At 40.8% G+C, this 144,179-nt stretch overlaps 2 protein-coding genes across 4 annotated transcripts; both read right to left on the bottom strand.

Moving 5' to 3' along the window:
- Nucleotides 1–1,649: 1,649 nt before the first annotated feature.
- KBTBD11 (kelch repeat and BTB domain containing 11) lies at nucleotides 1,650–3,690 on the bottom strand (the record flags this gene model as incomplete). The annotated part of the gene is made up of 1 exon (XM_081997408.1): nucleotides 1,650–3,690. Exon 1 carries the CDS (start codon nucleotides 3,423–3,425, stop codon nucleotides 1,650–1,652), a length of 1,776 nt encoding a protein of 591 aa, XP_081853534.1. The 5' UTR covers nucleotides 3,426–3,690.
- Nucleotides 3,691–30,044: 26,354 nt separating this feature from the next.
- On the bottom strand, nucleotides 30,045–130,015 carry ARHGEF10 (Rho guanine nucleotide exchange factor 10; the record flags this gene model as incomplete). 3 transcript variants are annotated; one of them, XM_081998390.1, is made up of 28 exons in its annotated part: nucleotides 30,045–30,559; nucleotides 32,583–32,705; nucleotides 39,790–39,964; nucleotides 46,272–46,414; nucleotides 57,234–57,391; nucleotides 58,601–58,824; nucleotides 60,172–60,258; nucleotides 64,417–64,538; nucleotides 65,779–65,879; nucleotides 66,066–66,193; nucleotides 67,869–67,984; nucleotides 83,663–83,838; nucleotides 86,821–86,966; nucleotides 88,454–88,624; nucleotides 90,098–90,190; nucleotides 92,229–92,345; nucleotides 93,586–93,765; nucleotides 93,997–94,074; nucleotides 98,071–98,183; nucleotides 100,354–100,468; nucleotides 101,691–101,807; nucleotides 104,936–105,099; nucleotides 107,764–107,820; nucleotides 108,857–108,936; nucleotides 110,073–110,136; nucleotides 111,387–111,669; nucleotides 112,998–113,176; nucleotides 129,979–130,015. In XM_081998390.1, 28 exons carry the CDS (start codon nucleotides 130,013–130,015, stop codon nucleotides 30,045–30,047), a joined length of 4,062 nt encoding a protein of 1,353 aa, XP_081854516.1. The 3 variants fall into 3 exon arrangements, with proteins under 3 accessions (XP_081854516.1, XP_081854514.1, XP_081854515.1); XM_081998388.1 differs by having other exon boundaries at nucleotides 111,387–111,683; nucleotides 113,006–113,176; XM_081998389.1 differs by having other exon boundaries at nucleotides 111,387–111,677; nucleotides 113,006–113,176.
- Between the last annotated feature and the right edge of the window lie 14,164 nt (nucleotides 130,016–144,179).

Here is a 144,179-nt window from a genome sequence, read left to right as displayed (position 1 = left end):
TAAAAAGATCTGCTTTTTTTGATGTAAGGTCCCTACATTTTTCTAAAATATTAATCTATACCAGAGCTTTGAGTATAAACAATTCCGTTCCACAGTCCACGCCAGTTCCCAGCTGAATTACAAATAGCAAAAACACTGGTTCTTTTTTTGAGAAAAGGTTTCTCAGTGATTTACCATAAAGCTAAAACATTTGCCTTGCCTATCGATTTTTTATATAAAACGTATAAAATAAATGCATGTGCCCTTTTCAATATAGTCTGTCTGCAAAGACAGTTTACACTTTCACAGTTCTGAGTAACATGACAAGTATGCTCCAACTTTCCACAGGCGGGAAGAGCTTTGTACGGTTAGGATGCTGCTCCACAAACAGCACTCTCGGACATTCCAATGACAGCGTACGCCATCAGCAGGTACTGCAGTTAACAAGGACTCACTGATTACAGCAATCGTTAGATCGAAATAAATAAAGCAGTCTCTCAATCAAAAGATAGGGAAAAAACATCATGCTAGTGCACAACATAATCACCATGTGTAGCGCATTCTTATTTTCCATGTCCTCCTTTGATGGTCTTGCACCAAGTTGGAAAAGCCTCTTGCCACAGGATACTGAACATACAGTGAAACACTTAAGATGTCTGCAGTCAAAGAATTTACATTTGGTTTAGGTTAATCTTCCTTGACCTGCAGTTAATTAAAGAACAGCTGAAGTACAAAATATTTCCCCCAATTCTAGTGGCATACATGGTCATGTCAATCGGTTGCAGTCTGAACAGCTTCAGTTCATTTTTGTTATCATTTAAAATCTCTGATAAAAAAGGTAATAAAATGACATCTTTTTATACAGAAACCATTGCCTTTTTCAAATAAAGAACATATCAACATTTCATATCTGCTATAATATGCCATATTTTAAAAAGGTAACTTGCCTTTTTCTTTTTCTTTTTTTTTTTTTTTTGTATTCCAAATACAAACATGTGGCACGCATTTGTGTTACTTAAAGTTTTAAGTCTGGTATCTGTTAAATCATTTGTGGTTGAAATTCCTGGGACCACACAGTGCCACGTCTTCCTTAAACCATCTACTGCACCAGAAATGAAAGGCTGTGATGGAGATGATCTTCCTATACTTTTCTAACACAGGAAATAGTTGGTTTAACATAAAAACAAATGCAGCTAAGCTATGTTGCCAGCACTGTTTATCCCTCGGTATCATGCTGGAGAGAAAGAAAACAAATGGCAGAAAACGCTGCAGCCCAGATTGCAACTACGTGTAAACAGGCGACCAATGCTACCAGTAACTTCCCATTATGACACTGTTGTCAGGAATTTTTTTAGAAACCCAGGTGTAAAAAAGTTTTTCTCAGATTGGGAATTGGCACAAACATAATCCAGAGATTATCCTTTATAGCAGCTTTTCCTTTCATGTGCTTGGCTTTTCACACAAAGCACAAGCAAACACGAGAAGAGTTACAACCGAGTTACAACCAAGTGGCTCCAGCTCAACATCTTGGGAGCAGAGAGGAAGAAAGGGGGAGCCCCTTCTCTCTGCAGACATGCCAGAGAGGGTCCCCTCTGTAGGGGGGAGTTTGTGGGTCCCCCACAGCTGCAACCCAGCTCCCCACTTGGGAAGCCAGAGCTAGGCTGGCCACCTCACAGCAGGAGGGAGCCCTCCTGGTCCCCTGCTTTGTCCGGCCTCTCAGGCAGGGTGAGCACGAAGGGTAGGAGGACACCCTTGACATCCACGGGAGCTTTAAGAAGCTCCCCATCGAAGGTGCCCTTGAGCCCACCATCCGCTTCCACCTCGCCATCCTGGGCTAGGCTGAAGCGGAGGGTGCCAGTCCGGTTGACGCAGTAGATGGTGTTGCCCAAGGGGACGCACCGGAAGGCCTGGATGGGGCCACCGCTGGGCCTCAGGCTGGCACACTGGCTCCAGCACTTGGCCACCGTGTTGTACCGGAAAACTTCGACACCACCGCCAGTCCCGCCGCCTGGGCCCTGCTCCCCACCGCGGCCGCTGCTCACATCAAAGCGGTAGATGAAGCTCTTGAAGGCCACCATGTCAGCAGAGCGCCGGCGGCTGCTGTTGTAAGGGCACTCCTGCCACTCATCACGCTTGGGGTCATACTTGAGCAGGCGGTAGAAGAGCGAGCCTCCCGACACATAGATCTCCCCATTGCAGGTGGTGGCCTCATGAGCAACGGCGAAGGCACCCTTGGGCAGGGGTGCCACAGGGCTCCAGCGGTCGGCCCGTGGGTCGTACCTCTCCACAGTGAAGAGGCACTCACCCCCCACGGCGTAGAGGTAACCATCCAGGGCCAGCAGCTTGAGCTGCGAGCGGGGCTGAGCCAGCGGCCGCACCTGGCTCCAGGTGTCGGTGAGGGGATTGTAGCAGAAGACCTTGTCAGAAAGGCGGGCCCGGGGATCGCCACCCGCTGGCCCCGCTGTGATGCCGCCTGCTAGGAAGAGGTAGTTGTGGAGGACACACATGGCACAGCCCTTGGCATTGGCCTCCTCAGGCAGGCGCGTCAGCACCCTCCACTCGCCGCTGGCCTCCTGGTAGCAGTGGATGAGGGAGCCGCTCTCCTCCAGCGACACCACGGAGGAGGGGCTCTGTGGCCGGCTGCTCTCGCGGCTCTGTGGCCGGCTGCTGCCACCTGGCCGCTCAAAGGCATCGCTGACCTCGGCCACCAGCAAGCAGGGCCGTCCGGCCTCCATGCGCCGCTGCAGGATGAGGTCCCGCTCGGTGCCACTGAGGCGGCCGTAGACGCCGGGCTCCCGTAGCACCTCCAGGTAGTGGTCACTCATGAAGCGGTAGGCAGCCTCGCGCAGCTCCGCCAGCCGCTGCTTCTTGGCCAGGCAGAGGAGCTGGTAGCAGTTGTCGAGGCAGAGCTGGGCGCGCATGGCCTCAGCGGCACAGTGCAGGGCACAAGGCATCTGGAGGACGCGGGCGCCACTCACCACCTCAGCCAGGTTGTCGTGCCGCACCTCACCCATGCGGGCGGTGTACACGTAGTCGATGAGAAGCCGCAGCGCCCCGTAGCTCACCCCCTTCACCCGCAGGACGTCCCGTGAGGCGCGGGCGCGGAAGTAGTCACTCTTGGCCGCCAGCACCGACTTGTGCGCCCGGATGCGACGCCCCGACACCTCGATCACCAGGTCGGGCTCCTCCGCCGGTCGCTCCCGTGTCCCCACCGCCTCCTCTTCCTCCTCCTCCGGCTGGCAGGCGGCGTTGTTGATCTCCCACTGGCTCTCCACCACCCGGCCGCCGGCGGCGGGAGGCTGCGGCTCGGCAGCGGCGGCGCTGAAGCAGAGGGAGGAGCTGAAGCCGCAGGGGGCGGCCGGGGTGGGCGGTGGAGGCGGCGGCGGGGCGCCGTGCCCGGCCCCGCTCTCCTCCTCCGCCGGCGCCGCCGCGCCGTTGCCCTCCATGGAGCCGCGCTAGCTGCGCCGGCACCGCGCCGCGGCCGTGCGGAGGGCTCTGGGCGGCAGCGGGACGGCCATCACCTGCGGGAGAGACCGGAGAGCGCTCAGCGTCCCGCCGCCGGGCCGCGCTCCCCCGGGTCCCGCGGCTGCTCCATGCTGAGAGCCGCCGCTCGCAGGCGGGGCTGCCCCGGCAGCCGAGGCTAAACCCGCGCTTCGGCTTTCCCTGGAGGATCCATCCCACAGCTCTGCCGTTGCCCGCAGCCCCGGGGCTACCTGCAGTAACTTACCCACCCTGTCAGACGCGGTCCCCGAAAACCTGAACCTCTTTCTGGGAGGGGAATGGCCCGGATGAGCACCTCAACAGCCTGAGAAACAATTCTAGTTCTCCTGTTGCTATGCAAAAAATTTAAGCTGTTTGCACGCATAGCATCCTTTTCGTGACAGCGGGTCCCTGCGCTGCGCTGGGCAATGGGAAAAATGTCCTTTAAAGGCAGGTACTTGGGAGTACTATCATAATTTTACTCACCTTGTTGTGCAGCTATTTCAGTGGAAGGCAGCGGCTGCAATCTATTCTGGAAGGAGATTCCCCACTACCCAAGTTTCCTTTTACGTGACCTTTGCGAAGGTTTCTTCGTATCGCTGCTCCTCATATGCATTCCCCCTGTTTAAAAGAAAGTGGGAAATGTATATCAGTTTTAAAATGGATATATTCCCAGTTCACTCATTAGTTTGTGACTATTAGAGTTGTTTCCCTTAATAGGATATCTGTAGTATCCTAAAGTGACCAGAAGTATTCCAGTAGAGTCTCATTGTTTAAAAAACACATCAGAGGATTTTTTTTATTGTTATGACAAAAGCAATCTGACACATATGTAACAGCACACGTAACTGTAACGCATTACCAAGACGTAAATCAGACTTCATAGGGACTGGCTCATGTCTGGAAGATTCATGGCTTCTGCTAATAAAAAGTAGACGCGAGCAAAAATCACAATAGATAATTAGAACATGAAGTTTCTTCTGGGAAAATAGCAGGCTACAGGGCACGGCTGTAAGTAGGTTAGTCCCTCTCAGCACAATCACCACCCAGCTGTATCTACATTTCACAAATCTAGTTTTTAGAATTTAACAAAGTGCTGCTTGTTTACCTCATGTTTGTTTATGAATTTCCCAGACTCAGTTTAAGTTTTGATGAATGAGGTATGAAAACTGTCCAAATGTACTTAATTTCATTTAATAAGTATCTGCAGCTCCGATTCTATTTTTAAGGAGGTTATTAATTTCCACTAAAATCCCCGTTGGCAGGTTTTTCACAGTCCTCAAGGAACACTCATTTCTATGTAAAATACGCCTTGTGACTTCCTTTTGGCAGAGATGATTTATTTACCCTATTAAATTAATATTAGGAAAATCTAACTTTCTGATTTTTTTTTTTTTAATGAAAGCATAATTGGTAGGTGACATTGTCTGGAAACTCCTCACACTGACATGAAACCTAGAAGACCATACTTGCGCAAGCAAACTTCACTTAAATGACAGTATCAGTCTTCTCTTAAGCGTTTTTATTTTGTGCATTTGTCCTGTAAAGGACTTCCTAATACATTTGATCACATTCAGTCAGACAGACAGTCAGTACTGAGATTTGATTTCTGGACATTTGAGCCTTGGAGACCATAGCAAAGCTTCAACAGCATTTGAAAACTCCTCGCTAGAGTAAGTACATTTCACAAACTTTGTATTTCTTACCTGGATGTTTAAAAATCCGGCACTTAGGAACCTTTTATGACATTTTATGAACTTTGGATAGCCTTAGTGGCAAACTTCCTGAGGCTGAGACCCAAACTCGGTAGGTTAGGCTTTACTGAATTCTATTCTGCAGCTTCAACAAGGTGCAGAGAAATGCAGTGGTCTGCATGTACACTCGGTGAGTCTGTGGAAGTTATATTGATTCATTAATAACTTAAACTGGGCAGCATCCCTGTCAGTGTAATTTTGTTTTTCAGTGAGTCTTCACAGTACTGAATTCACTGTGCAACCATTTTTTATTCTGATTTATTATGCTGTAGACATTGAGATCAATCTACTTTCTGCTGCAGGCCTTCCAGAGCCCTGATGATCAGCTTTGTTCGAGAGCAGCTACTGAAACTGACACTGGTGAAATAACTAAGGTCAAATGGAGATGGTTAAAAAAACATCTAGAATGTCAAGCTCTGATGTACTGTTATATTAAGAAAATTGCTACCCATATAATATAATTTGTAACAGAAGTAAGTAATTTAAACATTTTGTGTCTCCTCTGCTCTTTCCTGGGCTAAGCACCCCAATATTCAACCCTTACCTTGCTACAATTCTGGATAGCTTGATTTTATCAATCATGAACATTCAAAGTGTGCTAATATACTTTCCCCCATTGCTCTCAATATTGTTATCTTTCCCAGATACAGACACACCTCACTTCTGAGACCACTTCTCCTACTTACGTTCCCCCTCTACAAGAAGAAATTAGTATCTTCAGACAGTTTCAAGCTCTCAGTCTACTGCTTGATTTTGCAAGTGAAACTATAAAGGAAGAATGAAAGTGAATGCTACCAGAAATTAAAAGTGTGGGTGACTAGATGTGAGAAGTCAAAAACAGTACCTGTAATACCCATAATAACTCTGTATGGCAAAATGTATTTCCTACATTGTGTCTCAGAGGAAAATCACCAATTAGAATACCGAACGTTGTTAACAGCAGCATCCAGAAAAAGTGATCTTTTCAGCTTTCTGGGGTAATGCAAAAAAAAAAAAAAAGGTGGTATCCTCCTCAAGCACAGTAATCGCACGTTTTCCCATATTCAGATACCTGCTTGGCTTAGAAGTTTGAATTGACACTGAAATGTTATTGAGAAAGAAGCTGCCACCCACCATAGTCCTAACAAGCACCTGTGTTAACATCCTCTTGAAGAATCACAAGGAGGAAGAAGGACCGATGATACGGCTTGCTAATGGCAAGCAGCAGAATTCTGAAGAAAATTGTTTTCTGATATATTTATAGCTAACTACTGAGAATATGTTGAAATTAATGCTGAGCATAAGGAGGATTTGAATCAAAGTATCACATGCAATTTAGGCAAGGAGAAACTCTACAGGAAAGCTGAAGACTTAGAAAAGCTAAAAGAGCGTTTGGAGGACTTTGTCAGTAACAGAGCAGTGACTGCTCCAGCAATCTCAGCACCTTTGTCTAGCTGAAAACAAAGCATAGGAATTACACAAAGATGAAGCCAAAAAAAACAGTTCAGAGAAGTTGTGGAACCTTCCCATTATTGAGCAACACAACCGATCCCAGTTAAAAGGTCATGGATTTAGTATAAAGTAGGAAGAAGCTGAAAGGGCTGATGGAAACACAATCCTGAATTCCTTCTTCATTCTTTTCTTGTCTACAGTGATCAAAGACTTGTATTGCTGTTCAGGTGACACAGAACATTCAAAAAGTACAGAATCGCAGAAGATACTTGATAGCTGTGCTGATTCAAAAGGATCTGAGTTCGCAGTGATCTTGTTTTGCTTAAAATGAACTTGGTTTTAGCACTTTTTTCAAAACTCGCAAGCAGGATAGGTACTGGAAAAGGAAGCAAGCTGTTTAGAGTACATGGCATCTGTGGACTGATGTCACCTTTTATACCGGGGACTTTTAAGTCAGAAGCTAAATTACATGGACTGAAACTGTTTTCATTATCATGGGTTTGGTCTAGAGATGATGTAATGTTAATGGATGGAGGAGCTGCCAACAAACATGAACTGTATTTACAGACTTGGCAATGACACACAATGTCCTGGATGTGTGCCCCCAACCTCAGATGCTGCGAGACATTACTCAAGTAACAGCACAGATAAGAAGGCGTAGCTTTTTTTGACAGAGCAACTGTAATGAAGAGCTGCAGGTGAAGTTTCCTGGAACTGTATTCATTTGGCAGTTCTTCTGATAAAATCCAACTAAATGGTTGATTTTCATTGTTCTCTTTTTTTTCTTTTTTTTCTTTTTGTGCAGTGCCAATAACCTTTGACCCAAACCCTGTCCTCTAGCAAGACCCACTTTCTCTGTGGAACATGCACATGTGGGAGGAATTGTGTTACTGCTCTCCAGTTCACAAATGGGAACTGCTCTGACTCAGTCCCAGGGTAAATAAAAGCAGTGCTTCCTCTATCATAAGCAACTCTAATTTACATAAGCAGGCCATCCTCCCCAAGAGATGCACCAGTTCAGAACTGACAGAATGCCATGCTGCTCCACCTTAGTCCAGGAAATGCTTTTGTGAAAACTTGTACTGCCAAATTTTACCCCAGCAGAGAAACCCCTCAGGATAGGGGCATCATCTGATTGAGATGATTAAGGAGACCAAAGAGGCAGGATCATCAAAAGAAAGAAAACATCCCTCATATTTATTTTAAAAACTAAAAGACGACTGTTAAAAGTAGAACTAGCCAGTGCTATCATGCAGAGTGAAGACATCCAGCTCAGCCCAGGAGAAGGCAAAATCTTCTGCAGGGCAGAGTCAAGTGGAGAGCGGTTTGCATATTTATAAAACTGGTCTGTTACACTCCTGATCATTAAGTGGATCTGTGAAATTTGGGGGGAAAAAAATGGGGAAAACATCTGGAGCATAGAGATACCATTTCTCTGAAAAAGCTTGCAGCACTCAAAATCTTGCATCCTATTACAGATTTAAACTCTAGATCTTAACTGCTTGATTAACCTCTGACTTGTAAAAAAAAAAAAAATTGTCTTTCAATGGCCCACCTCAAGAAAAACTGCAGGAAGAATAATTCTTTTCTTTCCATTTTTTTTTTAAATTAGGAGTGCTCAAAATTGAGGTTACAATACAATCCTAGTGTCTTGCCCTGCCTACTGGATGTATGCCTTTTGTAGTATCGCACCCACACTCAAGTTGCCTGTGCAGCTTCCTTGTGACCTCTCAAGGTGCTGTACATCTCTCACCACATGTAATGGAGGTATGAATGTTTTTATCTCATAACTGCAAAATTTTCATAAAACTATAAAGAAAAATAAGCATTTAAGAAATGCAGCTTATGATTACAGATCGCAGAAGAAAGATGTGGGCAGCAGTTCCTTATCAGAAACTCAGAGGAAGAAAAGGCTGCATGTGCCCGAGCAGGGAAGAAGAGAGAAAAGAAGTCATAATAAAAATATTACCAAAAGCCTGATAAAATCAGTATTATAGCTAGCAAATCTAAACTAAAAATACACAAGTTCTAAACAGTCATCATGATCAGAGAAAAGGTTTCCTAGCAGTGATATCCATCGAGACAAACATTCTCTAAAAAGGAAACTATCTTTTTGAGTTCCTTCCAGTTGAGACTTTTCAGAAGTAGTCAGGGAGGAGCAGTGTCTCTCAGGAGTTCTCACACCAAAAAGGAAATAACATTCCCACAAAACCAAAATCTAGCAAAGGTTAAGTGCAAGTCGTCTCCAATATCTCTTAGAAGAAAGAAAGCCTAACAATGTATATTGGGAAATGAGCAACAGTAGGGAAAAGGTTACCCTTCATCTATAGCATTAGTAGGTTTGCAAAGGAACATGACGGACGGACGGATGCATGGAGGCATGTATGTTCCAGGCTTTACATTCTGGAAGTAGGATTTAAAGATCTGGGAGGACAGGGAAAAGTACCAAATTATTTCAGAGCTATAGAAAAACACTTCAGTGAGAGACTCTCAACAGGACTCTGCAACCAGGCACAAGCTTACTCTGTGACCACACAGTGTATGCCAGTCTCGAGCCAACTCCCAAGCAAAAAGGTGATACCTAGCTTAGGCACCACCTCACAGCCACACTTCCATGGCTTTGGAGAAAAGGTGGCTTGTGCTCATTGCTTGGAGAACAGGTAGAGCAAGCCTTAGTCAGCCTGAGAAGTGCTGACACTTCTTCAGGACTTGGTATGTTTACTCTGTGACTTGATGACTGTGCACAAGTACGAGAACATGAAAATTCTGCATACTGATGGCAGCCTTAGGCTAGTGGAGAAAGACCTAAACAAACTAAGGGGTGGAAGCATAAACAAAGTAAAATATTTACACTACTGAGGAAAACAAAAAAAAGAGACTATCATCACACCATATTGCAGTGTATTTAGTTTGCCTGGCAAGGTTTTGGTAGTGGTGGGGTCACACGGGTGGCTTCTGTGAGAACCTACTAGAAGCTTCCCTGTGTCCAATAGAGCCAGCGCCAGCCAGGACTCACCAATCAGCGATGGTGGTAGCGCCTCTGGGATAACATAGATACGAAGGGGAAAAAAACTGGCACGGGGCATTTGCAGCCGGAGAGAGGAGTGAGAACATGGGGGAGAACAGCCCTGCAGCCCCCAGCCCAGAGCAGCAGGAGGGGCAGGAGGGGCTCCAGGCGCCGGAGCAGAGGGTCCCCAGCAGCCCCTGGGGAAGCCCACGGGGAGGCTGGCTGTGCCCCTACGGCCATGGAGCTCCCCGAGGGAGCAGATCTGCACCCGCAGCCAGGGAGGGCCCCACGCCGGAGCAGGGGGATGCCCGAAGGAGGCCGTGACCCCGTGGGCAGCCCGCGCTGGGGCCGGCTCCTGGCAGGGCCTGTGGCCTCGTGGGGAGAGAGAGGAGCCCCGGCTGGAGCAGGGTTGCTGGCAGCACTTGTGACCCCGCGGGGCCCAGGCTGGAGCCGTCTGTCCCTGAAGGACGGCACCCGTGGGGGACCCAGGCTGGAGCAGTTGGTGAAGAACTGCAGCCCGTGGGAAGGACCCACGTTGGAGAATTCCATGGAGGACTGTCTCCTGTGGGAAGGACCCCAGGCTGGAGCAGGGCAGAGGGTGAGGAGTCCTCCCCCTGAGGAGGAAGGAGCGGCAGAGACCAGGTGTGATGGACTGATCACAACCCCCATTCCCCGTCCCCCTGCGCTGCTTGGGGGGAGGAGGGAAAGAAATCGGGAGTGAAGTTGAGCCCGGGAAGAAGGGAGGGGTGGGGGGAAGGTGTTTTAAGATTTGGGTTTATTTCTCATTAACCTACTCTGATTTTGCCTGGCAATAAATTAAACTAATTTCCCCAAGTTGAGTCTGTTTTGCGCATGATGATAACTGCTGAATGCTCTCTCCCTGTCCTTATCTCAACCTACAAACTTCTCGTTATATTTTTCCTCTCCCTTGTCCAGCTGAGGAGGGGAGCGATAGAGCAGCTTTAATGGGCACCTGGCATTTAGCCAAGGTCAACCCACCTGGGGATATTGAAAGTTTACATGAATTGATGGGGAGAGTGAAGAACAAGCTCAAGGAAGGGAAATCTATTGAAGGTGACCAAATGCATACTAAACACTAAAACTGCATCCAGCTTAGGAGGATCCTGAGCTGGAAAATGGTCAGAGTATTACTATTCAAAGATAAAGTAGTATCCCATGGGGAAATACACATCTTTATCCTGCTACACACTTCTTTCAATACGGGATTATGGTCCATGTGGGAGGCAGGATGCTGAGCTAGATGGACATTTGATCCGACATGAGAAGACCCTTATTCTGATGTGATGAAGGAGATTAGGAGTGTGAGCCTTGCTAAAAATTTGACAGGAGCAGACTAGTTATCTAGTGATCCTTTCTGACCTTGAATTCTGGAAATTGTCATACACCAGGAGTACTGACAGCAAGCAAAGCATCAGCTTGTGATGATTAAAAGCCTTGTTTGAGCATTAGTGGGGTTAACTGCTGTAATGTTGATTGCAGAAATGCTTTTCAGCATTCAACTGTGCTGTCAACAAATAAATAATTGCAAACACATTCAAAGGCTCTGCAAACACTTTAGCAATGTTGGTACTAATGCAGGAGGAGAAGAATATACACTGAGAAGCCAAGTCAAGCAAACCAGCAGATTTCTTCAGATAGATTTTTGAAAATAAGTCAGGCTTGGTTTTGTGTTCCAGAAGGGCATTTGATCCCCATGAATGTACTGTATTCTTGCAACACACCTGCTGTGTATGGCATTTAGTACAGAAGATGGGCCAATACATTTGGAGGAAATGAAATTCCTTGCTTAAAATAAAACAGGATTTTACTTTTAATATCATTATGGAAAGGCCATACAGATTAAAGAGCTCAAAGCACCAGAAATCTGCCAAAGTATGTCACCATTGTGCTTGAGAAAGACGGAATTTGAGAAGTAACAATAGACTTCAAAGGAAATCAAACGAAGTCCCATTTTTCTGACACTTATGACTAGGAAAAGAAAGTAAAAGGAAAACTTCTAGAGGAGGAAATAATTAAAACACTTCTTTTTCCAGACAAACTTTAAATCAGGTACTTAAGGGAAAAAGCCCCACTTTTAAAGACTGAACAGGATCATTGATTTCTTGACAAATTAAGTAAGCAATGCTTAGAAAGGCAGAGGTCCTTCAGACACATGGTGAATGGCACCCTTCTCATTTTTGGAGATTGTATGTCATTTCTTTGCCTAGATACTTTTTCAAACTTAAGGTTTACAGTCACTCTAGCCACAGCTAAAAATTACACAACATCTAGTTAGATTTATAAAATAGTTCCAGGTTTCTGCAGACATTATCTCTACACAGAATTTGGACTGAAATCAAAGATGGAGAGACACACCACAATGCTAACGATGGCAAACGCTGACTTTGAGGGCAGTTTTATCTGGCAGAGAGCAATGCAACAGAGATATAAGACCTAAGACAGCCAGATCAGATAGCAAAAAAAACACTCCAGCATGATAGCCCTAACCTGAAAGGAGGAAAAGAATTAGCTTGCACAGACTTCTCTCTGCCATGGCAGAAGTGCTGCTGGTAGAGTTTGCTGTCGGGCCTATAACTGTGAACTATTAAGTGACTCATGAGAGTCTGACTTATTTATTATTTCATGGAAACCAGGCCAAGGTGGAGAGACATGGGGCAGACCTGAGGCCATATTCCTACACAGAACTGATCTGTGGATGGGATGCACCTCCCAGCACTCCTGCAAGGGCAGAGACAGATGTTGTGTGTCTGAGCTGTACAGCACCGCTGATCTACCTGGAACCAGCTCCTGGAATGGAGTCTGGAACATATGAACAGGTTCTGTGCCCTTACACTTTGTGTAGGTACAGTTAGATACTAATTGATTGGGATCCTCAAAAACCAGCATGCAAGACCTACCAAGGGCTAGCCAGTAGAGAAATACCAAAGACTATGGAGATGAAGTGCTTAACTTGTGCAATCAGGAGGTGTTAGTTCTTGATTTGGGTGCCTCAGCCCAGAATCCTCTCCAAAATAAACCTAAATTATTTTAAAAGCTAGCAGTACTGACTCTTGTCACTACTTTGCCTTTTTCTACAATGGTTAGAGCTCTGACCAAGCCCCACAGGAAACTTGCCACTGCTCCTTCCTTTGCCTGACAAGATTAAAACCCCCAAATACCACCTGCGTGCCCAAATCATCAAGACTATGAGAGGACGGTTACTCTCCTTCAGACTAAAGCTGTATTACTTTTCACAGAAACAATAAAAAAATGTTACTGAAGGAGACAAAAAAGAATCCTGGGTTCTGTTCCCTGATGAAAGGGAACTTTCCATACTTCTTCCCATTGCCTTTGGTGGGGCAAGGCTCAGTTATACTGCCTGGAAATCCAAGCCATCATGACTTGTGCTAGGACTGCAAAACACTTCTATCGATCTCGAAGCAGAAACACATGCTAGAGTCATAGGTACTTTTGTGGCAAGACTTTACTATCAGAAATACCTGTAGGCTGTCAGCACCGATTTCACCAAGCAATGGCAATATGTTTTTAGGAACAACTACGTAACTGAGGGCTTAACAAAATACAAGGCTACTCCACGTGGTCATCGGAACTGAACAGGGGAAGAAGAAAAAATTGAGTGTAATGCATGCTGTTTGCATTACTAGAAGGTAACAGTTGCTATCCAGTCTGAGACGGAAATAAAGTAAGTTTCTATTAAAGTACTCTTATTTCTGTGGCCTGACACTTTCTGCATTGGATGCATAACATTTTTTACTATAATGTGAATTTCATACACTGAGCCTGGATGTTAAGACAAAGGCTTTCTGGCTGCACTGACTTCTCTGACTATACTCGACTTTCACATTTATAATTTAGTGCAAGCAACTAATTTTTTTTTTTCTGTTTAATAGGGCAGATAGATAACAGTTCAGATGTCTGAATTTAAGGGACAGAAAAGACTGTCTGGTTATCTAATCTTATTCCTGCAAGAACAGGCCAAAGAATTTTAGTCCTGTACCAAGCCAATAACTTCTGGCTGAATTAGGTCACAGCATTGTTCTGCTCAAATCATCCATCTCACATCTATATGGTTTCTTTGTTTTGGCCAATGACCTTGATGGAAAATTAGGTGTCAAATGGATCATCTTGGATACCTTGAAGAAATATACATGCTGCTTTTTGCTTTGGACTTCACTTTTTTGCCTTCTATACTTTCATATCTGCTGACTTGGCAGCATTCTGTTTTCCCAAAATGATCCATGCTCTTTTTGAAGAGGTATACAGACTGGCAGCTTAATTGTGAAGGATGTCTCAGGACTGTCCCATCTGCTTTTGGACTTCCTGACACAGAGAAGAAGTAAAGATTGTAGTGTGGCTGACTAACCTATAATTCAAACATGTCCTTTTCAAGTACTACAGGATAAAGGCTTGTTAATGCATGTAGTTAAATTTGCATCATGTGCGACAGTCATGGTGCTATTCTTGCATTTACTAGGTAGCTGAACACAGTCAAGACCCAGAGTAAGAACTAAGACCTTCAGATGAGGATGTGAGGCAAAGGTGTTTGGGTTTATGGTTATGATTTGGGAGATGTGAGAAGAAGCACAGATTCAGGGGTCCTGGTTTGCAGTTCTTGACCATTTGAGATTTTGATATTTCACTCATAAGTCTAAAGTTTGGTTGCTTCTGACTAAGGAGCGATTTTAGATACACATTAACACCACCTCCTCAAAGCAGATATTGAGGCTTTTCAGCCATTGTATTCTGTAAAGTTGCCTGATTCTGGGGGTGCAATAGAGGTATTTATTTCCCCATAAGGCTGCAAAATGTCTTGGCAGGGATACTGTCCAGGCATTGGGCTAACAATCTAATAGAACCTTGCAACTCTGTCGCCCATCCAAAAGGCTTCTGGTCTTCTGTCACAGAGAATGAGTGGTATAGACTTCATCCTGACCAACAAGAAGCAGCACCAGTGAATTTTATCGCATGAATGCATATGAACAGTCTTTGCCCTCCTTTTCCTATGTCACAGCGTAAAACTTCTTGGGACACACAGCACTGACTCACTCGAAAGCTCATAAAGCAATACACTCAAATGACATTTACTTTACTGTTTCTGCATCTGCAGTGAAAACCAGACTCCTTCAGGACTCTGCTATCAGTTGTTACTAAACAAGAAATACGTTGTCTGTGCACTGCTGACTTCCATGGCTTTGGAGAGAACAAGGCTTCTGCTAGTAGCCTGCAGCTAGAAACTTCCACCTAAATTCCACAGAGCTTTTTGATAAGGCCAGAGTTTGACATCACTTTAAATCCCACCCCTGTTATAGTCAAGGGAAAATTCCCACTGACTTCATAAGTGTCTGGATTTCCGACAATGTACATACAAATGTGTACGGTAGCTTTTTTTGAACTGAGGCAATGTGGGAAGATGCAGTAAAGGAGAGATGAAAGAAAGCAACAAGGTAAGTGGAGAGCTCTCCCATGAAGAGATTTGTCTTTGACTGACGGAATCAGAACGTTTGTTGTTCACATACCATTCCCGTAGCAAAGGGTTGGCTTTTGGTGCCTAACACTTTAAAATATGGGTAGCAGAAATAACAGTTTATCTCTAGAGCTTAGGGCCTGTTCTTCCGATCTACTTACAAGAGAGGGAGAGAGGAAAGCAGAACTGCTTCCAAGGAAAAAACAAAAAAAATATTGCAGATTTCTAACAGGTTGATAGTCTGAAATGATTCAGAAGTTGAGGAGCCTTCTAGCATTAGGGATCCACATGCAAAGCTGACTCTGGTCCTTAAATAATCCTAGAGGAATCAGTGTCCAGAAAAACAACAAACAGCTTGTACTAAGCTGTGAATGTGTACGTGTAAAATAACTTCAGTACTATTAATTAATGCAAATCATGTTGTGACAGACAACATAACAGCATGGAAGCTCCCTGTCCAACTTCTGTGGATTTGTATGGAAAGGTTGTGGTTTCTGGCGTGTTTCCGAGTGAATTAAAAAAGGCTGTCTGTTTTAGCCAGAGGCATAGCAAAGGCAGCTTGTGAAACATCGCACCTGAAAAGCATTTATGTGACACATCTTTCTTCTCCCTCTGACACACAGTGCAAAATCTGTAGAACTACTGGAATTTTTTTCATCTTGTTTTGCATTAAATAAACTGACTTAACCGAGCATGAATTCCTGCCATCCTCACTGATGAGGTATAAGAAACTGGAAAGTACCCAATGTGCAGTGCAGAGCAAAGGACCTAGCCAACTCTTTTTTGCATTAACACTAAATCACCCATATATAATAGTGACAGAGCCTTGTAATTCTTTCCAAGCCAAAACTGCCAGTTAGCATCCAAGGAGCACTTCAGGAAAAAAGGCTACAGAATTGTCAACACTGCCTAAGGAAAACACAACATGTATGGTCCCGATCCTGCAGAGAGTTACATGCAGATTTAAGTGCTCTGGTCATGGGACTAGCCCCACTCATAATGCCATCATCTACATACATAAACTGAGAGTTTGCTTAATTAACTGCAGGAGGAAGGCAACATCTCTATCCATTCACTGTATTGTCACGCAATTACGAGTACTGGCACAAGGAAGTGGGCAGGAATGCATGGCCCAGGCTAGGGAAGGAGCAGGGTCCCTTCCCACTCAGTGACAGCTCAGTCATAGATCAGGTTAAACTGGTTGTCAAATCCTGAACTGCTATAAAGTAATTCTTTTTCAATGAAAGGCACTAATCAAGCCTGTTCTCTGACAAAGCAACACTGAGACCAAAAACGAAGCAGGAAGAACAGATGATGACAATTCCACTGAAAAGTACAACAGCAGACATAAAAATGTCATGTCCTGAGAAGGCTAAGGAGATCAAACACAATGAAAATGAGCTCATTTTTTAAATGGGTATTTCCAAGGATGTGAAGGGGTATAAAATGACTTCTCAGCTTCTGTTCATGGGAAAGAAACAGCCTCCTAACTGCAATGCTGCAGAATCTCAGAAGGGATAAACAGCAAAATGCCTGCAAAATCCACATAGGATCTCACCAGACCAAAAAAAAAAAAAAAAAAAAAGAAAAAGAAAAGAAAAAAAGAGTTTAATTCTACTTTAAAAGAAATTGCAGGATTTCCTTTCATGTTTTTTTATACACTTCTTTAGCAGCCAGCTGCCCCTAACATCCTCTTGCAGCAGGATACTACAGGATGCCGAAACCCCCAGTAAGTAGGATCTGGATCCAGTCGTCTAACCGCACCACTGCCTCTACGGTAACCCAGGCCAGCCCTAAATACTATAATCCTGCTTTACTATAGTAAAGCCAGTTAATGGATTTCATTGAATGTTCCTGCCAAATAATGGTGCTCTAATATTTATTGACATTTCAAATCTGCCCACCTATTTGGACTATTTGTTACACAGAAAAGTAATGCAAGCCAAGCATTCATAGAAGGAAGGAAGCTATTATGGATTTTGGTCTTTTAATATTGTCAATGTGCAGTCCTGCAAACTCCAGCTTCTAAGAGTGTCACCATTGACTTCAGTGCCACTACTGCCAGCAGCGAGTCCCTGCAGAGTTGTGGGGAGCTGGGGCAGGCAAGGGACCAGTCCTTGGCTCTTTGGCAGGTTCCCATCAGACAGTGCCATTAGCACTGGATAACTGGAGGATCCCATTGGCATGCACTAGATGTCCTAATTAGAGAGTGAATAAATGCTGTGTGATGGGCTCTGGGAAGAGGAGAATGCAGAACAGGCAGGATGAGCCAGAGAGTTAAACCGAGGAGCAAGTATTGCTTTGTCGACAGCAGTGACAGTTTAATTATTATTTTCTGTAAACATTCCATTTAATTCCTTTTTGGGAGACAGATGGTTAAGTCTCTGAAAAAACATCTCTTTAGCTTCTGAGATCATATAAAAGGATTGTTCTATTTTATTGCCATTCTATTTTTTATTGCCCTACTTTTTACTAGCTTTTTGTTCTAGTTTTCTATTGTTCAATTTAGTCGCTGTGCAAAAGCCTTGCAGAATGTTATTTCTTGAGGTTTGGGTTTTTTTTCCTTGATGGGTGAAAAAAGTTGGCTATAAGATTTAATACCATCATTTTCTGCGCTACGTTTAAGTTTGGGTTTGGGAGCCCGCTTTCTGTTGCTTTAAAGGACCCGATATGAAAGCCTACTGGCTTTGGACAAACAAAATTGAGTAGGACTTTTCTTCACGCATCACCTTCCACCCCGCAAAATCGTGCACGCCTGTGCACACCCAGGGCTTGCACCACTCGTCTGCTTTTACCAGGATGGGGAAGCACGCCATGAGGAATTTATAGCGGGATGCAATTTGCCGCCGCTACACACCCCCAAACGTTGGAGCCATTCAGGTTTTTAATAGGTCAGCAGGATATTTACAAAAAATAAAATACGCAGGCACCAGGTTTGACTCCTCTGCGACATATGGAGAAGGGATATAGGGATATGCCTGCCCTCCCTCCTGCCCAGGGGAGGTGGATTAAGGGGGACTGAGGGAAGAGAAAAACACGATTAAACCTGAGGGTGCTCCAACCCCACCCCCACACAGACAGACACACACACACCCCCCCCCGCTACCGTGACTCCGTGTCGTGGTTTTTACCTCAGCTGTCGGTAAATACCGGCATCAATCCTCCCCGGAGGCTTCGCGGCGGCAGGCCGGGAGGGGCGGCGGGCACGTCCCGGGGCCGATGTCCCGATGCCCCGGCCCCGGGACGTGCCCGCCGCCCCTCCCGGCCCGCCCCGCTCTGTCTCTCCGCTCTCCTCCCGGCAGGGCAGCCGGGCAGGGGCTTACCTTTGGGCGACTGCCGAGCGAGCCCCGCGTCGCTCCGGAGAAGCCTCCCCGCTCCGCCTCGCTGCTGGCAGCGCAGCGGCCCCGCCGCTTTACCCACCGGAGCGGGAGCCGGCGGGGGGGAAGCCGGGAAGGAGACGCGGCGGGGCGATGCCAGGCGAGGCAAATGGCTGAAGCGCGGGGGCCGGGCTGGCGGAGGGGGCCGGGCGGTCGCTGTGTGGAGGGGGCGCGGGGCCGCGCTCAGCCCCTTTGTTACACACACACACCCCACACACACACACCCCCCACAGACGGAGGAAGGAGAGGGCACAGACCTGTTGCTCGCGGCGGCTCCCGGCCGGACGCAGCCACTGAGGCGGGAAGCGGTGACGCCGCTCGGGGCCGGCTGTCCGCGCTCCCCCGTTGGGGTGAGGCGGCTGAACGGCCCCACCTGCCCGCGCTGAGGAGAAACTCCTTCCTGGCGGCGCCGGGCGGGGAAACGGCGGGTCCTCACCTCCGGGCGGGGTGTGGGGGCCGTCCCTGAGGGAGCCGGGGCGGCGGCGCCGCTCCCCTGCGTGAGGCGGGGCCGGGGGCGTTTGCGGCAGCAGCCCCCGGCCTGGTAGCGCCGGCGCCCTGCCTAGGGCTCCCAGATGGGGGCCCTGGCTGACCACGGCCTGTCGAGGGCAGGCTGTCCTCCGCCTCGGCCGGGCACTCCCCGGCACCGGCCGTGCTCCCTGCGGGGAGGGTATCCAGCCGGAGCCTCTGCGTTGTTCGGGTTCCTGCCGACGGAGGAACAACGAGGTGGAGGCCGGGTGGTTTCTGTTTGACTGCAGTTTGGGTCCCATTTTATTCTGCTCTTCTCATCAGGATTCCCTCAATTAGACCCATTTCCCAGTTTCTTGAAAAAAAAAAAAACAAACCCTCATGTTATGTCAGTTCTACCCTGCATCTGCACCGATTAGGTCGGTGCCTCTTACCCAGCTCACGTCCCACCGTGGGCTGCCATCTGACTTACTTACACTGAGGCAGCGGACACTGACTCTGCGCTACCCAAGCCTTTCTAAACCATTGCTGGTGCCTGGATAGATCATATTGCCGTGGCAATGTACAGTTTTCCTATGATACTGCTGTCTCAAAACACTGTTGACCTGCAGCTTTTCTCTTTTCCCCTCTTTCCACTGACTCCAGGGTCCCGTCAGACTGGTTCTCCTGCAGCGGCCCAGCAAGCGGCTCCTGGCCCTGGGAGACAGTCCTGAGCAGACTTGCAAAGCTACTCCCATCTCCTCTCTCAAATTAACCCCAGAATTAATTTCTTCCGTGCTGGCAGTGTAAGCATTGCTGTTGTATGTTCTTCCAGCTTCATGGTGGTGATGGTTAAGAGTGGTTGGGGATATTCTCATTCATTTTGTCCCATTGCACCTACTTTTTGACTTTGGTTTTGCTAAAACTCTTATGTGTTCAGTTAGCCCTTAATACACTAAAGTGCTTGCATGCAGCGCTGGGTAAGTGTAACCACTTGAAACCCTTGGCTCTGCTCATGTTGTGCACGCACTTAAGTGCAGCGCTTACCCAGAAGGCTGATTTTCAACCTGAGGTCATGTCTCATCTGTACTGAGAGAGGCCAGCTTGCTTTTTGGTGCCATAAGATAAATAAGTAATAATCATACAGTGTCGCAGGGCTCTTAGAATAATTGATAACCACAACATGTGGCTTTAGCGTAATTGTGAATTTCCTGCTGTCCCCTGCTTTGGGTCCGTTACATGACTGGACTGCTAGTTTCTGTAGGTGGTTTTATTCCTCGCTAGCTGGAAGAAGTTTCTGTGTGATACAGCAGATCGATTAAAGCCTGACAGAAATAACTTCTCTCCTGACATCAGGAACTAATTTTCCCACTATTTCGTGTTACTTTAAATACTATACATTTCAAGGTGACACTGAAATTAGACAACTGATACAGATCTGGGAAATTATTTTCACTTTTAAAATTCCTGTTATTCTGTTCCTGTGTGGAGGATCATGTCCCCTTGAGGTGCTTGACTTCTGTTCACACTGATGAGAGCTATGTGGCTGCGCCAACACTATCATATCTGAGATCATCTGAGATTGTTTCTGACTCATGCTTTCTGACTATATGACGATTTTAAGCACTACTAGATTTGCTTAACTCCTCTTCAGGTTTAACTGTCACATTGCATTCCAGTCCGTGTGTACACAGAGGTGTTTGAGTTATGCTTTCTGGAGACAATTGAAAATCAGTGGTGGGTAGGAAGTAGCATATTGTGTGTTTATGGGCCATACTTGCCCTTTTGGCTGGAGCCAGCAAAAGACCTATACAAAATCCAAACTCCATGGAGATCGTAGCCTGAGAAGTCGGGTAGCAGTTGGCGGTTGCAGACTTTATCCTCTGCCCTCACTGAACATTGCCAGAAGCGGATCGGGTGAAACAACCTCTGTTCTTTTTTTTGAAAGTTTAGCTTTGGGCAGTGATTCCCTAACTTTGTGAGCTGCAGTCTACTGTCTACCCTCCAAGTTTCTTTCTGGTTCCCCATGCACCTTTGTCATCAAGTAAAAAGAGATACAGAAGAAAATTGCTGACCTCTTAGCACAACTTTTGCAAAGTACTGCTGCTCTGCAAATCATAGGCTAGAAAACTTCCCATGGAGACTAAGGCTGCTCATCAACTGGTCTTTCAGATTTTAGGAGAACTGGAGATGATGCTGAAAACTGGGACACACATTGTAGAAGTCATCTCACTTATAGTTGTTTGATTTCCCTGCTTAGCCTGAGTTCCCTAAAGCTCCATTTATAATTAATGTACAGGAATAACCATGTCTGGAGGGCAATTTTTCTCACCTATCTTAGACAGCTTATCTTAGGATGAAGTGAATCACTCTTTGGTATTGCTTGTTTCTCTCCATTAAGCTGTACAGTCAGACTGGTACAGCTGTAGACAATTAAGTTTTAAACACCTAAATTACATGAGATGAATCATTGTCCCAGTGTAGAGAAGGGCCTGTCCTAAAGGTAATCAAGTACCATGCAGCTCATGAGATACATCTTTTTGTGCCTGTCATGCATTTTTGTGGCCCAGCCGACATGACAAATATTGAGGGGGACTTAACAGCTTGTAACTGCTGCTACTGGCCGTCAGGACTTGCTGAGATACCTGTGTCCTGCAAGGGGTGATTGGCCTGGAGCAACAACAGTAGGTGAGCGCAGTGAGGTATGTCAAGGCAGGAAGGGAAGAACTAGATGTTTGCTCTGCTCCGTCCCAGAAACCTTAGTTAGTTCCTGCCCCGTCACGTACAGTTCCTCCTTTCTGTCTCTCACACACCAGCAATAGTGCTCAATAACAAAAAGGGAATAGAGTTTTCAACTGTAGAAGAATTATATCAGATGCTTCTCTGGTTAAAAAAAAAAAAAAAAGATGGAGAAATAGGAATAGGAAGGTTTCTTCATCTTATGCACCTAAACTTGGACACAAAATAAGCATCCTTTCTGTCTGTTTAATTCACATCAGGCAAAACAAAAGATTCTCAATTTCTTCTTCCTAGAAGACATTAGACTGTGGTGTCTCTAGTGCAGAAATGGGCAATAGAGCTGAATGCCGTTCCGATGATAGGCTCACCAAATGGTATCCTGATCCAGAGAGATGTAGCTCTGCTCAGAGCTTATCAGGGCCCTGCTCTTCCTGGGGGATCTACTGCATTTCTTTTCTTTCTCCCACTGACTGCAGTAGCAGCTGCATTGCCGCAATTCCCAGCTCTGAGGCTGTCATGCAGGACTGGGCTACCCTGATAGCCAGAGCGAATGCACTGTTCCTCAGTAAAATTGGCTGGTAGATCACATAAAAAATTAATCAGCCCAGTCTCAGGAGGTTTGATTCTTGGCCAGTGAAGCTACAGAATTTCTCATTTAAAGAGGTTAGGAGTCATTTAACAAAACTGTTATTTCACCCAGGTGAAATACTCTATCCATATCCTATGGACCAAGCGGCTTTAAACCTTCCAAGATAACGCGCTTAGAGTGTAGCTCACACAGGCATATGCAGGCTAGCTTTTACAAGTAAACAAGGTAGAATCCTGCGGGTTGCGTACCTGTGGCAGCATGGAGCCGAACGAGAGGCCATGCTCAATTATTTACCCAGTTAATTAGGTGGGCTGTGCAGCCTTCACTCGCTGAGTCCATTCCATTCCATTGCAGGCACACGTCCAGCACACTAGGAAGGATTGGTATGCCTACACAGTCTAGACTTGCTACTAGCATCTATGCAGATGCAAAGCTGTTGGTAGGCTATTCTTTTGTATTTTAGATTGGCACAAGGATGTCTTGGATAAATAAACATTGCAGCATCAACATTCTGGAACTGGCATAGGTGAAACTCAGTAGTATTCCTCCTGTGCGTACTGGAGTTTGTAAGTAGCGGCAGTAGCTGATGTTGGTGGTCCCTGTAGCACCCAGAGATCTGGTTCATGTCCAGAAGCCAAAATGTAAAAACAAAACAAACAGAACAGAAAATCTGACTCCTTCTGCTTATCCTGTGTTTGAGAGCTGAACACTCCTGCGTGAAATGCTTCTTCGTATTATAACACAATGGCCTGAAGGATTGGTTTGATGCTGTTCCTGGCACAGACAAAATGCTTATTGTATTTCTGCTGAGCAGCCAAAGATGCCTGAAATAATACATTTTGTATATTTGGAATAAAAACCCCATACATGCTGAAAACTGGGACACACATTGTAGAAGTCATCTCACTTATAGTTGTTTGATTTCCCTGCTTAGCCTGAGTTCCCTAAAGCTCCATTTATAATTAATGTACGGGAATAACCATGTCTGGAGGGCAATTTTGGGTTGTATACAGCTGATGCTGACCCAAGCCTCTGCCTTTGCGTGTTAGTTTTCACACACCTCTGTAACACACCTGAATAGTCAAAGTGAAAGGCTGGGTGCATCGGAAGGGTTATCAGCCTTAACAGCTAGAGTGGTAGTAGTCATAAGAAAAAAATAGAACATGAAGATTTCTGCAGTGTTGGCTTGCATGCTTTTATGCACCAGAGGCAGATCAATATTTTTTATTAATTTAAGAAAAAAACACACATCAGGAGCACAACAGAAGGAAGGGTAATAGTGCAGACTTTTATCACCCGGAACAATGCTCTGAATAGGTAGAACAGCATTTAATGAGGTTGAATGCATTTGATAAGGTTAGAAGATGGAGAACATACAGCATTTTCTTAGATGAACAATTGAGAAAACACGGACATTGTCTCCTAATTTTCTAAAAAGATAATAAAAAACAGAGGATTTGAAAAAGAGTGAAAGCCTGCCCTGCTCTTTACAGTGCTCTGAGATTATCCACTCAACATTTTTTCCGTCATGATCAGCCATGGATTGTCTCACCACCTCTCTCTTCAACATGCGTTTATGACTATGGCTCTTTGGTCTATGAGCAAAATACCTCGAGATCATTACATTTCTCCCAAAATACTGTTATATCAACAAAACGTCATCGTGCATAAGTGTAGGCTAAAACCAGCTTTGCTTGCCCGGACAATAGGGTTTGTGCAGGGAAGGGACTGGCACATGGATCCCACCTGATACAACCTCAGGACGCGTGTCAGTAGTGTTTGAAGTGCTCTTCAGTTCAGCGGTGTGGAGGCAGCTCAAGTTAACTGAAGGTGTCAGTTGCTTGTGATCGGGATTAAGAGCACCACAGACTCCTCTCAGTAAAATCTTGGCTGAACTAGGGGTAATCCTCCTCATTAATGCACACAGTCTGTGCTACCCAATTCTCCAGAAAAGAAATCTCTTTAGAAAGGGAACATTAAAAAATGTAGTGTAGTCTGACAGGCATGTTCTGCAATTTGAAATGCAGACAGAAAGAATGAACCAGAAAAGCCCACAGGAAACAACTTTTTGAATTTGGAATTTTTTTAACTCACGCTTTGGAAGGCGTGAGTTAATACATTTTTTGCACCAACATTCAAGGGCGACCCCGATGCTCAAGGTGAATTTCTCTCCAATGTGGAATAATAGAAAGCAAAAATGAAAATTCTCTAACTCTGTAGCTAGGCTGCATCTGGTTTCTTGAATTTAAAACCTTTCTTGTTATCTGCATTTGGGCATATAAATATACAGATTTTAGGGGAAATTAGGTACATCGGTGCTTGAGAAAACTGCTGGAGGCTCACATTAATCTTTTGATGTCAAAATACTCCTCAAATCGGATTTCCAGTGAATGCTTACAATCATTTCATCTCCCCCAAGGTGTGTCATTTTAATCCTAGGTGTTCTGGCTCATCTTCCTGGTTGGGACACACATTAGTGATAACTGTGATTATCCTCAGAGTATAACAATCCAAACAACAGGAGAACTTGCAGTTCTGCTGTCAAGGCCTGTTTTGCTGGAGGAAAAAAAATTCCCTTTGAACACCTTTGAAGGTCGTGCTCTGAATGATTAACTGCCTTTATAGCGTGGTTTATGGAGCTTGGCCAAAGCACTTGAAGTGCTTTCGGTCATACGTTAACATTGTTGTATTTCAAATGGAGTCACAGTAAATCTTCATTTGCCTAGGAAATTTTCAGATCCTTTCATCTGAAGCTGTTGCAGTGTTGCTCTTTTGGTTCTTTGTCTTGGGAGGCGAAGTGTGTTTCTGGCAGTTTGGTAGCTGAGCATGCCTTTAAGGAAAATGCTATGATCAAGTAGGAACAAGTATGAGGCAGCAGCAAATCTACTAATTCTGAAAATCTTGAGCCAGATTTCTCAAATCAAATAGCATGCTGCATCTGTGAGGAAATGGGATGTAGATTCTACATACAGCTATAAAACCCCCAAACTGGAAAGGTGGCAGAAGTAACCCAGAATTTTGAGCTGTGGCGTGGTGCAGGCAGCTGATGAACCATCACAGACTAACACTGAGCCCCCTCGTACCAACCCCCGGTACCTGCACGGTAGGCGACAAGTCCACGCAAGTACATATTTCTGTCTCCCGACTGTGAGAGACTGGTCTCACGTTCTAGATGGGTTGGCAACCATCCCACACGAAGCAGGCTGTACGGATCCATGCTAGGCTGCATCAGTATCAAGCAACCGGAGGCAGAGAGCCTATTCTGCAAGTGGCACCACGCAGCTTACATCCATGTAATTAATATCCCAGGTAAGTGGCCTTGCCAGTGCTGTCTGATGGCAGCAGCCCAGGCCAGGCTCAACCCCAGAGAGCCAACTACTAACTACGATCACAGGTCAGTGCTCAAATTGTCACCCTAGTTCTGGCCGGTTTACTAGCACAGTTTCAACAACCACACATACAGGATGCCTGCAAGGAGAAGGCAGTTTAAAGGGCTAATCATGGGTTTAGAAAGCAGCAACGGCTTTAATCTGTGTGCTTTTACAGACTCATCATGCGCCTTCAAGTCAGGCAAACACTTTTCAGCTCAGTTTCTTCCTAGCTACGGATGGTATTAAACTGCCTTAACAGGAATATTGTTACTATGAAGATAAGTAAAGCAATCTAAAAATACTGTATCAACCCCATGGTATCACTCGTTGCAATACAGGTTAACTCTTACAGTACCTTCCACGATAGTTGCACCTTTCAAACCACAGATTCTTCTCACCCGCAAATGCATTTCACAAAAAACAATTTGTCTTTATGCGCTCAGAAAATTAAACAGGACAGAAGAGAGAGGAACAGTGAAGTTTAAGCACCAGACCACAGCTCAGGAAACCCTTCCCAATATTCCGTCCTCTCTCAAAGGGGCACTATGCAATTTTTAGCCCTCAGCCTCCCACCTATAAACGATGAGTTGTAAATTCCCGCTGGGACAGAATCTGTCTTCAGGTTTGTGAATGTACAGTATCCTGCACTCATGCGATTTGATTTTTATGTTTTTGAGAACCATATATGAGATGTGGTATAAAAACAGGAACAAAAAGGCAGGTTTTACTAGCCACCAAACAGCTCTCAAGAGCTCTTCTTGTTTATTTATAATAGCGCAGGGTATGTGCAATAAGGCTATTGCCAGGTCTGATGAATACAAGTCTCGGAATTTAAACACAGTCATGGGATTCTGTATATATCCTTTAGGCCAGATTAATTAGAACGAATTGCCAGTTAGCAACTGAAAATTAATTTCCTCTGTTAATGCTTTTGCTCTGCAATACTCATTTCGACTACTAATGCTTCTTATTTTTATGCATCGTGCCCAAGTGCTGATGCATACTCCATGTAGACAGCATAGCAGAAATTCTACTGCTTAGACAGTGTTTGAGTCCATTGATACAAGGGTCAAACTTACTTTAAGAGACTGCATCATTTTCAGAGATTGCATTTGCTAGCATTTAAAATGTAGAAACTAGAAAATTAAAAAATACACATCTTTGTTGTCCTAATCACATATCCTATTTTCTCTTTCATAAGTCCATTTATATTATTCATCAATGCATGCCACAAATTCTAGCCTTCTAGTTAAAATGACGACCCAAGAAATTTAGTTCTGAAGTTAATTTTTATCACATTTTTTATTAAACTTTTTTCTCAGTTTACGCTTTGAACATAAATACACAAGTTTTATGGCTCATGTTATAAAAGACACTACTATGTGTTAGAAAACATATATAGAATATATCATAGTGGTTACATTTGCTCCCCTCTTTTCCTAATATTTCCCATAATTTCTATTAATCTAGAAAAGCAGTATCAGAAAGCAAAATCGTACCTAGCAGCACAATCTACAACAGCTATAGAGACTGTTTGCCAGTTGTAAGAGAAACTTTGGCTACTGCCTGTTTTCATAATAAGGCAACACCAGGTAGCGGCATATCAGAAAACAAACATTGCACCTTGTGCTGTTAGTTACTAAAAATCTAGCTCATGACAATGTCTATTTTTAAAGACAGACATACAGCTTCTCTTTTGCTTTACAGCTTAGTAAGATAAATAGATATGTATTTTCAAAATAGTATAATGTAAATGAGGGACCCAGTTCTGTTCTAGCTACAAGTCACTGGCAAAACTCCGATGTACTTTCAGAAGAGCGGATTTGTACTTTGTTTCTACTGTTTTATTGATAAAACTGCAGAAAATGACATTTCAGCTGGAAGGTAGGATGATTTTCACTTCACAACTCCCATGCATTATTGCTAGCAGATCCTCTAATAATGCCATGCATGGATTTCCAGTTGAATGTGTGGTGGACTCTGCTTACTGCTCCTAGTGAAACGATCCATGGGAGAGTGGACATGATCCTCCACTCCCAAAGGCACGGATGTGGAATCCCATGCCCAGGGAGCATGCAGAATAAAACCTGTGGTCTTTTTACCGCAGTGTAGCAAAGAGATGCTAGATTATATATGCTTTATACACAGAAGAATCTTTTAACATGTTTTTCAATATACATACCTTAAACTGTACAATGTAGTACTTCCACACAGTGGGCAAAGAGCAGCTCCCAGGGCCATAGCTATGGAAGAGTGTAGAAAATGCAGCTGGCCTTGATCCCTCAAGCCAGGCAAGCCCACATGGTAGGCCAGGGAGAAGAGGAAAAGTTTGGGAAAATGTTGCCAGCTGCCTGGCTTAGAGGCACTCTGCTTCCCCCCCGCCCCACACCAGGACTCACGGCAACACTAAGCCCATGCCAACGCCGACAACACCCAACTAAAGTTGCAAGATTCACAGAGAAAGACAGAATAACACCACAAAACAGCAATGAAGATCTTAATCTTCAGCCTACCATCCCATCTGCAACCAATGTCCATCGTGAGTCATTGAAGTCCCTGCTATTATGGCTCAAGAGTCCTGTTCTGATCAGGATGTAGGATGTGGGCAAAACCTCTGAAAAGAAAACAGGGTGCGTATCTGATTTTTGAAATGCTTACTGTGGTGCTGCCTGGCAGGCAAAGACTGAGCGCAGTGGCATCCCCTCTGTCACACCTACGTGGTGGCAGGTGGCAGGGAAGACCTGACCTTCGTTCAGTGCTCTGTCAAACTTGGTAAGTCAGCCCACTCATCGATTTTGGGGTCACCTTGATAGAGATGAACAAACGTTCTGCTTTGGATATACTTAATTTACATTTTAGTGAACTGATGGACAGTATTAGAGTTCTTAACATATTAAATGAAACTTAACAGTCCTAATTTCTTTGTATCTTTCAGTGTATTGACGAGGGAAAAGGATGTTCCCCATGACTCCATTCAACATGTTATCTGCATTAAACATAATTTGACTGAAGGATGTGTCTCATCGCCATTTTTGGCAATGCCTTTCTGAGCTGAAGGCTTTGTCTTACATTTCACATGTGCAGAGACCAGGGCAAAAAGCAGTTTCAGTAGGAATCCCAAATTCAAAGTTTCCTTGGGAAATACATTGATTCATTAAGAAACGACGATTAGGTCTCTCTTTGGAATTCAGCCCTCTAACACCACCAAAGCAACCGCTTGCCCGACTGAGTGAATGAAGCTGTGTGCGCTATTTTCACAACAGCCATGTACATGACGATGACATCCTGAAACTCCGGGTGAAAAGAGCACTGAGATACGATCATATCTGCTGTTGCTGCTGCACTGTGACGTTATTTGATAGGTGTTTGCCTGAGGACATAGCACAAATCAATTGATGTATGACCTATACCCACAGCGATTACCTGCACTTCCTATAGATAATCCAATACTACTATATTTCTCCCAAATTAATGATTTCATTTATAATTTCATTATTAATTTAGTGGATGTGCATGCCTCCTTAAAAACAGCACAGTCCATGTCTAGCTTTGATACTGAGTTGCCAAGGGGAGAATGTGTTGGCAGCACTACAATGCACAGCTGTCCTGTACCTGTATTTTCTATTTGCCCTAAGCCACAGCATCCTTAGAACTTTCCCTGTGTAACAAAGGCAAGTCACAGACACATTGCACCTACTAAGAAAATTAATGCACTGTTTATACTGCAACATTTTTAATAATACTGAGCATTAGAAATAATAATAATAGAAAATAGATTTTTAATTATTATGTTGAAATAAGCAAATACCAATCAATTAATATAACCTGCTTTTGTCCAGACCAAACTCTGGCTTGTGGAATGATGTTACAAACTATTATAGTAATTACCAAATTAATATTAGCTTGTATTAGACTATTTGTGTTTTAAAAATATTTCCTAATTTGTTAAAATCTACAGTCCATGCAATATGTCACTTTGGAAGAAGAAACAACAGCTGATTTACATAAGCAAAAACCAGCATGAGACATGGCATGTGTTCCTTGCCTTCCCTAAGTGCTATAGAACATAATTGTGATATTTATAAATGTGAATATAAATAATGTAGAGATCCTAAAGCCATTTAAAAGTGCCTAACAGATCCTTTTTGTTCTAAGTATCAAGGACAGCATCAACGGCTAAATGTTTTCCAATCCCCTAACATTGCAGAATGTTCTAAGTATGTGAAGACTCTGTTTTCCAACCCTTAATCCTGTGATCAAAGCCTATTGAAATTGCTCCCAGGTGTATAAAGTCCTTATCAAGTATAAATTCGGGTCCTAAGCTGGCACTTGCTGTAAAAGGTTATCAACTTTTTTTAATAGCAGAAAGTATCTTGGATTTAGTTCAGTTAGATATTTAATAGTGGGATTTGCCAGACCATCACTGAAGACAGTAGTTCATCTTGTCGCTGCTGCTTGGTCTTTTTGTTCACTCTTCTGTGTCCTTGGCCACCAGAAATGACTAATACTGAACTTGCTTTCATTTTCTTGGTTCTCTGTCTTTTGCTTTTAAATGAGATATTTTGATCCTTCAAAAGCTCATAAATGTTACTGTCCTCTGGCCTATGTTCTAGGGAACTTGATCCATGAGACAAAGTAAGGGATCCAGACGATGACGACAAATCACTTTTCTGTGCAATGGACCCTACTGAACCCCCCAGCCAAATTGCAGTGTCATGGGTGTTACTAAGGGAAGAGCCTGGTCTCTCATTGTGCAGAACGTTCTTTTGGTCGTCGTCTTTAGGTTCCGAGCCAGGAGGCAGGCTGTTCCTCAATTTGTTTCTGTTCTTCTTGTTTATAGATGTAGCTGTTACAAGAAACTTGACTGGTCCATTGTGTGCATGATACGACACCATTCCTCTTCCTGGAGCCAAAAGAAAAAGACAATGAAAGAACTTTATTTATTTTACCACAGTGTTCTACCATAATTAGTTGATGAAATTTGCTCAGAAAAGCATAACTTTTAAAACCCTAGTATATGCATCCAGTCTGTCTTTCGCCTTGTGTGTACACAATTTACAGAAAAAATGTACCCCCCCAAAAAAAAAAAAATCTATTGTACCGTAAAAGTGTTTTAGGACAGTACTAATGAATCAGTTGAAACATGTCATTGTGAATTTTAGTTGACTTTTGTGCTCTGTTGTGACACCAGCATGAGTATGGTAAAAACTTCTTTTTGTTGGCATGAACACAAATGTAACATTGAGTTTTCTCCAGTAATCCACAAAAAAAAGATGGGGTTTTCAGTTAATCCTGCTGTACCTCTGTACCTCTCCAGAATAGCATAAGAACATCTGTTTCATTGTTACAGACCCCTCCACACTATACAGCAGGAATTAAAACTCATCCTTCCAAATGGTTATCTAGTTACCATGGCAGGTTCATAAGGAAATGACTGAACAATTACTATTTTTTTCTTTTACAATATTTACACAGTGGGATGTTGGTGGTATAAGGAAGGTTTACCCTGTACAAATCATTAGAATGTATGAAAAACAAGCTGCGTATGGCCATATTCAGAACCTGTTACAATATCAGTATATGTGGCTTTTATGGCAAAAAGGAACAACAAAAAAAAGTAGCATTCTACAAAATCAGCCACAAAATGGAAAAGGACTAGACTATCAAGGGGAAAAAAACCCACAACCCTACAAATCACTCTGTCCATCCCTAACTCCCTAATGCATTCCAGGTTATGAGAAAACATATTCTGCTTTTACAGAAAGGGCAGTGATATAAAGATGAACTATCACTACTGGAAGCACAACTAGAAAAAGTCACAATTTTTCAATTCAAATTCCAAATATGGTATCAAAGACTATAAAAATAGATCTCTAAATGTAATATTGCTAGATCTGTGAAATTTGACAAATCTTGACCCAAAATAAATGCAAGAACATACAGATGGCATAAACCGCCATAATAAAAACAGAAAATGGAAGAAAAAAAAAGAGATTTTTTGACTCTGCAACTATGCATTTTCTTGCACTGCATTTAATTTCACCTAACATAGGTTCCATATTTTTTAAGAAGCATTTATCCTGTGTCATACTGGATTATTGCTGCATATTTTGCTGAACACAGAGAATTTCATTTTCCTTTTGCAAAATTACATAAGCTTTTTTTTTTTCCCCCTGAAGGAAGTTGCAAACAGCTTGCCTCATAAAATCTGCCAGCTTCCCTCCACAGCACAGAAGCTGGAGCAGAATTCTGAACCCAAAACATAGCATGGCAAAGCCCCTATTAAACACACTTTTAAAATCTTGCTTCTGCTAGTAGCTTAAACATTTGCAAGGTGGTTACAGCAGCATTCATGGATTTGTATTTCAAACGGGGTAATATGACAATAAATCAATAAATACATCTCTGCAAAATGCAAAAATCTTGATCATTGTCAAAAAAAGGAAATACATACTCTCATATATTCCAAGTCTCCTGTTTGGGAGGGCACAAAACGAATTTACTGAATAACCAGTCAGACAACATACCAAATTTTCAGTATCTATGTCTCTAAACCTAATGCATCTATTTTCCCCATAGGGAAAGAAAATCTTTTCTTCGCCATGGAAGGAAGATTGTTTACGTTCTCTTCTCACCCCCACGTATTTGACTGTACTCTGACGGAATTAATGCTTATCCTATTCTTATGCCCTAAAGAAAAACAGTTGTCCCGGCTCAAACAACTGAGACAGAACTAGACAAGTACCTGGATATACTGTAAGGCTCAGGAAGAACAATAAATATAATTTCATCACAAAGCTCTGATATATCTAAACAAGACATATAATTTGTCAGGTTCACTTAAGTTACTGACAGAAGAGAAATGCAATCTTCAGTATAAAACCATTGTACTAGATCCGTTTGAGAAATTGAGAAATTTCACTCACCAGTTACTTTGGGAATCCCCTGCAGGCGTGGCACTGGTAATGCCACTATTATACCCAGGTTTGTTCCAACCAGCAATAAACCATGGCACACCAGGAGGCTGGTCACAGACACACGCTGCTGCCCTGCGAAGTTTAAAAGCTCTCCGTTACTTGAGAGTGATGATCTCTGCCTAGATCAAAGTAACTTCAGGCAAACACGATCAGCTGTACTGCCTCATTCAGCAAAGCACTCATCGCAAAGGCAAATATTTTGCTGGATCATGGTATTAAACTTTACATACATGACAATTTAAATACTATTAAACTTCTGAAACATTCTGTCCTAAACCTCTAAACCACAGTATCTAAAAGTAGACATAGATTATCTTTACAAACGTGCTTGTACGAATAGACTACATTTGTATATGCTCAATAATAAAACTGAAAGGCATTTCACTTCACAATACTCAATAATACATTTCTGTAACGCGCTATACTCAAGACTCAAACCTGTTCATGATTACTTTTTTCACCTAGTTTTTATTACGTGACACTGCATCAGAAGTGCTGCGTCCCCCTGTTTGAGTTTGGGTCCCCCCCGTACAAGAATGGCATTGGCATATTGGAACAAGTCCAACGGAAGGCATCCAAGACGATCAGGAGACTGGAGTATATGGTGTACAAAGAGAGGTTAAAAGAAGTGCTGTCTGCACCTGCTGACAGGAGGGTGCACGGAAGACTTAATCGGACTCTATTCAGACGTGCACAGTGATAGGCTAAGACACAACAGACCAAATCTGGAACACGAAAAATTTGGATTGTAAGTAGGGAGAAACTTCTTCATCACAAGGGTGGTCAAACACTGCAATGGGTTGCTCAGAGAGGTTGTGGAATCTTTGTCCTATCCAAAGACACTAAAAGTTTGGCTGGACAAGTCCTTGAACAACCAGGTCTAATCAGGCCTGCTTCAAGAAGAATGGGCAAGATGATTTCCAGAGTAGTTTCCAATCAAAATTATTCTACGATTCTATGATTTTTACAACATATTATTTATGGGACTGCCATTTCTCTAATGAAAACAAAGTCATTTTTCCTTGCAATGCTTCCTAAATATGTTTGATTCACTTTAGATGTGTTTTCAAAATGGCCTTGACAAGTTTCAGAAATGGAAACTATGGCCTGCCCAAACTTTTGCCATGGCCCAAGTTTATGTGGAGAAGCATTTAAACTCTGCTGGAATCCTCCAGGTTCAAAACCTACATGTTCTTGGATTTATGATTAACTTCACATGCAAGAGAGCAGTCATTCCCATCATCATCAGAGCTTTCAAGTTGTTAATAACTTCATCAGTAAGTAGGGAATTTGGATTCCATGTCTGATAATAACTTGGATGAACCCTCATGTTCCACACTTTGGAAAAAGGCTTTAACTATGCTCTGTGACGAATGCATTTTCAATCTCATCCCTGAAAACTGAGCCAATTTATATCCAAGAATATGTGAATCACAGACCCAGTGGGAAAGCGGGGAAGGAGCAGCTTGACTGTAGCCCAAAGCACTCAGCTGGAAAGCAGGAGGCGGACCATGGTTCAAGTCTTTCCTCACAGAACTTTACAAAAACAAAGTATTAGCCCAGCAATGGTGTGTTCTAAAAGACACATGTAGGACTAGATCTGGAATCTCAGCTCTGTCTACCCAAAACTACATTCTAAAATACTCTAAAGGCACGATGATTAGGTCACCCTTGGCAGGTGTACCAAGCACGAGTAAGTTGAAGAGGCTCCATCTACTCATGCAGACCTTCAGAAACACCTATGGTGTTTTCCATAAAGGAAAACAGGTGTTTTTGTAGGTGTTTATGCTGGTAGGACTGCATCACCCCTCTTCAGCTAGATAAACATGGATGGTCTATGCCTATAGATACACTACAAGCCTTTTGAAGCTTGGAGTTTGCTTTTTTGACGTGTTTTTTTTCTTGGTTAGTTTGGTTTTGGTGGAGTTTTTTTGGTCTGGGTTCTTTTGTTTTGGTTTGATTTTTTTGAGATACTAATGAGATTAATTTAGTTTCCAAAACAAAGCACACAAAGAATCATAGAACAGTTTGGGTTGGAAGGGACCTTTAGAGGTCATCTAGTCCAACCCCCCTGCAGTAAGCAGGGACATCTTCAACTAGATCAGGTTGCTCAGAGCCCCATCGAAGCTGACCTGGAATGTTTCCAGGGATGGGGCATCTACCACCTCTCTGGGCAACCTGTGCCAGCGTTTCACCACCCTCATGGTGAAAACTTTCTTCCTTATATCTAGTCGAAATCTGCCCTCTTTTACTTTAAAACCGTTACCCCTTGTCCTATCGCAACAGGCCCTGCTAAAAAGTTTGTCCTTATAAGCCCCCTTTAAGTATTGGAATGCCGCAGTAAGGTCTCCCCAGAGCCTTCTCTTCTTCTGAAGGCACTCCTTCAGCACAAAAGAAGTTCAAACAGTGATGCCCAAACACCTCTGTGTATTGGACTTTTCAAAAATCAGTATTTGAATTCTGTGATTTAGAGTTCAGGCTCGCTCAAGCTGTGTATGACATGTGGGTCCTCTCCTACAACCAGCGCCACAGCAAGTGCAAGGTAACCCCAGGTTAGTTAAACCTCAATCCATTTCACTTAAAGCTTGTTTTACAAAGTACCCACAGAAATACTTAAGTACAATTTTAAAACTTTTAAAACTATTAAAAAAAAATCCAGTTGTACTTTTGCCTCTCAAACCCCTTGCAGAAGCTCACATTTTTAAATAATAGATTTTTAATGCTTTTTTAAGCATTTAAAATGTGAAATAATACACATGATTTCATATTCCAGCCCTGAAGCAACTTCTAACTAGTAAATTTTACCAGGGAAAACTTGTAATATGCATTACTATTTCCACAGCTGAAAACAGCAAACTATCATCCAGCAACTTAGAATCTCAACACTGAGCACAAGCTTAATCATGAACCATCTACAGGGAGGTCAAAAGGAAAACCACTTGCTTTGAAATCTTGGAAAAGCAGGAAACATCTGCATCTGAAAATATACTTTGAAATAGCATATAACAACTAAAAAAAAATGTATATAGTTAAAAAACTATTAAAATACTAATTTAAAATACTAGTTATCTACTAGAGAAGGTTTGAAATCATTCTTTTCTTTGTTATTTGGTGACTTTTTATTTTGATGTATTTCAAATTCGGAGGAAAAAAAAGTAAAAACAATTCTCCAGAATGTATTACACAGTAAGCACAGAAAATTAACAAGTTAAAAAGGGAAAATGATCAGCATAAATGCTAAAACCAAGGATATACTCTTATCTTTAAATGACAACTTTTAGATCACACTGTCCCAATGCAAACAGAACTGTTAAAACTTGTAAAATAATCGGACCAAGATCTTGACTTTACAAAGAACTGAAGCCAACAATTAAGCTTATGCACTAACAAATGGTTTTATTGCCTGTGTTCTGCTCTAGTGTTCACCCTTCTCAGGTCTCACAACAACCACCAGACCTGGGTAACTCTTCATGTGTTCCCACATAGATCTTCCAAAGTCAACCCTAGGTAGGTGCAAGGGCATACTGGTGCATATCCTCTTACATGACCATGCTGCTCTTACTATATAAAAAATAAGCCCACTGTACAGATCTGTTGGGCTGACCTAAAGTTTTCCCCAATCTTTTTATCGTTTCCCAGCAGTAAAATCATAAAACAACTGCATTTTATGGTCTGGCACCTGGTGGGGTGGGGACAAAAGAAAGCTGTAAGCCTCAAAGTATAGTTTGTTTTCCGCAGAAAGGAAATGATACCTTTTATTTTTCTTTGCTTTTCTCATCTGTTTCCAGGAAACACACATGCCATTAGAGGATATATGGATAGAAACAGAATACAGCAACTTAAGCAGAAATCACCTCTTCATTAAACAGGTAACCTGTCATCATCCATATGAGCAATTAAATGACATGTATCAAGGTCATAGTAATCTCTTTAAAAGGACAAAAAGGAAAAACATGTTTAAGGATGTTCTTGAATAATGAAATATTGAATGTGACTATGAAAAAACAAGTGGGCTGTCTATTCATGTACAGTATGATCTTTTTTTGGTGCAAACTGTGATAAAGGCTAGTGAAAAGCTGCTTTTGTTGAGATTTCAACTACAGATCACAAATGCTAAGCATACACTTGCTCTACAAATGAAGTACATTGCACTAGTGAAGTGTGTATATTTGTTTTCAAATTTTAATAATTATTTTTTTCCCTGCTGCTCCACGGGCCCTCTGTTCAGCTAAAAGAGCTGTGTTTGGGCCACTTAAAAGCAATCCAGCTGTACTGTGGTTTACTAGATAGCGAGATAAATAGTTACTTGGACCTATAATAATGATGATGCTCTTCCTCTCAACCATTCTCTTCCTCTCTCATACGGCATTTGTGCTTTTTTGATGTTTTGTTATAGAACACAAGCTTCTTATACATTATTAGGAAGTATTTTTGATGATACATGAAGTAAATGTACTGTGGGCCATTCTGGACTAAATGTCTATCCCATGGTTGCCTCCGTGACCCTAGTTTAATATCCAGTCCTGCATTCCTACACACAAACTTCCCCTAACTCCAGAAAGCAAGAGCCCTCATAGCTCCATTCTTCACAAGTAGATGGCCACAGGTTTAAAAAGTTACATCCAGCAGATAAAAGATTCTGCTAGATACAGTCTGCTTTTTTACATTACTAAACTTTGCCGAATCATAAGGACAACCACCTCCTGTGCCATTTCCCTCACACTTCATTCCTCTGTCATTCTGTCCTGCCCACTGTGCTGCAGGGTTGTCTTCCTAGCAAAGGAGGCACATCATTTACAACCAGGAGAGCGGGCAGTGATATTTAAAGTAGCCTTCCTCCAAGAACAAAATTGGGAAAATCTAATGCTATGAGAACTGGTTACTAAGGTTAGGAGAACCTCCTACTCGTCTATCTTAATTAATTATGACAGCTGTCCTTTGAATACAGCACTGTAACTCACAGTAACCATTCCTGGCAGTGACAGTAAATTTTTCTTTTACTTCTACTGTACAACAACAAAATAATTTCATTAACTTTATGGAGTGATGTTCCTCTCATTTACATTGCTTTAAACAAAAACACAGATGACATCTCCAGGTAGCCCATCAGGCCATATTACATATTGTTGTTCGTACTAAAGTCTTGGCAAAAGAAGTCCAGCTTCTTCGTAGTTGTATTGAGACTTTGCCTTTTTAATCTCTCCTCTTAAGACTTTTTTTTTTTACACCACTTTCTTTTTTCTCATTTCAATACAAGTTGAATTTTTACTTATCTGTTATTTTTGCATATTAAGGAATTCCTGTTGGATTTCAGAAAACTAACAGAGCTGTTTCCTTTGAAACTAAAAGTCCTAAAAAGCCTCAGTAAAGGCAAATACATATGTTGTAAATATGCAGCCCTTTCACCCCTTTTCTGTTTCACTTCGTTTTTTTCTTTTTTAGTCTCAGTATATACTACACAGAGTTTGATTTAATCTTTGGCTTCTTTTAGTTCCAAAAGGTCCTTACTGCTGCTTTATTATGTAAACCTCCTACACTGCTGTCTTTTAGCCTTTGTTGGTGCAGCATAATTGGGATCATATAAACAGGCTCAAGAGCTGCTGCTAAATAATTGAAATTAATTTCATTTTTAGAACGGATTTTCCCTTGGAACATTTGCTGTAATAATGTTCCAATCCTGAAATAAATTTTCATTTCCATTCACTGGCGTGCTTTTTGTGAAGACACAGAGGGGAAAAAAAAAAAAAAAAAGAGGAACTAAAATGGGTAAGTGACACTGAGGAGATATAATTAGCTAAAACTGTTTTACCAAAAAAAATGGTACATCAGCAGTTCTATTACCATGGCAATGAACAGTAAAGCTAAATTTTTTAAGATTTTTATATGCAGAAAATATTTGTAAGGGAGGCCCCACCTCCCTCCCGCCGTAAAAAGCAGAATGTATTAAAAGTTAATCTTCTTTTTACAACTGATCCTGACTTCTCTGCATAACTGTGATGAATTCAATCAAACAACCTATTTAAAGGCAGGCGATTTGCTGCTGTTCAGTGCTGGAGCTACAGTCAAACACCAGCTGTAAAAAACACGCCGTCGAGAACACGATATAAATGTACACAGTTTAAAATAAAGCTTCCTGGCAAAGCTGATGTCATCTGAAAGAAAACACAGTAAGACAGCAGAGACTGAAGATGTCAAACAGTTTTGATGCGAGACTTATACCTGACTCTTGTGAGACTATAATCTCAGTGCTGGAAGAACCGGCTTCTGTTAGAAATGAAGCATAAACAAAGCTGGCGCACACGCCGTGCATAAAAACTGCAGAAGCTCAGTCTGTTGCAGTCTCTGAAGAGGGAGAGACAGAAAGAACGGCTGTCCCCTCACGGACCCCTCCTGCTCAGCCATGCCAGTACCCCCTCCCCGTCCGCCTCTTCTCTGAGCGCAGCCACAGCTCCCACCCGCCGTGGCTGCGGCTGCTGGGCTCCCACCCGCAAAGCCAACACCGGCCACTGCAGCCACCTGCCACACCGGTGATTTGAGGGCGACTGAACAGCTTCCGTCTTGAAACGCTTTAAGATGTTAAACTTCAAACTCCAAACGACCACAGGTTCCACCTTTATTTATGAGGCTAACCTTTCAATTCAACAAATTAAAGCTCCAATCGGCGAAACACCGAACGCGCGCTGAAATGGCGGCGTGCCAGTGGGTCAGCCGAGTTCACCGCGACTACTGACGTAACTAAAATTAAGCAAGTGGTTTTTTGGTCCGGATCCTTGGCAGCTTGACTCCACCATGTACTTTGATACTAAGTTCCAGAAGCAAACGCTAAACTCTGCAAACACATTTTCATGGCAGACTGCATTGTCCTCCTGCTTCAGAGTCACAAAAAAAAAAGACTAAACAAAAGAATCCACCTGCTCATCTATATAATTACATTTAAAACCTCTAAGGAGGAGAGCTGCTACTCAACCAGTTCACTGCACGCATATTTCTTGTGGGCAGGTGACAGGCTGTGATTTACTAAAGCAAATAAGCACGAGACAGTTACCAGACTCGAAGTCCAAGAGGGACCTTCTGATACCGGCCCCATCTACAGCACTCTGGAGAACAACAGGGATAAAGACAACAAAAAGGTTATCATATGATGTGATTGGGCTACCTGGCAACATATTGTGAACGGGCGTGGCAATGTTAATATCTTGGAGGTGTTTCAACGTCTCGGTGTGGAACAGGCGAAGCGTAGATCCAGATGTGAAAGCAATCCAGACTCCCACTCCAGCAACAGCCATGTGAGAGATTACCATCCCTTCCTCTTGATGGGCTTCAAAATGGTTCTGTAAGAAATACAAGGACTCCGTGGGGAGATGCAACCGAACAACATCATTCAACCTTTCTTATCAGCTCTTCAGCGAAGGCACCGCATCTTTGTCCTTCACAGCAACTACAAAGCTAGCTTCCTCTACTTTGCTCAGGATATGTTCTGACTGCTGCATATCATGTGTTAATTTTCCTGGTTTTGTTGTTGGTTTGGGTTTTCTGGGGGTTTGTTTTTGGTTTTTTTTTTAATCATTAGTATGGAAGGATTCTCAGCTCTTGAACCAAAGTTCTAGGTAATGGCAGAGTAACTTCACAGTAACTTAGATACTGTATTTATTAAAAATATTGCATGGTAGGATCTGGCAAGCCCATAACATCTGAGGCTTAAAAGGATTTTTTATTTCTTTATTGATACTTCTTTGGGAAAACAACCACAGATGAGGGTCCTGGGAATGGGCAGATTTTTTTCCTAAGATGTTACTTTTATCTGCAGCAGAACTCCTCTTTAAACAATAAAAAAATATTTTTCTGCTGTTCTGTTAGTGAGTCTTTTCAGAACAAGGATAATAGAATCAAGGAAAAAGTAACCTTCAGAAAGTAGAGTGTCTATAAATATAAATACCCATTATTTGCTCAGCTTCATACAAAACAATGTGAGTCTTAATACTGTGGCTTGCTTTTCGACTCACAGACACTTCTGAATTTCACAAGTGTTTGCTATTTTGTTCTCCTGTCCTTCAAAATACTGATGCTTCTCATTAGAAAGGCCAAACTTCTCCTTCTGAAGGTAAGATGTAATGCAAGACTTTCAGGATAGATCTTTTTCCTTGATCTAGTGCCTTCACAGTTACAACTTCTGCATGGCTCCAGGCAGGCCAAAACCTCTCTACATGCCCCTGTTAACATGCAAGATAAAGCTGTAGTAAAGTTCTTTAATCATTAACAAGACGTAGGGATTTTTTTTTTCGCCCCCAGTTTTGTCTTGTAAGTAAACTGTCTCAGAAGTTAAACACAGCCTTTTAATGTTGTGCCAGCTATTATCAAATAGAGAGCTATTCTGATAAACATAAAACTTCCTTGGCTGAGTAAGTGACAAACTGTTCCCTTGGATACAAATGTCTTTCTGAGGGATATGGAAGTAAATATCTGCTCTAATAGTCACACTACATATTATATACTCTTAAAATACATTTGCAGATAAAATGCAAAGGCACCTCCTTCTCCCTTGTAAAAGCACACTTAAATTTTCCATGCATTAAAATTAAGAGTTACGTTTTGGTTGTTTTGCATCAAAATCTAAATCATATGTTTCTCAGGCTAAGCTCTTAGCCTAAGACAGTTATGGTTTTAATATATTAGGGTTATAGATACATTGTTCAAATTCTCTATCTAAATTCAACAAACAGATTAGAGATCAAGAATAGAAATTTAAAAGCTTTCACAGAGTACAACTTTTGATATTATACTTTGTATAGTATATATTATACTTAGTATAAGTATATATATTATATATAATATATAAGTATATATAATATAGATATATAAATAAATATATATAATATGTAAGTATATAAGTGTAAGTATATCTTATACTTAGTATTAGCAGGCACTTAATTTTCTTTTCATACTTTATTACTCCATTAATTAGTACTTTCCACTGGCTGTTTAAAAATATGGGGAATTATTTTGTTTTTCTTTTCATTTGTTAACACTATTCTTCAAATGTTCAGTTTTTAGTAAATGAACAGAGAAGTTTCTCTTCAGCTATTAGGCAGTGGTTCAGTTTTCGAGAGTGTTACTATATTACCTTTTGACTCGGAACAACACCACTGCAGAATGCACGGTAAGCACCTCTGGCAAGCACATTTATATTCACTGTTTTCCTCAGGTAACCTCCACTTGTTCTTTACCAAATGATATACACAATTTGTAAATCGTACACTTTATTCAACAGAAGAACTCATCCACCAATGACAACAACATCTTTCAAAGCCAGAAACAGCTCTTACGACTAAATTTTCTGGTATTCTCTTCATACATGTTCCATTGCAAAAAGGATTTTAAAATAATAACTTCTATTTACAGACTCATATGTGCCTACGCTGATTACCAACTGACTTTTGAAAACTTCTCAGGGACAGATCCAAGGCTGCTGAAGTGAACCTCACCAGCAACTTGCGCTGTTTGGAATTAGAAGAAAAATGAAGCTGATCGTAAAAAATGAATTTTTTCTGCAGTGGTCTGACCACAGCTGACAATTCTGTTGGTGCCACTGTAAACAACTTGCACATGCATTTTTGTCACATTCCATTTTTACCAGCCAACTCATTACACTCCCACATAGTCTGTCCTGCCATTCGTATAACTGTCCTCTGAAACACATAGATACATTTAAAGAAAAACTGTAATATGGTCAACACCACAAGAAGCATGTAAAAAGAACTATCCCTCTCATTCAAGGGGTTTCCTAACACAGAGTAGGAACGTACTCAAACCTGTGCATTCTTTTACAAATGCGTAAGACTTTGTACAGCTTGACTTCTGTTTCAGTTATATGTCTATCTGAACACCAATAGCTGGCCTTTTTCTTCCTATTTTTTTTTCTTCTCATAGCAAGAAATGCAGATACAAAGGGACAAAAATGTCTTATTCCCTCTGTTATTAAAAAATAAATAAAATTGAACTTCATTTTACTTTTCTCTTGTAGTTTTCATACCTGCATTCCTTTCTATTCAGAACCCAGCTTTTTTTCCCCTCAGGCTCTCTTGGCCCAACTCTATAGCAACAGGAGAGCTGCAGAAGACATTCTGGATGCCACAGCCCGCCCGGCCGTGCAGCCCCTCATAGCTCACGATCGTTTCGGCAGCGCAGGGCATAGCTGGAGTCTTTCTTTTTGAGGGGGTGCCCACTTGCACCAAACAGCTGCGCCAAGAACTGAACCAGCACTTCTCAAGCTTCATGAGAGATGTATAATGGGTATCATTGTCCACAAGGTAAAACAAATGACTTCTACATTAAAGAAGTTACAGTACTCAGGCAACATACACTCGTGTACAGGGATTTTCATTCGTCTCATTTATTCAGCTAAACATTTCAGCTTGTTCTACTTGAATCGTTAAAACGACAGTAACTGGTGTATAGTTAGCCAAGTTTTTAAAAACAAGACAAAACAAATCAGGATGAAATGCCATTCGGTTGGTGACTTCATTCTGTTAAATACTCTGCCGTGTTTTTTTGTTTTTAAACAAACACAGACTGCCTTTGCAGGGCCTAAGGGTCTACACGCACAGAGACCACTGTAGGATCAGGGCTTATACCCAACAGCCATAACACTGTCAGATCTCGGGTCAAGACTAAGGACAAATTTCTTTTTCACGGAAAGAGTATCAGGGCATGTAGTTAATATATAATAGCAGTTGATGCATTTCTCACATGTCCCTTGCCAAGGAGCTTGAGGCATTGTGCCAGGTTGGGGCATCGTGCCGATAAAAGACATCTCCCAAAATGTTCTATTACAGTAACTTATCATTAAAACAAGTGAACTGAGAGTCTTATCCCTATCAGAGGGGAAGAAAAAGCAGGAAAAGTGAATAACATCCAAACCCAATATATAGGATGCCAAACCTGCTCATCTACTAACAGTCATTAAAAAAAAGCTTAAATCAGAATCTTAGGAAAGGGAGGAGGCATGGAATGAGATTGTTTTCAAGGATAATATACTTTGCACATAGCAAATGCACAGACAGTTGAATTTGAGGTACTTATGAAGCAGGGAGTGCCTCACAAGGACGAAGTTTACAAAATGGTCTTGAATATGCTCATGGGCTTGCACAAGTATGGCCTTTATAGATAACAAATATGACACAGAGCATGTAATAGCTATACGTAGAAAGCAAGGAACAAACAAGCAGCTGTAATTTCAAGTACATGGAGGTACAAAGGAGTTCAGGAAAGAGAGAAGAATTAACAGTGGAGCCCTGTGCAACACCTGGATTCCCGTTGATAAAGCAAAGATGAACATTATGCAAAAAATCTTGACTCAAATCATGACTACTAACTCTCAACAAGAGAGGGCACAGAGGGAGAACTAACATTTTCTTGCTGCTGTTTCCCTTCATACAGCAAAGGTTTTGCTCTGCACAGTAAGGAAGAGGTAGCTCAGATGTATTTCAGCTGCTGATATTGTTAAAATATTCCCCATAGACAGAGTATAAATTTCCTCACGTATAATACAATATTGAAACAATATTGCCAATGAACATGGTACGCACATCAGGGCAGATCACTTTTGGAAATATAGGAAGTTATCCAAACCAGTCAGGTAACTGACTTAAGTTATCCAAACAAGCAGGTAGCAATAGTGAAAACATTAGTGAGCTGCTTAGTCTGGAGAAATGAGGAAAACAAGGTCAGTACTTGTGTATGTCTTAGGACCAGTAAAGAGGCAACAGAACATCATCATTTGTTCACAATGCTATGAGGAAGATGACATCCTATGGCATGGATATTTGCGTGGAATTAAAAAAAAAAAAAAAAAAAAGATGACCCTTAGCCAGTCATACAAAAAATCATCACATTCTTGAAAACACTTATCCATGTCGAGAAAACATGACATTCAACTCATATGCTCCATTCCCAGTTGCACCATTTTTGTATATTCTGTTTGCTGCAGCATTTATTGCCTGTATATTAATTATAGCTATAAAAGTCAGCGGATCTATAATAATCTGAGCTCTGAATACAATGGGTGGGTTAGTTTACAAAGCACTCGGGGAATGAAAAGAAACTTCCCGTGATGCTTTTGTAGGAAAACTTGTAGTAACAGTTGAAAAATAAAACTACCATGTCTGAGAGGTATCGATAGAATATTTGTTATTTTTTCTCTCTGAACTTCTGGTTTTAATACTGCAATCCATTATGCTATGCTGTATTTTGATAGAGTAGGCTTTACACATTCTTTAATCCTCAAAGCTCGTCTAACTGGTTTTGTTCTCCTGTGCCACAACAGCACAGCATAGCCCACACTGCAGCCATACCACCTGATCTAGAAAGAGCTTTGTGACAGAATCAGGCCAGAGTTGCCAAACTTATTTACAGAGATCTGGCTGTATGTTACCAACCTCACACTGGAACATCTGGCTGTGATCTCTTACCGTTGCTAAGTATTTCTTGGCGAGAATCAGAGATATTCATCATCAAAAGTCTGTAGGACAGTAACCAGGTGTCCCAGAGGCTACCCTGTGCCCCCCAATGAAGCTAACAAAAAGTCCATTTCAAGCACCTATCCAAATCAGTCTTCCAAAAATCTTTCCCTCCTGATACCATTCAAACTATCAACAAAACAAGTCTTAAAGAAAAACAAAGTAGGAAAATATACGAACCAAGCATCTACTTGGACGAAACAAATCACCCAGAAAGCACAGATAAAGACAGAGAAAATTAGGATGTTAGCTATTTCCCTGCAAACCCCTGACAATGACTCACAGAATCAATTGTACCAAACAGACGATTGTTGGGAGAAAACACGATCATCAATGAAACAAAAAAGCAGCAACAAAGCACACAAAGGAGGCAGCTATGAGCTCATCGCAACTCCTGTTTGAACAAATTTCATGGCTGTAAACATCATGCAATTCAGTGTAACTGTACTGTAGGTTGAAGGAGAGGCTTAATTCCTAATGCTTCACCAACTCTAAACTTTAGACCACTAAGACATTCTTTTGGTGGAGGCTGCAATTTTGACAGAAATAAGGGCTTGACGCTTTCTGGAAAATGTGGTCACAAATACGAGCTTGCATCCTTAACACTCTTCTCTCCTTCCAGAAAAGCTGACTTTTGCATGATTATTCACTGGAAAAATGTCCTCATGCAAAGAAATTTTTTGTAGGCAACCAAGAAGCAGAACTCTGAAGAAATATATTATGAAATCATCACGAGGTACAAGTAACACCTAACTATGTAGCAGCAGTCTCTTAATTAAACCTTCTTCTGGAATTAACAGGCAATTCCGATAGGCACCCACTTTGCTGCCTTTCCTCAGATCTCATTTTTAAGCAAACCTCTTGCCTCAAAAATTCTACGAGTTCCAAGCACCTTATGGAAACCTGTGGGAAAATGGAAGCAAACCTAGGTCTAAAAAGACATCAGTAGACAACATCACGGCAGAATTTCAAACTGTGGGGAGTGGAACTTAACAGAACTGAAATGGTATTTCATGAAAAGCTTCCTGAATTGTGAAGCTTCTTAAACATATTTTACTGTTCAAAATTTCACCACTTACCCCCTGTAGCACAATATGTGAGCAATGCTTTTAAAAGTGTTTACCTCTATGCAATGTGTCACAGTGCTGATTATAAAAATTTGTCCACCACATGCCGCCCAAATGGTCTCCTCCATCACAAGTAGACTTCTAACAGGCAGAACCCCCAGTTTAACTACCTTCTGGGGTTCCGTGTTCCATGTCCCATCTTCAATAAAAAAGAAGAAGAAAGGTTATACACAACAAAATAGTAATCTTTGTTTTAAAACAGTTTTGAAAACACTATATCTCAAGCCTACTGCTTGAACTCTGCAATTTGTCACTTCAAGCTACACTGTGATTTATGTATGTTTAATTTTAGCTTCCAGGGCAAGTTTGTAAGGGTAATACAACATTAAGGGAAAAACCAAAACCAAACACTCATATATTTGTTAACGGAACAAATTTTATCTGGATTAACTGATAAACAAGGAAACCCACATCGCTGTTTTGATACAACTCTTTCCTTTCCAGAGGAAATACAGTCAGAAAGCCAGGGCTGATATAATTTTCTCCAATTCTGGAGGAGCTCACAACTGACCTATTTCAAGGTGAATCAACTTCCAACTAGGACAGAATCATCCTTCATGTGAAAAGTAGTCAGCAATATTTTACTGTAGGTTCTCAATAAAGCAGATGTAGCTCAGATGACTCTCTACGAGCACATTGATGGAATGGACTTCCTGCTACTAGATGCTTCATTTAAAAAGGAAAATGTTTTTAATAAAGAAATTAAAACTTAATTTTGTGCCACAGTTTCACTTTTCCTATTTTTTCTGCTAACTATAATCCACAGTATTTTCGGTGGACTGCATTTAGAAGATTCAAATTATATTATGCATGTGTATGTGGTACAATCAATTATTCAGAGACCTGATAAAAATTGCATGCTGTCACTTACCGCTTTGGTCACTCACTTTGAAACAAGGCTTAGCAGATTATTTCTCTCCAAATTTATGAGCTAGCAACATGGGCTTCTTGAAATAGTTGTAGCTGTGTCTTTTATAGAAATGATTTGACATACTAAATATATCAATAATAATTTTAATAGTTTTATATTAGTTTATTTCTATTGTAAGCGCTCATTGAACATAAAGTCACAAAGACTGCACTTCTATCCATTATGCTTTAGTAATAATATAAAAATCTGTTGAAGTATCTTTTTTTATACTGAGACAAAGTATGTCAAGAAGGCCCTATTTCCTCACTTTAAAGCCTTCTCCCTGCATAAGCTGCAGAAAAGTTGTCTACTGACACTGGTTTCGACTCAGTAACCATTTAAATTTTGATTGATGAGACCAAGGTAAACACATCTTTAGGCAAGCACTTAAGTACAACTTCTTTTCTTTTTCCCCAGATAAAAAGTGCATCTTTTATTACCTGCCTAAGTAAAGGGGTATGAAATTTCCTGCTTCACAATAACAGCAGCAACAGCAACAACGAGAAGCCTCAGCTCCGGAGTACTTCTCATTGCTTCTGCCATCTGCATGGTACAACCTGCTCTGAGTCATTCTCAGGATGTGGCTCTCTTTCAAAAGCATCTTTGTAAAAATGACATTTATTTCAGGCCGTCAAAATAATTTTCATTATTTTAGTTTGCAAGTGAGAAGAGTATTTCCAGTTATTAGCCTGCAAACTCTCCCAGCGATGTCAAAGTCACTCTGTGTTCTTCGTGACTCATATGTACCATTAGTAATAAAGAAACTTCTGGAAAAGTTTTCATTTGCTAGCAACCACATTATCTTCAAATTAAATTCTTCAGTGGAGGCTGCCCGTACCCTGTGAACGCTTTAACCACTGCAGGCAGTTCAGTGCAAAGCCTTCAGGGAGCGGAGCCGCACACGTGTGCATGTCCTGACCTCCGTTGCCTAAGTTATGCTGACTGCAGAAGTCGTAACAGCATCCAGTACATAGGACCCTCATGTTTGCTTTTCAGGGATAAAACCAGCATAATTCTAGTATATTCTCACTGTCTTTTCTGAAGGATAAAGACCGTGAATTTGGGCAAAGAGCAGATATGCTGAGCGAGAAGCTATCTGTTCTTCTGTAGTTATATTTTCACACTGAACAACACATTAACATACAGACAAACCCATTCACTGAACTCAACAGCTCTTTCTCTTAAGTACATTCAAATTATACGTTAATCTATATGTAAAGCACAGCTGATACTTAAGTGACACGTGAATGGGGATTTTCAGGATCTCAACTTTGGACTTAGATTTAAAATTTGCTTAAATTTCATTTCAAACATCTAAAGTTTTTTTGTTTAATTTGGATCTTTATGCCCTCAACTTCCATGCAACTCCTCAGATGGCTAAGCATTAAACCATGTTATTAATTTTGATCAAGTCTTACTTAAAATTGTTAGCTAGCACTTGTAATAGCTTTTGAGTGAAAAGGAAAATTAGTACTGGTGTCAGGTAGAGTTAGATTGCAAAATAAAAACCCTAAAATGGGCAAGAAGGTGAGTTCAGTATTACCAATGTTATGAATACTACCAGTGTTATGAATAATTGATTCAACAAAAGCGCATATCAAAATTCAGTTCTCACAAAACCATTTTCTGTTCGTGCTGTTAGCACAGCACTTAATAATCCAGTTAGCTTTAAGAGTTCAGTGGGACTGGACAGACAAAAAAGGTGAGATAGATACCTGATGTCTTTCATGGTACCATGACTTCGTGCAAAGAAACTGCAATCCCGCTTGGTATATTGGCCCAGGAAAAATCCAAAGCTATCACTCTACCCAAACACCCTAGCCATGTGATAAGGCTGTTCTGTATTACCTTTTTATTTCTTGCTGCAAACATTGCTGTCTTCCAGATCAGACAGCATCTGAGACAGATGAGGGGGAAAACAAGGGCAGGGGCAGTCTCTCCAGCCTAGTAATTCGGGCAGTATTTAAATGATGGGTCAGGGTGTTCTGGTCCCTGTCTCAGTGAATGCTTAATTAATTATTTGAAGCAGAACAGCACCAGGAGGAAAAACTAAGCACTGTGCACCTCTCTCCTCTTACTTTGTAGCAGCCAGGGAAATCTCTTGAGAGTTGGAAGCATGGGTACAAATCCTCTCAAGCAAGGCGAAGGATTAAGCCTGGTAATCCAACATGCTTCTGTGAATGCTTTAACCACAGGCTGCTGGCTCAAAGCAAGATCATGACTTCATTTTGCTGACCAAGAATTTTATCACCCATTGCCAAAACTACTCAGCAAGTCTGCGTCTAGTTCACACGTTGTTTCAAGACTATCAAAAATTACACTTTTAAGAAAACATAATACTCTCTCTGCTTTTCTCTCCAGATGTCAGCTCAGCAGACCCTACTGAATACCTGCCTGCAGCACAGACTTCATGCTTGACGTTGGCTGTTTCATGTTATCTGTCTGATCCAAAGTTCACTGCTTCTAAAAATCCAAGTGGTAAGAAATATTATCTCCATTCTACCTGATTCAAGACATACTTATGTAAATAGGTCCAACAACTGGCAGTATCCATGTATTTCAAATTAGGCGCAGCACTTGCAAAAGATATAGAACAGCTTCGTTTGATGTTATAAATCCTTGGATAGTTACTGATTTAATAAACTCATTTTTTCGTAAGAAAAAAGAAAACAAGCATGAAATAGTAGTTGAGATGAGATTTTGTTGGCAAAAGTTTTAAGGCATACAATGGGACAACACCAGTGCAAGGAGCCCAACAAACTATTTTCTGAAGAGCAGGACTTGAGCAAAAGAAATATAAGCAATGGAGATGTATATAAGGCAACTCCCAGAGACCTGGCTGGAGAATACCTACAGGAGTGCCCACAGAAGTGTGGCTTGTCTTAAAATTCTGTTCAGCTGAGGCCTTGTTTCTGTTCTTTAAATAAGCATTGGTTTAGTTTTAGGAAGATTTTATGATATAAAATAAATAATAAAAAGATATAAGATTTAAGAATGCTGAAAAGCCACAGACAATAAACTCTTCTTCTACCTATGAGGTAAGTATATGGATACTGAATGAGATGCAATTGCAGTACATACACTGTATAACCAGAGGCTAGTCTGTATGGGGAAAATCAAGTTATCTGCATCCTGAGCAAATAGAAGATCAAAGCCTGACACCTGAGGAAACAGGAAGGAAACAGTGGGAGAAGAGATAGGGGTTTTCCTTCTGCTTTCTGAGAAAAGTCCGTACAGGTGTTAAAAACACATAAAGATTACTGTATTTGCAAGTTTTAGTTGACTCCGATCTTAAACTGACCACATTAATGCAAGTACAGACTCTTACTATAGATACACCAAATGCCCAGTATGCAAGACATGACTGACACTCTCTGAAACATTACTGTAATAGAATACAGGCATCTATATGAATTGCAGGTACAGCTATTTGCAGGAATGAGATGCGCCTACAAAATCTGAGAATGGGGTCAAATATAAAAACAAAGGGGCTTCTAGAAATAAGATGTCCTAACTTCTGATATTGGCATATTAGATGAATACTTAAAACATGAGAACACAGTTTTTAAGCACTCTTGTGTCTATGCACTAATAGGTCTGTGTTATGCCACTATTTGTAATACCCTCTGTAAGTTTTATTTCTCCAGTAGTTACGTGCCACAGTTTATACCCCAATGCTGAACAGTATCTTGCAATGGTTATATCAGGCTGTTTAGATGCAAAGGTAGGTATCTTATGCTCATAAAATATTTCTAAAACTTTAATGTATGAGGATATAATTTCCATTAGTGCATTTTGTTATTAGTCTCACGATTTTTATCAGTTATCCTTCTGTTCACTCAAATTTAATTGGATAGGAGAAGTTTTAAAATAATGTTAATTTTATAGGACAGAATGTTGGCTATTTTATCTTTTTGTGGTTTGTTTCCACAAAACCCAATGAAGGAAAGTAATATTATTTTACAATAATTTAGAAGTTTCTTCTTATTGAGTTCTAAATAAATTATTACTATTTGGTAATTTTTATAATTATAAATTTATTGGTGCTCTCAAGTCTTCATATGAGATAACCTAATAAAATATAGTTTACCTCCTCAGAAAGTCTTCTTAAAGTTTGTAGTAGTTTTCCCTTCCTTTACACTTTCAGTCAAGCTGAACTGAACATGCTTTTTTGTTGGTAGCTTCCTCTCTTGCTTAGCAGAACTATTGATGATTTCAAGAGAGCTGCCAACACAGCCCTGGGAACAGTGGTTGTTGGTTAATTTGTGCAGTGGAGCACAAACATTTTTTCCATCACATGGTACCTAAACCAGCACTGTTGAGAAGTAAGATGGTAGCTACAGAAGTAAAAAGTTTAGTATATTTCTTATCACTTGGAAATGAGCTGGGAGACTCAGGTCTGCTCTTCTAAACAAGGTGCAACTAGCAATGTCCTGTGCTATACACACAATTATTTGGGTGTTGGACTAGAAGACCTTTTAAAAGCTCCCTTCCAACGCCAAATATTCTATGATTCTATGATTTTTTCCTACATATGCAACAAATTCTTCAGGATAAATAGTTGACAGAGCTCTACCTAAAATTATAGAGAGGAGTGGCGCTGGAAATCCCAGCATGAGACATGCAAATAAGACTGACAGCAATGTCAACATATTTCTGGCAAGAAGTATTAGGTGATATGGCTAACAGTGATAACACAGTGATACACAGTCAAGACAACAGTATTTATTTCTTTCTCAATATCACTGCTGTAGTCCTCTCCCTAACAGCTTAATATCACTCCTTACTTTTCATAGCAATACCTCTCACCACGTCTACTTTAAGTGGTGATCACATGCCAGAACCGCGCTCTTCAGACACACTGAAACAGTGCGTGCATCCACCCAAGCTCTGAAGTTTGACATCTGTGCTTTACATTCCACATATTCCTCCCATCCTACATTTGTCAAAGTACACAACTGTCTTGCCAAATTGATCAAGGTATCATGCCAATGAACTGACCTGCTGCCCCTTCACTGTTGTAACTGTTTCCCCTTACTCTCATATTTTCTTTCAGCTTTGATCTTTTTCCCTGACATTATTCTGCTGAAAACGATCACTGATAAGTGTCATGAGGACAGGTAAGTCAGTCATCAAAATTCTTGACCAACTTCAGAGCTGCCTAAGTTTTTGCCAGTGAAGTCTCTCTGAAGAATGTAAACTTCTGTTCTGTGCGTGGCCAGAACTGCCTCAGCTGTTGTTCTGGTTTCACATTCAATTGCAATCCTCAAAGTTGAGCTTTTCCTCCTTTCATAAACCTCAGGGCCAGAACCTTGCAGTGTACACCTACAGGAACAGGCTCCACAAAACCTACTAGAAAACACAGCTTCCATTAAAACATGCAAGCGACTTTCTCTTAGGGGTCTGTGGGTTCAGTTCTCTCTATGGCAAAAGATTCACATCAGTATCTTTGAGCTTCCAGAAGAGACCTCTAGCCACCCAGGCACGGGCCACTCCGACTGGCAACGGCAGCATTCCCAATCCCTTCTTCACGTTAAAGCTGAGCCACTCTTGAAAGAAAGAGTTAAAGACTGGGTGAGAAGAAACAGAGAAAAAGTTTATGTATTAAATAATCATTTGATAAAATAGAGATCTCTTCAGCTGACAACCTAGCGCCTTAGCTGTTAGGTTACTATACGAGAAACTACATGTCCCATTTCTCCTATCCCATCAGAAAAAAAAAAAAAAAAAAGGCACAATTCAACCTCTGCTTAAGAAACTGATCACAGGTGCAAGCTGTACACCGCGACTCACAAGTGGCACTTCTGTAGTTCAGCAGCACCTGGAAGTAGGATGACATTAAGAAATGCCTTGTTTCAATTTCTTACTGGTTTGCTTGGACATTTCTCTACTCAGAGAGTCACAGAACAGTTGAGGTTGGAAAGGACCTCTAGAGCTCATCTGGTCCAAGCCCCCCGCTCAAGCAGAGTCACCTAGTGCTGGCTGCCCAGGACCATGCCCAGACAGCTTTTGACTATCTCCAAGGATGTAGACTCCACAACTTCTCTGGGCAACCTGGGCCAGTGCTCAGTCACCCTCACAGTAAAAAAGCGTTTCCTGCTGTTCAGAGGGAACCTCCTGTGTTTCAGTTTGCGCTCATTGCCTCTGGTCCTGTCATTGGGTACCACTGAAAAGAGCCTGGATCCATCTTCTACCCACTCTCCCTTCAGGTATAGACATCGGTAAGATTCTCCCCGTGCCTTCTCTTCTCCAAGGTGAACAGTCCCAGCTCAGCCCTTCCTCACAGGAGAGATGCTCCAGTCCCTTCATCATCTGAATGGCCTTGTGCTGGCCTCTCTCCAGTATGCCCCTCATACTGAGGAGCCCACAGCTGGACCCAGGACTCCCAAGTGTGGCCTCACCAGTGCTGAGCAGACGAGAAGGATCACCAAGCGCTGTGAATTTACTTCTAGGGGTGAGCGTGCAAGGGCTTGCTGTGGGTGCTGTACACACAAGCGAGAGGCTACACATACCAATCACACGCTGAAAGGACAGGCGTTGCAATCAAGGCAGTATGTCTTTTTTGTGCCTCTATTCTCTCATCTTAACCAAACTCTTTCTGAAACTACTAATATATTAATTCTTCTGCTCTTTGCCACAATCATTCTGAGTTTTTATTTTCTTTTTCCTGTTCCTTTCCAAGCTCTTTGCAGGATTTTATGGAAAGGAAATGTATATCAATGTCTAGAAGAAAGGAAGTAGCTGGAACTGACTACAGTGTATCAGGAACAATACACCTATATTATATAAAGATTGCGATTTCCCTTTCCTAAGATACTTTTGTGAATGGAAGTCAAACACGCGCTGACCTTTTTTGCTATGACATCACTCAGAAAACACATCTGCTGGGCCGCCTGCAACCATCACAAAGAGGTTTTGTTATGTTTTTTAAACAAAGACAATACACTGTACTTTTTCCTTAACCTCATCTAGAAGTGTTTTGCCTGGAAATATTCCTAATAATTCAGCCTGAGGCAAACACTAAATACACAACATTTCTGACTGATAACTGTGCAAATGTTAATAGCACTGGAAACAAGTTCCTATCACACAAGGTGTCAGAAACTTTACAATGTGCATCACTACCATTCTTATATATAACAGCATTATATATATCTTATAGCAGCATTAGCTCTTTCACGGTTCCCCAAACTAGTGTTCTCACACACATAAAATTAAGGATTATTAAGGATAATTATTAGGCTTCCTGTTCTTAGGATTAACATATTAGCTGACCTACATCCTAGTCCTTCCGTGACATTTTCACAGATCACCATGCTAGCTCACATTTAAGAACTGAGTAGATTTTATGGTATCAGTGCTCCATTGACTTGGCTTTTAATGTACGTTCAAATACATTCAGGCTCAAGTACTCTTTAACTTGTAAGTGAAAATACACGGATACGGACATGTCTCAGTAAAACATGAGTACCCCTCCATAAAAGAAGAAGCCTCACTGTGCACCTTCAACTCCCCACTAATACAGCATGTGTTGCTTGGTTTACGATACATACTTCTTAGCTCCCATTTTAAATAACTTAAGAAAAGACTTTCTGCAGCCAGAGAGCAGTCTGGATGCTGCTGTTCCCTTGTGATGAAAGTCAGAAGAGAGCACTTGCTGTTTCTAAACAAGCTGGGTATTTACATGCATTGAGCCATCTGAAAACAACAGGAGAAATTAGAGCTGTCTGGGTACTGAACACCTAATGACAGAAGCTGTGAGTCTTTGACTGCATAAAGGCATCGAGCCTCAGTGACTGAACTGATCCACTACGCTTTCTGCCAACAGAGCAAAAAACAAGGATCGCAACTCTAATAGAGACTGCAAGATGGATTTTCATCCTAGAAGAAAGATTACTCCTTCTCATTCATGGAGTCTCACAACAGACTATACAACTATTTCACCTGTGCATTCCACAGCGTTTGTCCTCCTCAGGCTTCAAGATGCCTTGCAATGCAGTGACCATATTTCATGTTCACTCTTAAATCTTTCCTTAACCTCCTTTTATGGCAATAGACCAAAACCCAAGTTGAAGTGCATGGCTGGAACATAACCCCTTCTGTGGAACAGACGGTGACCCTGATGAATTACACACAGCTCTTAGGAGGCTGCAATCCCCCTCCCTCCCGTTTCACCGCTAGGATTCCTTTGTTTGGTAAAATAGGTCAGTGCTCATAAAAACACCCCTCAGGGCTGGCTGCCTCACATGACCACAGCAGCCAGCTATAAGGAACATGGATGCTAACGTGGGAGCAGCTGATTCGCACAACTTTCATGAGGCATGGAAAACTGACATAACACACACAGACCACGCTGTAAGGGAAGAGACTATAAGATGAGTCAGAAAAAAAAGAAAAATCAATGTGTACTTCCCAGAGCTTCAGCGATCCTGAAATAGACTGCGACAGGCTCCATGAATATCTAGCTGCACAGAACTGGTATCTTCAGAGGAAGATAAAACAGGGGATGCTATGATCCTGGTCAACGTGACATAGCCTCCAGCTCATAATGTAAATCAGTCCGGTTAAGAGCTCTGCCCCATCCTTAACATCCTCTATAGATACGCAACCCATGCATCCTTTCATACCTATACTGCCAAGGATGCCACTCATGTTTTTGAAATGGTCTTTTCTGGAAGAAGCTGAGTGATAGCCATTGCACTCTTAAACAGCTTAAATACACCAATCCCTTCCAGAGAAGACAGCAGGTTCACTTTAGTACCCCACCCGTGGAATACAGAGACTGAAACATCAGAAATGATGTTATGAGACCAGGCCTCACTCCCGTGCCTCCAAAACAAAGAAAAATTTGCTATCTAGTGGTTAAAAAAAAAAAAGTGTTTTAAAGAGAACTGAAATCTAACGTCTGGCTTCAGATCAGAGACAACTGCTCAACAGGAAACCCACTGGGTTGAAGATGACAACTGGTGAAAAGAAATCTCTTCCCCAACACTTTTTTCAGATTCTTCATTACTTTAAAAAAAAAAAAAAATTGCATCCTGTACCGTTCCTAAACTAAGTCTTTTTATGATCTAACACTGGACATGTAACTTGTCCCAACATCCTGAGCTTGGCTCCTCATTTAGCGGCTGGCAGGATGCAGCAGCCGAGGTACAGCGCCAGACCAAGGCAGCCACACTCTTCACAGGGCCCAACTCGCTGGCAAAGTACAACCACCATTGGTATGCAGCTCACAGCAGCAAGGTACACCAGACCCCTGCTGGCTCTGCACTTTGCAAGGTTAGGTGTGTGAACATCTCACTTAAAAACTCAGGTTTCAAACTTTGAGTAAAGCCTGATTGATTTTGAACTGAATTAACTACGTACCTATGCAGCACTGCGGGAAAGTTAGTGCAGCGTCCTGGAAGTACACAGACAAGCACCCGAACCGCTCTGGAGCGGAGAGTTCTGGTTCAGAAGTATCACCTGGGATTCTCCTTTACTCAAACTGTTTTAGCCAGTTACTTCACTAGATACAAACCAACCAACTGGGACGCTAACAGAAAAAGGAGTCCTGCTGTGAAATACATCAGCCACACACATAGGAAAGACTTGTCCTATCTGTACAGTAAAAATGGAGTTGTCATTTCAAACTACATATACAGGAATCTCTACCATTAGGGAATGTCTGTCTTTCATAAACACCAACACTGGTTAGCTGAGGGGAACTAGCATTGTGCTGTATAAAATACAGTATGCTGTCTGTCATCACATAAACTGCTGGCCTCTTGTAACACTGAGGAGCTTAGATTTTTAGCTAAGGGACACAAATCAGTTTTCATATGTATCATATGGTAGAAGTGGGAACAGTATCAAAGTTCCTACTATCCTTCAAAAAGGGAAAACGAAGTGTGGAAAGTCTTTTCAGAAGTACTGAAAAGTGTAGAACCCTTAGTTCAGCAATTTTACAGAGAATTTTCAGAAAATACCATAGTGGAAAACTACTTCTGCCAAAATATACTGACATGGGAGTTCCTCAGGATGTTATCAAATCATATCACTATATTACCTTCTGCTTTTGTGTAGATCGAGATGTTTCCATTTACCAAACCAGCAAACAAGTATTGAGACATATACGTTAAGCTCATAACAGTTGATTTTTCAGGAGTGAAGAAGTGTTGAAGTCGAATTTTCTTTGAGCCTTGGCAACTTTTGTAAATAGAAATGCTATAAAAAGAAGCAAGAAAAAATAAACCTGTGAAATTATGCTTTATTTAGCTCTTAGAATATGCACCAAAGAAGTTTAGCCCACAGTATTGGGTGGGGGGGCGGGGGGGTGGTGGTGGTGTAGATTTTTTTCTTCCATTCATAGAAAGATGAGTATGGAAAGGAGTATCTTGACCCTCCAAAATGTCCATGTAGAAAATTTGCAATTACTTCACATTGACATATGACAACACTTTTCATATTATCTTATCTGGAGAAACATTTATTCAACAAAGAGACATAATAAAAATTCTTCTTAAAGTCCTTATTATGAGTCTTTCTATTAGTTAAAATTAAATTAGCAAAACTTTCTATTAGTTAAAATATGGATCAAATATTACCTTAAGAACTAGGGAAAAGAGAAGAAAAACTCACTACCAGACATCAATTAAATTTAAAATTCCCACCTTTCCTACAGATTATTAGCATGGGTATGTTAGGAATATTGAATAATTAAATCTGGAATTAATTACTCTTCACAAGCAAAGACAATCAGTACAATTAGACGTCGGAATTTCTGGAAAAATAGAATTTTCTCCTTCATTTATACTGGTGAGAAACCCCTTCAAAAATCACGTTAGAGCTAGTGAAGGTGTACGTATGTGACTACAAGATCTGTTTGCTTATTGACTTGTAAGTTTAAAAAATGTAGCCTTGTTCTTCAATATAAGTCACATGATGACTCAGTAAGGTCATCACTCCAAACAGAACATGTTTGAATTGTCTATATTATGGACATATTCATATCCATGGACATATTTATTATGGACATATTCATGTCCATAATAAACAGCAACATTATTTATTTGCATGACAAATCCTGCACAATACCACATGGAGAAGGTTAATGGGTTCCTCATTTAACATTTTCTCATTCTGTAAATTTTCCAATACCTAAAGATTATTTTGTAACATTACAAAAGTAGTATTTATATTTTTCAGACATGATTGAAAGAGGATTAATTCATTATACAAGATACACATTATTTTAATTCCAAAGACTACATAGTGTATTTTTTCCTTGATTTAGGTAGAAAGGATAAGATCACTGGGTGTTTGTGGATTCTTTTTTAAAAAGAAAACATTTTCTTGGAAGTATCACATGATTTTGCTGTAGAATAGTAAACCTAATGAATAAATCATACACAGTACATTAAAAATGAGAATCACCTTCCTTCTTCCATGCCAAGGCAAATAGTAGGCACATTAGAAGCTTTTGCAAGAACATTTTCAGAGTCGAGAGCCTTATTGCGCTCTTTCTGTTTCTCCTCCTCTGGTATGTAGACCATGCAGAGAATCCGTGATTCCACATTGAAGCACTCAATAACCTTGGGGCCGGAACTTTGAAATGAGACTATTGCAATCTGGCCCATCTGATTAGTACAGCTGCCAATCTGAATTGGAAAGAGAAAAGAAAAAGAAAAGACCAAGACTGATACCTGTCTCCAGGAAGATCAGCATTAACAAGAATGAATGACTGGAAAGTTAACTGAAGAGTGCCTCTCAAGTTATGTGCATGAATATGCGTTTTCATGCATTAAGACATAAACAAGAAAATAATACAGCACAAATACAATAGCCTTCCAAACATTATGTACACAAAATTCCCTTGTATGCTCATAAAAACAATTCTTTCTTTTTTGAAAGGAGAAATATTATGGCTTATTCCGATGTCTCACTCGTATGTATATATAAGTAATGCAATTGCAGTAAGTACCTGTGTAACATATTATTTTAATAACCAGTGTTCTAAGTTATCTTAGATTCTCTTAAAACAGATAATATAGCAGACACCTGTCCTTTGCAGGTCTACAACTAAATGCTCTGCCCCAACAGAAAGAGAGATTAATATAATCCCTTTTGTAAACTTGCTGATAAAGGATGCTAAACTCCTCCCTGATCCAGAACTAAGTATCATCAATATGTCCACAAATCTGTAAATTTTAGGGAACTGGGAAGAGTAAAGAAAAAAATATCTCCCCAAGCAGCCATAAGCATTTTTACATAGTAACTCTTTATGTTTATAGGAAATGAAAAAAACATGGCAAAGAGAAAGAAAGAACATTTTGTGGCAGTAGAAAGATTTCATTGGCATGTATTTGTGATGAGTGTTTACAAATAACAAAGACAATAAGAAATTATACAAGTCACTTTGAAAAAGACCAAAAGCTATTCCTAAATTCTACTTTGAATTCACATGGGTTCCCTTAAAATTTCAGTATTGTAGTAACAAGAAAAGCTACTGAAATCATTAGCTGTTTTTTTAAAGTATTGGCTATCTCACTTTGTCTGCTGGAGTATCTGCATACTTGGGGTCATAACAATATGCCAGAAGAGTTTTTTTTCCTGTGTACCAACTTAAACAGATTATTTATGGCTAAAGCATTTTTAAAATATGGAAACAGACAATAGGACACTGTGAGCTCATATGGGTTTTAGCAGCCCTCATTTTAAATTAGCACATTACTCCCTTCTGAATGTGCCCAGCACTTTGGAATTCATTCTGTGCCACACTAACAAATCACATACACACAAGTGACACCCTACAGAGAACAGTGAGATCACATGGACAAAATTACTAGCTATCCTTTATAGAAGTCCATCTTAAACAAAAAAAAAAAAAAATAGAGAAAAGAACAAACCAAAATTTATTTCAGATCCACAGGTTGCTGTGAGTCACAAAAAACAATGCAGAGAAACAGGAGACAACCCCATTTTTAGCTTTTAAAGATTACGCTTACCCAAAGAAAACCATGTTCCATAGCACAGGAATCTGACTCCGTTTCACCGGAGAGGTACGGTTCAGGATTATAAGCAGCACATTCAATCTTAAAGGAAAAGAGAGCAGTTACCACATTAAAAAGACATGCATGTTTCTGCCTAATGTAGTGTATAATTAACTAAAGCATTTAAGGGTATCAAAGAATCACAGAAGGCAAGAAGTCGGTTTAGTCCATCCGGCTTCCCCTGGGCAGGGTCAGCTGCATGTGTGTTGCTCTCGACACATTCCTTATCTACTTTTACACATATTAAAAGCCAAAGACTACAAATTCTCTAGCTGATCTGCTCAAATGCTTCATGGCCTGTATTAAGTTTTTCCAAATACCCAACCTAATGTCATCCTTGCTGTAATCATTAGTCTACTTCTCATCACAGCCACCAGGTACCTCCCTTCTGCAGTGTCCTTTTACATATAATGCTGGTATATGTCATGACCCTGACTGAGTCTCCTTTTCATTAGGATAAATTATCACTTAACATTATCACTTAATTTAAAAATTTTAAAAAAATATATATTTTTTCTAAATTCTTGATTATTATCACTTTTCCAACTGCCACCTCACTGGCAGATATATCAGCTCCGTATCTGAGAGTGCAGAACTTTCTCACATGGAAACGCTAGTCTATCAATCAAAGCTGTTAGCAGTACTACATCATGATTACCTCTTCTGAAGCCTGTTTGTATACATCCCATTGACTATTTGCTCTTTGTAACAATATTACATTCTTAACCAACTCTTAGCTTGTTGGTCTATTAAAAATTACTTTTACAGACTTTCTACTCAACCACCTCCACAATCTGTACTTTATTTCTGCCTGAGCATACCATGTGTCTGTCCTACTGACTGTCATCTCCCTTTTTTTTTTTCCCCATGAAATTATTTCTCCAGGTGCTTTACTCATTTTGAATGCTATTGCTATCATCTGTAATACTTCTACTCCCTCTCAACTTCATGTCAACATGTTACTGTCAGTAAATTAATAACCATACTCATGACTTTATCTTGCAGGCCATTTTAGAAAAACCTGAAAGCTACACCAAACTTAAGATCTATATTTAAGTCCATCCCAACTCTGAAAATCATTCAAGCACCAAGGGCTTGAAAACAGGCATTCTTATGAGCAGTCATGAATTTCTATTTTCCCTAATTTCACTAATATCCGTGTCAGAGCTCCCTAAAGCTTATGTAAACACTTTACAATATATACAAGAAATTCATAACTGTGCAGAGAATAAAAAGGTTTCTGATGAGGTGTGATACTACATTTTTAGACAAGATTCTTTATAACTCACACTGATGTTCTCATCTCACACATCAATGTCATTGTGATTACATCGCAGTACTAGAGACAATTTGGTTAGTAATGACATGGACAACTTCTCCAGAACCTGGCAACATCACCTCCCAAGAGTGAATTAAAAAAAAAAAAAAAAAAAAGAGGGAAAAAAAAAAAAGAAACAAGCAGTCATAACAGAGTTCTAAATTCCCAGTTTACTTAATTTTCAAAAGTGCAAAGAATTTCACAAATCTCCCTGAAGTCAGCAGGCATCACCAAGTGATTAGTAGTAATGAAAATAACGTTCTGTATTCACCAACGCAATTCAGTATAAGGATAAAAGATGGAAACCAATAGATGACAAAAAGAGAAAAGAAAAGGAAAAAAAAAAAAAGAGCTATCCATGACAGTCTTAGCACGTCTCATTTAACACATGCTGAAACTATCTACTCGTAGTGGTGATTTACAATAACTGACAGCTAAATACATCACTAGTAAAAGAAAAGACATCCAGCATGCTGGTTATTTCTTGGGCTGCTTGTTACATCTCTGTGTTTTTTGCATCTTGGTCAAAACCGATCATGTTTTTCCACAGTTAAGCCCTGGCAGTTTAGCTCTCAATCTTGTCAGAAGCCTTTGCCTGCAGTGTAAACTTGCTCTGATGGAAGAGCAGCCTGAACAGCACGCAGGGAGATAACAAGCAGGATCAGCCAAATAAAAGGTCTCTCCCCACCCCAAGCTGTGGCCTGAAATCCAAACTGCAGCTGAGGCTGCAGAAAACCACCAGTAATACTGAGATCATCTTTTCCAATAATATCGAGGACTCGGGAACATCAGGCATGACAGCTGGGCTCACACTCACATGTTATCTTTAGGAGCTGCAAAACTGGCAAAGTTGTCCCAGCGCTCAGGCAAATACTGCCACACGCTGTGTTCTCCTGAGGTGACCACGGCAAAGACCATCACCCAACTGTAGGGACAACAGACTTTCCTTTTCTTTCAAAACAAGCAGATTCTGTTGTAACTTGCTTACAGGAGCTGAGCCTGGGCCTTCAAGGCTCCTCGCACGGACCTACAGGACTTACAAACGCAAGGCTCTAAAGACACATAAATATTTTAAGTTTCTGAAAAAAAAAAAAATTAGCTTGGTGATTTCACCAGTGGTGACTTTAGAAAGTATTCAATGCAGAAGAAGCTGATTGTTTAAAAAGACAAGAATGACTACAATTGTATGGGGGACTGGAGATTTCAGTAGACTTTGACCGCTGTAAATTGCAGCTCTGCTCTGAAAACCAGAATCATTACAATGGTTTGATTTAACACCGTTACACATTTCAAATGCATTTCAAACTAGCAATTATTTTCCCCCAACACCCAGGCCTGTATACTCACACTTGAAGTGAAGCTGCCAGCTGAACTTCCCTCCTGTGTAGGCTTTCCTAGCAATGAAGGTCTGCAGACTTACTGCTCAAAGCAATCCCATGCGATGATGTTAATTTAACATCGGGATTCTGGCCATACATATCTAGTTTTATTTCCATTAGTGTTTTTGCACAAGCCTAACCGACTGATGGTCAATAAGAAATCCTGTTGATGCACAGGAAAAAAAAGAGTATCCAGCACCCTTCCCTTCCATCTGTTAGTCTGGACATGAGGTACTTCTTTTCATCATTAAAGCCAGTGGTTAATGTGACTTCAAACTGACACATTACTTTAGGAAATGAACCATTAAGACGACTTCTGTATCATTGTTCAGAACGGAACTACATTTTATATCAGACCCCATAAAACTCAATGTTAAAAATTATTTTAAAACTGTTGCTTTCTGTGCACTAATGAAAAACAGAAACATGAGGAGGATTCAACATAGAATCTTTGGGTTGGAAGGGACCTTTAAAGGTCATCTAGTCCAACCCCCCTGCAATGAGCAGGGACATCTTCAACTAGATCAGGTTGCTCAGAGCCCTGTCTAAGCTTACCTGCAATGCTTCCAGGGATGGGGCATCTACCACATCTCTGGGCACCTTCATGGTGAAAAATTTATATCTTATATCCAATGCAAATCTGCCCTCTTTTAGTTTAAAACTATTACCCCTTGTCCTATCGCAACAGGCCCTGCTAAAAAGTCTCTCCCCGTCTTTCTCATAAGCCCCCTTCAAGTACTGAAAGGCTATAATGAGGTCTCCCCGGAGCCTTCTCTTCTCCAGGCTGAACAACCCCAACTCTCTCAGCCTGTCCTTATAGGAGAGGTGTTCCATCCCTCTGATCATTTTGGTGGCCTCCTCTGGACCCTCTCCAACAGGCCCATGTCTTTTCCGTGCTGACGGCTCCAGAGCTGGACTCCAGGTGGGGTCTCACCAGAGTGGTGCAGAGAGGCAGAATCACCTCCCTCAACCTGCTGGCCATGCTGCTTTGGATAAGGTTGGCCTTCTGGGCTATGAGCGCACATTGCTGGCTCATGTCCAGCTTTCATCCACCAGCACCCTCAAGTCCTTCTTCGCAGGGCTGCTCTCGATCCCTTCATGCCCCAGCCTGTACTGATGCCAGGGGTTAGTTACACCAGTACAGGACATCTATCATGGAGATCAGACTCCTGCACTTTGTAAGCTGCAGGTTACTTTGGAGCCTCAAACACACACTTGGAAACCTCAAGACCAATTCAAATTCCCAGCATTTCTGTTTTCATTGAGTGATGAGCTTACATCTGAAAGTGAACGTCATGCTATGTAAACACTATGTTCCTTAGTGCCTCAAAGATTGCAGTATTTTGCGTTCCTGTGATCCTCTTGGACCTTCCATTGCTCCTGGTCTTACACTCAAGGGAACTAATAGATGTGAACTAACAGATGTATTTACAATACGGTATTCTTTAGTAATTATATCACACAAGAAAAGCAGTTGTAATCTCATATAAAAATTCTATTCACCTTAAACTCCTGTTGCTTGGCCATCATCACTGGCATGTGTCTAACAAGGAGAGGATGTCTCTCCTTTTTGATTTGATTCCCATCATCTTCTACACAGAACCAACCTAACAGGTTATCCTCCGCTGAAATGGAAAGAACAAACAACAAACATCCCACAATACTTTAACTGAATAACCACTTACACCTCCCTACAGGAAGATAAAAGAATTCTGTTAGGATTGGTTAATAATGATCAGACTGTTCTTATGCCATATATGCATAAACAACAACGTAAAACTATGAACAAAAATTCACTGTAGTAATTATATAAATATTGATAATGCAAAAAAAAAAAGAACACCTTACACTAGCAAAATGTAAAGGGTGTTCTCTTAATGATCTTGTCAGTAGGTTATTAAAAGAAGAAAAGGCACATCAAACCTCTCCTCAGACTCTGGGAAATCTGTTTCGCAAATAGCATTTCTCTGCCTGAATAAGTGACATCACTACCAACTACTACTTATCACAATTATAAGAATCTTCTACCTGGAATGATGGAGGCATCCATTCTCTTTTCTGCTTTTGTTATTTTGCCTGCCTTCAGTGAGATACCATAAAAGCACTGTCTTTTGAGGATGTGCTGGTGAAACTTGCTTTCTAGCAAGTGCATATCCTCGGTGTTTCTCAATTTAGGCATTCAAAATCCCAGGTGTCTTTGGAAACCTATACGCCCTGTGCAAACACAGGAGACTACTAACATCACAGGACAGCATATTCTTTATTGCTCCCACTGAGATCAGGTTTGTTCCTCCACTGAAGACTACAGATTTATGTTAAAAAAAAAACTCCCCCAAAAACTTCAGTTTTACATACCCAAATATAAAACGACTGCATTATATTAAAACTACACCTATAAATATATTTTGTGCTCAGAAAGCTAAAGAAACGAATCCAACAGCTTTACCGATATTTCCTAGCTAAAATCATTCTGAGCTAAAACTGAGAAACTTGAACCTGAAGTTCAAAGTTTAAAATGTTAGTAAGATCTGAAGAAGTAAATTTATAATGGAATAACTTCCTCACATGGCTGTCCTGTAACGGAGCTCATTCTTGTTGATTTAGCTATAACAATTATTAATGACTACCAGACTTCATTAAAATACTGTAGAAATTATATTCCTTCATCATGCAACCCCCATCCTACCTATAACGTCACTACTTTGTAGTGCTACACACAATCACTACTATTTACTGTATTGCAATTTTAACACCAGATCAATTTTCACACACAAAAAAATCCTAAACAATAAAAATTTTTTAAAAATCCACTGTACATTGAGAGCTATCTTAACCTGATAGGAAATGTAAGTAACTAAGAATTACCAAGGGCTAGTTTAGCCATTTGTAAATTGTTGATCCATGACTGTTTGATGGCAGGAGTAAATGTATTGAACACAGCTGTAAAGAAAGTGGGCCGCCCAGACCTGCAAGACAAAAAAAAGCCACACTCAATGCACTGAGCATGAGATACAGTCAAGGACAGAAGTGTTGAGGCTAACTGTGGAGACGGAAGAGAGGGAAGAGCTACAGATTCCCAAATCCTCCCTGGTACATCTAAGCTTAACACATAAGCGCATTTAGTAAGTTTTGTAATCAAGATTAGTACTGACTTGTCCTGTTTTCCTGGGAGTTGCAGCTGAATTCTACAGCGATCTGCCGCTCTGATTTCATCTTCTTTTTTCAAAATCAGTTTTTGTAAACCTGAGGTCCAGTCATGGGCTACAGATTGGTTTAAGTTCTGAAAAATTAAAAAAGCTAAGGTTCAACGCCAGCCTACTGGCCTATTTCCAACAGGCTAAGTAAGGTGATCTCTGCATATAACAAACAATTCCTGGCACCTGGGCCTCATTTAATTCACATTTTAATCATGGATAATTTAGGCATATTCATAAACACATTTCAAAAATATCTGTAAAAAATTTGCTAACATATTTTATCTGATGATTTAACCTCACACTGCTTGGAGTTTGGTGATACACAAATGACATTCCCCAGCATCTGTCAGACTAAGAAATGTAAATTTGCATCAGGTGTACACACAATCCTTTTACCTCATTTCAGTGAGTAGTTATACAGAACCCACAAATGGTGTTTCTAAAGAATATCTCATGAAAACTACAAATCATACTGCCAATACATTTTTGTTCAAATCTTTGAGCCAAAATGTTTACAAAGCCATCATGAAAGATGTGTGTGGTTGGAATCTGTTTAAGTAGGATGCTGAAAAAATAACCCTCTGCAAGCTGAATGTTCAGTCACAGTGGGTAAAAAAGAACACCTGCATGACATTTAAAGCATCAACAGTAACAAGTATTCATACACAAAAGTACACTAATTTTCCACAGTCGGAATTTTATAAAAATTGAAGTCTTTTTCAGAAATAGAGAAGCATTCCTCAACTAAACTGTTCTAATTATCTCACACATCTCCACCTGGAAAGATTGACTGAATTTTAAGTTTTCAAAACGTAGCTGGCTCTGGCAGTACAGGTAGAAAAGTTTTGTATATATTACTGGGTGAATGTCTTATGGTATCCCTGCTATACATATTCCCAATAATATAGATTTAATTCACCTTCAAATACTTATGAAATTTTGTCCAAAATTACTGTTTTGATAAACTTCCTTCACAATATATATTTTCATAAAATGTTATGTTTTATTTAATGTCCTTGACTCTGAAAGCAAGATATCCCAAGAGAAACTCAGCTTTCATATACATATTCACACACACACACATACCTATTTACAGCCTATGGTGGCAGGTAGGAGTTAAAAATTGTGCCTAAGCATACATAAAGCATATAAAACAAAAGGCAAAAAAGCAATTCTTTTAAGTCTTAAGACTGTGGAGGACTCATTCTGAAATTCGGTGTTAAAGTACTATATCTGTTTGCCAGAATATAAGCTAAATAAAAGGGATGTGAACAAAGCCAAAAGCAAGTTACTTATCAAAATACCTCTGGAAATCCTTTTGTATTTTTGTGATTTGCACCCAGTTTTAAGTACAGCTCCCCCCAAAAGCCAGGATTATAAGTTCAGATGGGCATCAAGAGCTTCCTCCAAACAACCATCCTCCTAATACCTTGTCTAACTACAAGAATCCAGTTTCTTAAGATCAAAATATAATTCTGTTTCCATATAAGCTTATCAGCTACTGAGCAAATGCAGACACTTGTAGTATCCACTTACACTTAAAAACAATAAAGAAAAACAAGATTAGAAAGACAGTTCTAGTCTACAATCTAGTTGTAACGCTAAACAATTAGCAGTAACTGAATTATTAGAGGTAAAAATTATTACACTGTTTACAGAGAGAACTAAAGAATGTCTTGCACAGATCCTAGGGAGAGACAATTATGCTACTTTGCAACAGTAACGTATTTGAAAAATAAATCCAGCTTTGTTTATTACCTGATAGTTTCCTTTAAGGCTGACTATTAATTGACTAATTTGACCAACTACATTCAAGTCATGTAAAAGGTTCTGCAGATCATGGTACAGTTGCCCTGGTCCCATATAGAGCTTGTCTAAAATGAATAAAAACATAAGGTTATATATAACAAAAAGATGTGATTCTCAGTTGAAGGAGGCAAGCATGACAAAGATAATATTAACACATATCGCTTTTCTTAACACTATGAAAATTAAGCTTATCAAAATTGGTGACGGTCTCTCTAGACTGTAAAAACAACTAAAGCACCGAAGTGCAGCTAGGGTCTTCGTTACTTCTGAAAAACAGAGTGGTTTATTTATACATATATCATCGATATTTCACTTTGCTGCTCCAGGTGCTTTCAATGTCCCTGCAGACAGAGAATTGTGAAATGCATCCCAGGAAATTATAGGTGGGAGTATGTTATCATATACTAGCTTTGGATGTACAGGCGTTAACGTAGGCATTTCCTTTTAGCTCACCTTATCATTGCCTTTTATAGTTACCATTAAGATTCAAGTTTGTTCATCTAGTACAACGGAGGGCATTACGTGTAGTTTTAATTAGCACGCACTGGAACTGTGACAAATAGCGAAGCTTCACTGGCCCCAAAATCTCTTGCTGGCATGGAAACTTTGCTTAGCACCAAGCAGCAGGCTTGCTGTTACACCTTAGTTTAAGGTTGCTTTGGGTCACAAAGTAAAAAAAAATTATTTGTAGCCTTCACTATGGTGGTTTAAAACTCAAAATTTGTTTAATCGATCTCAAGACAGTTCTAGATCATGTATCCACATCCTGCAATTTCACTGAACACTTGAAATTTTATTGCAATCGTGGTTAAGTGAAAAAAGAATCTGCACCGAGATCAGCAACAAATCTTAACAGCAGCAGAAACATTTTGCCCTAACCATCAATAAGTACATGTGTTTATAAGACAACACTAACTCAGAAAAATATTCTGATTAATAGGATGAACAGTCTACTTAAATGCACAAAGCTTGCAAAACCCTGCTAATAACACTCTGACTGCTGGGCGTGGTGTCAGGAACAGAACAGCTACACAGCTCTTGTGGAAACAACTCTCTCCCTCTCCCCCAAAAACCCCACCCCGCCTCGCACAGAGTCGGCACGTTTCCCTTTGGCTGAACGGCAGGAACCGGGCTGGACTATCTTCCCCGGAAATCCCTGTAGACCATTTAGCTCACGCAGCGCAGTATCCAAGCTACGGATCCGTCGCCCTTTATCGCAGCTTTGGAAGCTAGTCTGCAGGCGGCAAATCCCCTGGAGCAGAAGGATTGCAACTCCGTGCCGGCGAGAACGTGATCTCAGTCTGGCTACGCGCTGGCTCTGCAGACAGAGCAGGAGCAGGGGCGCGAGCTGTGCCCCCAGGTCTGGCTGCCAGGGCAGGCGGGTGCTGGACACGGCCACCTCCCTTCCCTAATCTGCTACAGGGTCACAACACAACAAACCAAGCACAGAATAGCATAATCCAGAAAAAGCAGGAAAAATAAACATGCACAAGACAATTCTTCTTAAATCATTCCTATATTCTCAGTTATGTATCAGAATAAGCATATTTTCTAAAGACGTTTTCCTATTTGGAGGCATCACCGAGATCGAGGCCACCACTAGATGTTCTTCTGTAACGTAGTTCACTATATCAAGCCAGGAGAGTCCACCTTAAACCTTGAAGAGTATAAAATTTCAGGGCTCAAGGAAAATGTTATGTGTTACTGTATCTTTGAATTCTCACCTTCACTGCAGGAAAATGCAACATAAACCTGACATATCACGTATTCTCATGAAATTTCAAATTATTCTCTTGCCTTTAAATCCAGTAAATTAAATCAATGAAAGGATTTCTGTTTATTGCCTTTGAACACTAAACAGGGGAGTGACCACACTTACTACTATTTACCCAGCCAGAGAATAGATGTGATTTTCACCAACCCTTCTTTGCTTGTTCTGAATGTAAATTAAAAGAACAAAACTAGCCTTTCTTATCCTTAAAAACAAATCAGTCCATAAGAAAAGATCATTACATTTATTGTACACAATGAAAAGAAATGACTGCAAAGTAGACCTAAGAGGAAGAATTTTGAGAGTATGTTTGCAGTTTTGTTTAAAAAAAAATTAAACACTTTTCTGGAACTGCAGACTACATACTTTCATTAAGCTGCATTTTCACTTTCTTCAATCCAAATACTTGAAATATCAACACCTGAAAGTTGTAAATGCTTCTCTCCTTGTATCCCTCTTCTGCTAGCTTACACCTTTTTTTCCTTAGTAACATCTACAATAATTATAATTTGTTAAGCACCAGAATTGCTAGTTCCTAGCCACATCAAATTGTTGATTTTGATGGGACTACTTGCAAAAAGGGAGGTGAGTGTTAATAGAAGCCTGGTGAAATGTACCCAAAAGCTATGACAATGTGTTCGGCACTGTAAAGACACAAATGAAAACATTCTTGCCTCAAATTCCTGTAACAAAAAAGATAACTTCTGCAAAACGAAATTTAGACTGATTAGAAGTAATTGGCAGTTTAGTTGAGTTTTCGGCAGAAGTCCATTCATTTCTGTGTCATTTGTAGGCTCCACTACTAAACAAACTGCTGCACTGAAAAACGTACTACAACTATTTCTGAAATTTATCCTTGTGGGTTTGAACCAAGAGAAAATTTACAACTACCAGGCTGTGAAAAGTTGAAAGTTTGTGAGGATTCCCTTGTATAGGATGGATATTTTCACTCAAGTGAATGACATTATAAGTTTTAAAATCCAGGATCACTCTGTGCAGCTTCATAAAGACAGAATTACCAGACATTTCATTTTATTATTGAAAGCAGGTGGACGCTAACCTGCAACATAAACCAGCAAGCTTTCAAGCAATCCTTAGATGCTGCAGGACTTCAACTGAGGCCATGAAGAGAACTTCAACTACCTACGCAGATGGACATGCCCTGTGCAGCATATACATCCACCATACCCGAAAAGAGCTGTCCTCTACAATCCTCTTCCTAGAGCTTCAAAAGTTCTTACAAATACCCTTGTTCCAGCCTTGGGAATAAGGCATAAATCTTGAATTTCATTCAGTAATTGTCACCTGAGTCTATTTTGTCTGCACCATGCATATTTTATAAGCTTTTAATAAGTCAAGATAAAAAGGATGCAATAAGGGTGTCAAAGCAAATAAACTAACATGGCATCTGAAATCCTGTCACACAGAAAAACCAAACAGAAGTCTTTTTAGGCTCATTCATTAAAAAACACATTCTTAGCGCAGGAAAGGAAGCCAAAAAGCAAATCAATAAATAATTAAAGAGAGCCTGCTGCAATCCTCTGATGTTCTAGGAAAGACAAAGAGCCAAATTAAGAAGAAATTTTAATAGTCAATAAAGGACTAGATCAATAGCCATGGATAATATCATTCTTTAATGGAGGTCCTTAGCGGGCACAAATTGGAACACAGAAAAATAACTGGGCTTCAGAGCAGTGATGATGGACTCATCAGAAGAGAGTTCTCAGAACAGACTGCTTGGTTTGTGTCTGAATAATGAGTTACAAGTTATAGCAACGTCATCTATGAACTGGGTCCTATAGGAGTTACTCACAATGTCTTTTAAAATAGGATTAGCTTCTCCGTGGTGAACAAAATGTTCACTCCCAGTTGATCTGGCTGAGCACTGGCTGATGGAGGGTTTTTCCTGGGTGAAGGAGATTGGGGGGACCACACTAGTCTGTTCATCAGATGCATTTCTCAGTTCACAGCCAAAGACTGGCTGCTTCAGCCCACACGTGTTCCCTGACCATTCAGTCACTGGGTATTTTGGAGTGGGTGTTCACTCTTTCTTCTTTCCGTAAAAAGCACTGAAAAACTCTTGGCTTCACTCCAAAGCAGATACGTGGTTGGTTTCTTTTTGTACTTTGAAATGTTTCACAAATGATAAAGCCATTTCCTTCCCATTTCTAAGCCATTCTTGCTAACGATCAAGCTCCAGAACAACTTATTTTTCCAATGTGAAAGAAACCCTCCATGAGTTTAGAGAAGGTTGTCCTCAGCTCTACACATCCAACATGTAACAGAGGACGGTGTGCCCAGGCGGGAGAGAGGGCAGCGTGCTGTAACCAATACCCACGTATGTGGCTTCAGAGGCAACATTTTTTGCATTCCAACTACAGATCAAGGGTGAAATCTTGGCCACATGTAACTTACCAGGAATTTTTTTCACCAACACCTTTGTTGCTAAGGTTTTACCAGAGGAATTAGTGCCTCCCTGCAACACGCAAGTTTAGTGCCAACAACCAGTAATTCATGCAAAATACCCAATTCCTTGCTCAGCATTATTATGAAACCTATATATTCAAGGTTTAAAAAAACAAAACCACAAAACTACCACTTGCTTTAAGAGGGAGAAAAGGATGTTAAAGTTTAAATTGATTTTTGCTGCTACAGAAAATTGAGGTGGGAAGATTCTGCTTTTTATAAAAATGGCTGCTTAGTCGAGATATATTTGAGTATAATACTAAACACTTCTTATACTTGCTCATTTCCTGCTGTTACTCTCAGAACCACAGCTTCAAATTCACCCGTTTTTCCTGGTTTGAAGTAATTCTTATAACTGAAACAGAAGCAATTTTAGCGCATTTACATCCAGCCATTTTCACAGCCTGCAGGAAACTCCCTGGGTGTGGTTAAAGTCATTTTAACTTGGCTGGGGCAAAATTAGGATTTGGAAAGTTGTGCATAAATATACACATGCAAGAGAAGCGTCTGTGTGCTTGTGCGTGGGCAGAGAGGGGGGAATAACTCCTCACCGTCACGTTTAGAGGATCTCTGTGGTGCTCTGGGATCAGCAAAAAACAGGACGGGAACGCGACTTTGACCGCACTGGAGCTTTTCCCCTTTTGCGCAGCTCTCCTGCGACAAGCGGGCAGCTTTCTCCCCCCATCTGCCTCCTCTCCACCCCACACGGACCCACCGCCGGCAGCAGGACCCACCGCCGGCAGCAGGACCCACCGCCGGCAGCAGGACCCACCGCCGGGGAGCACCACCAGCGGCCGCAGCTCTTCGCCGGCGCAGCCAGCACAGCAGCAGCTGCTTCAGTGGGCGCTGGCAGAGCAGCTGCTCCCTAGGGGTGGCTGTCTATCCGGTTCTTCTCAATTTTCAGTTCTCATGGGCGCCACCAGCACGTTGGGTATTATAATCCTGAGCTGATCACGCCCTGTTCTTCCTCTCAGACAATTACTAAGGGACACATTTATTTACCGTGGTGATTTGTTACTTGTACACATTTTTCGGTAGCTTTTGCTGTGTGCTCCGATTCTCACTTGTGAATTACTAGTGTATCGCAGAATTATGCTACTAAAGGCGAAAAAGAAAGTGTTACAATGCCTAGAGTAGATGCAGTCACCCATAATTTAAATATCTATTCCTGGCTAAGTAAACAAAATGGCTCAGGTGGTCCCTTCCCACACTGAACTCCTGTTTATTCCCCATTAGGAGGATTTTTTCAAGTAAAATCATTACATAAATCCAAATGGCATGCCTCAATGAGTAAAAGCCTCATTCAGCATACTCTCAATATTGCAACTACTCTTGAGAACATTTCTGTATTGTATATCATGTTAAAGTCAAAGACTGTTAATAGATACACTCCTGGGTAGCTCTTTTGCTGCAAAGTAAGTAATCTTGACAAGATCTGCCTTGAGTATGATAATAGTAATGACCTTTTTCCCACATGGTTCAAAACCACAATACATCAATATAAATTGCTTTGGAAAAAGCCGTATTGACATGAAGCGAGAACCGATGCGTCATGGAAGTTCAAGGTCCTTAGAAAGGTTACTTTGCTTCTGACAGACGCAGAGCCCTGAAGTCAGACGAGGTGTTACACTCATGAATGCTCACACGTGAAAACCACAACCAAAACTGAGAAAGGCTATGTTCCTCACTACAGCTCCAGCATTATTGAGGGGTAACACAAAATTAATGACGTTTGAAGAACATGCCAGATTCGAAGACTACTCTGAAATGCTGGTAGATCCCAAATTTGGCTTGCCATTTGCAAGTCTTCGAGGCTGAGCGCATTTGTATTGCTTCCTCCCACTGAGCCATCTGTGTACATCCAGGCAGCATTCTGAAACGTCAAGTGTTATGAAGGGAAGAGATGTGGAAAAGATTCAATCCTCATCTTGAGCATAAAAGTCACCTGGGATGGGGGGAAAAGTTATATATGTGGGAGGTAGCTTTAAAAGTTGCTGTGTCTGAGGAAGGCATAACAAACTGGTACTTGTACAGAATTACACACTCAGTACAAATAATAAAAAAAATAGGCCCCTTCCACAACATTTAAGTCTAAGTTTAAACCTGAGAAGCTTGTACAGTGTTCTGGAAAGCAAAGCATCATGATACCAGATGAATTATTGACCAGTTCATAATAAACTGGACAGATTTCATGAGACTGTTAACATGTTTAGGTTAAACTATGATGGTGGAGCAGTAATATATTTAAAACTACTTAAGTGCAGTCAGAACTGTTCAATTGTTTTGTTTTAAATGTGATTTTGATTGTCCTGGAAATGTTTCACTGTTGTTTTTTTTTTTTTCCAATCAAGTAACAATAGACTGACAGCATCCCACTGCTCAGCTTAAGATGCCCACCTTTAGGAAGGACAAGAATGGAGACCATTTGAGAGACAACGTTATATCTGAAATAAAATAGGTTCCTGTTCTTTGAAGATCTTGAAAATTGATTTAAAGAAGGAAAACCAAAAACCATTAATGAGGCCCAAGATTCAATTACTGCAATTGAAGAATTCTTCCTTTATACTTGGCACTGAATCCTGCTCCTTTGGATACAGTGGCACGCAAAACACATGGGACAAACACCCTACAGCTGCTCTGAGGAAGAAACCTTGTCAAATAGAGGAAAAACATTCGCCCTGAGGTGGTCTAGTGGGACGAATTTTCTCAGTGCAAGTAGAAATGGAGACCTTTATATGGCAGTTTCACGTACAAGCAATCTATTTCAGCAACGGATAAACAGAGCTGGCAAAAAGATTATGAATATTGGGAATAGCAGGAACATTGTCATTCATTTAGCAGTTGATACTGATGCTCACTGTTAAGTATTATTCCCTTTCCCTTTACAAAACCCTCTGCACCAGAACACCTAGCTTTCGCTGGAAGGCTGGTGATGAGGATCCCCTGCTGCACAGAAACCTTCTCTTGCACGGAACTTGACAAATCCAAGCACCAGCTATACACAAGGGAGGCACTTCTGTACCTCTGATCCCTTCTGGCTGGAAATTCCGCACGGGTGTTAAAGCCAGTGACAAAGCAGAGGAGATTTTAGCTGCAGGTGCTGAACTGCAAGCTTCCTGCACGTAGTGTTATGCAAGCAAAGCCCCTGACAGCTCCCCCAGCACCACCCTCCTCCTAGTTCTGTCTTCCCACTTGCTCACTCACGCTGCTCCTGTTTCCATAGACACCTCAGAGAAGCATGCGGGTGGGTTATCTTTTCTCATTTCTCCTTTATGAGAGCATTTTAATAGCCAATTGGAATGTCAGTTAAAAAAAGTAGTCTTGTGAATCCTGGTTTAAGACCTAAGCAAGCCCATAATTTAAAATCCATAGGAGAAAAGCAGACTTTCTGCCTTAACCCTGCTTGTTCTTTCACGCCAAGTCCAACTCATGATCTCCACGGTTGTATGTTCATGAAAAATCTGAGGCACTGCAGCTCAGCTGTAGCTCAGCTGAGATTACACCATACTCTCAGGTCCAAACTACACAAGTATTTGGAGAGCGGCGTCAGTCTCCAGGTTTGGAAATTGAAGCAAATGGGAAGTCAGGAATCATCTCAGAAAACAAGAGCTTATTTGGCAGCTGTCAATGAAAAGCAGAGCAGCTACTCACCACGTAGCTTTACAGCATAACCCTAAATTAGGTTTAGTAACCTAGTGCAGAAAGCAGCAGCACAAACACATACATAGCATTAAGTGATAAGCAATAAAACCCTGCGATTACTGGAACATAAATTATTATTCAGATATGGGGTAATTAAGCTTAATTATCAATAGAGTCAGGACATATCATCAACCAACATGAAGAGCATTATCAGAAACATGAAATGACATTATGCAGTCTAATCATACATTAATCATGTAAGTACCTAAAGGTAATCTTTATGAGCTTAATTATTGAATCTGATAATCTGAGCCTCTCAAACTCTTTAATGTATTTATTCTCACTGTCATGCAAGACAGGGGAGTTCTGCAAGTCCTAATCACAAAGAACCAAGTCCCACATGCCACCCGGTACACACAGAGCAGAAAAAAATCTCCCAAGTCTCAACTCTCACAAAGTATTTTTAACATGCTTCACCTCCCTCTCAGCTATTAATACCTTGCTCTCAACAGGTAATTACATGAATGCTGAGACCTGTCTCGCTATATGCTCGTTATATCAGATCTGAACACCGAAGAAACAGGTTGCAAAAAAAACTACAGTCCGACCACAAAACTGCTTATTCACACAGCTTGAGCAATGCAAAGATAAAATCAACAGCTTGCAACTGCAATTACTGAGTAAGGTATTAAATTCATAGTGTTACACCATTTCTGAGTAAAATTATGCAAGAACACCAAGGAAACGCAAAGCCTCTTTAGAGGGTGAGAAGTAGCTCATACATTAAGTGCATGACTTTAGGATTATATTAAACTCCAGGTAATCCTGACCGCGCAGGGAATTTTAGAGATAAAATGCCATAAATATTTTTCCTGCTGACAGAAGCTGCTGTGCTGTGCCAGAGATGACGAAGGAAGCAAAAGCAGTAGGGAACAGCAGGGAGAAACACAGGATCCCCGATACGCTGACATAGCCAGGCTCCTCAACGTCACGTTAGCCGGGACAACGGTCAGGTGTCTTCCTGGACTACACACAGACTGCAGGTATGGATCAGAGGAACCCCAGTTCCTGGCTCTGTTCCCACAAGGAAGGAAAATCCTAGAAGCAAACAGACTTTAGAGTGAAAGAAAAGAGGTGCCATGGCCCTTTCCTCTCACGGGTCCCAAAAGGGAAGGCTGAGGGCAGCATGGACCTGGAAGCCCCTGCCCTCCTAAGGAGGGAGAGGCGCTGCACAGGACCTCTGGGGTGTGCCTGCATGGACATGAAGGGCAAGAGAGGAACTGGATGTGAGAAGATAAACACTGACATAAACAGGCAGTGAAAGTACATGTGTGAAGCCATTTAAACTACTTCAGGGATCTCAAGACAGGTCTGCCGGTGATGGTAAACTGGCCAAGCTGCCAGAGGTTTTGGAGTTCCCACCAGACCATCTACGACAACTTATGTGGAAATCGTACTGTGATGAGCTTACCTCCCTCTTTTGTACTCACTGGCTTGTAGCTAGGTTTCTACTCATTTTACTACCATGTGTCAAGATGTGGATGAGACCTCTGGCAACACAGACAAAGGTTTATAGGAGGTGCACGTCAAGCCCTATAACACACAAAGAATATGAAAGGCAAAGAGAAGAATCTCATCCTGAGTGGATGAGACAAACATGTAACACCTAATTTATTCTATGTCTAATCCACCAGCCAGAAACATACATCTGCTTAACAAGTGAACTATTTAATGTCACCCAGTTTGCTCAACTGAACAGGCTGTTTGGAGTTAGATTTATTTAAAACCTCTGGTCTTTTGTTCACATGTATCAATGATAGTTTACATTTATGAATATATTACTTCTCCTTTAGCATACAGTACTATTTTCAATAGTTTTAAAATAAAGATTTACATTATTACCTTATACATATTTCATGGATATGAAAGTTAGTTCACCTAACAATTCATGCCACATCATCCTTTTTAAAACCTTATAATCAATGCTAGAGTTGATATGCCACTTTATATTTATACTTGCTTACTCTTTGTCCAGCCTTAAAGTGATGATAAAGCTGACTTTTTTCCCATACTCAAGTCTATATTTCTGATTAGGCAAACCAGCAAAAAAACAGCTATAATGGCAATGGCTATTACAGCAGCGCTATTTCTGGTTTTTGAGAAGAGCTGTCCTTCCACTGAGCAAGACATTGACAGAAACTCAAGTACACACTTTAGCCCATCAGACATCCCTACCTGTTTCCCTGGAAACAGAGACCTACACAAAGTGACTGCATCAAGCACAAGGAAACTCGGAAGAGAGGAATCATGCCTGCACTTCAGCATCGTGTCACTACAACATTTGACAATAAACAAAAAACCACAGAGATCAAAGCCACAGGCAAGTGGAAATGGAGTTCAAACGTATCTCTGGAAGTCTGACCAGGAAAGGAGAGAAGCCATGGTTTAGCAGTGCTGAGGTTTGATCTCAGTTATGAACTGTAAACTTGTGAAACGAGAAATAGCATTAAAACGCAGCCATAGACATAAACATGCTAAATTGTTTTTTCATTTTACTGTTATCTCCTACGCTCATCACTGCATGGTATATAGTACAGATGGGTCTTGCTCATTTTCTCTTTCAACCGTTAACCATATGGCTCAGATTAAATGGTTCTTTGCTTAAGTAATAGTCTATGCTGTGTATGGCTCCTAATGAATGTGACCAGCAGCAGAACACTGCTGACAGGCACTGGTTTCCCACCCAGAAATGGCAGGATGCTTAGCCCTCTCCCTTTGCTTCTACAGAGTCTCTGCTGTCAGGTCTTCTTAAATAAAAACACTGTGAGAAACATTTACAGCTCAACCCTTTCCATTCTTGGGAACGAGAGAACAGACAGCTCGGGGTGGTCGCTGTCGCTGCAGCACTAGAGAGAGATTCATCTTGGCACAGAAACTGCATTTCATGACCCACCAACAGTTTGTGGAAAGTGCTGCAAACTCATAATAATACGTGCCAGTGGTCTAAGAAATTGAAACTCTGGATGGTGCATTTGACTTTTGTTCCTATGTTCCCTTTTAAAGGTCAGTGAAATACATGTATTTTCAGTGATTCTGTGTATAGATGGGTGTTTTGGAAGTGAAGGTCAGCTTCTGATTCTTCTAGAGGGGGACACAGTAAATTTTGGTGAGAGGTTACAAATTTGCCTTTGACCATACTTTTTACATTTTTTGGAAAGACATACTCAAAATACATCATATTAATATGACATATATTTTAAAAAGTTGCATCCATTGCTCTTTCACACATCCTCTTTTTTATCAGAAGAGTACAGGTAGCATTTAACTTTCTTTGTGCCCCTCCTTCCATAAATTCAATCCAACTTCTCACCCTTTTTGACTGAATGAATATAATTTACTAGGATATAGCTATCCAGCAAATCTCCTCAAAAGTCAACAAGAAAAAATAATCTCTAATACACCAAAAACCAAGGAAATAGCCAACAGATAAATCCCTTAAACTAAAGATCATTCAGGACAGCATGTATTAGCAAAAAAGATAACATCAGAACACATGTGTTAATTGTTTTAGATACTTACAGCATCTAAAATAACAAAGGCAAAAAATTCACAAAATAAATAGTTAGCAATAACCTAGTACTTGAGTAGTCGTTGATTACTCTTTCAATTCCTCTATGAGGTAACATGATTATCAAAGGTACCAATTTACCTATGGGCATGTTTAAGTGATCTGTGGCCTCCATTAGACTCTCTCTGGACACATTAGATGTCTGAGGTCCTTTGAGTGTTTAGGGTTCCCACCCAGAGCACAGCATATTTTATAGGTTGGGAAAGTGAGGTACGGACATGGCAAGACTCACTCATGAACACACAAGCAAACCCATGACAGAGCAATTACTAAAATTCAGGAGCCCTTAAACTTGATGTTCCTTTCCCCAGGTCCATAATAAACAGGTTACCTATAGCTATCTTGGAAAAAAACAAAAGAGAAAAAAAAGAAAAGAAAATCAAACCAAACCAAAACCCCAGATGTGAGTGCTGAATCCATTACTTTTGGTAATACACAAACAGAAGATGTGAAATCAATGCATGTATCAACACAGCCATGTGGAAGAACAGAATTCAGTAGTTAACATTACATAAGGAAGATATATAATTAAGGAAAGGGTCTCCTTTTGAGCTTTTCAACTATTTATAACCTAGGGTTATCCCCATATTACATAATACTTTTGCCGAATTCTTTTCGGGTCTCAAATCACAGTTCTTGTTTCTTCCACTTAGTAACCTCATCTACCATTATAGTAGTTTTCATATCTTAATGTAAAAACAAGTCAAATGCTCCCATAACCACCTAAAACACGCTCCAAATACCTCTTACTGAACTCCATTACACAACACAATTCTTCCAGTACAAGTAAATCAAAACCAAGAACATACAACTTCCTGTTCATGCCAAAAATATTCCTCTTTTCCCTATATTAATTCAACTTTTCAGTACTATGAATGTGGCTGTGCTTCTCCACATGGACGAGTTGGGAAGGAGAGGAGAACAACAATAGCCTACCAGAAACAGTACGTGGATTCACTAGGGAAAAACTTTATCGTGCATCTTTCTGCAAATGGTTCTACAGAAGAAAATTAACACATTGGGCCTCTTTGGCACACAGCGTTAAGATAACTACTTCCACAGGAACTGTCCATTTGGGATGCCAGTCTCTCACACTCACAGACTTTCAAGCAGCCAATCCAATGAACATGCTAATTTTTTCCTCAAGACTGAGAATGTGAAGTGTTTTCTGCTTTAAATATTGTTACAGGAAGCAAACACAAGTTACAATTGCACTCCACTAGTAAACAATATTAGAACCATAAAGGACTTTGCCAAACAGTCCAGACTTCAATCCTTCTCCATGTTCATAACTAAAAGAATTCACAGCCTACTTTTGGTGTGCTGGGGAGAACAGCAGGAATAAGGCAAAAGCACGTGAAGGACAGGAGCAGCAGAATACACTTTAGGAAAATTTTCCTGCTTTCCCTGCCACACCCTCAGGCCACACAGTTTCTCCTGCCAAAAAGACAAAAGGCTTAGTAAAAAGACATGAACTTAACAACCCCTAAATGTGTTGCCCTCTAGAATTTAGAGACAAAAGACTGGTATGCAAAGCATCACTGGGTAGAAAACTGCAAATTGATGATTTTGCCAAGTGAAAACCAAGTTCACACAGCTCTTGCCTTCCACCTTAGAAGAATACTAACGCATGCCCTTGATTTATATGTACTCATAAAACCTTTCAACCTTTCAGCAGTTGCATATTACATCCTGTACGGGATGAATTCAAATTCAACCATTAATTTCTCTGTAGCACCCAAAGTAAAGTTTGCATGTTTAAACTCTACTATCCTTTCCTGGAGCACCAGAGAAAGCGGAAAACCAATTACATTTAGCCAGTAATAAACAGTGAGATACACTTATGACAGTTGCCTCCTCATAGAACGCATTTTGGAGAAAAAAGTGCCATGATAAGAGAAATGTAACTAATAACCAGTAATCCTCACATGGACACAACCAAAAGCCATCAAGGATCCTTGCTAATCACAGCAGTAATATATCAACCTTACAGGGGTCATGTACTTAACCTGGTGTGCTGCAGAGACAAACCGACTTTTCTCAGTCCTCCAGAAATGGACAAGGTGACCCCATACTACTTAATGCTTTTACACAGAACAATGATTCTGTATCTCTCTGGTTCCCACAAACAGGAAAGGAGAGCTGAAAATAAGGTCTGAGACATAGTTCTACATCATGGAAGCAGGATTTTGCCCTCAGCATTCCAAATTGTTCTTGATCATTAGATGTTATTAAAACTACATACTATGAGGCCACTGGGATTTTACCACAGCAGTTCCTTGGTATACTTTGAAAACAGAGGGAAACATGACACAATTTTATGATGACTGCGAAGTCATGCAGTTTCAGGCAGGGAATGACAATATTTTGCTGGTAGTGCTTTGTAATTTGTGGTAAGTACCCAATAGTTTCACCAAAGATGCGAACTACCACGATAAAACTTTTCCTCTGCAGGAAAGCAATACTTCCTGAGCTTCTGTAATCTTTAGCAGCCAAGACTGAAACTAAGGGGGCAACTCTACAGAATAACCAACACAATTAGGTGCATATTCTATCTTGTCTATACAGGCCAATTCGGACAAGTCTGCATTCAAACAGCTAGCGCAGACACAGCAGTACATGCAAACAGCAAGGCCATGCTCTTCCTCTTTCATGACTGATTATATTCTGTTTAGTTGGATCATTTGACAAAAATATTTGATTAAAGTTGGAGGAAGATTCGATCAGAGCCTATCAAGAAAACAATTAATTTAGCTCATCTTTCTACCTATTGAGTACCATTTTAACCTGAAGGTTGAGACTACAAATGATGTACAAAGCAATTTCATTTTTTGTGAATAGTGTCACCAAATGTCATGAAACTGAGAAACCTCAAAGCCAAGAGGTTCAAGTAGGTTCTACAGAACTGTTTGGGTGAAGGTTTTTCTTTCTCCCCTCATGCTCCACTTCCCCATCTGGTCATGCTGACAGGCAAGGACTTGGTCTAATCAGCTGTGAAGCTGCTGCACAAAGTCGCAGTAGGAATATTCAACAAGCGGTTCCTCCCACGTTCACCTACGAGAGGGATCCCCAATTCTAAGTAATATGCTCCCTTATATACACTCCTCTTGGGATCATGCACACAGCAGCTGGTAAATGATAATATGAGAGCTATAATCTCATTGTCTAAGTAGTCTATGAATGCTTAAAATGAGTTACAAGAATGAAGTCATCCTTGAAATTGAAACATAAGTACCTATAAACATTTTCTGCGGTTATTTACAAAGGGAGGAGCAAGAACACCTGACAATAACTGTCCTGGAGAATATGGGGGGTATTGCTGCACCTCAGACCATTCTGAAGTATAACATTTATGTCTCCTTACAGCACAAATGTGGGAAAATTCATGTGCAATATTAGATAAATGTAGTGTGAAATAATGCCCAGAGCTAGCCCTGAAGCCCAAGAAATTATAGTACATTAATAGGGATCACAATCTAGATATATGAAATGCACCTAAAAATACAATATTTAGGCAAAATACAGGATATAAAAATAACTCATTATATATGAAAAGCAGGCTACCGAGTAAACTCTTGAAATCCATACACTTCTTGAGCGTAGTTGGCAAGCCTGTAGGAAGGATTAACATGCACAGAAAGAACTTGCAGACTTCGGAGATTGAGGTCATTTTTGGAGAGAGGCTAGGAAGAAATACCTGTTGGCATATCGTTTCAAAAACATTAATTAAAATTGAAGTTTTTTTCTGAAGCACTTGCTACTATGTTTGAAGGGTGGGATACTATAGGCTTGAGAGAAGTAACTTCTACCCTGCAGTAACCACTTGTGCCCAGACTCTTATTCCATGGCAACAGGGTGCCTGGTCATTTTTATTGAAACTTCCTTGCTTTAACAAGGGGATAAAGAACATAGACACGACCAGCTACCATGGGACAGCTGGCACATCACACCCAAACCACCTTTTTCAATGCCCACACACATTCATTCTTTAACACTCTTTATGCATTCATGCATAAAACTAAACCAGAACAAATACAAGTAATTCATGTTGCAAGGCAAGAGACTGACTATCACTTCACAGATTCTCAGTTTCCAAAGAATGAAGTTATATTACTGTTCATGTTACAGAAGTCTTCATGCACAAAATGCTTTCCTTTGTTTTCAGCAGTCCACTGAAATTCAAACATGGATTTTAACCAAAAAAGTCTGTAAAAGTCAGTAACTCCTGTCACTTACTTGGCTTAGAGTTAATGACGACATTTTCAGCAGAGTGCTGGGGTGGAAACCTGCAGTTCTCGCCTTGGCCCTCACTGCTGCCATACTCAATGACTTCCACTTGTCCCAGCGGTACGCTCCACTTCAATAAATACCTCTGGCCAGTTGTCACGGTGCCACTGCTTTCGTAGGAAGAGCTGGAAAATGCACAAGTTATTGCTGTGACAAGCAACTATGTTCCATGACATCCTATTTATTATTTTAGCTTGTAGAATCTGCTGTTTATCAGTCTGAGTACCATGCACAACTTCAAACAAATTCATGCATCACGCTGACTTTTGTGACTGACCTTTCCTGTGAGTGCAAAGAGCAGCTATGCAGGTGCAGATAATCTTGTTTACAAATAGCACAGGACTGCCAACAACAGTCCCTACATTTCTATAACAAAACATAAATGACCGTCTTTTAAGATCAACGTGCATTTTGACATCTTTAAACAAGTGCTTAGGATGACATCGTGGCTCCGTCTTTTCCTAATTCTTTTGGATTGTGCTGTCTTTCAGGACAGTACTTGAAATAGCGCTAAAGAGAAGTAACTGCTAGGTTTAGGGAAATATGGGTGGCAGGACCTTTGAGTGACTACTGGCAGGAGGAAGGGTAACGTAACCTCCCAAGGGCTGCTGACAAGATAACATTTCTGCTGAGCCCCACATCCCAGGATGTTCTTGCCAGCAGACCTTTGCAACTGCTGAGGCTTCTGAGAGCAATCCCACGCGAGCGCTGCTGCTGAAATAAGCGTGTCTCACAACAGGCATTTCAGAGGAAACGGCATGCTGAGGAAGCTCACTTGAAATAGAAATGGCAGTAATACTCCTTTTCCTTCGTTTCCTTCGTTCCCTTATTCACATTCAAGCACGTATAACAAAAGTTTTATAATAAAGGACAGAAGAGAGGTTAAAGCGAACAAGAAAGGCTTACTTCACAGAAGGCATGACTGAAATAGCAAGTTAAATGCTCGGGAGAAATCCGCAAAATGTATTTATTGTGAACAGCGCCTTAACACTGATGTTCAGCTACTCAGCTACCTATTCACAACACATCCTTACTTTTGTTTCATTGAAGAGGCAAGTATGAACAAAAACCACAAATGCCACAGCTTAAGTAAATGTTTATAAACTTTCGATCTAGTTCAGATGAACGAAAACAAGACAAGGCAGGACACAGCTGGTCCATCACTAGGGTGAGCATCCACCCCATCCAACCCCTGCTACTTAAAAGGTCTCCAGTTAGAGACGGTCATCTACACTACATGTGAAGAAGGACCTTCTGAGAGTCATGTACTCTGCAGAAATACACATCTTTTGACAGCTGTACAAAATTGGTCTGGAACCAATGGCCCCCGGGTTCCTGGAACGTCTGAGTTTTTCTGTAAAGGTTGGGCAAAAGGTGGTTAAGAAAAGTGAGCTGATACATTCTGTGCAGCTAAATGTCAAGTTTCTGATGAAGTCTACAGCTCCAGGGTGTATTTGCAGGCATGCACCTTGAAAGCCACTGCTATAACAGAAACCCAGCTTAGGTAAGATCCTATCTTCTACACAGCTAAAATGAGAAGAAATAAAGCTCATCCTACATGAGCCCAACAGGTACATTCTATAGCATACACTTATTTTGAACCGAATAATTCCGGACTGGATACAGGTTTCACATGTTAAATTTGGCAGCTTAATTCCTTCAGTCTATAACTATATTTTGCATGACAAAGGTAGTTCCTCCTGCACTAAAAATCTAAGAGCAGTCCATCAGTTAATGAAGGCATCTTGAATCCACACACACAGCTTGTAAGTGGACCCACACACAACTGAACAGCCCGAGGAAGTCACAAACCCTTTTTTTGCTAGTGAATAAAAATAGAAATAAATTCAACTATTCTAAAACCCCACTGTTAAATAAATAAGCGAGTTGGAAATGAAACCTTAACTTCTAGAGAAAGCCATAATTAAACTTTTCCAGAGTTAGCAAACCCCCATGACACACGCATGTCCAATTACCATCCCAAAGGAGGTTGCTCAGAACCCGTTAATGCCCATGGGAACACCAGTGCTGTCAGTGATAACCAGAAGTGTTGACTTTATAAGGAACCCAGAGACTTAGCATAATCATGAACTTTTACGGAAAACGAAAACAGACTGCGTGTTGCCACTTCAGGGACAATTACAAAAAAAATCCAAGACAACAATGGTTAAAAGCAATTTCCTACCAATCAATCTTAAGAAAATACCCAGGTGTTATTACAAAAATTAATAAATTGTAAAGGAGTAAAAAGTTGCAATTGCTAGGTTAACTGGACATAAGCTTGTGCATTTTCTGAAGTGCAGTTATTACATGTGCATTACGTTACATTCACTAACATGAGACAAGCATTCACACGTTTACAAGAATATGTACTGTGTTCATACTTCAGTAATGAACTGAGATAACAACTCACATTATCCTTAAGAAAAGCCATTCTTGGAAGATTTTAATGGTCCACATTTTCTCTGTCGGAATATACCATCACATAAAGCAATTTATGATACTGGCAACATTTGAATGTGAGTGTGACCTTGGTATACACAGAGGTATAGTAACAATAATAATTATGGCCATCTAAAACACAGAAGGCACTATGAAAAAATACTTTCTTCAGAGCACCTCAGCTTTAATCCCTCAATGTTTGGTCTCAAGAGATAAAAACACTTCCCCAGCTGGAACTCTGCTAGTGAGTTAGTTCCAGGTTTTTAATGGCTACATGCGTTAGCTTTGTGTTTGTTTTTTTTTTAATTTGCAACTTGTGCCAAGTTACAGATTTGTGTGTGGGACAGTATGAATTTAAGGAAGAAAATAAATCCTACTTTGGCGTGCCTGCACTCTGCTGAGGACTAATACACAGCCATAACTAGACACTGAATAGCCTTTCTGTCTGTAATCTCCAACTGATATAATTTTCTTACAAATTTACTCTAGAATTTCCAAACATCATCAGGCATTAGAGGACTGTAAAAAAGTTAGTTATCTATTTATTATTACTACTGCTATAAATCATTAGCCATAGTAAAAACAACAATGAAAAAAATTTCAGAATGCCATTTATTCCAGCTGAAGCTTGAATGATCATTTTAGAAACATGAATCACGTCTTACCGAATATTTACCGTGGCACACATCAGCACATCGTTTAACATGAAAAGTCGTCGTTCTTTGGTTTTGATAATTTCTCCTTTGTCATTGTAAACAGTCTCAACCATATCATCAGTCCGTATGAGGTATCTGTTTCCACTGCTGAGTAGCTAGATTTTAAAAACAATCAACATTGTTTATTATACATGGTACATCTAACATCCAGTGCAAAAAAATAAAAGAAAATACAATGGGTTATCACTTGCCATCCTAGCACAAGTGTTTGCAGGTGGATTTGCCAAGTGAATTAAGCTGCTTTGCTGATTTGCTTTTCATTTAGAGAAACGGTAACTTCTGCTGCCAGCAGTATGGCCTGCAGGGGTTTTTGGTCTTAATAGGGAATGTTAAGTGCTCTGAAAACCTTCCACACTGATAAAGGTCCCCTAGAGAAAAAAAAAAAATCATAGCTTCCAAAATTTCAGTTGTTTCCTTCCCTCATCCCTTCTTTCACAGCCCATTTAAGTGATACGCATGGTCCCAGACGTCACAAAGGGGAAGTCAGGGTGGGAGGAGGAAGAGTACTGGATCCAGGTATATCTCAATTTGTCTCCCTGGTATAGAATATACAAGATTTTACAGTTTATATAGACTAACAAAAGGAAACCTGTACCACCTCTTAAAACACACATTCCGTGTCTTGAACTCCTTCAACCACTTGTAGATGACTAGCAGCTGCTTCAAGAAGCAGGAGTAAGAAAACTAGAAAGTAAAATGTCTGAATCCATCTTCTAATGGATGGAAATACTGTTCCACTATGACAATAAATTCAGTATCCCATTTTTTTTAATAAATAGCCTAAACCAAGTATGTTCTGACTACTTTCTTTTCAGAAAACTGTTTTTATGCATCACAAACAAAAATACTCCTTGCATTCTGTCAGCATGTCCCCATTACTCCACCCCAGAATGAGTCCAGTATAATCATCTGTAACCTCATGAAAGCAGTAACTGAAGTATTTATGCCCCATCTCATGGGAAAGGAGGAAATACGTATGATGCAAATAAGACAAGCATACATATATCCACAGTAAGATCGCTACCGACACAGTCAAATGAAGAAGATGGTTACTTCCTTCCTTCTGAATGTCTTCTGCAGTTCTTTAAAGACATTTCTATTGAATAATCTGAATACACGAATGAAATAGACTGGGATGTTCATTAAAACAAGGAAGATGTTGGACACGTTCAATAGTGTATCTTGAACTGCTCCATAGCCAGAAGCACTGAAATATAAGGAACTGCTTCCTTCCTTTATATGGAATAATTCCCCAGTTCCAGATAAATTCAAAATTCAGTTTTGAATTTATCAGAAGATGTGCATGACACTTTACTACAGGATGAGGGAACAGCTTTACCTATACATTGCCAAAGAACACTAATACAGCTGCTGCTATTTCAGCATGTCGCCTGCTCCAGCACACAGTGGTTTAAGCAGCGAGCCTATTCAGTCCTGGAGGTAGCTCCAATCTCACACCTACCACTAGAACGACCCCACAGAAGAACTTCAGGCAGCTCTTTGGTGTCTGTTCTAAAGATTGCTCAAGGCCCAGAAACTAATAATACACAAACTCTTCCATCACACATTCTTACTTCCTAACCTTGTTCAGGTAACGTTCGTTCATTGCTTTTGCTATTTGTTTTATTTCACAGCGCTGATCTGCATCCCTTTTTCTTTCATTTAACTTCTCTGCCAGTGTTTCGAGTTCTGTAAGAGCCATCTGTAGAGGTAATCTGTCAGGATGCCCTTTATTAGTGTTCTTCAACATATCCTGAGGGGAAGTCATAAAACAAAACAAAATAAAAACGCTTAAAATTAAATTTCAGCTTTAATTTCAAAGTTAAGTTCAGAAGATTACAAGATGTAATGTTACTGCTGCATTTTTTACCCAAGCAATAATAAAGAGCATGACCAATGAACACCTAATGAATATTGAAACAGCAGATTGCTTATTTTCCTGAATACCTGAATAGGTCTTAAAAAAGATACTGAATGGGGTCACATACTGCTTATTTACAGGAAGGAAGTACAGTAAAGGAACTTGAAAATGAGTGTAAAAAATGCAAATGTGAAGGTAAATTAGAAAATCCACATAATATTAAGCACAATTTGAAAGTCAATATTCTAGTATAATATGCAGGTGTCTGTAAGCAATGATTTAAAATTAAACTTTTCTGTTATTTACTATCATAATAATATGGTATTATCTTTATTACTTATTTCTCACTAAAACACTGGCAGCACGCTCATCCCAAAGTAGAAGACTTACTTCATGGAGGTTGCAAGAGCCTCTAAAAATCTTTCCCTTTTGTAGGCATGCAGTGAAACAATTTGAGTGAAATTTTTGCTTCTTTCCTGCAGTGCTTAAAAATCCCTACGTATTCACTCTGGCTTCCTGCTGCAATAAACTCCGTTCCTTCTGCTAACTCAAAAACTCTCGCCACGACCCGCATGCTCCCCCCACGACTACCTCTGCTCCTTCTCCCACAGTCATTCCTGGACCTGCATCCCAAAGCCTGTCCTCCTCCTATGGCACCTGCAAAACCCAGCTAACTCGTAGCGCTCGCTGGGATAGACCTGCCGTGGTCTGGAAGGAGTAACAAAGTTGGTCTGGGGCGAGTCTACACTGGGGAACTCTTCTTTTCCTACAGCTCGACTCCCTTTTAAGAGAAGACCCAAGGACTCTCTCTCAAATCCTCAATTTCCATGGGAAGGAAAACAAGACGCTGCAGGTCAGAAGGAAGCTGCAACACAAGCAGGTCCGGTCAGCCAAGCAGTCAGGGAGAGAGTGCACTTTTGTTCCACATCCCACATGTATTCTGAACTATCCAAGGCATGAATTACGTCCTCTTGTATTTTTCTTAAAGGGTAAGTAATGCCACAAAGTTCCTAGTGGCACTTTGAAGTGTTATTACCTAACGAACTGATATGAACAAGTAGCACATTTGAATACAGCTTTACTGCAAAGTGGCTTACAAGCTTAATCTAACCTAGCAAGTAATCTAGAGTAAATCTAGTTTACGCAGATCTTCCTGCAGTGTATTTACTGCCTGTCCCTGCAATCAGACTATGAGATCAGCACATTACGATACACTGAAATTTTATCTTTGTTTTTTCCCCATGATCCAGTGGTCACCTCCGACAGTGTGCTCTTCCAATAGAAGGCAGCTACCATGCCATCCCACAAGCAAACCACAGAAGAATGCAACAAGAGCATCCTTTCTCTTTGGTAAACATTATTTACCTGCAATAAAAGAATGAACTGTGGAAAGCGCTGGATAGGTTTCATCATTAAACCATACAGGGTAATTCGATCGGGGCTTGACTCCTGGCACTGCTGCAATGCAAGAAAGCCACACTGTTTACTATACGTGAGCGTATTTCCGTCAGTTACAGAATGGAGGAAAACATTTCCTGAAAATTCTTCTACATCATTTATAGTAATTGTAACCGTGGTACTGTAAAGATTCCATTTACTAGAAAGATTTCACTTTAAAATATTAAATCTTTAAAAAAAAATAAGAACACTAGTAAAATGATGGCATGTCACTGAACTGAAATCTCCTTCTTCAATAATTACAGCTAGGATAAAGCTACACCAGCAGTGCAGCACCTAGGTATATATCAATACAGCACATTCATGCTTTTTACATAAGCAGTGCACTGAAACATCTGCTTAACTTCAAGCATAACAAAGGGAATGTACTTGTTCAAGGTGTTAAATTTGAGAGATGTAAGTGATCTGTTGATTTATAGTCCATAATTTGCTATTGCTGCTCTGTTTCTTGGGGTTAAGAGACTATAAATCTCTAACTACCTATGTGTTTTTAAGAGGAAATCTAAGGAAAACATCGTAATCTCATTGTTACGCAAACAAAAAGATTTTAATTTTCTTTATTAAAAGAACACTGATTTATATTTGGAAGGAAAAACATAAGAATCCATTATTTTGGTTATTGGGACTGGCAGATAAAACCACATAAATTTCATTTGCATGTGCAGAAAAGCTCCGTTTGTATAAGATATTTCAGCATTTGGAAATATTTTGGGCCAGAATCACAGTTAATCCAAAAAAAAGGAGAGTAGAGGAAATACTCAACATTAAAAACAAAGCAAACACAAACAATAAAAAAATGGTGGTGTGCTTAAATTGATATTTATTGCTACAACTATCAGCTTCACAACAATTTATTTCCATATTTATATACACAAACTTTTTTTTCCCCCCTCAAACAGCAGCAGCTGAAGATTCTGGTCTTTGTTGCTGGTGGGCAAACAAAAAAGGAAGGTACAGAAATGCCTTCTGTCCTCAGAGTTCAGCTGTGAGTCCCCAGCTCTGGGCAGTACCAGTGCTGGCATGAACAAGCAGTGATGAGATGTGTAAGTTATGCCTCTGTTGGAAAAACGGGCTTTTAACAGCGTGAGAGGTATGAAGTGATTATACGCTCGCTGGAGGGTTTGATCTTCATGGTGCCTAAGGCTTCCAGAATATAATCCTGTGTAGTGGTGGCCACACTCCAAAAAGTTGTTAGTTAATTTTAAGATCTGAAGACAGATTAGGAAACAGCCCCCCATCACCAACCTCTAGGCAACCTAAGAGCTTCACTATTTAGTTTGCCTCGGGCACCCAATTTCAGTGTTTGGTGGACCACTGCAACAGACCCGACAGGGTGACAGCTCTGAGAGGCACAACTCAATGCAAGACTCTCAGGGAATGAGACAAGCAGAGCTTCCAGGCTTCAGCAGTGTCACAGACAGACTAAAAGCCTTGCAATGGATTTTGTGTACCCTTTTTAAGTTATCCTGCCTAGGGATTTACAGTACTTCTACCTCTCAATTCCCATCATCGGAAGCATCATATTCATCAGGGTAATATGCATTCTGCACAAAAATTTTCCGTTTCAACTGCAAATTGGAAACATGATTTTCAAAATACTAGGAAATTGTCATGGAATGGAAATCTAGTTACACCACTCTGCACAATACAATAAAGAAGTCAGAAGTAAAATAAACCCCAAACAAGAAGATGCCTCAGATGGTGAACTATTATTTGAAATTCACCTGCTATGAAAGAATCCAAATGTTTTGCCAAGTACAGTCATGCAAACACCAATAAACGGATCTGAACAACAACAAAACCACTCTACACTTCAAAATTCATCCTAGATTTAACATCACGTTATTATTCTGAAAATACAGTACTGGAAGTGAATACTCGGGGATTTTTTTTGTTCTAAACCCATAAAACATAAAACCAGTCATTAAAACAGTCATACATGATACAGTATCAGCCGTCAAATTTCCTCCTAACTTATAATTTATGCTGTCTTATTTATATCATATGCCCAGCTTGGTTTATGATTGAACAAACTCACCTTTAAGAAGTCTAAAAAGGCAGGTTTGGTGGCACATGATTTCTTGAGAATCCCGACTGCTGTACTGAAGTTGTTTACATACTCGCTGTATGCATCCAATACCATAGATTTAGAAAACTGAAAACATAAAAGGGTAAACATTAACTATAAACACAAAAGATCCCTGGAAAGCACAACTATCCAAACCTCTGACCATTAAGGACTCGCCTTGCTTGGAGCTAAGGTCTTTGCTTGGCCAGAAATACTGGTGGAGTAACCTTTCTGTAGAAGCCAGGTTGAAAACCTAAAGATGTAACAGCTGTGAATTACAAAAACTAAAGTTACAAAAATAGCTTCATCTTGGCTAGGACACTAGGGCAAGAGCCTGGGGACTATGGGCAATCAAAAGGCAGCCACTGAGATTTAAAGCAACTGCTGGGATCCCCTGATCATCTCACTGCTGCCCATCTGCCTGGTAGGGTTTTACCTGGAAAGCAGACAGATCGTGTGGCTTGCAAACAGCCACGTGAAGTGTAAGATTGCTGCCCACAGCCTCCTTAGTAATTTTACTCCTCTCTTCTGCAGAGCTGGTCTCATTAACACTACCCAACTTCCCTCAGCCAAAACAAGACAGGTTTGCTTTAAACAGCAAATCTTTAGTAACTGTTTCACTTTGACCAAAATGGGGTCAAGGCACTCAGAGACACAGACCCCAGCTCTCTTACAGCAGGCATGAAAAAGTGGTAATTTCCAGCAGCTGGGTGGCAACAAACCAAAGCACTCAAACCAGCAGGCAGGCAGCCTTTCCCGTCCACACACTCACGGCAGGAACAATGTCTTTCTTAGCAACCAAGGCCACTTGTATTCTCTAATTTAATGGCTAGTTCAGTCCTTTACCGGGTGGACTTCCATTAAGCATGGGATAGTGTTTTACAAGTAAAGTACTCTTTACCTGTGCCCCAGGCTCAGTTCAAACCCAGGAGTTCAGGACATCACCTACTGTGTTTTTTTTCTACTCCCAACAAACATACTATGTATGACTACCTACTTTTTAAGAGATGCTGAGCCTCAATCTCACCTTAATTTTGGTGGGTTTGTGAATCTCTATCTTCTCAGAAAAAGAAACTGTTTACTTAAATGTCTGAAAGCTTGATCAAAGCCTGAAAATTTTGCCCACAATCCTTTCACATCTGCCAACCAAGCCGAAGACATGTGTTGGTGTCACTTTCCTTACCAGGATGGTACATACATATTCTGACAGTTGCCACAGGCATTGGAGAATACGGGAACAAAGTGGCCACATTAGACAGAAAGATATGGAGATGGAATAACACGCCTAAAATAAAAACATATTATCTGTTCAGATGCATTTGCTTACTGAAGCAACAAAGACATCACCAATCATTTCAACAGAGTCCCACTCAGACACACGACTCGCCAGCGCAATCTGAAACATTGAATGGCACTGAAGAATTTCCTTAATTCGATAAAAGACCATTTTGAGTTTTCTTTCACTCAATAATTTTGGTTCCATATCTGAAAGGGGCTTCTCGTATTGCTGTGGGGAAAAAAAAAACAAAACAACAAAAATAAATTTAAACAGACAAAAAAAATATCTTCTATAAGCAGAAAAAAACAACTTGTGTAACAGGATACACACACAAAATCTCTGAACATTTGGCATGAAGCATCTGTAGCAAAAGCAATGTTTAGTTGTGCTATAGATTCTTTAATTATTTGATTATTTTTCAAATTTCCAAATTACAAAATGCAAGAGATATTAAGGTACCTCCAGGATTCTTTTGAGAGCATCCACGTAATTCTTTTCACTGTCAACTACAGAGCCCAAAATATACCTTCTCACAACCTGTTGAAGAAACAAAGTTTTGTCTGAAGGTAACATGTTCATCATAGTTGGAAATGCTGATGATAAAATTCTTGCATTAATAAAACACAAGAAACACAGAGCAATTTAAAAAAAATTTTTCAAACAAAAAATTTCAAAAAACTTCAAACACGAAGTAATACTGGAACTGCAATAAAATAATACTGTACCTCTTCAAAGGTAATTAAATTTACTATTACTTTAAAATCATTTCAAGAATACAACAGTTATTGTATCTATATCTATATTCTTTGCCGACTGTTGCAGTTCTAAGCTTTACTTTTGAAACTCGTCTTTTAATTTTAGATGTATAAATTTAGGCATTGATATAAATAATAATAGGTATAGATGTTGGCTACTCCAGTGAATTGCTTCAACAAAATAGGTAACCAGTTTTCCAAATCAGTCTTTGAGGTTAGTTTTCTTTTTAAAATATGTTTTATAAATTTATTAGGAGTAACTTGAAGGACAAACAAGCAAACATTAATTGCCTTTTTAAAGTAAGGCCATATAAACTGTACCGCTGAGAAAGTATCTAAGTCAGCGTTCTTTTTCACAGAATCGTTAAGGTTGGAAAAGACTTTCAAGATCATCAAGTCCAACCATCAACCCAACACCACCATGCCCACTAAACCATGTCCCAAAGTGCCACGTCCACATGTTTTCTGAACACTTCCAGTGATGGTGACTCCACACCTCCCTGGGCAGCCTGTGCCAATGCTTGACCACTCTCCGTAAAGACATTTTTCCTAACATCTAATCTTAACCTCCTGCCTTTAAACCTGTTTGGATGTTACCACGCATTACCATTATATTCATACCAACTGACAGAATTGTAAGAGCTTCAGGAAATGCTACCATTTCTCATGTTTACAATCTACAGGCTATTTGTCACACCTCCTTCTCCACCTCCTGCTTCTGCAATTCAGCTGAAACGCACGCTGGATGCATGTGTGGGTGACATGACAGGAAGGACTGGGGAACCTATCTGGTTTAAAATCTAGACTTCTTAGTGTTCTTGAATAGATTTCTTCCTAGTTTTAAGGATTTGTTTTCACCCAAATCCATTGCCTAATCCAGCTCATCCCAGGGCTGGATGAGGTTTTTTTTTGAAAAAAGTGGGACTCTGAAGGAGAAGACAGCACAAGGGCAGGATCAAGCCCCTACCCAGAACTACACAGGACAGGAAAACTGCTTCTTTTTTCTGTTTTAAGCTAGCCTAAGTGACTGTGAAACAAAAAACTCAGACTTGCTCCTGATCCCCACAGCCTCCTGCCTCCTCTGCCACGGCTACTTTTAATTCTCCACACTTGTATTTTGCATTATTAAATTAACCACAGGTTATGCAAAGATTTTCTTTCAAGTACTGGCATTTCAAAGAAAGTCTTCTAAGGCCTCGCTTAAAGATATAAACAGTAAAATTAGTTGTGTCTAATTTGTGTTTAGAATGCATTTAGCAGCGTCTTATTTGGTATAACGTTAACAGCTGCTCTGGCAAAGGATACTAACTCTACTTTTAGTCACAGTTCATTCTTCTGAAAAGAGTAAACATCTGTAGAAAATGTTTTTTTTCAGGCTCTATAATCCACAAAATAGACACTTAATAGTGCCTACAGGTTACTGCAGTAGATACGCGCAGTTTACAAGAGGCTTGCACGCGAGCCTTACACTTTATTCACATTTTCGCTAGTAACAGTGGCACACAAGCATGAACAACTTACCGCAAGAATTCAGGTCCCAGTAGTAAAACGAAGCAAAAGCTGAGACCCCCGACTGAGACCCAGCGCGGGACACAGTATTTGAAGGGGCACCAGATTTTACACAAAAGCTGTCGTGCCACCTGCTGTCTGAAACACGCACGTTCATGAAGTCATCTCCTTGGTGGCGGAGCCGTCCGGCTTGGAGGGGCCTTCTGCCCTTCGCCCTCTCCCGCCGGGATGCCCAGGGCCGCTGCGCAGCCCGCGGCCCCCAGCCCGCACCCTGGCACACTGGGTTAGTCCACCCCCGAGCCAGGACTTGTGTTGGCCTCTGTTGAGCTGCTCGAGTTTTTCTCTCGACCTCAGCCCATCAAAGTCACGCTGAGCAGCAGCCCCATCCTCCCACACATGGCCTGCTGCACCCCTCCGATTCGGTATCACCTCCGAACCTGCAGCGCAGCTGGTATCCTGGTCGTTAAGAAAGGCATCAAACACCATGGGCCCCGTATACACTCCTGAGGGACACCACTAACACTGGCCACCCGCTGGACTTTGTACTGTGGACTACAACCTTCTGAGCATGGTGGCCTCGCTCGTTTTCCAGCCACCTTCCAGTCCACTCACACATCTCGAAGGGACTCGGGCTGGTCAGACACTGATCGACTCTGGTCCATCTATGCTGACTGTTCCAAATCACCCTCCTGTACTTCTGAACCCAGAAATAGCTCCCAGGAGCATTTGCTTCATCACCTCCACAGGGACTGTGGTGAGGCCACTAGCTAGATCCTAGTTTTCCTCCTTCTTGCTCATCTTGAGGATGGGTGTGAGATTCACCAGTCATCTGATCGCTGGCATCTTAGACAACAGAGAAAGGCCTTACTCTCAGCACCCCTAAATCCATCCCATCTGGTCCCACAGACCACCACTCATCCAACTGACCCCAGCACCCCCCAACTGCAGGTAATTCTTCACTCCAGCAGGACTTGCCTCCAGGCTCAGGAGCTTCGGAGGCCTGAGGATAAACCTCGCTGGTAAAAGCTGAGGCAAAGGTGGCACTGAGTACCTCGGTCTTTTCAGTGCCCTTTATCACTAGGTCCCTGCCTCATCAAGCAGCAGACCCATATTTTTCTTATCCTTCCTTTTGCTGCCAGTGCACATATAAGAAACCTTTCATTGCTGCCCTTCACACCTCACTAGCTCCAGTTGAGCGCTGGCTTTCCTAACTCCATTCCTTCCACTTGGGCAGCTCCTCCTGGGTAGATACGCAACATACGTCATGACGTACACAACAATTACTAGTTTGCTCCAGACTAAGAGCACTCTATTCTTCCAACAGAGGGTATATTTATTTTTAAGTACCTACAGAAAAACCCCTGTGAAACTCTTAAACCTCGACTTGGAAAGAAGAAAAAGACAGCATTCAGATTGATGCTGAGCTCTTACATTATAATGAAATGTTACAGTAACGTAACACAGTTTGGTAGGTGCATTGTTACAAGATTAGCACTTCACTGTGCTAAACACATTAGAAAAATAAACCTCGCCAAGCAAACCAAAAAATTTGTACCACTCTCCTCAACTGCCCCTTAATTTGTGCGGGTTTTTTTTCCTCCTCATTTTCTGAAGGTACTGACCAACTCATGACTTGAAACCACAAGCAGCAAAAAAAATCTCATACAGTTATTACTCGTCATAACAACACAGTAACATGAACCCATGGGATTTTTTTCAGCCAAAATTTCTAACTGGTGCCAATTTCAGTGTTTTTTGAAGTGGTTTCCACAGTGACTATAGAGTTTGAGGTGGAGAACGGCAAAATACACTCTTCTGTAGACTTGACTTCATTTGGGACAAGTGTTTTTCTCATCAGGAGAAACTTTAAGATTCAGAGAGTGTACAGGATATTCTCTACATTTAAAATAGAAATCCTGGAGCACGTCGAACAATGTCTTCTGACTCAATAAAAATGTTTAAACTCTTTTCTTTTTCACTCAAACCCATCATATTTAGTTTAAGCATTCAGGTAGTGAAATAATATAATTATTATAGATAATTTTATAATGCAAAACAGCATTTTGCATCTCTGGCTGAATTCAGGGCTGATGCAACTATATGCATATATACCAATTTTAAAAAAAAACTACTTAGTTCTAAATTTTATGTCCACTTAATTGATGTTAAATGCCAATATGCTTGAAGAGGAAGGCACCTGGGAGCCACTGATGCAGACCAGAAGGAGAGGAAAAAGAGGCAGAAGACCGTATTTCAAAAAGCCTACTACCTGCTGCTGTGATAATCCTTCGGGCATAGGAGTCATAATTGCTTCTGTATGCACACAGTCGACATCAATAAATAAATTTAGCTCTTCTTCTTCCAGACATGATGATCTATGATCTACAAATAATTAAATAACAAAGATGTCAACTGTTACAACATATAGATTGAAAGAAGGGGGGGGGGGGAAGCAAGGATGATATCATCCAAGCACAGTAATTACACAGAAGTAAGGAAGTTCTATTACACAGAAGTCTTATTTCCATTTCACTTACCAAACAAAAGGCATTTCCCAGCACTTCTGCATGACCTATGAAATCACATAAATACTACCACCGATAGGCACTCTAATACAGAACACCTTTCAAAGGTTATCTCAAAATCCTAAAATCTACACAGCAGGAGACAGCCTATGCATCTTTTGCTTGACCTCTACTCCCTCTTCACAGCCAAAACAGGGCTGTCCAGCGTGCAGGGTATGACAACTAGGGTTAAAGCACTGCAGCTCCAGGGCCAGCAGTTTCGAAATAAATGACTGTTGGGAAGAAATTAAATACACCCATAACATGATCCAGCTTTAAAAAATTCCACACACCCTTCCATAACTGAACTAAAATAAGTAGCCAAATGTTGGCTTTTGTCAGAAGTGAGAGTAAGGGATTCTGCATTGCTCCCTACATAATAATTTTACCTAAAAAGCACCTCCAAAGCACAGTGGTAGGTGGCAGCATGCAGCCAGTCAAACAAGCAGACCCGAGCAAGAGAGAAAGAAAGAACAGTATGAGAAATTGCGTCTTAGAACAAAAAGGGATAAGGGAAACAGGGCTGCTGGCTAGGAGGAATTCATGAGTTTGTTTGACGGATTGGTCATTAGCACCCTGCTGATTTGGGAAGTGGCTAAGGGATTAAACCGTGCACAGATATCCTGTGTCTGCTACCTAACCCCTAGAAGCGTGAGGAGGAGTGCCAGGTCCACTGTAACACCGCCCTGCTGAAGAAGATCATTTTCTCCTGTGCAACAGGAAGAAGTCTGGGGACAAACTTTTTAGCAGGGCCTGTTGTGATAGGACGAGGGGTAAGGGTTTTAAACTAAAAGAGAGTAGATTCAGACCAGATATAAGCAATAAGTTTTTCACAACGAGGTTGGTGAAACACTGGCCCAGGTTGCCCAGAGAGGTGGGAGATGCCCCATCCCTGGAAACATTCCAGGTCAGGTTGGACGGGGCTCTGAGCAACCTGATCTAGTTAAAGATGTCCCTGCTCATTGCGGGGGGTTTGAACTAGGTGACCTTTAAATGTCCCGTCCAACCCAAACTGTTCTATGATTCCAAGTTGAGGATACATTTTTGATCACTAAAGTTTGTGCAAATAACTTTCTTTTTTTATGTCTGTGAATTAGGTAAGTTCAGAACTGTGAGATGCATCCTGGTCCTTACAGATAGGATGTCAGCTCACTCACTAAAAACGTCTTGTCCACTCATGTGCTTTTAGCTTCCTAAAATTGTAGTTTTATAAGCTCGGAAGTTACCACCATTCAATTAGTTGGGCAGAAACTTGAGCAGAAAGACATACTACCTCTCAGGCCTATCCTGAAGAAGAAATAAGTTTGTATTCAGCTAATAACGCCTGCCTCTTGCAAAAATTAACTGTGGACTGCTGCTGCTAAGGCTCATGATAGAGGGCTGACATTTGTTCTTAAATACAGAAAGAACACAAATACTTTTAGCTTTTTGATTTTAGACCACTTTGTTTTCACAATCCAAACTCAGCTTTCATCAACAGTTTCTTCCCCTACTCCCACTCTTAAGTACAGAAAGTGTTTGTTACCCCTTGGTCACGACAATCTTTTTAAATAGTCAACTATCACTCCACTGAAAATCACGTCATAACAGCAGACTTTCCTGACATTCAGGAGTTACTCAATGGACGGAACGGGACAGACTTAGTACCTTAGTACTTAGTAACAGAATTTCCATACTCCCATATACCAGTACCTAGATAGCATCTATGACACTGTTTGGTGGGATTTTTTGTTGTGGATTTAAGTGGACTCTTCTCTGCGGTCCTCAGGTTTCTCAGGTCACTCAGGTTCTTGCCCCAAACCTAAAACTACTCAAGATGCATTGACCATACTGTCATTTGAACCGAATATTATACTATACTTTATTGATATAAAGCTCATTTCATGTATCCAGTACTCAGCCTCCAGTACAAAAATCTGCTAAGCCATTCACTTCCTTTCTCAGAAATTACTAGAGATAGTAACAAAGACAGTATAATTGGCACATACCTTGAGAAATAAAAGATTTTGTTCTAATGAAAGAACGACCCTTTTTCACAGCTGCTTTTGTCTTTTCGAGCCCATCTTTGGTACCTTCTCTAGCAGCTCTCATAAGCTTTTGCATCTGTAAGATAAAGAATACAGTCTACATGTTCAGTGAATAATAGGAACACGTTTGAGCATATAATGCAGAATACTTTTGCTTAAAATACCTTTTAAAAGAACACTGTCAAGGAGTTTATGCTACAAATACAGCCCAAAGTCAAAGAAATATTTAGTAAGCACACAGATCCATCAAAGCTCAGATCTGAGCACCTGTACTTTTTCTTAATAAAATCAAACTTGGAGAAAAGGACTGACTTCATGGCAATATTGTATCTGAGCCTAAAATAGCACAAATGCTTAAGAACCCTTCTGCATCAAACCTGTGAACTCAGAATGATCTCAAATGCTCAGCTTCACATTATACAACAAATAAACACTATGAACAGGTCATTAACAGCCAGGGTTCTTGTCCATTCTCCAGTGTCCCACTAGCTCTGCCGAAGTATTTCTAACCTAAGGATAATCCCCTAGACTCAGTTCTATATTAACTATATTCTTAAATAAACACTGGTTTGCAGAAAATGTTACAGCTAATAATTGTATTAATTGAAGAAATAAGTTGATTTAATTAATAATTGCATAATTTTATAGTACACTACTACAGCAAAAAGAAATTTCATGCAAAAAAAATAAAAATGAAGTGTTGTTTTGCTAGTAAGTGTTTATTAAAAAAACCTGCCTTGTACCTTTGCTTTCCCCAAATGCCACCACCACAAAAAATCCCCACTGCTGTCAGAGCTGTGCTGACATCGTCAACGACATCAGAACACAACCAAAGCTGCCTTTGCTGCCGGCAGGCAATTTCTCGGTTTGTGCCGAAGCTTTTAGCAAAAAGGCGGCCGTTTCAGCCTGGAGAAGTCAGAATGGAGAGCAGCGGAGCTCTGACCCCCCAGTTTGATCCCACGTGGCCGGGGTGCCTGGGCTCGCCCTGGGGCACTCCCCCCGCGCTCAGGCAGGTGCCAGGGCTGTACGCCTGGCTCGCCCTCTGCGGTAAGGGCACAGTCGGCAGGGAAGGACGATGCCCTATCTCATCTTCTGAACCTGTCACCCTTAAAAATAAGCATGAGGAAAGGCCCTTGACAAAGTACTTTTTAAACAAACTGCGTAATAATCCAGCACCTTTAGAACTCATTTCATACAAATTACTGTTCGCTTTTTCAAGTTACTATTAAAAAAAAAATACATTGTGTTGGAAAAGCAATCATTTAAACATAGCTAATTACAAAAATCAACTACACTACCTTCAGCTCATGTTTTTGCTTTAGTTGCTGAATCTCTACTGCTCCCACAGTGTTTGTCATCAAATCTTTCATCTTTTTTTCATAATGCTCCTTTAAACGCGTTAGGTCATGAGAAAGCTACAGTGTATAAAAAAACACAATCTTTTCAAAAAGCCTGCAGTGAAAACTTCACGCTAAAGTACTCGCATAAATCATGCACGTTGCCCGGCCTGCCTAGGGATACACAGACAACTGAGGGAAAAAATTGTCATTTGGGGGAGCTCCGACCTGAGGAATGGACCATCACTGAACATCGCTGAACATTCTGGAACTCAGCCAGGCGCCTTTCTGCTACGCCAGCAACTATGTAAAGAGAGGGTCAAAGTCACTTAGGCTAAACTAACCGTATGAACTACGTTGTGCACATCTCTTACATACCATATGGAAACGACGCATCAGCTTTACCCACAAGCATCATTCAGTAGAGCACAAACCCTCGTGAGTACATTTCTGACTATCCTTCAAAACGGTGAATCAGAAGAATTCTCAAGGTCCGAAGAACCTGCAGAGGTTGCTGGCACCTGAGAAGATGGAGACCGACAGTGCCAGCGAGTTGGGCAAGAGGACACTAAGAGGGGAGGATGCAGCTTTGTAATTCCCAAGTGCATGGGAATCGGGAAGCACATGTTTTCCCTCAGCTTTATCATAGCCTCACTGTATGACCATGGGTGTAACCATCTCATACATGCATATATCCATTTGCAAGGTAAGTAAACTATCTCAGAGAAATGCTCTGGAATACTAATTAACATTTGTTAAACGTTTTAAGAAAGACAGGTAAAAAGAAGTTAAAATGTAACTAGAAAAAAAAGAAAATATTTGGTGTGCCCTATAATGGAAGTCCAATGGAAAAACCCTCAGCTTGATGTCAACAGAGTTATTTGGCAAGAGATGAAAGCATCAGGAAAAAGAAGGCCTGCAGAGTTGAAAACAAAGGGACAGGTCTGGCATTTAGCTGCACGAGGCTGGGTCAGGATGAGATTATCTCCAACATGACAACTCTAGTCTGGTTCACAGACTAGAAACTCTATACAAAAACTTCCCCATCAGGAATCATAATGAAAAAGTGACTTTGAGGGAAAGTCACACCAGCACTTAAAACTAAAAATCCCACCTCCAACCTTCCCATACTTTTCAATGGACAGTAAAAAATAAAAAGCAAGGCAAGACCCTCATAGGCTCTGAAATACTACAGAAGCAAATGTGCTGGGAAAATATTGTAACTACCAGCACAAGACCTGAGGAGAAGTGAGAGTTAGTGCAAGGAATGGATACAGAGAATAGGCATAAAGTGGAGTGGTTTCTGCCTGTGTTAAGTGCCGGTGCAGGGAGGGTTGAGGGGTTTTTTTCCTGTTTTGGTTAGTTGGGTTATTTTTTTGTTTGGGTTTGTTGTTGTTTTTTTTAATTTCAGCAATCCTCATCCTCTGCCAAACCCCCTCTCTACTTTCCTGACTTCTCCTCCGCCTCCCAGTAACCCATCCAGGAGCAGCAGCCCCTCTCTCTGACTTCTCCACCAGCTAATATGCTCCTAGACTCCTCATCCCCATCCTCACAAGGAAATCCCCAAAACCTTTTGTCACAGGCCTGGAAAAGCCAGCTGCAGGGCAGTACCCCAGAGTATGCCTCTCTCCTCTCACTACTCCTTGGTCTCTTGCTCAGACACTCTGTGCCTGATCCTCTCAACCCACTGCCAGCAGTTTCCTGTGACAGATCTCAGTATACTTGTGTTTAAAAATGGCTTTAAACCTTGCTTTGTGCATATGTGTAAACAGATTCCTATGACTATGGCCAAAGCTGAACCTACTGATAACAGGAAAAGATTAAAGAAAAAAAAAAAAAACAACCCAACAGCCATGTTAAGACTTAGACACTCACATGCAAAGTCATTTGCTAGTCTCTTTCAAAGGTATTAAAAAAATAAAATAAAAAAATCAAACTCATTTTTCTTCAGTCTAGTTAAAATACTTCCCAGAAAGAAACAGCTGCAACAGCTTAAACTTGTTCTCGTCAGGAAAAAACCAAAATAAAACCAGGGGACGAGCACTCAGCTTACAAAGCGCTGATTTGGGTGGGCTCAAGTTTTGCAGTTACTCGCTCACTCCCCGATTTCCAAAGGGCAGGCAGCAAGGACGGAGGTGGGAGAGAGCAGGTAACATGCACTGGATGGAAACACAGACAGTGAGGCTTTTATTCTCATCAAGATAAGAAGCCTGCAAAATGAAAATAAGGGTCCCTCGGAAGAACGCCCTGGCCGCTGCCCCGACATCCTCCAGCCACGGGGTGCCGCAGCAGGTAAACAGCACGCAGCGCCCGTGGCTCCTGCGTGTCTGTCCCTTGCCAGCACACACCGCCGTGCCCTGAGGGTTTGGCAGCGACTCTGAGCACTGAGCCCAGCCCTGCCTGTCCCCGCCGCCCTCCGAGCGCAGGGAGCCGGCAGCGGGAGGGCGCCCAGGTCCCAGGCAAGACTCCCCTCTTGCAGAAAGGGCAGAAGGAGAGGAGCCGAAGAGCGGGGCTCCTCGCGACCTACAATCAGACAGACGCAGCGAGTGCAGGCACCCACGCTGTCCGTGTCTTTCTGCCTCCCGTGGCACAGATGCAGCCGAAGATACTAGACCAGAGATGTGTCACAGACTGATCATTTGAATCACGCCACCTCTCTTCTCTCCTTAATAAATGGTACAGACTTCTCTTTGATCACAACAAGCTTTTATTTTGGGTTTTTTTAAGCTCAGCCACCTTCAAACAACCAGAGTGATACAGGTCTAATACAGAAAGGCAGGAAACACTGGTGAACAGTTTTGTGACTTTTGAGCACCTGAAGGATCCCAGAACTGCAAGTCTTGGCTTACCCCCATTTGTTCTTCACATTATTTTCCACACTCATTTACCACTTACACTAATACAGCAGCTGCAAAAGAAGAAAAGGTGAGGAACCGCCCACAATAAAAAATAATGCCATTTTTAATTTCACTTTTATCCAATTTGAGTTTTTTCTTTTTTTATGGAGCTTCCGTTTAATATTTTCATCTTTTCTTTCCCTGCTGTATTTTGTTGTGCACTGTCACTCCCACACTGATTCATGTCTCCCTTAAAAAGATGGTGTTGGCATTTGAGATTGGATTGAGGAGCAGGAAAATACAAGTGAGAAAGGCAAGTGTTAGAAATCAGGATAACGTCAATGACTGACAGCACTGTGGGATACGTACATGTCTCTTGTGGTTGCCTCGCAAAAAGGAGCTGGGAATTCCATTTTTACACTCAGAATCACTCTGTTCTTCATAGCTTTCAAACTCACTTGAACTCCACCCATATTCCAGTGAGCTGTTTCCGCCATCATCACCGTTTTCAACATCGTCATAAATCATTTCCTCTGCAAGAATTAAACCAAGAGAGAAGAACGCTACACTGAATTTTCCGTCTGTTTAAACATCAAAAACTTGTTCAGGTTGTAATATAAAGAACTATACAGACGTTTGTACACCCATTTTTAAATGTGAATTAAAGGCAATATTCCAACAGCCAAAGTAGGCTGTCTTTGTTTCAACAAAGTACTAAAAGAGGACAGTGTTATGGGTACACACCACGATCCTTTAAATAACATGCCCTACTCAAACTACACTGTTCTGTCCAAATTCCACGACATGTTTTAGAAGAAATTCAAAGGAAGTTCAAACTGTAGCTGTGAACACACATCTCCACTGAGAAGAAGCATACTTCCATTTGCAAGCTTGCCTTTTGTCCCTAGGAACACCTTCATCATCAGCTCAAATGACAAATGCTAAAACATAGCAAGAATCAAACGAAAATGTCACTATTTCAAGCAGAACAGATCAGACCAAAGTAACAAGAAACACGTTACACTATGGTATTTTATGACTTGTCATTCTTGCAACTCCACCAGTCACTAGGAGCCTCTCAAATCTGCAGGTTACCTTGCCCATAATCTAGCCTAAGAACTTGAACTATTAAGCTTTTCAAGGTATAGAAAGCTATATTGCAAAGGCTGTCCAAAGTATCAAAGACATGGGTCTTTTCGTTGGCACAGATGTAGAGTACGACAAATTGATTCAAAACAAAATGGAAAATTTTTAATGCCAATTACTTATCAGGAAACAGGCATGCACTCCACATGAGGCATCATTTGTCGTTACAAACAGAGAAGTGTGGACACTTCTGTCAGGGAACCCTATTGTCAGAGATTATAACGCTTCATTTAAAACTGTCTCATTAAAATCAGTAAAGAGAGGATGTTCTTTCATTTTAAGATTGATTTTTTAAATATAAATAGAGAAAAAATATGCACTTGAAAGAAAAGCTGACATATTTTACACATCCATCTAAACCCTGGATTTTGTGATTTTAAAACTACATTTTGACCAATAATAATATTTTAAATATTAACTAATGAAATTCTTTATGATTAACACAGAGGAATCTCCTCTAATTTGGAAGAATCAAATTTTAAGATTTTTTTTTTTTTTAAATCTCCATTCATATCTAGACTGTCCTTAAAATATACTTACTGAAGAAGATATTTTAGTGGTAATCTAGCACAATGAATAATTTTAGAGAATCATCATAGTAAGTCAAAACAAGTTAAGACTTACATAAAAGTCAAATTTTGCAATGCCAGTATTGAGGCAGGATTTACCCAGTGATTTGGTGGATGTATCTTTTCCATGTACTAATGTAGACTGAGCTCTGACTGCGACTTTTTTGGAATAGTTGTGTCTTCCTGACTAAATATACAATAATAAACATCAGTATCATGAATGTACAAAGATGAAATTTCCCTCACTACTTATTTCTCAGAATCCTTCAACGTCTTTGGGGACAAATGGAAAGCCAACATTTTAATTAACATCTTCTGGGTTAAGCTGAAAATTCTGACCGAGCTGCTCAACAGAGCTTTGTTCCACGTCCCATATGGCTCCCCAGCTCCGCCTCCTGGCCTTGGTGTACTTGTTTCCTAACTGAGCAGCGACAGCGCAAAGATGTCCCTGCCCAGAGCAGCACAGTCCACCAAGGGACCTTCCAGTAATAAAAGCATTCAGGTCACGAATGTAGCATAATACTTTCAAATAATAAACGAAACAAATTTCACTAATGATTTGTAAAACACCTTGACTGAACACCATTAAGGAAAAGAAATTAAAATGTTACAGCTTTAACGATAGATGTGCTTTTCACACAAGAAAGCTTAAGTGTTTTCTCAAATCATTATCAACTTCAAGATGAAACACCAAGACCCTCTGAGAGCCATGACAAGTAGATGCTGAGCTCCTAATAAGCCGATCCACTCAAACACAAAGTTAGTAGCAACCAATCTTAAGCACTTAAGTCTTCACTATAACCAAAAACGGCAAAACAAGTCTGAGTGAGAACTCATCGAAATAAGCTTCTTGAGCCCTAGCTCCACCACTCCCAGTAAAGGTAAAGTCTTGGCTCCACCAACTTCTTTAAGATCTATTCTGTCCCTTCCAAACATGGTCACACCATCAGGAGCTGGGTCACTCCAAAGCTGAAATGAAACATTTCTGTAGAATCACAGTCAGGATGGTAAACAGACACTCTGAATCTCCTCTTCCATCTATCAGATATTTTTATGTTGAAGGAGGACTTTCAAGAGAAGAGCAGTTCTCTGTATAAGCATGACAAATGATGTATTATCATACGTTATTTAACTATTTAAGACACTCTTTTCCTACCTACCTTGCCTTGGTTAGGTCTCTATAGCCACAATACCCAACACTGTAATTCTCTAATATACAGAATACTCAAGCATTTAGGACAGTATCTATAGAACAAAGCAGAATTCAGCTTTTGAGAAGAGCAGTGTAGGAGACCTGCTAGGATAAAGTCTTTCAAGAGTTAGTTTAATTCTGAACTTTGTAAGACCTATCGATTATTGAGACAGTGTTAATTCCATTTACGTATCTTCTAGGTACTAAATGAACGTATCTATTCGGTATACATGCACATAATTCCATTATATATTGCTTTCAATGTGGGCTGTGTTAGAAAGACCGCAAACCTGGTTCAGAGTCTGAATTTTCTCTTGGCACATCGTCATAAATTACTTCATCTGGGTCTAAAAGCAAAACAGAAAAAAAAAACCAAATGAGAAACCTCCTAAAATTTGAATGGTACCAACAAACAGTGTTTAAGAGGCATTTGGACAGTGCTTTAGCTTTTGGTCCATCCTGAAGTGGTCAGACAGTTGGACTAGATGACCATTATAGGTCCCTTCCAACTGAAATATTCTATTCTATTCTAAAGGATTTTGGTTATATTGGCATATATGAATACAATGGAGATATAAATCATTCTCCAGTAGCATTTTGCTAGTACATCTAATGATCATTCAAATAATGCAATAATGCACAAAAGCAGTATAAAGTATTTATGAAGTTTCACACACTTTTATCTGCATTGTTTATGATGACCTTTGGAAGCCTGAAATCAGAAATCCACTTCAACAGCCAACATTTCTCTCTCGTTTTTACAGCACTATGGTATGTTCTGTGCTTGTCAAGGGCTACTCATTGCTTTACTAAAGAGCTGTAGAAAAGCTGTAATAGACGTTTTTAAAAAAGAACCAAAACATTGTAGTACATTAAGAGGCAAAACAAGGATGCATTCAGTCACTTCTTCGGTCACTTCAAGTGACATGTGAGATGAACCTCCAGCCCAGTGTGAACAGCTGAGAACAGGCATGATAACCTGTCCTCAAATCACACAGTCTCTGTTTTGGTTTAAAATGCAGCTGCCAGCCAAGGGCACACACTAGAAAAAAGTGTCAATTCCTTCTCTTCCACCTTTTCCAAGAACTTATTTGCCAATTACTGCATGAGAAGAACAATTTCATACACAGCCACAGAGCAGACTCTGAACTGGAGCAAATTTCCACTGTACACGTATTGATGGAGCCAAAATACACAATTTTATTACACTGCTGAATGTTTGAACTGGTATAGCTTGGTTCTGGAACACATCTGAAAAAATATAATAAAAGTGAACATGGACATTCCTGTAAAATATATGTGCATATGGATACACACATACTGTTGATCACAACTTAAAACCGACCTTCTTATAGTTGTACTTTGGTGTTCACTAATACTTACTTTCCATCCATGCTGTATTTGCAGGATCTGCAACCCACTTGGCCAGAGCGTCATCCTCTTTCTTGACCTGATTATCTTCACTTGGAAAAAAGGCCATAAAATAAAAGCATTAAGAGCTACATCATAATGTTTTTAAACAACTGTGAAGACAAGACAATCGGTATCTTGCTGCCTTCCCATTCCCACTCCAAGGCTGGTTCAGTATGTAATTAGGAGATCAACGGTCTATTCTATTTAACAGTCTGACAATTTTAGTCAATAAATTAAAAACGCTTCCCTTCCAAATTCAAGAAATATTTTGCTTTTGAGTTCTTCTACCAGAACACAGAAAACTTTCTCTTCGAAAGCAGTGAAGTGAGAGATGCTTTTTCACTGTAAATAACACTAAAGACTTTCTGGGCTACATCAGGAGCCCATTGGGCTTCACGAGGCTGTTCTCCTCCTCTGGTTGGTACTGGTGAGGCTGAACTTGCAGCAGCATGTCCAGTTTTGGCTTCCCAACACTCCCCCTGCAGAGAGTTGTGGAGAAATTGAAGTTGGGGACTAAAGCACAAGGCTTACAAGGTAAAAGGTGGAAGACACAGAACTCATGTAGTGTGGCGAAAAGGATGCTATGGGATGATCAACAGCACCTACAACTATCTGAAAGAGAGCTACAGAGGTGATGGAGTTGGGTTTGGGTTTTTTTGATTTGGGTTTGTTTTGGGGTTTTTGGGGCTGGGTTTTTTCAGTGCTACACAAGTGATACACAAGATCAACAAACTGCACATTGGAAGATTTGGTTTGGGCATCGGGGCGGCAGAGGGAATCACCAAAGTGTAGTACGGCAGGGAAGACTGCCCAGGAAAGCTGCAGCATCTCCATCCTTGGAAATTTTCAAGGCTCAGCTACCAAGGCCATGGCTGATCTAATGACATGTTGGCAGTGGTCCTGCTGAAAGCAGCAGGCTAGACTACAAGATCTCCAGCAGCCTGTTGCAGCTGACATTGCTATGACTCTATAAAAATTAAACTTAGTTCCTTCAAAAATGTCATGCACAGGTATATATACAAGACTTCAACCAGTGCTGATTGTGGTACACAACCAGAGTTACGGAGTTAAGAAAATGAAAATAAACAAACACAGAAGCATCACACAATAAAAATATTTATCAAATGTAAGCTTTCTTAGGAATTAAGGTTTTACAAATCATTAAAGACGCTGAACTGGCAATCACCTATTTTGAGGCTCCTCTGAGTTTACAGAATTACAATGACATTCTTCAGTTGCTGACTGCATACCTGCAAAGTAGAAAAAAAAATATAATCACAAAAATGCTTGGAATAAAATGTCAACGTGGTTCAAATGGTATGTTTTAGCATAAGAAACAGATTTTACTAATGAATAATCTACTTCTATACAATATTTTTATTCTTAAACGCATCTAAAAAAATTTCTTCACACTATCCGTTTTTGCAAATGAAAGAATTCAGAAACACAGCAATTTGGTATAAGAGCTGCTAGGAGGAAATTACAATGTCTGATGCATTTCATTCTAATCTCTCAAACATAAATTCCTCTACAAGAAATAACCACCACACAAACATTTGCTTTTACTTGCCAATATTCCTAATGGTGGTAGACAGAAAAGGCTGCAAAAAAAGTACCATAGTACATGGAATTACAGTAGAATTGCTACCTAGCTAAAACTAGTACATCCAAAACACAAGAAAAAAAAAAAAGGCAGGATATGGGGAGCTTTCTGTTCCTCCTGCTCTCTTGACATTAAGCTGTCAGCTTTGCCAATTCTGGTTACAAAATGGGGGATTGTTCCTGTTTCTGTAATAACCCATAGTTATTTCCCTTTCAAGTTTCCTCTTCTCTCTTAAAATTATACTAAAGGACAAACAAAATTCATCAAATCATCAAGGGAGAAAAATCCCACAGCAACTCTAAATCCACAAGGATTGGAAAATAAACAAACACACAGACAGAAGTACGTATAGAAAAGGTAAAGGGACGGGAACTCTGCCATGACCTAGATAAAGCATGATAAGGTATGAAAAGAAACCGTTTGGCTTGAACGCTGAACTGGCTCTGGAAATTATTTCATGACATTAAAAGGGAATTAGCATTAATCATTCTTAATGGCAAGATAAGACAGGAGTTCTCCTTTGTACTATATGTTGTAATATGGTGCCAGCAAAACAAAGGTCAAGCATCACCCGCTTAAAGAAGGGTTGAGGAAGAACCGACTGCATACATTTGTTTTTTCTTATGCACCTTTACTTAGGTATCTCAATCCTAGTATGACAAACAGACTCCTGTAGGAACTTTTTTTTTTTTTTTTTTAATAAACAGACATTTTTCTTCCAAGTCTGACAAGAAATTTTAGTTCATACTGCAGGGTAAGAGTTCTTCTTCTATTTTGACACAAAATCTCCCACACACATCCAGGCTGCGTGCTACACGAACATTTACAGAACAGCAGAGGTATCTGAAGTTAAACAAGGATTCCTTTCAAATAAAGCAAGGTGTGTAAATACAGTACCTTCTTCATCTACAGAAACACTGCGTATTATGACAGGACTGGAGTATGCTGGCAGTATCACAGGTAAATTAGATGGCACAGCATAGCCACAGGGGACAGGAACAGAATATCCACCAGACAAGTTTGGACTTGCACATTCATCTTGAGGACTTGGTTCTGGTGATGAGGATGGATCCTTGTCTTGGATTGGTGAAATATTTATGACTGAGTAGGGATTTACTTTGGCTGGAGTGCCTTCAGCAGCGGGTCCTGGTGTTTGTAGCTTCTTGCTGTTTTCTAAATTCTCAGCCCCTTTAGTTGAAAAATTAAACAAAACCCCAAAGTTTTATTTTTTATACCTGTCCAAGCTGCTTAATATTGCTCGTTGCAAACATCCTAAACACCGATATGATTCTTACTACACAAGTTGCTTACAATCTATGACTCATAAAATTCCCACACAGTAAGTGCTGTCCTCCCCATTTTACAGATGAGGAATGCAACAGCAGCAAAACAAGCTGGGTTACAAGGATGCCCATGGAAAAAACTGGATTCTAAATCCTGAATAGGAGGATTTCTGACAAGTAGCCAGGGTCCTTTTTCACTTGTCATAAGCTCTTTTCACATGGGAGAAAAGAGCCTGAAACCCTGAAAGTTTGTTGTTTTTTTTTTAACCTGGATTCTAGATTAATTTTAATCTTATAAACAAGGAATATTTTAGGAATAGCCATGAGGAGAGAAAAAGTTCACTGGAGGGATACTCCTCAAAGAACAGTCCTGAAAATGATCTGTTAAGAAAAGGGGAAAGTAACTTTCCAAGTTTTCCTCTCCGAAAATAAATTCTGTTCTGTTACACAACGTTCCTGGTATTTCTTGAGACAAACTGAGGTACAGCAGAACCAAGAGCCTCCCTGAAGTGAGCTGCAGAACTGCATCCCAAGCGACCAAAAGTTCTTAAGCTGTAAGTACAACTTCACAAAAGGGTGAGCGAGCAGCAAATTTTCAGGGAAAGATGGTGTTTAAGTTCCAGGTTGTCAAACTGCATCGTCACCTGAAGAGTTACCTATCTTTAATTGCCATGAGCACAATGACTTTGCTTACAAAAGGAAATTGGATCAAAGTCAGCAAAATCAGCTGTTGTTTATTTGAGCAGAATACAGCTATTTCCAGACTGGGAACATCTATACGTGTTGTAACAAGTGTTTTAATGTTTAATAAATAAGATTTCTGTTTATGAGCAAAATTCATACCTTAAAGGTCCATTTATTTTTATGCACTTCATCTTAAGATCAGCAACCAGCAAGTTTAGCTGTAAAAGCAGCTTATCTCAAGCCATCCATATGCCGTTAGAGCTGCAAGGGCATAAAGTTTTCCTGTGGCATGGCACTGTGGCTGAGACCAACCCACTGGTTTGGATGGCACAGTTGGATGGGAAACCTCACATTACATGTGATGGTCATTTGCCCTGTCAAATCTGTCATGAGCGTAACTAGCAGTAATATTCACAACACTTGCTTGTATGGTATTTCCATGGAAACCTCTTTTTACATGTATTTTTATTGCATCGTCAAGAAAAGGCATTCTATAATCAGTCTTGACAATTTAGCCTCGTCGATGCACAACCCGACAGACTGACTTACCTATGGCATTAGCCTCTTGGTGCTCCATGTTACTTCCAGGATCAGGAGGAGGTGGCACAAGGGCTTGCCTGTCTGCTTCCGGTATCTCATCTCCACTGTCAAAGTCAAACTGTTCTCCCTCATCCTCCTCTTCATCATCCATACCCATGGCTTTTGGTTCATGCTCTAGAACTGTGCAGAAAGACACGCTTTTGGTTGTTTGCTCTTAATAATGATTTCATGGGCCCAGTAAGTGTTCCACATTATGAATGAAGCTTATACAATGGACCCTTAGATTTTTAGGTTACTGGAACAGAACAAAAGCTCCTTGACATGTTGATAAGCTCATGCCGTTTTCAATAAATGCTTTAGTGTAAACAATGGAATTACTTGGAAAGCAATTAAGAACTAATAAGACAAATACTCTTGCTTTCGCTATAATGAACTAAACCCAAAACATTTTTAGGAAAACACTTAAGCAGCCAATGCTTTAAATAAGAGAAGTTCACAGATGAATTTATCTCTACAGGGACTTTGGGATTTTATAACCTCAAGTCATTTTTCCTTTCTAACTCAAATTTTAAAGTCTATTCTTCCTTAACAGTGTCAAAATGGCAGTGACAGTAACTTTCTTCACACACACCATGAGACACCAGCAAATTGGTTTTCCTACTCCAATTCGAGATAGCTTTAAATCAAAGACCTTATGCAACACGTTATTAACCCTATTTCTACACACAAGGTGCACTTTGGCAGGGAGGTGACTTTTCGGCTCTTACCTTCGAAGAAGCAATGGCTGAAATAATTACACCCTAATACAGCTAGGAAGTGGAGCGTGGGGCTTGGTTTTGTCTTCGCTTGTGAAGACCCTGCAGCACAGATTTGGCACCGTGCACGGGGCTGGGGAGCAGGAAGAAGTGCTGGGGGGTTTCCTTCCGTGCTCTAGTTCTTACCCACAGGAGCCTAGAGAACCTACGAGGATTTTAACCCCCTCATTGCCTTACCACTGCTCTTTTTGCTGTGCGTTCATCTCGCAAGAAGCCTGCCCACAGCATCCCCAGCTTCTGTCAGAGACGCTGCACAGAGGAGGGATAGCCAGAGCAGCTGCTGGGAGGGATGCCCAGAGCTGCCAGCTTCCTCCCTGCTGCCAGAAGCCTTCACTGCAGCTCACCAAAACAAAAGGGCTTCATCCCTCCCTTCCTAGATCTGCCTTAGCTGTTCTTCCAGCTGCTGGAGGAGAAACTCTTACCAGAGGTCCCCTTGAGGCAGAAATGTCATCTGTGGAAATTCTTTGGCCCCGCAGACCCTCCTCCGAAGCTCTTCCTTAAACCCATGATCGACACCTAACTTTTACCACAGGTGTTCAACAACGTATTTAAAATGTTATAAAACCCATGTAACTATAGCAAAAAAACATATACTAAAATAGACACGGGTGTAAATGCGCCAATATGTTATAAAAACATACATGAAGTTGATAGGGTTCCCCCCACCCCCTCTTCAGGTAACACAATACAAAAAACAAAGTCTTGCAAGGACGATCAGATCTCCCGAGTCATGATGATATTATCAGCTCATCTACCATCCAGGACACGTTTTGTATCTTTATGATAAAGCCCACACAAACCACAGCTCTAGACTGCTTAGATTGTCATGGTAATCAGCATTCTTGCCAAGGCTTCTGTTTCTCCAGGCAGGCTGAGCCAGCGTATTTTATCACAGCCACAAATAACAAGATCTTTCATGCAGCCTCTCTGTAGGACAAAAGTGAGCTAATTGCAAAAATAGTAAGGAACAAAAAAGGGGTTATCCCGCATTTATTGTCATGGCTTATGGCTGAGACAGCAAGACGTTTAATTTAATTTTGCCGCTTTTTAAAAATCCTTCTGTACAAAATCAGCCTTTGGATTAAGGCTTTTCATTTTTGCTTTTGTCCATCAGCAATTTTTTTTTCTGAAAGATGCAAAAAATCCTGCAGAGCTCTTCTAAGTGATTCAAGACAATCACATTATTCTTCCCAATTCAGCACCCATCTGACTAGACTGTACTACTTGCTGCTTGACAATATCGAGGAAAAGAAAGAAAAGGGCAGCAGTGGTGGTGTTTTATTTCTCGGTTTTTTTTTAAATTTCTTTCTGTTTTCTGTATGCCTGCATACTTCACATCTGGAGAACACAAACCTGTGAAATACTAAGCGGGGTGAGTTTTGGGATAACCGCAGGCTAAGCAGGTCAGGAACGGGACGGCAGTCGCCGGCAGGTCACAGCCACAAAACCACAACTTCTCACGTACTTGTACGACGTTAAGTGAACCAGGGCAGCCACCACTTCAAACGCATCAAGCAGCTCCGTCCCCGCGTCGTATGCTGGGAGGAGGGTGAAGATGAGGTTACTGGGATGAGTCGGTCACGTCCGCAGGACTAGGCCACTGGCGGAAACTGGGGCGTTGCCAGAGCAAGGCTCCGCTGGGAGCCCTGGGCCCACCTGCCCGCTGCAGGTCAGCTCCAGGCCTCGGCGAAAGACGAAGCGTGTACGCTTACGAAACGTCCGCGGCACACGGGGAAGGGCTGCGGGAGCGGCAGGTACCTCTGAGGTTTTGTGGTTGTTAGGTGAGGGACCTTCTGGTTCCAGGTGCTTCCTTGGGCATCTAAAGTAACGCGCGTATCAGATGCCCGATAACTCTCTACTCCATCACTTTTACGCTGATGCAATTCCCCAGACTCTCGCGTCCAGCGCAGCGCCATTTGTCAGAGACAGACAAGACCTGCCGCTGGCAAAAAAAGGTAATTTGAGACACTAAAAGCGAAAGGAATGACTCGGGACCCAGGAGCAAAACTTGGTCAAGCAATGCACAATTCCCCTTCACCACGCCTCCCTATTCCCCCTTAAAAAGCAACCAACCCATATTTTATAATCGTGGGATTAAATCTTAACATAGGAATTGAGTCTCAGCTCAGGTAAAAAAAAATTAAAAATTGAAGGTGCCACCTAATTTTTTCTGTGTTATGGCTGTTAATGCCACCCTGTTTCACTTATTCAGAAACCTTTACCTTGCATCATAAATAAACAAGGCACAGAACCCTCTAATTGGGCACTACAGCCTGGAAAGGTCCCCTAAATCGCATCACTGATGGGACAGTGGGTTAAGATTACAAAACAGCCAAAAAAAAAAAAAAAAACAAACCCAAAACAGATCAATTCCTCTCTCAGATTACACGACCTTTAGCAAGGGCAGATTGGAGACAAATATCCTCACTTCAGAAAGCTTTAAAATCTATTTCAGCTTTGCATCACTTGTGCATTTGCTTAATTCTGCAGGTATAAAGATAAACTTTAACCCTTTAAATTTACTGATCACTTCAGTCTCATACTTATTAAAAGCTTAAAAGAGAATATTTTTATTCTAAAGGGCATACTATTTCATTTGATGGAAAAAGTATTTTAAAAACAAAAATAAAGAGAGGGTGGGGGGGCTTTTTGCTTCAACTAAAGAGCTGCTCAGCACTGCAGATAAATACAGATTATGTCATACAAAAAAAGACATCTTGAATAAGTGTAGTTTTGAAAATATGTACTTTTTCTACATTGTTTGTGTTACTTCAAAACAAGACACACATGTACGAAAGCACTTATGAGGTGCTACAATAAATTAGGAAGACACACAGCATAGTTACACTTGGGCTGAATCTGGCTACAAAAAATCACCACAGATCTTGCAAAGTTTTATGCTCGTGAAGAAAGGCCCCGTTCCTCCAACCCTTCAACTGTAAATGAAAACTATCTAACCCAAAAAGTGCACTTCCAGTCAACTGTGCTTGCAGAGAAAAACTGTGGGGTGAGGGGGGGGGATTTCCAAAGACACACTCCCCCCAAAAAAATCAAAACTACTTTTTTTTTTTAAACTTAATTTTAAAATGTACTATTTTTTTTTTCCCAAAGTAATAACCACAGACTGCTTCGCATTACAGAGTCTGCCTGGAATTACTTCGAATAATTAAATTAGTTACTAAAAATCCAATTTGCCCTTTCACCACTACTCACATCCTTAACTTTACACGTGCCACCCAGAGGAGTGAGAATACCATAACTGATTAAACTTTTTCATCTTATGCCAATACCAGTCGGGAGTATTTGCTTTGCAAATGCTTCAGGGAAATTCTTGCATTTTTAAAAAAATTCTGTTTGGAGTTTTAAAGCATGAAAAAAAATTAAATCTGATATAATGGGAAAATTGTCTTCAAGTTAAATTCAGTGTGAAAGTACAAATTTAGGTTTAGAAAAAGGAATATATACTCTCATAATTGTTAGCACAACATATGGATTTATTGACTTTTTTCTGTGGTATGTTATTGAGTGAAACGACTTTTTCTTAAGCTTACTTCAAAAACCAGCTAACTTAGCCTGTGTTTACAAGGACCTGCTGGGGCACAAGCAAATTTAAACAATTTTTGGTTTGCCAATTGCAAAGCATTCTTGGCATCATATGCTTTCCCATTCATTTTCCTTAAATAATTTATAGTTCAATGTAACGCAGCTAAAGAGTTAAAAAAGTGAAATTAATTTTAAAGCCAAAATTAAGCTAGTGAAGTTTTATTACCAGTTTTATTCAACAGTTTATTTTAGAGATACAGAAGTAAGACAAAATAGCTCTGCACTTACTACCAAGTGCACTATGAATACAGTGCAAATCCACAGGGAAAAAAAAAAGTACCCCAAAACTCTGTCCTCCCTTGCAATTGTGTGAAACAGAGATAATCCTGAAGAAGTTAACCGAGTTTCTTCCATGGAAAACCATGATAAAGGAAGAAAGAAACAGAACTCCAGGCAGGAACAGTTCAGCAGTCTGGAGCACAGTAACAACAAACCTGGAAGCCCTGGACAAAAACAGGGACACTCCCATCAAGAAACAGGAATATTTTATGTTATGTTTTAAGGTTTGAAAAATATCTTTAGAAATCGAAATAAGGCTTCTATACAATTAGGAATGTCATCCTTGCAATCAGTTGTAGTCTTTTTTTTTTTTTTAATTAAAGTTAGGGAACTATGGAACAAAAAGAGGACATGCATCTATTACATTTGAAAGACTGTATGACAAATAATTTTCTAAACACTGCAGGACTTGGTAAATATGCATTTTCTCAGAAGGGAAAACTATTTTTCCTTTCTCCATTTAATAGCCACTTTTCTTACAACATGTAAATGTTTTAATTTTTTTATTATTTGGGGGCGGGGGCGTGCTTTGGACTGTAATCTCTTCTGTATATTCTCTGAATGCCAATTTTTCTTTTTTTTTCTAAACAAGAAACATTTTTAGTCACTTTTACTGTATTACCACCTTACACTGACCAATGAAGGAAATAAGTGTACAATGCTTCAGGTAGAAAATATCTAATTAATATTTAGTGGAAAAAATATTAATACAGTTGAATCTAAAGCAGACTGGCAGGAGCTGCTAGTTCTTATTCCAATGTGCAGTTTTAAAACACTTCTCTTTTTTACTCATGTATTTCGGAGTGCAACAAGACACTTGGGCCTGCATAGACCCACCTTCCTTCAAACTGAATTCCCCAAATGTTTCAACATTCTACAAATTCTTGAGTGTCTTGAAATACGCAAAACATTTCAGTAAAGAATATTTTGAAAGTTTACTATCCCAGAATACTTTTAGGTATTATAAAATTTGATAACTTACAAAGGTTACAAATCAAAGCAAATGGCTGGGCATAGCAATCAGAGTGCTTATTATTCAACTTTAATACATTCCAGAGATTTCTCAGATGAGATATGCTTGCCTTTTCAGCCGCTTATTTCTAGTTAAACTCTGCCCAGCTCCTTGTGCAAGTGTAGCAGCCACCGGATAGAAATAAAAAAATGGAAGTATGCAGATACCAGGAAAAAACTGAATTTTTAAAGTTATGACTTTTGTAAAACTAACCATTTGGGCCCAAACAAACCATGCTGAGTGTGCTCGGTAACGAACAGGCTCTTGAGCTGTTCACTTTATTGCAGGTGTAATTTCGTAGCAGAGGATTGGCATTTGTCAGGAAGGCGAACCTTGTGCTACGAAACACTTGTGCCCACAAAGGTTCCCCGATTTGGCCAACTTGCAAACCTTTGGAAAATGACGGTCGACTCATATTCAGCAGGAACTTGCAAAAAGGTTTTAAGAGACTCGGTCGCCACTGGACAGCCGCTAGTTTCTCCCAGCTTGTTAGCACTGATTAGACTGCTTTCCTACAGCTAGGAACCAATACGGTATCTTCTACCTGCTCACATCTCCCACTTCTGGCCATGACTTCTTCGGCATCAAGAAGTTGAATATTCTTTCACTCTGGTACCTGGCTTACGCATCTCCCGCCTTCCCCAAACGACAGCTCTACGGGCACCGGCACAGGGCGAGGTGTGCAGGGTGACCGGCCAGGGCAGGAGGGATCCCCTAAGAGGAAGGCTGGCTTTTAGGAGCAAGTACTCCTGCAAACACTGCCCTTCACCGGCGCTTCCACGTCACAGCGTGACATCTGCCAGCGCGCCACTGGCATTCACCCGTCCGCTCCTCGTAGGGCCACGCGGGGGGAAAGCCGCTCTTCCGCGGGGGGAAAGAAAAGTCTAAAGCAAAATGGTGTATGCAAAAGCAGATGGGTGAGCACTCCTTCCCATGGGAAGCGTTACAAGTCTCTGTGGAAAACAGTTACAAAAACAAAACAACACAAAACAAACCAACAAAAAAACCCCAACAAAACTAAACAGTACATGCAAAAAGCTTTTCCAGTGATGGAAAGAAAAGCAAAACCACATGAATTAACAGGATGTCCCTGCAAATAAACAACACGGAAATAAGTAAAAATTCCTCTTTAGTACTTCATGAATACACACATTACATAGTAATTACGTTGTCAAGCATGCACAACAGATATGACCCTTCTGGAGAAAAAAAACAAACTCGAAACTGAAGTCAAAAGAACAATGAATCTGCCTGCTCAAGTTTCAGAGAGAGACTACTAACAAGAGCATGCCGAATACTAAAGTATTTTCCTCCTTGAAAAACAGCCCAGATATGTGGATGTTAGGAAAGATTTACAAATACCAAAAGCATTGAACCTTACAAACTACTCACAACAGTAAAAATTAAGTTTTAAGTTAGCTAAAAATTAAGAGAACTCAGTTGCAAAAAAGGAAGATTTTCTATGATGAGTAGCTTTGACCACATAGTTGATATATTTGTGACAAATACCATTTTTAAGGAAATTTCCACATTGAGGTGAGTCTGGCTTATTCTTTATTTCTTCATATTTTTTCTACTAGATACCATCTAATAATATCTAGTTTTTCAAATAATTACTTTTTACATTGAAGCTGCTGTTTAATGGTTTGAGGAATATGCATTTCTCTAATACACTCTGTTTAATTCTAATTAGCAACATGAAACTGCTGTAGCATCTGATAATACCTTGGACTGAAAAGACTTCGAGAGTAATTGGGAGTCCCGTGAAGCAGAAAGTGTCAGAAAGAGACCCCGGGGGCCTAAAACAGGGAGCATGAGATCCCACTTCTACAGAAGTAAAACATACAGTTCGGGTACATAAACTGTATGTCATACTAAAAAGAACAGAATGATTATGTCCTGTAAGTCCAGGACAACAGTGGAAATATTTTGGATTTCAGCTGGCTTCTCACTGGCTTCTGTTACCCTTCCACCCAGCATACAGAGCACTATATAGATAGACTGACTTGTAAACAACGTTTAATATATGCAAAGTTTGACAAACCGATTATCCCAGCAACTAATGAGGAGGGACTTCTGTAGCATCCTCTGTCTCAGCATTCATTTTCATTATTGTCCTAATGCATCTTGCTCCTCTTTGTCCTAACATCCTAAGGTTCTGTTACAGCTCAATAAAAGTATACCTCTGGAATTCAAGCAAACTTGGGAAACAGTAATTCTTATATCAAGAGTCACTAACTTAACTCTCCAAAATCCTGTTTTACAATGCCATTTTCCACAGCTTCTACCAGAAATTCTATCGCCTTAGTGGACACTGGCTTGAGCTGGGCAATAATGGTGTTTCCTTGGGACCTTTCATCCTCAGAGTCCTTCTCATTGTCTCCTTTCACTAGCCGTGGAGGGGCAAGGAAGGTCTGCCTTGGCCCCAATGTTGGCCAAAGTCAACCACCATAACCGAAGGTCATGATTCAAAGCTTCAGCAAGTCCACATGGAAGTCAGAAAGAAATGTCTTCCAACATGAAGAGTCGTCTTAAGCATTTGGCTGGCAAGTGTTCATGTGCAGACATGAGTAGGTCAACATCAGATATGCAAGTGGGAAAGAGCAATTCCAGCCAAAGTTAATTTTACTTCCACCTTCCTTTGCAGTACAGGAGACTGCTAAGATCCTCTGGACACATTACACTGAAGCGATTAACTGGTCCAAGGGGAAATTTTTGTGTCACCACTTGGATTTCCCTTTGTCTCTCCCTCAGACATGCAGAACTGGGAAATACAGAGACTGGGAAGTCACTCCTCAGTGCGGGCATCCCCATGGCACAGGACAACACACGTCCTTCTTCCACCCCCTGGAGAAACCTGTACCAGCATAACAAAAGATTTTTCAGGAACTATCATAGAAGCATTAAGGTTAGAAAGGGTCTTCAAGATCATCAAGTCTGACCATCAACCCAACACCACCACGCCCCCTAAACCATGTCCTGAAGTGCCATGTCTACACATTTTTTGAACACCTCCAGAGATGGTGACTCCACCACCTCCCTGGGCAGCTGTTCCAGTGCCTGCCCACTCTTTCAGTGAAGAAATTTTTCCTAAATATAGCCACTCTAAACCTCTCCTGGCACAATTTGAGGCCATTTCCTCTCATCCGATCGCTAGTTACTTGGGAGAAGAGACCAACACCCACCTCACCACAACCCCCTTTCAGGTAGTTTTAGAGAGCAATAAGGTCTCCCCTCAGCCTCCTCTTCTCCAGACTGAACAACACCAGTTCCCTCAGACGCTCCTCGTAAGATTTGTGCTCCAGACACCTCACCAGCTTCGCTGCCTTTCTGTGGACACAGTCCAGCACCTCAATGTCCTTCTTGTAGTGAGGGGCCCAAAACTGAACACAGGATTCAAGGTGCGGCCTCACCAGTGCCGAGTACAGGGACACGATCACTTCCCTACTCCTGCTGGCCACACTATTCCTGATACAGGCCAGGATGCTGTTGGCCTTCTTGGCCACCTGGGCACACTGCCGGCTCATGTTCAGCCGGCTGTCAACCAGCACCCCCAGGTCCTTTTCCGCCGAGCAGCTCTCCAGCCACTCCTCCCCAAGCCTGTAGCGTTGCATGGGGTTGTTGTGACCCAAGTGCAGGACCCTGCACTTGGCCTTGTTGAACCTCATACAGTTGGCCTCGGCCCATCGATCCAGCCTGTCCAGATCCCTCTGCAGAGCCCTCCTACCTGTGAGCAGATGAACACTCCTGCCCAACTTGGTGTCATCTGCATGCTTTCACATAACCAATCAACAACAGATTGACAGATCATATTTAACAATGGGATGTATTCCTGCAACAACCCTTTGACAGATTAAATCATCTTCTGTATTCATTTTAATGAAACTATGACAAGGTCACATTTCCTGGAAAGATTATTTCAGTGAGGAAGAAAAAATAAAATCTATATAGGTGGCTGAAGGATTAAAAAAAAAAAAAAGTTTATCAAGTATATTTTCCTCAGATTGCCAGGCATATTTTCAGTTCCTCTCTGCAGCAAAAGCAAGCAGCACCTAATAAATGTTTCATTCAATAATTCAGACACTTTATTTAACTTATCATAATGCAAACAAGTTTTTACCCATGCTCACGCACAAGAATCATAACAATGTATAAAAAAAGTTAATCTCTGTGTAAACTTGTCATGGTTTAGCCCCAGCTGGCAACTGAGCACCACGCAGCCACTCACTCACTCCCCCTCCCGCAGTGGGACGGGGGAGAGAATTAGGAAAAACCTCGTGGGTTGAGATAAACACGGTTTAATAGGACAGAAAGAAAGAAGGGAACAATAATGATAATACCAACAAAGGAATGTACAAGAACAAGTGATGCCCAATACAGAAATTGCTCACCACCCAGTGATCGACAGCCCATCCCCGAGCAGCGATTTCCGCCCCCCGGCCAACTCCAGTTTATGTACTGGGCATGACGTCGGATGGTAGGGAATATCTCTTTGGCCAGTCTGGGTCAGCTGTCCCGGTTGTGTCCCCTCCCAGCTCCCCGTGCACCCCCAGCCTGCTCGCTGGCAGCCCAGCACAAGAAGCTGGACTGTCCTTGACGGCTCAGCAACAACCCAAAGCATCAGCACATTATCAACAGTTCCTCATCCCAAATCCAAAACACAGTCTCACACTGGCTTCTGTGAAGAAAACCAGCTCTATCCTGGCTGAAACCAGGACAAAACTGTAGAATAGAATCATTATAGAGGCTTTAGGCATGGTTAATGAATATTTACTGGGATCAGTGAAATAGAATTAAAAAAAAAAAAAAAAAAACACAAACCAAAAAATCCGTCAGTTATTTGGGAGCAATTTAGCCTGGCCAGTTAACGCTCTCTTTACATGTTGTCTCACTGCTTGAGTTAAAATTTCAGAATTTAGCTTACAGAAATATTCATTGCAAGAATAACCAAAACCCAATACAAATTCCTTTACAATTTGTTTGTCTTTTAGGCAAACAATACTAGTTACCCCAGGCCAAAGTATTTTGGTTTTGCTGCCATCCCTTGCAAGCCCTTTACCTTATCATCAATTGCTCTATTTGCGCAACATGTCTGGGCCTTAACTTGCTAGCTGTGTGCAGGGACAAGTCCAGCAGTAAAGTCACCTTACAGAGCAGCTGAGTGAATAGAAAAAACAACTACAACTTATTATTCATGAAGAAAACATCAAATACTATCCAAAGGATTAAGTCAAACTCTCAGAAATCTATGACAGTGAATCACATGTGATCAACTTACACATTATAAACATCTAGCAAAGACTTTACTGGATTAGTTCAAAACAAATTAAGATATAATTACATCTATGTGAACTGTGTTTTCTTTGTAGACGCTAAAAGCATAAATAAGTTTTTAATCAATCTATTTATTTTCTTTCTATTTCTTCTTCTTCCCAACACTCAAATACACTTGGCTAGAAAAAAACCCACATAATTAGGAGTGACATGTGACACTGTAGCTGCATTTTTGCAACGGAAATTTTCTTGTTACTCTTTGTTACACAGCTTGTCTGAATTGTCACACAAAATAACTGATCCTTACCTTAAACAATGCATTTTCCTTTATTTACCGAGAGAAATGTGATCTTTAGAAATAAATAAATTGTTCTGTTACAGATGGGATGTCAGACACCAGCAAACTACTGCCAGCTTCAAAAACAAGGGACCATTCATAACTACAATTCATATTCTGTTCTCATTCTTCTGAAATCTTGGCTCCTCTTTTACCATCATTTGTAACTGTCTGTATGCTGAAAATAGATATCTAACAAACAATGCTGTTTAGCCCAAGACCAACTCCCTTTATAGCTGCAGTTTAATTTAAGCAGCGTTCTTATTTCAATCCCCCAATCATAATAAGTAATGCCTCTTTATTTTACTTCAGTCAGAAATACAAGCTTATGTCCCTGCAGTGTTCGACACTTTCCAAACTAAATCGTAAAACATACAAGTGCTTTTCTTGTCAGTATTCTAAAAGCCCCAATTTAACTGCCTCTTGTCTCAGTCACAAAATTATCTTGTTAAAACAGTTAAAACCTAAATAAACTATGAAATCATTCACTCAACAGCACAAAAGGTAACTAAATAATCTGAAAGAAATATATATAGCACACAAAACAAAAAGCAGGTCCCCCAGCAGAGAAATACTTGTCTCTACAGCGGAACATGGCAGCCGTCCAGCAGCTCCCTACTAGGGTTAATAACAATTTTTTTCTAAGTTTGGTTTTTGTTTTTTTTTTTTGTTACAATATGTAAAGTCATCCCAATGGGAGCTTCCTTTTATAGGAGTGTAGTTGTTCCTGCTTCACTCTTACCCCTAGACTCAAGCCAGACTTCCTTCTCAGGGACAGAGGAACTATGACTATTTTAGTGTTCCGGCACTGGCAGGCAAATGACAAAAAATAACCACAGAAGGACACAATCACAGCACTTGATCACATACAGGATATCCCGATTTAAGTCCTTGGCCTCATCGCTCTATGTCTCTCCATATCAGGAACAAAGAAATATCCTGCTCACAGCCCTAGAAAGCTGATCATTTATATAAAAAGGTATATAAAATGCTTTTACGATCGGTGTCTAGGAGATATCCTCAGTCTGTTTTCAGTTTAAAAAAAAAAAAAGTTCATCCCCTTGAAGAACAACCTCAACCCCAGACTTCAGCAGAAGAAGGTTTCTCACCCAGCTTTACCCACAGTACTGGGGACAGTGGTGTAGGTGAGTGAACATCCAGCTCTGCACTACACTTGGTCTTTAAGGGCAACTCACGCTTCCCAAATGTAGAAGAGTTACAAGTTATTCTCAGGTAAAGAGAGTATTTGGCAGTAATACAGAGACTATGCTATCAAATTCATTCTCACAATGTCCTTGTATGAGCACTTAAATTTCAGTATTTCACTTTAAAATTTTAATATAAATAATATGTTTATTTCCTGTAAATAGCTAACAAAATGTTCTGTCTGTTCACAATTCAAGAACTGTACTACAATGCAGCCGTACTCCAAATCTCACCACTACACATTAACCTACCTTGATAGACTCAATTAATTATAAAAGAGAGCTTAAAGCCTATTTTAGCTCTTAAAAACTGTTGTAAAAGGCAACTCAGTGTAGGACAACTGGGACGAATTGCTGGCAAGTATAGCCAGTGTGAGAAATACACCCAAATGTTTTCTACTAGTTGTCACAGAGAAATCGTATGACGTATCGTGCCACGTACCAGAAATAGCGAGGGAGAGACGTACTCGGAGATGAAAATGCAAAACCTGAAGCCTGAGACTGAGAGTACAGCCCCACCTCCAGCCTCCCCTGGGCAAGCAGCTGTATCCATCCTGCTGAGCAAACAAAGCTGGTTTTCCTTTTGAAACAGGCCCCGGTAAACACCTCTTAAGTCCCCACTGAAAGAAAAAACTTCCACTTTGCACGATCACAGATGTTTTTCCAGTAAAGAAATGAAAAACAGCCAGAGCCCGTATCTCCTAATAAAGCAGTGATAGCGCAAGCACAGGCCACCGCACGTGAACACCGTCCCAGCATTAAACATCCAGCCTCCGCTCCCAGCTGGGCAGTGTGAAGATGGCTCCTGTACAGAAGCAGCACTATGTGATTCCTGATTCTCAGAATTACCAGCTTTTTAATTCCTTGCTGCATAGTGCACAGCACACCCTTTTCTTGCCTAAATGGGTTGGGCTAAGGACACTCCATTACAGCAACCAATTGAAAACATAATTATAACTTACAGCCATGATAAAATTTGCCATTTTAACTTTGCTTTTAATTTTTTTTTTTTTTTTTTTTTTTTTTTTTGGTGGATAGAGAGAACACAAATCATCCTCTATTTCATTTCACAAAATAGCCATGGAAATCTTTTATGTATGAAACCTTAAATACCAGCACTTTGTGCATAAATTCATATGCACAGACACACTAAAGAAGGGAACGTGAGCTAGCACTATCATCTCAAGGGTCAATTTTGGAAGCAGCTAAGCAGCTTTTTGGATTACACTCCTAGCCAAGGAAGCCTTTGCATCTACCTCCCTCCAACTGCTCCTGGGCTGCTAACTCATACATTCATTCAAAATATACAGAGAAAAATACTAGGCAATTTTTAATCATGGCCAGAAGAAAAATCTCTTTTTAAAGCAGAGGGAGTACACAGGATTAACTTTTCTAAAGTTCCTCAGTATTTGAATTTGCTCTAGGGTAAGGGAATTAACTAGCACAAACTTGTCACTGCCTAATTAACAATGCATGAATGGAATGTCCAAACAGCTCTGAGCAGATACATTGCATAAGCATAATGGATGAAATAAATAAAGATAAAATATGTTATCCTCCATTCCTTTATCGAATATAGTTTTTCCCTATCAAGAAGTGGCAGAAGAAGGGGTCCACTATTGACCCTAACTGTACCTTAACTTAAACAAGGTAGAGATTCAGATGGTTTTTGCTAATGAAAAGACATTATTTAACATGAATTTAATCACATAGCTTTCATGTATATTCTCACAACATCCCCATGACAAAGATGACGGTTTACCAAATTTTTCCCCTTTGTATACATTAGGATCGATCCAAATAAATTTGTGGAAGTTACTTGTCAAAACCATAGGAAACCTACTTGACAAGAATAAAATTGAGATTTATAGTGCAAAGTATACACTGGTAAATGGAAAGGAACCCATACAACTTTCAGCACTACAGCTATATTTGTTAGGACAAGAAATAGGTGAAAGAAAAAACTCCCATGATATCAAAAGAACATTAAAAAAAAATAAATAGCAAGTGACTTCACCTGTGGCACCAGTTCAGGATTTTAGAATCATTATGCAAACACTAAAAAAATTTTTTTTTTTGATGTGTCAAAGGGTCCTGCACCCAGCGGGATCCTCATCCTCACTGTAAGCCACAGTAACCCACTCACATGCCCACTGTCTGAAGGCACTGGCAGGTGCTGCTCATCCCTTCTGAGCAGAAACCATGGGTGGCCAGTGTAAATGCATGCCAAAAAAACCCACAGCCATTATCAAAAAATCTTGTATGTTTCCTTCCTTTAATTGTTATGTATATTTGCGGTTGTACTTGGCCCTAAAATCCTCACTTTTTTTCCACCTGCAAAATGGCTCATGAGAATTATCTAAAAGTGAACTAAAGTGTATTTTGGTGTAATAATTAATCTTTACTGACACTTCCTTTATTAATATGCTTTTTTAAGAGAGTTAGCAATGGAAAAGTAAAAAAAAAAATACAAGTTCCAATAGTTTCAGACAAAGCTTTTTGAAATGACAGGGAAAGTATTCATTGACGCAAGATCAGGTAGAGCAGAACCTCAATTTATGTCAAATAAATCTAATCCCAGCCTATTAAGGAGTGACAGGTCTGAAAATAAGGATGCGATACACATAGTTCTACACGTCACAAAGAGCTTTGCAGAGAAAGAACCTGAATTCTGGAACTGTACCGAGCTACGTCACCCTGCATTTTTGTCAGAGTATCCCACATATGCTGCACAAAGTTGGAGCTGTTGCTGCAATTATTATCTGTCTTTCAAAAACGGCAGCCCCTGCTCAAGTGGGAACATCGATTCCTTAGGGATGAGTCTTCCCCCACAGCACCACACTGCTTTGGAGATGAATTATCCAATAGAGGCAGTTCCACAGTAACTGTCATTAAACAAAACAGAGCTAAATTCAGGGTCCTGATCACACGGATTAGGACAAAGACAGGAAAAGCGTTTTTGCCAACAATAACCTCAGTGATATCTCAGAGCATAAATAAAACTGTCAACAATGCTGGCCAGAAATCTAACTCGTTAAAAGCTGATTTCACAACTTTCTGTTTCCTTCACATTCCCAATTTCCTAGGTGGTAGCTAGTAGCAGACCTCTATCTGTGGCAGTGCCTAAACTAGAGGGAAAGAAGTTTTGATCCAGGATGGCAATTCCCAAATTCCAAGAGAGTTACGGCTCAACAAAACTAAGATAAATCCTCTTTCATACTTAAATGGCTTCATACAGGTATAAATTCTGTGTGAACAATAAATAAAATGTCCTATAAGCAATAATGTATATTATTAATATATATTAATATATACATATATAAATGTATATAATGAGAGTGTAAGTCCATAAGTAATAATGTCCTATACAAGGGACAGACAAAAAAATTATGAGAGAGTCACTATTTATACAAACTATACTAGCAACTTTACCAAAATAAGTACAGCTGTACCAGGTTCAACCACCGGTCTCCATAGCCCGCATCTCCACAAACTTGTGCTTTGGGATGATCAGAACAAGCATGTGATACTGCCCCTAAGAAGCCTCCCAGTCCAACTACCAAAAGCCAAATCATTTTAAGACTTAAAATACGTAACAACTAGCACTACACAAAGGTGTGTTTACAGGAAATCAAACAGGAAAAAAAGAAGAGCCATATGCAATATTCTGATGGAGAGAGCATAAACGCAGAGGGCAATGACATGGTGTCTTTGTACATCCTAACCTTTGTGCGCTCTGAAGCCTGGGCTATACCAGTGGCCATACAGTTACCAGCATACAGCAGGCAAGGGCCACCGAGTGCTAAGTTTACAGAACCAGCTCCATCCAGCATATGCAATACTCTTCCATAAATCTCCGTACTCTGACCACACATGCTTCCCCTCTGCTTCTCATGGGAATGCCTGCTGGCTAGAAAACTGCAGCATCAGAAGGTCCTTCAGCCTCAGCCCTCAGCAGGCGTCGCCCAGATTAAGTATGCTCGGTGGAAGCAGCACGTGCCCTAATAGAAAACAATTCACCCCTCTCTGTCCTCTCAATTCAGACTCCAAATCTGTCCAGGCATTTAAGACACTGGTCCAAATATCCTGCCTGTGCCACAGCCTTCACTTGTTTTTTCTCTACCAAGTGCATAAACACTTGAAGCTACCAAAGCACATGATGAAGATGTGATGATAAGGTCCACACAATGTTGTCTTAGAAAACACATATTTGCAAATTTGGACTGTAAAGACCAATTGCTCCCCAGGTTTCCTCCTGTCGTGCTCTCGCAACACCAGCAAGCAGGGTCCAAGAACAAGACAGGGTAGATGACAGCTCATGTTTCCTCAAAATACCACTGTGACCAAGTCTTAAGGTGATACGGGGAAAGGGAGTGTCGGGGAGGTAAAAACACTTTTGGAAATATAATCAAATTGTTACAATAAAATTGGCTTAAAAATCAAACTATTTCAATTACCTTCTGGTGGTGGGGGAGGGAATTCCTCTGTGTCCATCCTAATGTATCCACCACGCCTTTAGCAGACTGAAAAACCCTGCAAAAATGAAGGGAACATGTTTTGTAGATGAACGTAATTTCCAAATATTGAGACACTCCTTTTCAATTTGGCCATGCTCATACCTATTAGCTAATGCCATTATGGAAGAGAGGAAATGTGCCTGTCTTCTTGCTTCAAAATACATCTAGTCCAAATTTTTATGTACACAGCTCTCAGTACCGGAGCCAATTCTTATAATGATCTCAATAAGCCAGCTGAAGAAAGATGAAGTTTTCAAACTATTTGGTACTCTGCAGCTCCCACTGTGACAATCACAGGCAGATTACTAAAACATGTTATTTCAATGACTGTTGGAGTATATATTCTGTTTCAAAATCTTCATGAAGGGGGGAAGGATAAAAATTCTACAAAGCTCATCAGTTTTGGTGATGCTTTTCTCCATTTGGCAATGAGAAATCACAAGCTTTAAATATAACTTTATACACAGCTTCTTCCTTTCTTTTTTTTTTTTTTTTTTTTTTTGCAATCTTAAAAACTCCACTTGAGCCCCTTTACTTCCACCTCTCCGAGGAGAGTGAAGTACCAGTGAGCAGCCTCCTGAGCACCTTCTCTTTCCTCCTCTTTTCTCAAGTGCCGTCCATCTTGTGTTTTAAGGAAAATAATAAACCCACAAAGCATTCACATACTTTGGTCATTTCCCGTAATAGTACTTAATAGTGATATTCCAGTATCACCTGGAAGGAAAAACTGGACCTGTTGTGCTGAGTAATGCACATACTCTGCCTCAAACCCATTCTCACTCTAACTCAAGAGACAGCATTATCAGAAAGACAGACTTCAGAACAAGGCTGAGGAGGGAAAGTAAATTTTCCAAAGCTACACAAGACAGTTGAAGAGACAATGCTAAATGTTCTGTCCTACTCTTGAGTAGTCCATAGATGTTAATCTCAAGAAGCTACCGTTTATACTTGCAACAGCACACAAAGCAGCTCAAGCCCTTGGAAAGTCTCCATAGCCAAAGTATGAAAAGAGTAAGTTGAAGGAGAGAGTAAAATTCAAGGTACAGTAGAGAATTAATAAACTAAATTAATCAGGATACAGAGGTCAGATCAACTGCCACTTACAGAAGTGGAAGCGAATGGGAGTGCCTCAAAAAAGCATCCAACCTTAGGAGATACCAGGCAACTTGCCTCCCTGACATCAGGTATGCAAGGGCAAATCGTCAGGACAGACGTGACAGGAAGGATAACAACTCTGGTAGCACAAGACCTTCATATGATGAGACAATTCATAACAACTTGCATTTTCTAAGCATACAAAATTCTCTTCTAAATCGCCTTAAGCTTTGGTAATTCTTAATCAAATCCTAGACAAAACCAAGAAGCTTCGGAGCCAAGGCTCAGAAAGGATTCATACACATATACATCTGTCTACAACACACAAAATATTCCATTACGTGCTTTCACTATACAGTGTCCCTTCTAAAGCCTCTCTCTACAATTTGTATCTGCAGAGCTCAAAGGCATGTTCTTGTTTACAAATGTCTGGAATGCATCTTGCCACACCAAAATTGTCAGCCAAAATGAGGGAAAATTATGGTTTGAAGAAAAGGCTATTTTTCTTTATTCTTTTAAAGTTGAATCATCACTGGAACATAGATTTTCAAGTGTGAAACATGCAATAACCAGCAAACCTCTGAAAGTTAGTCTCAGCACCTTTTCCAAACAAGAGAGTAGCTGAAAGGCCTTCAGAATATTTTTTTTTTTAAATTCAAACACATGATTCAAGTTTTTATACACCTCTAGAAGTTAATGTCAAGAATTATTTTAAAAATCAGTTTCTTCCTGACAAGCAAATACTAACACGCAGAGCTGAGCTAAGTTTTCAGCTTGTTTTCTGTTTTGATGTAGCTCACAGTGACATGCTTCGAATTACACAGGAATTGTGTCAAAGAAGTGTTAGAGCCCTAGCCACTGACCTGCTTGCTCCCATCTGAACAGTGCAGTTATTCAGAAGAAGAAAGATACACTTTCTCACTTAAGAATGCCTTAGGGATTGACTTATACATTGCATTAATTCATCTTGACGTTCCACAGATTTTTCTCTACTTTCTAGATGCTGAAAAAAACACTGCGGCAGCAAGGAGAGCCAGTGTATTGCATATTCCAGTAATACCCTCCATAAAAAAAAAATAATTGCCAATTCATGTAGTAGACGGCACGTTCATGGAACGATCTCTAACAGCACCGTATTTCAAAGAGAAGTTTTTCATTCTTCTATTGGGAGGCAGGGGAACTAACTCATGTCGAAGATGTTTAAATCAAGATTAAGCCAGATGATTTAATTCGGCTGGTGGCACATGGCACAGTTCGCGTCTGCAGCTCAAGTGGTTTCCCCATTGATTCTGCTGCTAACAGAGTTACACACCACACAGCCACACAGGCACATCCAAACAATAATCATGGAAATCACAGCTCAAATTAAGCTGAAAGGGACCTCTGAATGTTCTCTCATACACTCAGGACAGGCGTCTTCAGAATTTGGGTGGGAAAAGCCCTGAGCAACCTGATCCAATTTTGAAACTCCCTGAAGGTGGAGGATCCACCACCTCCCAGGACAGCCTGCTCCTGCTCTCCTCACCTACTCACACCCTCAGCCATGACAGTGGCCTTCACTGGACTCGCTCCAGTTTGCCAGTCCCTCACTTGTACTGGGCCCCACACTGAACATTGTATTCTAGATGCAACATCATAACCAGAGTATATGTTATTTAGTTTAACATAAAATTATTCAAGAAGCTGAACAAGATACAGAATACCAAAATTTTCTTCCAAAGTTATTTAAAAATTCCAACTGGAAAAAAAATAGCCTATTAAACATGAAACACGTGAGCTATTACTTTCATGTGTATTGCATTATAAAATTATGAATCTGAATAACTGAACAGCTGCCCTGATGTACTGGACATGACACAAAGGTTATCAAAATACCAAACTTTTTTTCCCCTATAAAATTGATTTCTCAAACACAATATGACCTCTAGTTAATGACTCAGGATGCTCCCTTCCAGGCTCCACAGCAATTGCAGCAACACAGGGACAGAAAGCAGCTCTTGAAATTACCTACCCCAACGGTTAAGATCTCCTTGCCTTCCAGCTGCCCGACAATTCACCTGACTCGGTGCTCATCACCTTCTTTCCTTCGGGTGAGGGTGACAAGGTAGCAGTGGGCAGTGTGGACCATGGTGGTCATCTACAGATTGCTTCCTTTCCATCTTTTCCCCTACAGCTCCCACGCGTACCCAGCATGCAGCAGATGCTGGGAGAGAGGCCAAGGAGCACCCAGACACTTCTACAAAAGGCAGGTGACCCATTCCGGCCAAAACACCGACCCTCGCTTCCCCATCTGCTTCCTGATGTTTTCACCTGGTCCTTTCCTGCCAAACCGTAGAAGGAACAGGCAGCTGTTAGTTGTATTTACAGACTGGAAGAGGAAAGACAACCTTCCAACTTTGCAAGTTCCCAGTCTAATTGTCTGCTTATAACAGGTTAGTCATTGAACCAATCTATCTGCGCAATCCCACACAAAGAAAATATTCCAAGCCCAAGAGACTACTGCTGCTAAGAAACACTGATTTGTAGCAGGGCAGCATGCTTTTATTCCAGCAGTTTAGCTAGTAACTTTGTAAGTTCGTCTTTAAAAATCAGCAATAACCATGTTAAATGCATGTATTCCGAGAGAAAAAAATTCAGATCCCTTAATACATTGCAATATATTTAGGCCTCACCATGTCTGTAATGATTTCTGAATTTTAAATCGACATTCAATAAAAAGAAAATGGAATTAAAATACCACATCAAAATCAGATGTTCCCGGGCGATGTTCCTCACGCAGAGGAGTTCCGCACAGTGGAAGCGGTCAGATCCCAAACGGCACTTGCACCGAGCGTGAAACAATCCCCAAGGACCACTCCCAGCGGGCTGGAAGGCATGTCCTGTGAGGAGCAGCAAAGAACTTGGGGCTTGTCGAGTTTGGAGAGAAGGAGGCTGAGGGGCGACCTCATTGCTCTCCACAGCTTCCTGAGGCGGGGAGGTGGAGAGGGAGGTGCGGATCTCTTCTCCCTGTATCCAGCGATAGGACGCATGGGAACGGTTCAAAGCTGCACCAGGGGAGCTTCAGACGTGCCATTAGGAAGCATTTCTTTACCAAGAGAGCGGTCAAACACTGGAACGGGCTTCCTCAAGAGGTGGTCAATGCCCCATGCCTGTCAGTGTTTAAGAGGCACTTGGACCATGCCCTCAATAGCACGCTTTAACTTTTTGTAGGCCGTGGTCAGGCAGTTGGACTAGATAATTGTTGTAAGGCCCCTTCCAACGGAAATACTCTATGCTGTTAGTTAAAATTCTCCACCAAAAGTGGAAACCATTTCAACCATGAATGCTGGTATAGAAGGAGGTAAGAGTCTGCAGTGTCCCACAGCAAACCTTACACCCTCAGAGCACTAATACCTCTATAATAAAGGCCGGTGGCCTGGCATCCGTGTGACTGAAATTCTGATTCCACGGCAAATGGAAGTTTTTGCCAAGAAAACAGAAGCACCTTTATACTTGTCCAAAGACTACAGAAGGAAGCCAGTGTTCCTCTCTGACTCAGTTTCCCCTTCCATTACCTCTGGTAACTCCTTCTGCCTCCAGGACTACGTGGTCTCTCAGCTACGGCTGCGCATCATGTTTCGTTTGATAGTTTCCTCTGACTTGTGGGATGAACAACAGACCACCAGTCCTCAGCTACCCAGATACAAACGCACATCAACAACTGCATTTCCACTTCATCAAAACTATCTTCTGAAAGACCACTTATACAATGGTCAGAAGGCAACAGAAATGGGACCAACGCAAACTGCACCAAAACTATGTGGCAGCGCAGCGTTCATACCTGCCAGCACAGTATCTGTCCACTGAGCTCCCAGAGGCACAGGTGGTCAAGTTTTCCAGCTGTACCACCCTAAGAACTGTAAAGGCGACATACCTTCTCTTTAAGAAGGAGTGTGCACTGTAACTGCAGCAACATCAGGATTCTTCATTCTTAATGGTGCAGAAAGAATGAGCCAGTGAGCATTTTTTAATAGAAAACAGAAAAGATTAGACGAGGAGATTGATTTCCAAGGAACTGTAACTCACAGAGAAAGTGTAGTGCAGGCAAGTTGCAAAGCAACTTCCCTGAGAAAGCCTGAAAGCCTAAAAATTAAACTAAAAAACAAACAAACAAAAAAAAACCTTGTGAAGACAAAGCCCATGAAAGTCTAAAATCCTCTTGTGTCTACATCACTTACTGAATATTGCTGTGTAATGCCCAGCTGAGTCTTCTTCCACCTATAAATACGGAACTCCTGTTGGGAAGTAAGTCTTGCTGAAATTTGATATATGGACTCCTTCGAGAGTGCAGAGAAGCAAGGAGAAAAAAGAATGAAGAAAAAAGAAGGATAATGTCTTTTTTTTTTTTAAAAGTACCTCAAGATGGCTCTGTTGCACAGAAAAAAAGAAAAATTGACAGCACAACTTGTTCTCCATACAAGACTATTCCTAAAAAACACAGACTGTAGACTTTTTTTTTTTAAGAGTTGTTTTTATACTACAGTGGGTGTGAATGAAGAGGCATTTATATTATGACAGTTTACCATCACATGCTATAAGCCACAGAAGAAGGCTGCATCAAGACTGGATCATTATTGCTTTTAATGTATATTCATTTTATTAATAGCTAACAGTTCTATACTGTACTAATTTTATTCTTAATTTCTTCTTTATCAAAGAAAATTTCCTAAATCATAAGCAATGGAATAATAAGGAACTGCATAGGTTCAAGCAGAAAATAAATATGAAGCCCAGTTCCCGGCTCAGTTAAATTGGGGGAAAATTCTATTACCAGCTGCAAGGCAAACAAGGTCGTATCTGCAGAGATGCACTTTTTTCAGACTGCATGCAGAATCCACTTCCCCAACAGCTACTTCACTTCTTTTTCTGCCATCCTTTCTCGCACCAAGCAGCGTCCTGCTAAAAGCTAGAGCACAATGCGGCAGCAAGCCCTGAAGAAGCAGCAGTCTAGAGGGACACCCTGAGAACATGGCTGAAGATTGGTATTCTGATCCTCCTCTTCAAAGGGTATTATTTACAACATTTATTCACCTAGAGCAGATTCCTGACCAGTATCTGCATCATCTGCAGGAGGAGAAAAGAGGAAGAAAGCAAAGATTGCATTTGCAAATTTGTCTGAGGGCTCCTATCCACAATGCAAGGATAAAGCACTATGGATTTTTTAATATTTATATTCTTCCCCTCTAAGGACAGATTTATTATTGCAAGGCAAAATACAGAATTACCAATTCATAGACTTGGTCAGGTTGTCAGGTACCTTAGGGAGGTCATGTAGTCCAACCTACTGCTCAAAGCCAGGTCAGCTACCAGGTGAGACCAGGCTGCTCCATCTACTAGGATCCCGAAAACCTCCAAAGACAGAGACTGCACAACTTGCCAGGCAACCTGTTCTCCTGCTTGGCTGTCCTCCTAAAGAAAAATATTGCCCTTGTATCTAGTTAGAACCACCCTTACTTCAGTTTATGAGCGTTGCCTGTTGTTCTGCCACCTTCTTGATAACCTGATGGCCCACGAGGACAGGCTGCCATTAGGCCCCCATGAAACGTCTCTTCTCCAGGCTGAACAAGCCCAGATCCCCCAGCCTCTCCTCCAGGGCAGTGCTACAGCTCCCTGACATTGTGGTGGCCTCGTGCTGAACTTGCTCCAGTTTATCCACGTTTCTTGTAGTGGCGTAGAGTGGGGTGTGGATGTAATGCTGGATGCAACAGTCCAGGTGTGGTCTGACAAGTGCTGAGTGAAGGGCAACCCTTGCCTTCAAAGGAGCTCTTCCTTCCCACATGCACAACCTTGCCTTCGTCCTTGCTGAATTTCACAAAGTTCCTGACAGCCAGTTCCTCCAGCCTGCTCAGGGTCCTTCTGAATGTCAGCCCTGATCTCAAGCACATCCACTGCTCACCCCTTCCCCCAGCCTGGAGTCATCTGCACACTTCATGAGCAAGGGCTGGTCACCTTTCAAGTCACACATAACATTAAACAGGACACATCCTACGACAGAGAGCTGAGGCACTCCACTGGTTACCAGCCTCCAGGTAAGTTATAACCAACTAGCCACCTCAAAACCCAACAATCTTGCCAGTTTTTCACCCATCTAGTATTACACCCACCCAGATCATAATGGTATTCTGCAAAAGATCTTGCTGAACCAAACACGAACACATGATTTTATTAAGCTCAGTAGCATTATACTTAATTTACAGATAGGAAAGCTGAGAGCTACAAATATTTAAGGAATGAGAGTGAGTATGGGTAAAAAGTTATTGAAAACAGAAAAGAAAGAGGTTCCCAAACATGAGCGTAGGGCACCTGACCTTTGTGCTGGCAACTGTTTGAATATCCAAAGGAAGAAGAGGGGCATCATCCTGGGTTTTGGAGGCCATCCTGGCCGTCGAGTGTACCATAACAATCACAAGCATCTGAAGAATTAGAAGGGAATGCTGGCATCACATATGTTTAGTCAGGACTGATAATTTTTTTGTTTTGTGCCATACAAACTAGAGGACTGCGGTGCTGGTTCAAGACCATGGTCTTCCACGTTGCACACATAGGTAAAATAAAAATATGTGACTACTAAAAGTGTTTTTCTTAATTTGCTCTAAATTTGATTGCAATCAAGTAACTTCAATTGGAAAAGTAATCTTATTTCTGAGTTTTCCTCTTTTAAACTTAATCCAATTTAGACCCTTCCAATATTGGAGATCAAATATTACCTTAATTGGAAACTTCATCAGGAAGATTTCTATTTTTAAGTCAGAGAAGATGTTTACATGCTGCATAATACTTCAGTTGTGATGTAAACCTCTGTATGGTTTAGTTGCATACATATTATTATAATACACATGTAATTAGAATTATTATGCAGAGACTTTATAAATATTTTTTATTAAAGATGCACCAAAATAGTAATTTACTCTAGTAACTCTGATCAGCCTCAAATGTAAAAATACAGTGTTTTGTCACAGAGAGAATGCCCCCTCCTGAAAGCCATGTTGATTCCCCAGCAAATCAAGTTCTAGATTTAAAAAAAAAAAAAAAGGTTGACAAAGAGGTTTTTTCCCCTCCAAATGTACTTAATCTGCACATCCACCCCAAAAGCAGGAAGTCCTGGTGAAACTTGCACTAAATCCATGACTCTCTGTTTTACAAAGATAGGTTGTCTTTCAAGATACTGATGACATTTGATGAAAATTTCCATAAGAAGCTCTTTCCGATGATGCAAGTAAAATGATACACTGAACTGAAGACTCAGGTCCTACTGCTTTCTGCAAACCTAGTCCTAACAGAGGCAATTTTCCTAAATATTTCCAGTTTTTCAGACTACTGTTCTTGTAAAAGTAACCACACTGTTTCTCATCAAGGACAACCCATTACAGACAATGAATCACATCTGATAGTTACAAAAATGTCCAACTGAACAAATGAATTTCACCTGATGAATAAAGTTGTTAAGACTATAAATACAGACTCTTACTCCAGGTTTTTTTAGAAACACAAATTGGAGTAAAATATATTTCTAATCATAAATTAGAGTCATAATGCATGCTTTAGAAAAATACAACAAACTTCATTGATTTGGTTTTTATAACACCAAAATATTATTCAAATAAATCAGAAATCAGGTAATGTAGTCATTAAAACATCAATTAAAGTAAGAAAGAAAAATAGTAATAGCCCCCACACGGAACAGCCCTCATCTTCAATATACGTATAATGGAGGGCAGTTTCCTGTGGAAGTGGAAGTTCTGCATCTAGTCCTAACATCAGTGGTCTTCACTCTTTCCTTGTTGGAAATACTTGAGTAGACTTCCTCCTCCTCTAGTTTCTATAGTTCAAAAGTGAAGTTTTAAGACTCAAATTAGTCAGTCCATGGTTTGCAACAACATTGAATATTATGTATAAAATCCTAAAAGAACACTGAGGATGCTTTAAAGTGGTGAAAAATATAAAGTCAAGAGCCATAAGCTCAAGAGTCACCGTGGTCCTAGCTGGAGATGTAGATATTGCTGTTTACTTCCCAGTAAATTACGAACCTATTTTACAGATCTGGAAATAATGTTTATCCCCTTTCCTGAAGTTTCTGAGATGTATATTCTGTATCTCTAAGGGAAAAAAAAAAAGAAATCATATGAATTTCTGCGACCCTTTTGAAAGAATTTCTAGGAAAAAGTATTACAGGACAGAAATGAGACTGAATGTTTGACCTTGAGCTCAGATGCTAATAGTTTGTATTCATGGTTCAGTCCCAAGTAACAAGTATTGCACAGTACAGTAAGTCACTGAAACAGATTTTCCCAAGATAATGCCCCTATTCAGCACCACGTAAGTAGAACAATTTATTTTGCTCTGGTTAACTTCTTCACCCACGCATTTGACATTAAGCTTCAGGCTTCCTGACTGAGCAGCAAACATGTAGGACATGAATCAATGTTGTGCAGTTATGCATCACTTCCCACAGTCTTGCTGATTTAGGCAATTCAGAATAAAACATGAATCAAGTTTTTGATCTAAAAACATAGGTTTGAAAACATACTTTTCAAATCTTGTTTAGTATTACTTGTCATCATTCCCTTAAAAACAAGATGTACTTTTACCTTCCCTGGTTTCGAAATAATCTGAGCTATTTTGGTGCGACTAAAACTCAGATTCTTTATTGTAAGAAAATGTCCAAGTGATTGAAATCTCAAAAGATCCTAATAATGCAGCAGTTTACTTCCATGGATATGTGACAGACCTTGAGTCCCAAGATTCTGCTCTCTGCAAACCACATATGCACACAATGCCAGATGTGAAAACAGAAAGAGTATTAAGACATAGATGTATAGGTCCATAATAAGAATTTTGGTTTATCTTGCTCGGGTACCTTCCCTTCATAACATGCCTGCTGTGTCCCCAAGTAATTCTCGGGCCTCAGTTTATGAATCCCTGATAATTTCCAAGCATACAGGCTTGCAGCTTTTCCACTCTTCAAACTACTTCTAGATTGAGAAATTAATTTACCAATATTAATTTTCCACTAATGGATGTAGTGAAAAGAAAAACTTTGTATGAACAGGAACAGGAGTGAAAAAAATATCTGTAATAAATGCTGATTTTAATAAAAGAAGGTCTTTGGTATGAAAAATGACTCATGTTTTGTATAATACGTACAAAATGAAAGACTCATTTATACCACTATCAATGCGGCCTCACTTACTGTCCTGTTATGACGCACAAAATGTTGACAAGGTAAGATGCACTCAACAATTGCATTCACAGCATTTAATTTAACACCATAACTCCAAAAGCAGTTTCTCTAAGGGAAAACTGCTGCAATAGATATTCCACAAGAAGCATCCAAGGATAGTACAGAAATGCACTTGTGGCTCAAAAAGCCATCAGGAAGATGAACTTATGGAAAGATAAGTTTCAAAAATGCCTTTAAAGTTAGAGGCCATAGGACAATTCCCCATGAAATACATTCTACAGTTCTAAACTAAAACTGTAAAATGGAAAGACGTAATTAAAGAAAAAGCAAAAAGTGAAACAGCAATCACTTCACAGAAGCAGAAAGAAAATTACTAGCCCACATATGTAAAGATGAAGAAAATAAGTACTACACGCTGCTCATTTCTCCAACACATACAAAACAGAGCAGTGTACTATCATAGGTGCATGCATAAACTGACTGCAACTCCGCACAATATGTAAATTTTAATCTGAAAGTCTGAATCAAAACTACCTCTCCTTCTCCTGGATTGCAGAATTTGTTTCCTGGCTTCTTCAGAAAGAGACTGAAGTTTATAAATTTTCTACAACAGACTCTAAAAATAATTTCTACTTTATATAGAAGCAGTTAATAGACTTCCTGTTTTACAAATGAGTAATGCACTATTCCCAGTTGCATTAAATTCCTCTAACAATTACAAAGTTTGACAATACTCCTTCAGGTTTTAGACAAGCATGTTGTCTTCCTTTAAATGTTTATACACTGTGCAAGGACTCCTAAACAGCTCAGAATCAACTGAAGAACTCCTTTGGTGTTGAGATTTCTTCATATCAAATTTATTAATGCTGAGACTAAACACCATCAACTGTAAAAGAAATGGAAAACAAAGGACAATACCCCCCTACTAGCAGTCATGGCAAAAAAAAAAAAAAAAAAAAAATCAGTACAAGATTTTATACATATAAAATGATAACCAAGAAAACAAAGAAAAAGCTCTGTTAAAAAGAATAAGGTAAGTAGACTGAAAGACACTAAAAAACTCCAAAAGCTTTTAAAAAAAGGTACGATATCTAACATTAAAAATTCAGCCTACTCAAAACTAAGGCTCTACCTTACAAAGTTCAGATTCTGAAAATCATAAAGACATGCTGTACAGCTACTAGGTTTAGGATAATCAGAACCTTTTATATTCAACATATGACTAAAGTGTTTAGACTTGGTATTTCAACACGGTGTAAGCCAGCACACTTCCACTGAAGTTAATGGGCTAGAAGAAAAAAAAACAACAAACACAAGATCCTGAGGTACCTAGACCCTTGATTTCAATCGCAATAAAAATTAGAAACTAAATACTATTTATGTAATACCGTGGATTTTTAAAGTTAATCTCAATACATGTTGAAGCTTGTTTCACAGTATTCTACTCTGGGAAAGGATTGCCACAGTTTACTGCTGAGCAAAGCCATATCTTATCTGCTGAAAGTAACCGTAGCTCCTGGTCAGAAGAGGGCTCCTGTGCATGGGCACGGAGGGAGGTAACCACCTCTCCAGCACTTTGCTGTGCTCACTCCTGACCTGTCAAAGCAAATAGCGCAAGACTCGCACATTTGGTCTCAATGTCTCAGAGCCGCGATGCCAGCCTGCACACACCCATCACGCACTACTAACGGCTCGCTCCATACCCTGTGGTATATACGACCTCCTGAAGTCCAAGTTCATAGGATCCTGATGGGTCCTGGCACTCAGCAGAAGCTGAGGGACAGCACGTTGCTCAAGCACCTATCTGTTTCCATTGTCCTTCCTCCCACCACATCTACCTGTGGGTATCAGCCACGGAAGCCTCACACACTGGACACCCAGTGCCTGTCCCATCACAAGACACCTGTCACTACTCACATAGCAGGTCATGTCTCACATACAACACCACAGGTAAGCTAAGAAACCTGTAGACTATATTATAAAAGGCTTGAAATGTCACTGTAAAGCTTTCAGAAATATCAGATTTCAAGGTAGCATTCTGAAGAACTACCATTCATAACCAGATAAACACATGAAACTAGCTCATGGGCTACTGAGCCCGGGGGGGGGGGGGGGGCGGAGGGGGGAATTAAAAAAAAAAATACAAGATGGATTAAACAAAGCAAATCAGACAGATTATCAAGATCAAACAGATCACCCAAGTGAAAAGAATGAAGGGCCCATTGAAGAAAACAGCTGAACAGCCAGAACCCCTGCCTGAATAATGAGCTTGCAGTCGTAGGCACCCAACATGTCCCATGTTCAGGCAATAAATCTGTCTCTCCTGAGCGCCAACAGAAAATTTAAAAAATGTAATACTTCATTTCTACTGCAGAACAGATTGCTCACTGGGGTTCACTAAGCAGAGTAAAAGCTTCAGGAAAACATTTATTTTCTTTACAATAATAATAGTCATAAACTATTGGTTTAATGTTATAACATTGATATATCCTCACTGTATTTATTCAGAATGAGACAGTTTTTAAAGCAACAATCTTTCTTATTTCCTGACTCATGCAAAAAAACCTATCTCTTATAGCAACAGTTAAATTGCACAACTGGAAAAAAGAAGATAATTTTTACATTGCAATTAAACTACTTCAAACCTGCTAGCACAAGATAAAAGTCATGATCTTAGTAGCTTTGGGGGAAAAAAAAGAAGGATTGAACAGATACTTAAATGAAAGAGGACACAATTTAGGATGGATAAAATCTTTTTAGTAAAAAATACAAGCACCACCTAAAGGCCTTTAAAATAAGCCTTTGCTATGGGCAAATTATTAATAGCTGTCTTTCCAAGCAGCCAGTATTGCTTACTGACAAAGCTCACGAACTCGCCCAGGTGAAAGACTGGCCAACCTTTTAACGCTGTTCTTGCCTTACCCTGTAAGAACAGGGCATCTTTCAAAAATAGCGACACGGTCTGGGATCACCACAGGCAACTATGTAACTCCTTCAACAGTTAAAGCGTTAATTACAAAGAAACCAAAGACAATTTTAAAACCTCCTTGGGAAAAGAGTACAGAGATGGACAGTTGTTACTGTGCCGAAGTATTTTTCCCCTGCTTCAAGAAAGCCAACTTAACTGGAGATACCAACCACAAAGCTGGTGTTGAACACCGTTTTTAAGACCGGGGAGGGAAAGCAACTCAGGCGCCCCTGCGAGCTGGGATTTCCGACAGCCCTGCCCGCACCTGAGCAGACGGAGAGGGAGGCTGGAGCCGGCGACGAGGCGCCCAGGCCGGCAAAACCCCAGCTGAAACCTTGGGGAAGCAACTCCGCCAAAGATCATGAGCTGGAAGCTTGGAAAAGGATTAAATGCGTTTATTAACGGTCCCTTGCCCCCTCCCCTCAGTAAATCGCCAAGCAGCGTTACACCGGCAAAACCTACTTAACGATACATTTTAAAAAAGTATAAAATACCGGGTTTTCCTCTCCCGGAGCGAGGCGGACAGAGCTCCCCCAGCTGCCCCCCGCAGCCCCAGCGAGGCACCCCCAGCGCCCCGGGGGCGGCGGCGGGCCGGCAGCTCCCGGACGAGGAGGGGTGTCTCCAGACGAAACACCCAGCTCTGCCTCGAAGGACGAAAACTTTCCGTGATCGACACCGGAGCGAGATCCCGGCGCTCCCCGCTGGCCGCAGCCGCCCGCGGCCCCGCCAAACGAGGAGAGAACACCCACCTCCGCCGCCGCCGCTGCCGCGAGCTCTTAGGTCGCCGCCCGGCACGGCCTGGCCCGCTCCGCTCCGCCGGGGCTCCAGCGGCTGCCCCGCTCCCCGAACACGTCACTC

The sequence above is a fragment of the Phaethon aethereus genome, assembly GCF_964289735.1.
Source record: "Phaethon aethereus genome assembly, chromosome: 3".
NCBI classification, from domain to species: domain Eukaryota; kingdom Metazoa; phylum Chordata; class Aves; order Phaethontiformes; family Phaethontidae; genus Phaethon; species Phaethon aethereus.
Note: the sequence above shows the minus strand (reverse complement) of the source record. Positions and strands in the feature narration are given on the sequence as shown.